Source organism: Anguilla rostrata, chromosome 3, assembly GCF_018555375.3.
Source record: "Anguilla rostrata isolate EN2019 chromosome 3, ASM1855537v3, whole genome shotgun sequence".
NCBI lineage: Eukaryota > Metazoa > Chordata > Actinopteri > Anguilliformes > Anguillidae > Anguilla > Anguilla rostrata.
The window spans coordinates 13,720,456-13,842,351 of record NC_057935.1 but is presented as its reverse complement, the minus strand read 5'-3'; the positions used below and the strand labels follow the sequence as shown (position 1 = coordinate 13,842,351).

The window sequence follows — 121,896 nt, the reverse complement described above, 5'->3', positions numbered from 1 at the left end:
GGAGTGGCATTTTGGAGTGCAGCGATTGGCTGCCTTGTTTGAACCACCTGCGGACCTATCCACCAACTGCTTCTGCCTTTGGCTCAGAGATAAAGTGAGGAAAGCACCCCTTACAAATAAAAAAGGGCTATGGACCTGACTCAGCTGTTTACCCATCTTCCAAGCATACATACAGTATTTCATGCACACACACATACGCACACGCCCACACACACAAACAATCACACACACACACATGCCTGCATGCACACAAATGCACACACACACACACAAACACACATATGCATGCACGCATGCACACACACACAGGCCTACACGAACACAAACGCACACACATACACACACGCATGCATGAACGCAAAGGAGCACACACATACATAAACACACACATGCACACAAACACACATACATGCATGTATGCTCAAACACACATGCACGTAAACACACATACACACATGCGTGCACACACGCACATACACACACACGCGCACACACACACAACGTAGACTGGGAGACTGAGAAGCATATACTCATATACTGTGTATATTTGATTTACTTTTCATACAAGAAGTCTTGAAGTGTTCTAAAGAGGGGGAAGGAACTGAACTAATCAGAGAGCCACATCTTTCACTCAGTCATGGTCCACCTGTATAGACCCTCAGTCATAGGCAGCTAATGACATACGATCCCACCAACACATTTCTTTGCAGGGTCCTCATAAACAAATGGACAGTAAATGTCTGATAGAGTACATTTACCTCTGATGGAGTACATTTCAACTGTCTTGACACAGAAACATGGGCGTGTTTCTGTTGTGTGGAACAGAGGACTGTACAGAACAATGTGTGTGGAGATTGGGCGGGATGGTGGGAACACAAGGTGCAGTTAGCAATTCATTTTGCCAATCAGAGTCAATAATATTAACAATAGGTTTTTCTATTCACACAACATTAATGCAGAACATTGCTCACTGTTTGGCCTAATTAGCTCACAAATATCTTCATGGATTACTCTGAAATTAAAAACAAGCCATATATTTGTCTTTAATGAAACAATAAAACCTGACATAATTTCAATGCATCTAAAATGCTCTCACCGATGACAATAATATTAGATACCATATTGCCTTCTGCTGTATGGCGTGTGTGCAAAAAACATTTATGAAATTGTATTTTTTCAACCATTGACAAAGATTTCCTATGTAATAGGATTTGCAGCGTCAGCTGGTGAATGAATTAACACTCACCATTTTAATACCTATCAATGCTACATTCCTCAGCGTTTTTTTCTTTCTTGTGTGTGAACCAGCACCATGCTATTGGCTTTTCTGACAACACTGTAAACAGCACTGCGCCATGTTGAGAACGTGCATAGAGTAGAATAGAAATATTAGTAACTGTTGTACCTTGTGCAATGGCATTGTAGCTAACATCCGCCATAGTCATTTTACCGTGCAGTGTAATACTTGAGGTGGATAGTTCAGTTGCACACATCATATCAGATAACAGTTTTTCTACATCTGTGACGTTTTATAAAGCATAGGATGACATTAACTGATGCATTACGTAGCATCCCTCTGCACAGAACTGGAGAACAGAGACGGAGGGAAACTTAACTCAGAATACCGAACAAGATACTTAAGAAGCTGGGGCAATCCATTGTGACAGGGAGATCTTCTCAAAGCTCAAGATAAAATGGTATTAACCACCCCCCCCCCCCCCACACACTTCCCTCCATCTTTGTGTCCAAGGTGCTCTTACTGAATAAGCCCAATTTACTGCATAGCTGCCTCTCCTTGGAAAGGCTTTTCAGAGTTCAGCTTCAGAATCCACAAAAAAGGCACAGTTTTCAATCTCAGTATATGCCAGGTGTGGAACTGGAAATGAAAAATTGTTTTGTTTTTTCTTTCAGTTTCCAGATGAATTTCAGGTCCACTGAATCTGAGGTATATCCCATGTGGTGGAAATGTGGTAAACAGGCTGGAGCGTGGGGCTGTGTAGTCACCAAACGGCTGTAGGTTGTCACCCCTGGCGGTACACTGTAATGTATTCAACTCAACAGAAATGCTGTGTTGGGAAAAATGACCATGTCATTGTTTGCTCAATGTGACCTGTTCACTGATTGGACAAAAATATACAAGCTTCATCCAATCCCCTGCACTGAGACAGACTACTGAAATGGTGACACTCCTCCACACAGCTATCAGAATGAATCTGCTATTGAATTAGCATTAACATTTACCTCTCTTCACAACATCAAAATTTATCTCAACCCTTCAATATTTCCTCATTTGGAATGTATTGCGATTTGAAAACAGGGCATGGTCGCCCGCTCCGAATGAAGGGCTCAGATCTGTGGCGTCGTGCAGAAACCTGAGTAGGGCACAGCAGCGGGGTCGTGACATGAAGATGGGCTTGGAACTGTGTCACGCTTGGACGTACAGCTTGCTTCTTCACAGGGTCATCTCCCCACCTTGGATGAATAAAGATTAGATATGTGTATACCTTTGATAATTATCTTAGGTTTTTCTCTTGGGTGTGGGGTAAAGACAACACTGCAAAAAAAAAAAGAGGTTTTTCTCTCTTGAGTAGAAAAATGAGGATTATTAGCTTGTTTTAAATGACTTTTTTTTCTTATCGAGTTGAATTACAGTACATGCGAGAATTTGATCAAGTCTCAGGCTGTGTTAATGTCCACTTGACAGCAAACCAATACAGTGAGAAACATAACTAGCATGGATATATTTTATTTGAGCATAAATATGAACATAAACATTAGAGATGGTTTTTACAATACAATAAAAATGTTGCACATTTAAATCTTATCGAGCCGGCTTGCATAGAGCCTACTTGCGTACCACTTCCCCTATTTTTTATTATGATCCTTTAAAAAATAAAATTGAGGCACTATATCAAGAAAGGCCCACATAACATTTTTTAAAATACTTTTACATAGTTTTTACTGTGAAGGCCTGGTTCCTTTAAAACCCTCACTGACACCCCCCCCCCCCCATCCCTTCCATCCATCCATCCTGGCACAGACCGCAGGAATGAAAGGCTTTCAGGAAGCTGAGGATTGCTGCAAGAGCACATAAACTGCAGGACAGGTGTACTTGAGGGTACTTAATCACTCACTCGCCCACTCAATCACAGGGGCATTGTGTCTGAGGGTACTCCTGGGCTTGGTAAAAAAAAATTTAATTATTATTATTTTTAATTAAAGAAAATTCTAGAGTTCCATTTAAGAGGAAAACAAACTGATTCCTGTAAAAGTCTGCTACACCAGTGGCTGTATTTTATTTATTTAAAAAAATATTATCATTATTATTTTTTGTTGTGTTGGCACAGGTTCCCTGCGCTGCCAGGGAATGTTCCCCTCACACCCATAATTTCAGGCGCAGCTACACATGTTGAATGTAGACGGAGTGGAAATGTTCATTTATTATTTTTATTTTTGTTTAGAATTTTACCAGATGGCCTCAGTGATTGTAATTAACACTGTTTTGTGATTTGGCCAAGGCAGAAACACCACAGTTTCTGATAGCACAAGGCAACAGCAGACAGAATGACAGCACGATGCAATACTTGCCGATAAATACATTGCACGGGTGGTGGTGTAGTATAATTGTCAGGGAACGGGGCTCGTAAACCTCATTGCGGCAACATCCATTATTGATTCAGGAGTGCAGACAAGCGTGTGCTTTCCCCTGTGAAACACATAAGGTGGGTGTACAAGTCAGGCTGTCAGACAGAAGCTGGAGGAAGGCGCTTTCATGTGCAACTCAATGCTGTCGGTAATGAGCGATAAGACTCTGTTACCCTGGCCAATCGAACCAATCGTGTTATGTCCTGCGGGGCTGCCAGACACATGCAGGAGTGACATGGTCCATATTCGATACTGTAGAGACCTTCCATGCACTAGAATGTTGTCTTAACAAGATATTTCCCTCTGCAGTCTTTTTACACCTATGTAACATGTAAACAACAGAAGGAACATATTTTAGAAGGAGAAAACATCATCCACATTCTGGGTTACACGATGATGTGATTTCACGGGTGATGTAACTCATTATCATCCCTGTCTTAGCTGCAGAAAAGCAGGTCTCTAGGGAACTAGAGAGAAGTGAATGATTTAAAAACAATGGGCTAATGTTTTATGGTCTATGAACGTGAAACGACTCCAGAGGCGTTCAATGCAAGGTGGTTATTTTGTTCCTGGGCTTATAGCATTTTTGGTGATGATTTTATCAATGCACTTTGTGCTTGAGTTGCACATTTGAAAGGAGCTTTAAAGGTAATATAATACCTTCTTTTTTTCCTCTTTATCTCTTGACTGTACAGCAGTCAGAGCTGGCATTGAGTTCAGTCTCTGTTCCCTGCTTATTGAACATCACCAGGGACAGTGACAGCCTCCTCTTATTGACAAGCTATTATCTTCGCTCAGCCATGTTGCACTAGGCTTGATTCCAGTCTGTTTCTCTCTGGAGCATGTGAAAAAAGAAGATACAGGTTGTGAGATTGCTTTCCTGGCAATCTGATTGGCTGCAGCAAGTTTTATCCAGAATTTTGTTACAGGTCTTTGGTGTAGTTGGCTTGAATCACCGCCTCCAGTTCCCTACCTACGCGAGACCACGATTTGGCAGATCAAGCATTGTCAAAGCACGTCCCTGGAATACTATCTGAAATCAGACTCAACCTGATTAGGCTCACAGAACTTCAAGCTTATGCGTCTGACAGGTGAGCCTGCCATATAGCATTCTCACACCTCTGCCTACCTGTTTGGGGAAATGTGTCTCCAACACAGCTCTCCACCTGTCTTCTCCCCCCTAGTGGTAGAACGAGTTGGCCACTGCTGTCAAAACATTAGAGCCCCTGGCATCCAAGCACTCAGTGAAAAAGTGTCCCTTCCCCTCCTCCGTTTGCCGTTTCACTGATGTGATGTGACTGCTAATTGGCTACGTGAGGTTTCTGCCATATTGCTTTCACCTGCCCTTGCTCAATAGATCAGGCGATGTCTTTAGTGTATTGGGACACAGTCTTGGCTGTCTGATCTCTCTCCTGGCACTGTCTAGAACTTCTGCCATTATTGTATTAAAGTATAGCTGTTGTACTGCACTATAGACTTTTTTATCTTATACCAGTAGTTCTTAAATTGTATTATGGACAATTTTATGTCCTTCCTTTTGTATTATCTTTTATCGTTCCCAGCATGCCGTTTATGCCATACAAAATGTTTTTGTAGCTACAGTACACTGGTGTTCATCAAACCTTATTGTATGTCCTATTTTCTAAGTTTCTGTCAATAAAAGCATAGCACTATATCATATTTTTTGGTATGACATTCTGATATTTTTCACAGGAAGAGTGAATGTACGTGACATCAAGGAGTTGATGTTACCATTAACAGTCCACATGAGAGCAGACATAAGTGAAACCTAATCAGTTTAAGTTTGAGCTGCCACAAAAGTCAATGTTTCTTATCTCACAGCTTTGAGCTTGAAAATCAGACAGCTTGCATGCTTTTCAAAACTGAAGATTTCCGGCTGATAAGCATGGATATAGTTTAAATATTTCATGCACGTTCGCAGAGAAAAGTGGCCGCTGCTCACTTAGGCTGATTGTGAATTCAGCCCTTGTTCTTAACAAATGGAGCAGATGCTTTTGCTGACAATGGTGATGGTTGCTCTTTCCCCGTTTGTCTCTATCAAGCTTAGTTGGTTGTGGCCCGTAAATGCTAACAATGCATGCATGAGGTATTTTTTTGTCTAATGACTAAGCCGTTTGTGTTTTCCAAGTAATTGTTTTGTTTCTGGAAACCTGCGCCCACACCAAAAGGAGCCTGAGGAATCGGTGTCTACATCATTGTACTGCATATCAAACCAAGGGAAGCATTTAGTCTATCTACAATTTGTTTTCTCTTTATAACATATGCTTAGAGCATTTTTGGGTTCATCAGGGCCATAGAGGCTGTCGTCCTGTGACTGAACGTTTACTGTTCTGGGCTATGTTGAAGTACAGAATCACTCCCACTGTTGTGTACACTGCTTTATTATTATCTTTTAGAATAGCACACTGGGGCTTTTCCATATTACCCATAGACCTCTATACAGTATGTGCAAGCACTGTAATTAGTTAGTTCCACACCCGTTTCCATCAGGGGTCCAGACCATTACCTTCCTTAATGCATACTTTTTCTTGTGCTTTTTTTCACAAGACTGACAGGATATTCTTTGACATTGAAAAAAAAAGTTTCTAAATCGACAATATTGTTTAAATAATAATATTGTTTTTATTATTATTAAAAAAAACGAAACAAAGAACCACAGGCACTGATGTCCACATACGGACTTATTGCCAACCCCCGATCAACAATTTTGCTCTCTTTCGTGGGTGTTTTTCCCATCTCCCCCACCCTGTGTTCATAGAACGCTCCAGCCCCAACCCGCCTCTGGTTCAAGCCGATGCCGTGACACAACCTGGAGGCCGAGATATACGGCATCGCCTTGTTCCTCTGACCTGTACATAAATACACTTCTTCGCTTGGACTGTCTATTTTACAAGCTAGTTACCTCAGGCTATAATCTGCCCAACCATGATAATTATTTGCTTTGGCAAATTCCCCCTTTAATTCTCTAATACCGTTTGGCCTAATTTGCCAGGAGTGGATGGGGCTCCCCCTCTGTGGTTAGGTTTCCTCTGGAAACATCTTCACAATGGGGAATTTTATTTCTCTTGTTTTAATGTTTTTTCTTCCCTCAGGGGAATTTCTTTTTTTTAAACTCACCTACGCATTTGCCGAGAGTGGGAGTGGGGGGGAGGAGGGGGGAGGTTTGAGGCTCACTCCAAAAAATGTGATGCAAAAAACTGATTGAATTGAATAGCTGAATATCCTTATTTTATGTTCATTGCATAAAAATAATAAGAAACATAAAGCTATCACTGAGCTATTCTCTTCATCTCTCCCAGGAGTCCCTCTGACACTTTTCAAGCAGTAAAAAATGTCTGGTACTAATTCAACTCTAACACTGGATATATGCGTCCAAAAGGGATAAAACGGTTGTCTGTCAGAGTAAAATATACCCTTGTCACAGTTGATTTAAGACCAAGCATTTTCCTGTGGCAGAAGCAAGCGGATGATTTGTAGCATAAAACATAAAAAAAGAAGAAATTCTCTCTCTGGCAGCACAGAATCTCTGTGGCAAAGTTCTGCGTGTGAAATATCCAAATGGCAGAGGGTCTGCCGATGGCAGGAGAGCTACTGGGGTGGGAGTTCTCAGACTGAAGCCTTCACCAGCAGCTGGCCGATTTAGAGAGCAGGCCTGGTGATGATTCATCATCAGATGAACAGTAGGAAACAGGGAGGGGCTCAAACCAGGAATGCCTATCCCAGCATGCCCTTTCCCCTGGCCACCCTCACCACCATGCTGCCATAAACATGCCAGTGGATGGAGTGGCATAATGGGTACAGAGTGGCTCCATGTTAGCATGCAGAAACACTTCCAAGAAAGAGCTTATAAATATATATACTGTATATATGTGTGTGTGTGTGTGTGTGTGTGTGTGTTTGTGTATGTACACGCGCTTGTGTGTGTGGTGTCATGTATAATCGTATCTGGATGTGTAATCTGAGGTGGGGGTGTTGGTATAGCAGTCACACATGTTCCAAGGTCACAAATTTGATAAGTTGTACTCTTAAGCAATGTGCCTAACCTGACCAGATTGGCTACCCCTAGCAGTATAAACAAACAGAAGTAAAAAGGTGAGTCATACTGTAACTTGCCCACTTCCTTTACCTCCTGTTATGAACACTTAAAAAAAATCCCCTAACCATGGCTACGTCTGTATATAAGCAGCCACTTTCAGTATTGTGATGAAAACATAGTCTTGTGGGTTCTGACAGGAAACAATTGCATGCTAATATCCATCTCCTCTCTTCAGCGGTACGTGCAGTGTAACCACTCTATTTGTCTGTCGTCACAACATCAGAGTCAATAGATGTAGCACACTCTGACACCAAACGATGCAACTTACAAAGGCTGATTTTATAAATACACTGAATATTCAACCAGATGTTTTCCCTAGGTTTCATTTACTACATTTACTACTACATCTACTTTGGATGAGGTGTAAGATCACAATTGTTCTGATGTTATATAAGCAGTTTCTGCCATGGATTAATCACTGCCACCCCCCAGGCTTGTCAAAGTAGTCCAGCTGTTAACGGTGACGCCCTATGCAATTTGAGAAATTACTTGAGTGTGGCTATACTCGCTCTGAGCCCAGACGAGGTGTCACTTTCCCTGTAAATTAAACGCAGTAAAATTAAAAAGCACCATGATTTCATTAGCAGATGCTACTTCCTGTTGGGGTGGGGTGGGTTGGGGGGGGTGGGGGGAGAGTGGGGGTGGGTGGTTGCAGCTCTGCTACACCATAAGTATATCTTTGGTTTTCTGTGGTTTTGCAGGAAATACCCCATGTACGTGCATACAAACACACACACACACACACACACATACATGCACGTGCGCACACATACACTGTACAGTATATATTTAATCTGCCAACTGTATATTTTATGATAAGATGTTATTTCAGTCAGTTTAAAATGCTATGCCCCCCTTCCAAACGCTTTCTCTTACTCTCTCTTTCGCACATACAAACATGCACGCAAAGACAAGCACATACCAAATCCCCCTCAGATTCTAAATTCAAATAATCACCGCAAACTGGTGCCAAACATACACCAGCCCACACTTTGAGATTAAAACTGAAATGAGAGCACATATAGCTCTACATCTGCCCCCTCACTGGATCTACAATCAAAAATTATGACAGCTTTCTTTGAAACATATGTTTTTATTTTTTGTCCCAACAAACCGCAGCCCAGAAAGAAGTGGCCTCATACAATAATAGTATGATTCAGTAATAGTCAGTAATTCAAACTGAACATACAGTCCCATGAAAAAGTATTTGCCCCCTTCCTTACTCAGGTTCCATTTGTCTAATATTACATTTTGTCTGAAGATATTAAACTATTCAGTGTGACAAATATGCAATAACAGGAAAAATCAGGAAGGGGGAATATTTTTCAAGGCACTGTACTGTTAAAACGAGAGCTAAAGTATTTTCTTTTTGGTTTGAACAAGTTAGCAATTCACAGCAGAGAGTAGCTGCATCCATTTTGGCCCTGCTTTCCCATCACCCCTGCCCTACATCTGACGAGAGGACAATTTGCATTGGCCAGGCAAATCACACTCTCAAGCACTGGCATCAGTCTCCATTTGATTTATTGCACATGAATGAGACCGACTAATTAAAACATGCTCTTTGCTTGGCCAACCTCCTTTGAACGCAGCAACGAGAAATTCCAGCTCTTTCACTTGAAGATGGCAATGTCTTCGGCTTTAGCCAAAATTAACTCTTGGTTCTCAATGGTTGTGCTGCGCTGGAATTGACAAAATTTTAAATGAAGTGTTGAAAGCAAATATCTGAACTGATGGAAAAAATTTTGTATGAGAAGGAACAGCCAGACCACAACTCCTACAGCTGCAGAAATGCCTTCCAGAAATGGATTTAAGATTACATTGAAACAGAATACCTAATGTGTGCATTCATTCAGTAATGCACAGAGAATATTCCTAGTGTATGAATTTGTTCAGTAATGCATGGAGAATAGAATATGGAATGGATAGGCAACTTGTTGTCAGGGGGGTATGTTTTACAGAGGAACATAAAGATTTTTTTTGGCATCCTAAAACAATTTATTCTTGTCATTTTTGTTATTCTGTTGTTGTTGTTTTCGTTTTTGTTGAATTCGTTATTATGTTAAACAGGTTTCCAAGCGGGTCACATAAATGTAACTGTTTATACAACAAGTCCCTGCTTAGACTCTATTTTAATACAGAATTTGTAGTTCATCATAACAGTACAGTTAGTGTAAACACATTTTTTCCATCTATTTTTCCACATAAATGTACTATGCGACCTACAAGTACTGAAATTAACCAGTAAATATAGCCTTAAGATGTGACATTCTAAAAACCGCATAGCTGTATCCAGACATTTCTCTTTTAAGACCTGACTGAATCTAAGTTGAATTAGAGATGCAGCCAATTTCAATTCGATGTGCCTTCACACTCGTTGACCTGCGTTTCTGAACAAAGGATGCCGTGTTCTGAATGGGATATCGGCAATGAGCAAACTTTTTACACATGCTCCCACCCTCTGCACAACTTCTCTCAGAACGGCTCCTCCCTCTTGCCTTTTTTTCCTGAACAGGGATGGTCACTCCTGTTGCATGATCTACAACCTCCTCAGGCTCAGCCATGGCACTCCCCTTCTTACAGTACCTCCATCCACTGGATACCTACATCAGCTCACATCAAATTCAAAACATTGGTTCTAGCTTATCGGGCAGCTAAAAGGACAGCTCTGTTATGTTTTCAAACGATCATCAGACAGCACGGACATCTCAGTTCTGCTACCTCTGAACATCTGGCACCCCCTGCTCCTTACATACTTACACTTCTAGGTCACATCTCCTGTCTGTTTTACCCTAGCTCTGTGGTGCTGGAAGGATCCTCCCACTGCAGTCAGGACAGCAGAAACCCTTCCCATCTTCCAACATAGACCGAAACACCTCTTCACAACACCATGGCTGCCCCCTCCCACTGTAGGTACAGCTATGTAAAGATAAGTCATCTACGTTCTTGTTACATACGAATTCTGTGGTCAACATTAATTCATGAATCATTTGGTACATCAGTAGGGTCCTAAAATGGCGACACTTGATCACTGAAACTAAATTATTAATGGAAAATTACTAGTTTAAAATGAAGACAAAGCAAATAGCAATTACCCAAACCTGAATGCTGTTAATACATTTAAGGAAAACATGGAAAAATTTTAACACGTCACCCGATCAAGTGACTAAAAAAAACACACACACATGGGGCCCAGGACCAAGTTTGAGAACCCCTGATGTAAAGTATCGGGCCAATGAAATACTTCACCGCAGAAGAGTTCCCAATAAACAGAGTTGCAGCAGGGAAATTCTCCAGTCAGCATTTTGACTCAATTTCAATTTCTGTGATTTCTGTTAAATGTTCCCCTTGGAGTCCCTCCTGAGTTAAACCTGGAAGAGGAGGAAGGAAAAATGGAAAGTGGCTCATTTTTTAAGAAAAAAGAGTATTATTCCCGGGACAATGTTGCAAGTAATGGAAACGTCTAGCTCTGTACGTCCGTAGTAGGGGAAGTAATCAGGGCACTGCAGCATGCATCGGACACACTGTCCAAGGTCTGTAACAATGAGTGATGACCTACGTCACCCCCTCACATCACTGCAGTGCTGTAATATCACACCAGTGTTGGGCAAGAGAGAGAGCCATACAGATTTTAAACAGTCTGATGGTACTCCACTATTGTCCAAATCAAACAGATACAGAGATAGAAAGAGAAAGAGAACAGAGGCAAGAGAGATTTACATATATATTTAGTTTCATTATTATTTTGTCTGCTATAGTTGTTTTTGCAACCTTTGTCAACACTGTGTTCTGTCATGCCGAACAATCAGTTTAAAATTGAAATTGAATTCACAAAAGGAAAAAATATATGCCCGTGAAATGCATGCCAAAATTGCCCTGCATACAAGTGTATTTCTACATACTCTTTGGCAAAGAGACTAACCAATATGTCGTGTGGCTACAAATTACACATTTATTCATCTGGTTAGTTGAACTGAAGAAGTGCCTTAATGCTTAAGGTAAATCCAGCATTCAACTTCAGCATTTAACCTTCGGTCTCCTGGCTGCAAATACTTCACACTAACCACTGCTGCACTGCGCTATGAAATATAATTGACAGAGTGTGCACAGTGATATTTCAAATGCCACAGGCATTAATAGGTATAGCATATGCAATATGTAGCTGTGTAACTTATACAGACAGATTATGACAGTGCGTATTTGTTTTGCATAATCTTCCTATCCATAGACACCGCAGCTTTGTAACATTAAAATAATTTTTTCCACTACTTAGGAAATGCAAACTGAAAGCAGAACATATCACTTGGACATATGTCTTTCCTGATATAAGAGGGTGTTTATTTATCTAACTGTCACCTTCATCTATTATATATGTCAAGCAACAGTGCCCGAATAATGTGTTCTGTGTCTCTCTCATATTTCTTTCTGTGTTTATCTGGAATTATTCACTTTCAAGGGAAAAAACACATTCTCAGAGAATACTAAATTGTACAAAACAGCTATTGACTGCTAATTTGCACGCAAAGCTCTGCTAGTTGTCTTCTGACTGAATGGTAAGAACTGTTCCTCATTTATAAATATGTTGGCCAATGATGTTTGTTTTATTAATAAACCACATATATCACTGTGATATTATCCAGCTCATGTAATGCCAATACTTCTAAAACACTGCTTGGCAGGTTTAAGCTCTCATACATAGCGGCTAAGAACCCACACCACTGCACTCTTCTGAAAATGAAGAAGTGGGTGTGTCTGACTTCCAACCAATCAGGGCAAAGCCACATGACATTTGAGAGATACAGTACAGCTCTTGGGCTCGTGAATGCTAGCCTTAACCCCTACGCACAAGTACACAATAAAACCCCCCACACACTGATCGTCCTTGACATCGATGCCATGCCAAAGCAGAGAGGGGAGGAGCAATGTGCGTTGTCTTTATTTATTTCATTGTCTTGCACTCGCAAAGGATTCGGCTATACACCAGACAGTTGTCGTTTTGTCAAAATGAAAGCCTATTAGCCAATTATAACACATGAAAGCACGTTTATAAATATACCTGCGACATAAAATACTTCACTGAGCTTTGCAGTGATGAAGGGTGGCCAAAAGTACATGCGAGAAGTCTTTTTCAGTATTCATAGTTTCTCGTTTGTGTCCAAATATTCAATGCCATTCAACACTACCCTCTGCTGGAAGAAAAAGAAATATGGGCTCACTCTGGTACACAAGGTACAGTACACGAAGTACCAAAATGGTGCACATGGCACACATGGAACACAAAGTACCAAAATGTAAAAATGTAAATATGAATATGATATAGAATTAAATTAAAAATGTAATAAACAGAAAGTAAAGCATAAGTCATGAACAATTCAGAATGAAAGATTAAATTGGTGTTAAAAAAAGAAAAAAAGACTAAAAACACAAATTCATATTGTCTTTATATTGTCTGTTGCCAGGCAGTCCCCCATCATAATATTATGGATTGGTATTGGTGGGACTACACAGTAGAGTAATGGACACACATATCGCACACACACACACACACACACAGGTGAAGTGTACAGATAGGGGAGTGAGTGAGGAAATAACACAATACAAAAGAGAAGTAGACCACTTGGTACAGAAGTAACCGAGAACAATGCTTTTACATCAGAGACGAGGGAAAACAGGGAAGCAGTCTTGGAAACTGAGTAACATAGGACACAAAGGAAGAGGAAGGACAGGAGCATCTGCTCTGCATAAGTTACAGTGACCCATGAAATGTCCTACATCAATCACAGAGGTCCAGCTGCACAGTTCTGTCTTAGTTAGAGGCCCCGCTGTGTAGGTCTGCATCAGTTAGAGAGGCCTAGCTGCGCAGGACTGCATTAGTTACAGAGGCCCAGCTGCACAGGTCTGCATCAGTTACAGATGCCCAGCTGCGCATGTCTGCATCAGTTACAGAGGCCCAGCTGCGCAGGTCTGCATCGGTTGCAGAGGCCCAGCTGCGCAGGTCTGCATCAGTTACAGAGGCCCAGCTGCGCAGGTCTGCATCAGTTAGTTAGAGGCCCAGCTGCACAGGTTTGTATTAGTTAGAGGCCTAGCTGCACAGTTCTGCATTGCTATGACTGGCTGTGAAACCAAAGAAGGAAGGCTAGGATGAGAAAGAATTTCCGTTGCCAAGGGACAAATCACAGATTCTATGAATATTTCATGAAAAAAGAAGCAATAGAGTAAAAGAGGAAACATAATGAGAGAAGGACAAGGAAGAATGGAAACTGACCTTTCAGCTTTCTTCAGAGAAGGAAAGAAGATCTGTGATAGATAGAGACAGAGAGGTCAACGTGGAGAGGAGAACAGAGAACAACAACAAGTGGAGAATGAATACATAAGAAATAAGACATGAGGTGTGGAGTTTCCTGAATTTTTCCTGTTGAAAAGGAGAATAGAATAGTACTGTATGTATGTCAGGAACAAAAGAAAAAGAAAGAAAGAAAGAAAGAAAAAAAAACACATGCATGGAACATTGATTTAAACAATGTTATGTACATGGTATTAGTTAAGTATGAAATGGTATTACAAATATATTTTATGCTGCTGAATAATACCTACCTTTTGATCAAATAGCTGTTTATCTATAGTGGGCAGAACCTGCCAAATTCATTGTGTGTTATAATCTGTAGAATAATCTCCCTGTTCTCCCAGAAACTTGCAATTCATCTGACATGATGTTATCCCTTGATTGTACTTTTACATCTATAAAGTACCTGCATTGTAACTCATGCTGGATTTTCAGGATTTAAAAAAGAAATGGTCAAAAATAATGTGTGTTATTGAAAATATTTTTTTAAATAATATGTTCTCTAAAGTGTTGGAGTCTCTCACATTTTAAGCAGCATTCAGACTGTTGAACATTATCTGCATGCAATACTAGAAACTGTTCACAATTAGTGTGCGTCAGTGTCTCCCTATTTTTTGTCTCATATTGCTATCGTCTCCTAATTTATGCACTTACATTTTCGTAAGAGTTCATTTTATTTTATCAGTCCTTTAAAAAAATTTTCCTTCCCTTTTTCAACCAATCACTTTGTGAAAACCAGTGGTTTAAGTAAATGCGACTAATTACCTTTTAAAATTAAATAATGGATTAAAATATCTTGAATCGGCTGGTGTGAAATCACAACGGGACTTTTAAATTCGTAAAAAAGTCGCATTTAGATGACGTATAATATTTACCTCCACGTATCTGAAGCGAAAACATGGCGGAAGTGGACGAAGCTAACAAGCCACTGGTAAGGGAAAAAAAGATTGTTCTGGCTACAAATAAATAGAATATTGTAATACATTGTTCTGAAAACAAATATACTATAGTTCAAAATATACGTACATGAAACTATGTGCATTGTTTAGCTGGCGAACTTCCTGAATTGTTTAGCGAATATCACTATTTCTATGTGTGTGACTAGCAGCTAGCTGCCAAAATTCTGCGTGATAAAGCAGTTGACTTGTCACGTTTAAATTGGCCGACTGTCATATCTCAAGTCGTTTAAATTAATTTTGTTTCAGTCATCACATGTAGTCTACTAATTAGATAGACGAGCTTTGTTGACAGCGTGCTCTGCAGGCATTGCCAAAAGAAAACGTGTGTTCGTGTGCTCGCCGATGGTTCGCATAGTTTGCTCCTGCCTGTCTACGTGGTCATCGTCCTCTGAATTTTTAAATTTTTGCAGTTTGTCTGATTAAAAAAAAAAAAAAGACAGTTCATGGTATTCATCAGGCAAAACTGACCGAAACGTTTCATGCGCGTGTCGTCCAGATGTTGCAGACCTGTCTAACTTTCTTGGCGCACTTGACATCTCCAGCTATCTTTATCGCAACACGTATACCAGTATACGAGACCTGTTTAACAGCTGAAACTGCGATGACTAATCTCAACATACAAAGATGTTAGTTCGGTCATCCATATCCGCTGGCAGTCATAATGTAACGTGGAGATAAACTGCGCCTTGCCAGCTCCGAATTGAAGAACTTGAAGAAGCTGGGCTGACATTCGAATCGCGATTTATCTTATTGTTTGTAAGAACAGAGATTAATTCAAATGTGCCGGCCCATATAGTCACCAAATGAAGGTCCCTCACAGTACATACTGTACTGGTGTTATCAGAAGCTGATTCTGCAGGCAAAAATATGAAGGCTTATGCAACCATGATTGCTGTTATCGGTGTGTTTAAAGTTTTGACGCCGGCTAAGCCGCCCCTCGTTACATGGGACATTGCCCTGGCAACTTGTAAATGATTGGGTCTAGGTCGCCACAGCTATATTAATAAAACGAAATGCCAAATGTGTTCTATGACTTCCGATCGCTAGTCGCTACCATCAATGAAGATAAAAACTGAAGGATCATTCTCAGGGAAAATGGACTCGGATTTTGACCACTCAAATCTTTCAGATTTTTCACACCCATAATGTAACCTTGGAGCGATGGTATACTTTACAACATATGAAAAATTGAACATTAGATGAGACCAAGATAATCTATTTGCCATTTATAGTTGTCAAACTGTAGGTCACGAAATTAGAGGCAAGTGGGCCAGAAGTGAAGTGAAAATTGTCCCTAATTTTCTTAATGATGGCTGAAGTTTTTTTTCCCCCCCCTCCAAAGTAGGCTATGTTGATGGTCTTTGCTCCAAGGTTACATTATAGGCGTCAAATATCAAATGGGTCCATTTCTCCCAGGATGACCCTGAAATGAATTTGAATCCACACTGCAGTATTGTACCAAAAGCAGTGTGTGCTAGAAAGCCGTGACTGAACAAAATATGGGGTTCTTTTTTAGCTGTTTTAATTAGCATTGATCTGTGCTTATGTCTTAGACTGTAGCCCATTTTCAGTCACCTTTATGCAAAGGTAAGGACAAATGGTTATTGAATCCTGACCTCAATGTATTCTTTGTATATCCCAGGTCAGGAAAAATAAAGTAGTCAAAATGTTCTAAAACTGTCAGCTGATTGTTTTTTAACCTTAACCTGCAGGTGCATTTGTGCAAATATGGGAATGTGGGTAAGGGTTGTCCTTGGAGAAGCTGACAGGCTCCTGTGGTTTTCAGTTCTCAGGGCTCTCCGATGTGTCCATCTCAGCTGACATTCCAGTGGAGGGGGAGATCACGGTCCCAGTCAGCTCCCCGTCCCAGGACGACGAGTTCTCCACACTGGATGAGCCTGTCAAAGACACCATCGTGAGAAAGCCCCCTACCTACGTGAAATGTTGTGTTTAATTGAAGGGTTTACAACTCCATGCCAGTGTGTATGCTAATAGTTGTATCTGACAGTTATTCTGCCTTAGTTACAATCATCTACATCAATTCTGGTTCACTCCTATGTGATAACAGTGAAAGGTTTTTATTAAGCATATATTTTCAGTCTGGTGCTGTAGTTTATGATGTTATCAGAAATTTCCAATCATTTGTTCAATTGCACTAATGAAGTAATTTGAATTACCATGACTAAAGTTCTCAGGTTAACCTTTAGTTACCCAGTTGCCGTATGTACAATGTATTTCTGTGCCTTATATAGTCTTTTTTTAGTTTCTTCTGTTTTCATTGCAGTTTTTTTTGTTTATATTGTTCTGTATATTAATGGTTTTAATTCTCGGGCAGCTTAATGTAAATAGAACTAAATCATTGTTATAGATACAGGGAGGATAATAAACTGCAAGGGACCAAAAGGCCTGTGTTTGTCTTTATAATGTCTATTAACATACTTGCCTTACTTGTTTTGACCTGCAGTTGAGGGATTTAAAGGCGGTGGGGCAGAAGTTTGTTCATGTGATGTACCCCAAGAAAAGCTCAGCATTGCTGAGAGACTGTGAGTAAAAGTGCACTCCTTTTAACATTGTTTTTAATCTCATGTTTTACCAAACGGAACTTAATTACAAAGTAGAAATCGCATTGAAGTTTGGGAACAGGCATAATCCCACCTCAGTCAGGTCTCCTGATTATGTGGCTCTTGCATTTAAATAGAGAAATCAAGCTTACTCCATTTATCAAAGTATGTGTCTTTATTTCCAACCTATTATCATTTTTAACTTTTATGAAAGCATAAATTCAAAGCACAGCAACCTGACCCCTTAAAGTGATTACCTCAAGGGCATATAAAACTTTAATTTAAAATGTAATATTAAAATACTATCCTCATTTGTCTTGCACCTGAATTTTGTATGCATTTTATATTGAACTGTATTTTTCTTTGAAACACATCATATGCTGTCATCTCTCTAATGTAACCAAAGGTAGATATGAAGGCAATGAAGTTATTCTGGTCTCTTCATTTTTTATGATCTGTGCCAAACCTGGTTAACCTGTTAATTGAATGAATGAATACTTTAATACCCCTTGCGGAAATTTGTTACTTGCATGATAGTCACATGGAACAAACAATGAACAACGACAGCAGAACATGGCTACAGCAAAGACATTGACTTCACAACAAGTCAAATTAGCAATGAGGACCATTGACATTTCATGAAACAGCATAAAAACAGAAACAATCAGAAATAACTGTCAAAGTGGCTCTGGAGGTTTTGGGTGGGGAGGGGGGGGGGGTATGGTTAATGTCCTTTGTTTTGTAAACCGATGGAAACACGAAAGGAAGTCCTTGATGCTTTGATGAGAATGACCTTGTGCAGCAGGCCAAGGGCAGGAGTTGTAATGGAGTAACTGTGTCACTTTGTGTTTCCTGTCTTCAGGGGATCTGTGGGGCCCTCTTCTGTTATGCGTCACACTGGCTCTGTAAGTCGTCGGCCGCCCCGAGCACGCTGAACTTCTCTAAACGCTCACACTGATCTCACCGCGGCCCGATCGCAGCATCGGCGTTTGGAGCGGATCTGAAACCCGTAGCCCGAGGCTTGCTTTATTCTGGCTTTCAAAGGGACCGCATTTGTGCCGCTGTGCTGACATTTCATGTTATCAGTCAGTTCAGCTATTCAGAGTTTGCTTCTGTTGAAGGGAGGAAGGGTCGTGTTTGTAGCCTATTCATGCGAAATACCTGGTAGTTTCAGAATTGAGATGGTGCGTCTGTGAGTTCAGAAATGGGAGGGCATAATCTCAAACTCTCGTTTCCCAGCATGCTCCAGGGAGGAGCAGCGGACAGTAAGGATGACGGGGGCCCTCAATTTGCCGAGGTCTTTGTGATCGTTTGGTTCGGATCGGTTGTCATCACGCTCAACTCCAAACTACTGGGTGGGACAATGTAAGTATCAAATGTAGGTGCCTAAATGCACTTTAACAACTCACTGACCCGAGAGCGATTAATTATACAGTGAATACACCAGGCTTTATTCATCAATGATTAATTAAGGGCAAAATCAGTGAGTGGGATGGGAACAAGAAGTGGCTTGTTAGAGTCATTAAAATTCCCCTCCGACTGTGTGTGTGTGTGTTTGCACATATGTGTGCGTGCGTGTGTGTTTCAGCTCATTCTTCCAGAGCCTGTGTGTGCTGGGGTATTGCATCCTGCCCCTGACGGTCGCCATGGTCGTGTGCAGGCTGGTGCTGCTGGGCGGGGCCGGTGCGGTCAGCTTCGCCATCAGGCTCATTGTGGTCGTGGCCTCCTTTGGCTGGTCCACGTTTGGTAAGCCCTCCCCGTTTCGAACCACGTACAACACGCGTAAGCTTTCGCTCGGCCTCTTTTGGGCAGAACTGTGTTGAGTGGCTTGATTTGAGCGCAGCCACGTTCGCCTGGTCTGCTTTTGAACACGATCGTGTTCACCTTGTCTGCTTTGAACACGACCGTGTTCACCTGGTCTGCTTTGAACACGACCGTGTTCACCTTGTCTGCTTTGAACACGACCGTGTTCACCTGGTCTGCTTTGAATGCTTTATTCTTAGTACTCAGAAATTCTTCACACCGGGTAGCATACAAACAACTCCATGGATCAGCTTGCCGCTGATCTGTAATAAGCTTGCTGTTTCCCATCTCCACACTGTTCTGTTAGTCTGAGTTGGAGAAATTTGAGGATTCAGTTGCTTTTAACTGCTGTCGATTACTCAATAGCAGGCAAGGCAACACTCCAGGAGAATAACATCAAACACATCCCCTACAAGCTGGCTAGCTGCAATTTTAAATTAAATCCATTAAATCCTGTGTGAAATACAAACAGGCAATCAACACCTGCATCCTTTAAATGAAGGGAGTCATTTTGTCAACTTGGAAGCAAAATATGTATTTCACGTGGGCCACCAGTTTGTCTCCCCCCTGTGACCAGCAAGGATTTGAGCTTGTATTTCAGTGGTTATCCTCCAGAGGTCCCCATAGGCACTCCTATGGTTTCTTTGGTTTGAATCATTCGCTGTGTGGGTGCAGGTTTAGCCCAGCACTAAAACACCTAATTCAACAAGATTTAACTTCAGCTTGATCAAAGACTATGGTTCATTAATTGAATCATTCAGTCATTTTTTTATTTTACCTTTTTTTGCAAGTTAAAAGTTATATAAGTGCTGTTATTTAAAATTTGGGCATTTACCACTGCTTCTAACAAAACCTAACATGCCCCTGTACAACATTTTAAAATGCCCAATCGGTGAATATTTGAACTGAATTTAACTTGTGTGTCGCTTGTAAACATCGCTGTCAATTGTCGTCTGTGCTTAATTACTTTATCACCTTAGCTTACTGAGGTGGTGCAACTGGGATACTTGTTTGAGAAGGGGCTTTACGAAGAGACTATTGTGACTTCTAGCTGGACTGAAGTACCATGTGAGAAAACAAAGGGGGACAATCTGGTGGCCCTACCTATTAAAAATTATTTTCTTTATTTACTTTTGTATGATGCTTTGCAAGAATTAAAAAACATGAAAGCAGAGACCAGAATTCCGGTTCACTGGACCTTGTCCGGTAGTGACATATTTATCCTAGTAGGTGGAGCTATTGTGCCGTAGTCACTTTTGAGTCAACGATTTGATAAAAAATTCAATTAGAGACTTATTTACAAAAAGGCAGCATCAGCATGACCCCAATCCAAAAAAAGAAGTGTGGACTAGGACATAATGTTTTGTGTGTGTGTGTGTGTGTGTGTGTGTGTGTGTGTATGCTTTTTTCTCCCGCAGCTTCCACAGCTTTCCTGGCTGATAGCCAGCCCCCCAGCCGCAAGGCTCTGGTCGTGTATCCCATCTTCCTCTTCTACTTCGTCATTGGATGGATGATCTTGACCTTTGCCCCCTCTCGCAGCGGGGGACCCTGAAGACCTCTCCCCAGAGCTAAACGGACTAATCCTTTTTTCAATTTTGGCTGTTGCCAAGGATATTTACAGCAAGTCCTCGCCTCTTCTCGCTCCCTCCCCTGTCTTTCTCTCTCCCCCCCACCCCCCCACCCCACCCCATCCCGCCCCTGGTCTGGAATAGGATAATTGAGGAGGTATTATTGAGGATAGCTCCAAAAATATTCAGCAAAACTCACACATTCTTTCTCAAGTGGGTGGGGCCGGATGTGTGGCCGGTAATCATTATTGTCCTTTGGCCTTCCTGGTCTACTGATGCCCTGGCTGAGGAAGGCTAACCAAGGCCTATGATCTGATCACACTCCTGCCCTCAGTTTGACCCTCAGACACAGTGACTGTGGGCTCCAGCTCAGTCCAGAATGTGCAGAGGGTCAAATCTTCGACTTCCAGAGCAGATACATTTTATGGTGTAAAAAAAAAAATAATAATAATAATCAAGGTAGCTCAATACTCCTAGTAAATTCCATTTTCTACTTTTGTTGTGGGGAGAAAAGCTAAGTAGGGCAGCGTGCATGCCCTTGAATTGGTCCTGAGTTGCCTATAGAGGATTGCTGCATTCCTCCAATCACGTAAGACAGGTCACTGAAACCCCAGAGCTTGACATCAGACTCACCGTTTCTTTTGAAACCTGTGGGTGACACCTTTAACCGTTGAGTGCACACTGAAAATCTTTTATTTCCTTTGAAATGAGATCCATCTCCCAGGGTTATTTAGTTTTTTCTCTTGTTTCCTTTCATCAGAACAGTTTAATGTTTTGTTGTGTTATCCCCCCGTTTCATTTTTACTGTGTGACACTTTATATTTGGTTGTCTTTATACCAGTGTGTAATGGTGCAGTTATTGCAGTAGGCTTGAGCTATGTAACGTTGTTACATAGCCACCTGTCAGTAAGGAATGGGATGCATAGCTGTGTGGTTTGCATAATTCCCCATTTGTTATTGTCTGGTTGACGTGTTCAGAAAGTTTATGAAATATGTAATTAATCAGTAATCTATTTAATAAATATCTCTGTTTCACTTAAATAATATTTTACCCTGGTGTAATGGCCAAATTAGTATTAAGTGTGGAATGTTTGATTTTATGAAAATCAAATGTCTGTAATGCAATCACTGGAGACATCCTACTGACCTACGGTAGTGTTTTCTATGTAAATGTATGTACTGAATGTATGTTGTTAACACTACTTTTGTTTAACGTGGTTTGTCTTGCATACTTTTCATACATTGTTTTGCTGTTGTATCGATGAAAACTTTCGGGTTGGGCTTGTGGGAGAGGTTTTAAAGGAAAACTGTGAAGGTGAATTTGTTTTAATTATTTTTTGTTTATTTTTATTTAACGCTCCAGTTCTTTGATCATTACGTGATACTGAAGTAGGAACGCGCGAATAGCGCCAGGCAGCGCAGCGCGGAGGCGTCCGGCGAATCGCGGCTCGATCAGGCAGCCTGAAATGAAATGCGGTCTTTTTGTCTTAAGAAGTCGTGAAACATGCATGTGGAATAAACGGTTTCTGAACGTGATCCGTGACTTTGCGACGTGGTTTGGGTTCGGAGTGAACCGGCTGCTCTCAAGGTCACATTGACCGCGTGTGACGCCTCTCTGATTTCAGGTTCGATTTCGCCCACGCGCGCGGCGGCCTCGGCACTTGGGCTCGCGCGCGCTTGGTGCTCCAGCTGTTCGGTTCCCCTTCGCCTTTTCCCGCCTCTCACAGGCGTATGAACTTCAAGCGTGCCCTTTGAAGTGGGACCCTCATTTCAAAAACAGCTTTACCCCCCTTTTTGACCTGCCTGCCAGCGTGTGGAACCACATCTGTGATACGGTGACAGTGACTGTCCTCAGTGCTTTGTAATGGACCCAGGTCGAATAATTACTCAGAGTACTTTAAGTCTTAACTGTAAAGTTTAGGAAGCACTCCTCCAGAAATTCGGAACAAAATATTTTGTCCAATCCTAACATACAGTCATACGGAAGAAGAATTTTTTTATGAAATGTGGTGAAAACGTTTTTTTTTCCTTTTCCAACTTGTCAGGAATCTGCAGGAATTTTACTGGTATCTAAAGAGTTAAAGTGGTTCGAAGAGTGGTTGAACCCTGGCCTATGTATGTAATGATTCACGTTCAAGTCAGAAACTCCGGAACAGCTAAGCCTTTAACAGGTCCATTACAATAAGAGGGCTTACTCTGCGGCTTAAAAATATAAGAAAATCAAAAATGGGATCCATTCATTTAAAAGCTTCATATAAAAAAGGGATTTTTTATTTAAATAATCAAAATGCATTGACTTGTTAATTTGTTGATATGCTTGTGCAGGAGTCCTAATTAATGTTTGATCAGAATAATTTACAGAAGAACTTCTGGTTAATTAAGTGGATTAGTTTCGCAAGGATGTATTGTATAGTTTCCCCACTTGGAGTTTGAAGATGGATCCCTCTGGCTACTTAATATCTCAGCTTAATATCCCTCCAGTTCCTCAATATCTCGGCTGCTGTCTTAAATGAAGTCTTTGTGATCTGACTAAATCAAAAGAACACACCAATCTTTCACTTCTGAACCAGCAAAGAAAAAGGGGAAAAAAGTACACTTATTCAGCTATCTCACAGATGAGGTTTCCCAAAATGCATTGCGTATGAACAAAATCCTACAAAGGTTATGGGTGGAGCTTATCCCAGTCTCGCATCTAAGCTCCACAGAAAAAGCCAACATGTCAAGAGTACCTGTGGCACTTTGGGATTTCCTTTTACATTATATAGAATAAACCTCAACACCCTGCAGTATGACCACAGTGGGTCTTGGGCAATTTAAACTGGACAGAGGTTGTGCTGTTGATCCTTTATTTTCTGTGGTTATCAATTTTCCATCTGTTGTTCGGTGCAGCACTATGATTACACCCTAAAGATGAGGAACAACGGACGGTGACTCATTCCAGCTTATCAAAGTAAATAAACAAGAAAAATGGACCGAAGATAACCGTTCCATCACTCTTTATCTCGTCTGACTGGGGGGCCTTGAATTGGTTTGGATCTGGGTGTCAGCAGGTCAGGTCCTGCTGCTGGTCTGTTCCCTTATTGCCTCATTTTTTTTTCTATGGTCTGTCTAATTTGTGGAATTGCTTACTCTGAATTGGTGGTCACCGTCCTGTTAGGTTTCCCAACGAGTTGTGTCTGCTGGACACATTTTTCTTCTGTATTTACAGAGAAGAATGTCGCTTGGCTAAACCAACTTTTGAAAGATTAACCAAGCCATAGCTCCTGCACCGCTCCCCCCCCCCCTCAAAAAAAGGAAATGAGTCTCCGAGTAACATCCTTCATGACAATATCTAGGTCATTAGGGACAACCGCAGCTGAGTATACTGATCAGAGGATGGTGGGGTTTTCCTGGATTAAAATTGCTCTGTTCTGTGCATGTGGAAAAAAAAACAGCCATTTTCTGTCTGTTGCAAGACTAAGAACATTTTGTGTCTCTTATCCTTAAGCGATGATGTATAGAATGCGCCTGGCCTCACATGCTCAGGCATTGTGATGATGGCTCAAGTGGAAACCTGTTCCCATGCAGTTTGTAGCTTTGGAGTTTCCACTCCACACCTAACCTGGTTGAACTCTACGCATGGGCTGAAAAGAAACAATTTAAAGCCTTGGATTGGCCAAATCAGCGCCCTGAGCGTCCAATAGGCCGAACAAACTTTTAGCCAATTACACAGCCTATCCGTGGCAAGCGCCTTTTCTGATCAAGACTGTAGAAAGGTCCCACCTGCATTCGTGGTGGGAGTTTTTACAAGTTTAAGAGATTTATGAGACCTGATAAAATTTTAAAGTTTTAATTTGCTGAGGCGTTCAAATATTTCCCATGATTACAGGTTTGTTTTTTTCTCCAGCACTCTGTTAGCTGTGACACAACAGCTGGCTTTATTTTTATTTTTTCACTGCTCTCCAAAATGCAAGAGCTGCAATAAATCTCTTTTCCCTCCTCGTCTGTTGCAGAGCATTTACTTCTCGAAAAAATGTTTTGTTTTGGATTTAACCCTTCGCATCATCATGACTGTGATGATAAAGGCTTTTCCCGCTCCCCTCTCCACCCTTTTTCTACAACCATAATCGTCTGCCGTTGAGAACTTGGATGTTGGTAATATTTTTCCTGGTCATAATTACATGTGAAGAACCACCTGCATAGCCTTGTGGGACTGAAAAAGATTATATCGATGTGCAGTTCCCCTGTCAGGCTTTACTACTGACTAGCCACCAGTAGCAATTCCATTGGTCCTGCTAATAAGCAAGTGATCAGCACTGTGGCTAGGCGCTTCTAGCAAGACTGCAGCCTTATCTGTGATCCTCTCAGCCTTTACCAGTGACATGCATTCGAATTATGACTCAAATTAAAATTATTTTTTTTAAATGAGTACATTTTATAACTTAAACCATTACTGAAACGGTTTATAATATTTATATTACTGCTACGACCACCACTTCTGCAGTTCTACAGCTGCCGATACTTGCTCATTTATATTTTTAACAGAATTCCTGGTTTCTGCATTACTGGATAGCAATGGGACTGGTCTCGTGCGTAATGGGACAAGCTCTTTGAAGTTGCATAGAAAGGCTGCATCTATCATATAGAAATAGGAGGTAACCCTTTCAATGAGAACTAAAACTATTTATATTTTCACTGTAATATAAATTTGGTACTCAGTGTGTATCAGTTCTCTTTTCACATGGCACAGAAAGAAAATGTTTTTATGTTCCCTAACACAGTGTAGTGAGTCTGATGTTAATAATAATAATAATAAATAGCAGTGGCAGACCAGTTTAGCATGGGGATAAAGACAAAATGTCAGTCACTCACCTATAGGCTAATGCTACCGGCACTGAGATACCTGACCTGACATCACCATAAGCGTATGCTGAAGTCATCATTTTAAAATGTAACTGGGAAAAAACCACATACAGCCCATGTACTTTTCTTCCAGAAAATACAGTTTCCTTCTCTTTTTATTACTGGGACAAAGACAATCTAATGTACTTACATTGATATTCACATTAACATTCACCTCACCTCAAACTTTCAGATTTAAAATGAAATGAAAATCTACGCAATGAAAACACAGTAGAAGAACAGAAACTAACTTTTCATATATGAGTGACTGCTTCCCTCTTTATTTGCTGTTGCAATGTAATGAAGTGCATGAATTTAATTCATTCACAACCTTTACGTTTTGGATTTATTTGTTGTGGAGGGTGCGGAGAAACTGGAAAAATACAAGAAAACTGTGTTGGTAGAAATTAATTCCATTATGTCAGGGTTAAACTGTTTAATATGCCTCACAGACCCCATTCCTGCTCTCAGCCGCCCACTTCCTAGAGCTGAAGAGGGGGTGTGTCGGGACAGTGTTGGTATGCAGAGACCACCAATGCAATGTCCAGGGCTGTGATTGACAACTCCAGGCCTGCCCCTCCACTCTGTTCTGGTCATCCGCTCGTATCCTGCCTCCAACACACAGATCACAGTTGTGGTCACGTACAGCACCTCGGGATGTCCAGAGGGGGCAGTGAAGACCTTATCTTCGACCCCTCGACCCCTGACCCCTGACTTGGGGACACTACTGAGGGCAACGTGACCATGGCCCTCTTCTGCTGTCTCCGCGCATTCTTCACAAGGACAAGAGTGAGTTATTGAAAGGTGTTATCACCATGCTGTTCTGTTACAGAAGAACTATTGTTGAGACTGACTGACATAACTGTTTTGAATTCTTGGGTATTAGCTAAGTTGTTCTGACATCAGTTTCTAAAAAATAATTATGTATAATGTTTCAAATTCTGGTAGCATGCTTCCCATTGATAATTTAATTAAATGTACAGTATTTGTTTATTATATACAGTTATTGTTTTAAGGCTTTAACAATGTTTTGCTGTCTTCTATATTAGAATTGGTTTAGAATACTGCTTGTGAACAGTATCATGGTTCTTTTTTTGTCATTAATGTCTGTAGTATATGTATGTATTTTAAAAAGAAGAGGAATTCCTAATTCGGTGACATGAATTGATTGAATGTGCATTTGCTTTTGGTGAGCATGCTCAGAAGAAAGTGACAGTTAGTCCAGCAATAGGATTCAAATTTAACTAACATTTAACTTCCAAACTCCATGTGCAGAGCTATGGCAACAAATACATCAAATGAAGAAAGAAATCACTACTCAATCCTGTTAAATACAATGTACTCGTTTTGCAGCTAGCCGAGGGGTACTTATATTATTGTATAAACATTAGTTCCATGTGTTGAATTCCAATTACGCACTTAAAAATTACTTAACACAGGACAAAGTGTGAGTTTGTGTATGTGCGTGGGTGAGATGGAGAAAGAGAGGGTGGGAGGGGAGAGACAGAGAGAGAAAGAGATTCAATCTCTATCTATAACGCTCTCTGCTTTCTGAATAAAGTGAGAAAATACAGTAGGAGGGCAGACTGTCCTTTTCTTTATGGAAAAAAATTGGTTAAGAGGTGCAAGCAAAGCAAAAAAACGGAAAAATGACAGAAGGGACAGGATGAGCCAAATAGCAGGATTCTTCCTTTAGCTGAAGCACTTAGACAAGAGGAATGGCCATGAAACAGGAAACAGGGAACTACTGACATTTGACACAATCAAACGTGGATTGTGTTTCCCTCAAAAGCCATTTTCATAGGCATGCACAAGTATAGTTGCAGCGATAGGATGCTGGTATTACCACTGAACTGCCCCTTCCCCTTCAAACATTAGACCAAACTTTATGCTCCACCCTTGTGGTTTTTTTTTGTTAGGGTAGTGGGAAAGGAATGGGGGAAAAAAACTGTAAAAAACAGAAATGCAGTGTCTCATCAAAGGGGGTTGCCATGCCGTTATGAATTTTGTCATTTCATGAATATCATTATTCAAATATCCACTGCGGTCCGCTTTATCATGCACCACTGTCACATTGCCAGTAACATCACAGAGGGGGAAAAAGACTGTGTAGAAGAACATTATACACACATTCTGGCCTGTTCTTGTATGCCTATGAAGTGGTGTCACCTTTGCTTTGTGTCAGAAACAGCTGATGGGAAACACATGTCTGACACATGACAAATCTGTAATTCCCTAAGTAATGAAATGCTGGTAAATAACAGTCTGACAGTCCAGGGCAGTACATGCCTTGGATACTACCTGTTTCTATGTGGGTGTCATCTGTCTTTCTGCTTTCTCTTCCTCTTTAAGGTTTTATCCTTCCCATGGACCCAGGCATTTTCAGGTAAGAGCAGGATTCTCATTTATCAAAGGACAGGTGCACCTTTTAGTTAGCATTTTGCATTTCAACTTCATAAAAAATGGACAGTTGAAGAGTCTTTAAAAAATAAATTGTCATGCCACCACAATGAATAAGCTGCAGAACATTCTACATGCAATTCATAGTTTGTCCTGTTTCACATTGGATAACTACTCTGGCAATCACTGGTAATAATAATGCCAAAAATGTAAAATTTTCTGTTATTCACATACAGGTGCAGAATTCCCAGTGAAAAATATTACATGTTCATTTACCTTTGTGGATGACATTAACCGACACCCCTGTGCATTTGCAAATATAAGAGTTCTGTATTATTTTAAATCTGAACACAGATGCTCTGTAAATAGATGATTATGGCTATTAACAAGAAATATACTTCAGTGTTTTAAAATTGAATATTTCATCTTGATTTTCTCTGTTTTATGGAACGGAGAAGGTCAAAATTTCAGAAAAGGAGCCTTGGATTTTCAAACTACTCATAAAAGCCTCGGAGATTAATTACTTTGATTAATTACCTTGACTGACTAATGATGCATGTACTACATGGGAATATATTGTATATTAGTATGTCAAAGAGTTTTAACTGCATAACCAAAACTTTTTGAATCAATTACCAGAAAATTATTAACAGTGCCACAATGATCTTATCTATTGATGACTTAATTATGGATGCAATGCTGTTCTCTTTGCAGGCACTGACTGTATATAATCTTGTACTGGAATCTAGGAAACATCACATCACGCTTGTTAGTATTTTCGAGCATTTGAGTGACACTGATGTTCAGTCTGCAATGACTCCCTGTCACTCAAATGCCAAAGCAAGTTGGAATACAATCTTTTAAAGAACCGTTACTCTGAGTTCTTTTTCCTGGCAAAAAAAAGACAAACAAAAAAAAACTGAGAGGCTGTTTCAGATGTCAAGGAAATTACATGTTTACTGGAAGAAAATGAATAAGAAGCAAAACTGTATATCTTCCTAAAATACACAGCAAAGCAATTTCAAATGCACTGACAGTCCAACCGAATGACTCACCATACATTGGAAAGCATGGCAGTAATGAATGATGCTTTACCTAAATTGAAAAATTGATTGGAAGCCTTTGCTGGGATTAGAGTAGCCAAAATTATTATTACGGTGATGCCACTTTTTGCTGTGCCTTGCAGTAATTTGAAGGAAACTATTATTGAGATTAATGAGTTTTCATTCTCAGTCACTTGACTTAAATCTCAGTAATTTTGGGTCAAACCACCAACTGAAGGAACATGAGTTGAATCCTGAAAAACAGCAGGGATGCTCTCAACTGCTGAAAACACCACCTACAATGAGTTGCTGCAACTTTTTCCAAGTAGTGTTACCTATGCCCACTGTACATTGCAGGCATCACTGTATACAGCTAACTCGAAGTAATTCAGATTAAGTACGATGCTCAAGGGTACAACTGCAGTCTCCCACCTGTGAACCAAACGTACACCCTCTGTGGTAGCTACAGGCTCGGTTCCCTAACAATTATGCTATACCACTGCCCTTAGCGACTTAGTGTGTGTCGAGAATGGTGTGTGATATGATTTCATAAAGAACAGTAAAATTGCCTATTGGAAATTCCACGCCCTGTCAATAAAAAAATGTATTCAATAACTTGAATTTTCTACTGCAACGGCCAGTAAGTACAACAATGAATTATGAACCGTGTTTAACTTCATTCAGTGGTAATGGGGCCCAATATGAGATCTTTTCAAGGGCCCAAAATCACTGCCAGAGCCCCTGCCTCCACTCAACAAAGAATGATCCGTTTGACAAGACAACTGTGTTAACTGATTTTATTTTTTTTTAACAAAATATTGTATTATTAAGATTACGCCCTTTATCCGTCACTCACATTAATAACACAGAGTTAATTAGCTTCTCTAAGAGCTGTATTTGACTTCGTGAGATAGGAGCTTGAAACCTTGATGTTACAAAATGTTCGCTAACCACAATAAAAATCCAGAAGCAGATCCGATATAATGCAATTAGGCTACAGATCGTAACCGAATTGCCTTGTTCTCTTTATGTATACTTATATTCTGAAATAAATGGAATACAGTTCATTATTTTATTGTCGTTACACACACACATTTAGTTGTTGCAATCATTTTTTCCTTTCACTCAGGGTAGTAGGCTAAATTTGATTTTGGCCATATCGTCAGAGGATTCCTTCTCAAAATGGAGAGTAATTACTGAACAACATTCCAGAGTAGTTAAGTGTGTTTGTTTTGTCTATCCGTATTATGAGCAATCGGGGGAGGGGACATTCATTACCTGTGTTACATCAAAATTTTCGTTTTTGCTCAGTTGTTTGCTCACAGTCATAAGCCGAGAGATGCTAAAATTTCCCTGTTCATGAAGATAAGAGACAAGCTCATTTTCTCAGGAACGTATGATACATTGCTTAAGTGCACTGAGCAATTTAAATAGTAGGAAATACTTCATTACTTCTGATGTCTTTATAATTGCATCATGTTAGTTCGTTAAGGCGAACTACTTGGGGTAATTAGGATATCTATTACAAGGAGCAAAAATAACAATATGAAGGGTCGCGCCCGATCGCGTCGCATCGCTGAAGAGCCTACTAATGAGAATATGATTAACTATGGGAATTAACTACTGATGTACAAGCTGCTAAAATTAGACTCACTCAATTTCTAAACTGCGATATAGCCTACTATAGGCACTACCTACGACACTTTTCAGACGCATGCATGCATACTCAGAAAATAAATAAATTTATTTAACATTTAAATTTCTAAATTAATAGGCCTACAGCCAATTTCCACTGCTTTGTAAGTTGTAAACACAATGACATAAATAGGCCGTAGGCCAATCCACAGATAGTATGAATAGCAGCCCATGCGTTCTTTGAAATGCGCTGAGCTATATCCTACCTGCTTTGTCAGATTTCCATTTTAAAACAAATAAAAAAACGTAATTTATAACAGTTATCAAGATCTGCGTGCGTTAAGTAGGATAGGCTAAAGTATAATATACGTAGGCTATAGCAGTATTGCATGTCGCCTAAATAATAGACATATTCACCGTAAATGTAAGTGCGAAACGGATTGTTGTCGTATGTGTCAACAGGTTAAAACATGAGCGCATGGTTTCAGTTCCAGAAACGAAACATTCTTTTTTTTACCGTTGTATCACTTCCGCACAACACAATCATTCTGAAAGTTGATAAGCGCTACGGAACGCAAAGCGCACATAGTCTACACCTCTTTCAGATCCTCATTAGGTATCGAACATCTTCACAGTCCAGGAAAAGTTTTGGGGTTCTATGAAGATTTCGGAGATATAAAATATGTTCAGGTTATACTGTTTATTAATCGCAACATGCTTCGTAAGGGCTACAATTAGCTAAATTATAAACAGACACGAACTTGCAGTTTCATGCCGTTTTGGTAGGATGGAGAGAAAAAACTGGGAGCGCTTCCGACCGAGATCAATGACCCTTCAGTTGAGGGAATCAGCACACAAAGCGTTAACGTTGTTACGGAAGAAAGTGAATCGTCTTAATGTTGCAGGTAAATGCAATACATTTATTCTTTTTTAAAAATGTTTTTATCATATGATTCAATAGTAAGACACTTCGGATGATGTTAGTCGTTGTGGTCAATGTTTATTCAATGAATTGTATTTCTGTAAACTTCTGTCATCACCTCATGTCTGTGTTGAATCAATACTTAATTATTGTTCTATGTTGATGTAACACGACTTGCCCATCTTCCAGAGTTGTTTGTACTTGGCATGGCTTTGGAAGAAGTTTTTTTTTTAAAGAATGAAAGCGAGAAAAGATGAAGGGGGAGCATGTGATAAAGCCTTCATGTGACAAAGCATGTCAGTGAGTACATCAGGGGCATGAAAGGACATTTCACAATTGACCAATTACCATAAAAGGAACAGCTGAATTCCTTGATGAATGTGAATAATCTATGAACGGTAGCTGGTTCAGCTGCAGCAAATCCTGGTGCACTATGGAATGTTTATAGTGTTAATTCACCTTGAATAGAGTATGCGTCGGTCCATTATGGCTCAAATGTAGGCTACTCTGTCGTAGTAAAATGTACTGGTTAAGAATGGATTTTACACTGAACATTTTGATGTGTGGGCTCATACAATATCCGTGCACATTGTAATGACTTTTGAGCGGTGGAACTTATTATACACACTGCCCTCCTTGTTATTTGGCAGCGTCAATTTCGCATTCACGGGCTGGTTCCCATTCCCTAGCAATTCGCCATGAGCTATTAATATCCAGCAATGTGCTGCCCTGCTCAATGAACCCTATTGATAAGGGGCAGCTCAAACCAGGTGATTAATGTGCTGTGTGTTGTAGAGATGGGCTGCCGGCCATTCCATTTACAGCACGAGCTGGGAGGTGGAAGTTTAGGTAGCTTGTTTCGCCTCTGTCTGTTAATTCAGATGTTAGAGTCACTCAGTTTACATGAACACTTGTTTGTCACAAGTTTGCCTTTTATCCGCATAGAGAATTTAGCCTACCTGTTGGAGTCAGAGTTTACTGTACTGTATATGCCGGTCTGTTAATCTCACACAGGGAAAGCTTGTCTGATAGAGTCGCAGAAAAGTGTACCCTACCTTTTACTGTAAAGTCACGCAGAGAGAACTTATACATCAGCCTCTCACAGTACCAGTTTATCTGGTAGAGTTACAGTGAGACTTTGTATGTCAGCCTGTTAGTCATGGAGAGTTTATCTGCTAAGAAAATAAGAGAGGGAGATTAGTCTACCAATTTGTTTGTAGAGACTATTTTCCTCTTTGAGTCGAAATGACGTTTTTGTGGAACCTGTGTTAACATTCCACTGCATCCTCAAGCCCCACATCAGGAGGCTTGTAAATATCTCAGAGGGTAGAATCTGCCTTTACTTCCCTCAGATTTCCATCTCTCAGTCTTTGAATGCCACCAGTATTGCTAACATGCTAGGATGTGAACTGCTGCCCTCAGTGACAGGACTCATTCAGCTGGGCAGAAATACTCTTTACGCTCCTTTCTCTCTCCCTGTGATTCTCCCTCCTCAGTTTTGGAGTGAGGGATTTGCAGTGATCCCTCCATTTTGGAGCCTTTACCGCTGGGGGAGGACCTGGTGGCTTTACAGCCGTAAGGGCATTCAGGGGCTTGTGGTGTAAAGGAAGAAAAAAAAAAAACACTTTAAGTGTGTGTAACGCGGCTTGTACTGGGATGTTACGCCTCGCTCCCGTCACGCTTCATGCGTGATGTAGAGCCACGTATCTTTTTTTTTTAAAGACATGTCCTGTGAGGCAGCTTGGGTACTTCTCAGTGCTGCAGTGGCAGCATCACAATGTTCCTTTACTTCTGTTTTCTGAGTAACCTCTCCTCTCCTTCTCTTGTTCCCCTGTGTGTGGTGTGGCTCAGTTCTGCAGTTCTGTTTTAGTGGTCATCAGTGATCTTCATAAACTCCCAAAAAAGTTAATATTCTCCAATCGAATGATAAATTCTCATAGAAGGCAAGTATTTTAGTGATAAAAAATAAGACAATTTTAACTTTACTGAACGCGTAATATAATATTTCAGAATGGCGTACGCATTCTTTGTTGATTGTCAAATGCCTAAAAATAGAAGGGGTGTGACAAATATAAGTCAATAGGCCTTCACACCATTCGTACAGTGTACATGTTGCAAAATGTTTAAAGCTGCTCCCCTGAATAACTGATTATAATAAGCAGGCAACATGGTCATACTACTTCAGAGTAATGCATGCGACAAGCTTTCATACACAAATGGGTTATTTCAGTGCTCCAGAAAATCACAATGCCATGCAGTCAGTTACAGATGCTTTAATGTTTAAATGTTGCTTTAATGTTTTAATGTTGCTTTAATCTTTTACAATGCGTTTGATTTACATCACTCTATAGATACAGTCTAAAGACCTATACCATTTTGGACTTACAGTAATGTCATACTGAACACCATAAAGACAGCTCTGAAACTCAGACCCAGGGCCCCTTTCTGTATGCTGTTTTGCTAGAACTAGAACTTGGCATTTCAGTTTGGTGGGTTGTGTGAGACGTAGTCATTCAAGCATAATTGTAAGGCCTTTTTGATCAAAGGGAGGCTGTTGTCTGAATAATTTGTCGATTTCCATATATGCTACACTTAGTTCAGATATACACAGAGTGTATTACATAATCATGTACTGTAAGCCTTGTCAGTGATACGGTTAATATATTAGGCACGGTGCGTGTGTGTACTGCCTGTCTTTTTCCCACCATTATCTCTCTTTGTTTTTGGGTTGAATAATATGAAACCTTGGGTCAAGCTGGCAGTGAACTGATGCATTGTAGATAGTGTTTGTTGAATGAAAATAGGATGTTACAAATAAACACAGAAAAAAGTGTTAATCTGTGAATGACTATGCTTACTGTGTGCTACGAATGTAATTAGCTTGATAAGTATCCACCTCATCTGCTCGCATCGACATGTTATGTACGACAGCAGCAATAGAATTTCAGAAGTACTAAACGTACCTTTCTGAAGTAGAATACCTGTGCTCGTGCCACTGTGAAATTACATGGCTAACACAAGCAGTGCCTTCGAAGGAAAGCTCATTCATTTCCCCATGATCGATTACTTCTATCACTATGGAAGCCTGGAGGGGAAGGCTATGACTAATGCAATATAACACATTTACAGTGTTGCGCAGTACTGCAAGTGCGCAGACATTTTTTGTACAGGTGTTTTTCCATCATCCACTTTGCTACCTAAAAGAAAATCTGTTGGAATTGAACTAACTGTAATGTAATGTAACTGCTCCTTTGATCCTCTCCCTGGCTTGGGATAATGTGTGCCATTTTTTAAATTGGTTGTGAAGGAGTGGATGACAGTGATGGGAGTAAAATAAGTCTGTGTGATAAACATCAATATATTATTCTACCACTTGCTTGTGGTGGAAGAAATCACTTTCTTAATAACATAATATTTCTTTGATTATTTAATGTACAGTAGTATCATGGAAGAACTCTTTTGCCTTTTCCTTATTCTTAGAATCAGTCTTAGTTTCTGCTGGGAGGGGAGCATTAACCATTGCAAATGTCAATGTTAAACCCTCTAAAATTCCTGGTTTTTGAAGACAGTTATGCAATGAATCGCAATGCATTATCCATGGTGACTAACAAAGGAATAACTCAGAAATCTGTCACTGCAGTTGCATAATATGTACAACAAAGTTGAGGCTACAGTGAAAAAAATAAAAAAAATAAACTGGTTTGACTAGTTAATTGTACTCTGGTGGGTGATTTGGAATTCCTTGTCAAATGGAAAAGCCTAGAAATGAATTGCATCGTTGTTTTATGAGCCTTAAAGGAATTTGCGCCCCCTCCGCAGTTCACAATTGGAGCCGCGTCTTTGGATGGCTTTGAACTTTGGCATGAGTTTATTGGGAAATATTTTGACTTTGCAACACAGTTTGGTCTGTTGCAGTCCGTTGCTTGGGCTTGTTGCTTATTCGCCTATAATTGACCCTGACCCACTCTGCATGCTCAAGCATCTACTGTGGGATAGCTTTCATTAACATGAATTTCAGCCCAGTTAATAGGTGATCTGTTGCTTGGGAAAGTCTGACCTCTATTTTTCAGCAAAAGAAATGGTCTTGTTTGCCTGTTAGCTGCTGTCATTATAACTGCATCCCAAGATGTTGTGGTTGCCTATCTGCACAGGAAGACACCCAGGCATTTTGAGATCTACACTCTGTAAAATTGCCTCTTGCTGATCCTGTTGTAGTTCTGCTGAAAGCCATGGTTCTTCCAGTCAAAATGTATTTCTTGGTCACCAAGTTTGCCCTAAATTCTGGCAGGTGGACTTATGGAGGTGAATCAACAGAAAGCTCGGACCTGGCATCAGTTGACAGCTGGTCTAACTTTGACTTGCAAGTGAATGCAAATATTTGTTTGTTTTTCTTCACAAATCCAAGTTGTTCCGATGATTGTTGGCCGCTGTCAAACTCCACAAAAAGTTTGAGTATCAGAACCAAAAATCTGAGGATTGTGTCCATGATGGTAAAATATCAGCATACACGACAGAGTGTGTATATTTTAGGAATACACTTTTTTGTCATTTTTATTCACGGATATGAACTGTGAATCTCTATTACAAATTGGAATTGTCATGGTGATGCCTGGATTTAAGATGACATTTGAAAGCAATTTAACTCCATGTGCAGGCAGGTGGGCATGAGCCACATCTCGTATCCTAGTCACAGCTCTGAAAATAAAATGAAAACTGATTACAGTTATTTTCTGTCTTTATTTTTCTTTTTATCTCTATACTTAATATACTTTTATTTCTATACTCATCTATATATATATATATTGGTGGTTTATATATATATATATATATATATATATATATAAGTTGGTGGTTTAAATCAGCCTTACTGATTAAATCAAATCCTAGCCCAAAGTAACAGTTACCCCGGAACTGTAATGCCCCTTTGACCCCGAAGCAACACAGTTCTTTCCTTGAATATTAATGCAGTCTCATAACAACCTTGTGTCCTGGTATTTTGGAGGATCATTACAATCTTGGGATTTGTCTTCAGATGTATGTCCTTTAACAACATGCTATGCCTGACCTGTAAGTGAATGGAAGGAGAACTCCTGGGATAGTTTCTACAAAGAACTATTCAAGCAGATATTAAGTTATGTCCATCAGACTAAAAGAATAGGAGAGCAGGAGAAACCTGAAAGCATCAAAGCATCTCATTATGGACAATGGTTGGTGTATTCAGTATACAGTTCATGTGACTGCTAATGGAAGGTCATGTGAGATGGTTGGAACTTGGTGTTCTTTCTCTGAAACCACATCTGACATCTATCCTTTCAAAGTTTAACGGGTCATATGGCCTGCAGTACACTTTTTACATGAGTATGCAAAATAATATTGTACAGAATATCACTTATTTGTTGATATTTTAATATATATTAAACAGGATATAATTTGGTTATTACATTGTTTGTCCAATTGTTTGTCTTATGATATTCTTTATTGTTTAATTCTTTCCACAACGTACAGAAATGAGCACGTTAACACCTGGTAAGTCGAGCCCCCAGCTATAAGGCTAAAAGAGAGCTATTGTAATAGCAGTAAAAAGAACCTCAGATTTCGAATGCTGTGTCTCTCCAAGTGTTGGGTGTTCTGTATCTTTGAAATATCATATACAGTAACTTGCTTGGTATGTCAGCTGAAGAAAAGGGGTGATAAAATAGATTCTCCTGTGGTGAAACAAGAAAGTGCTTGACTTTCTTAATTCAGATTCTTACAGTTTTGTGGTACCTTCCAATGAATATTAAGTACAAGATCCACGGGAGATGTTTGATAGACAGAGAAGGAAGGAAGAAACATGCCTTTTCCTGAAGGTCTCGAATGACAGCATATAAAGTATAAAAACAAGAAACTCTGCATGGAAGGTGTTGTAAAGGTCAGGTTTGTAGAGATTTGGTGGAAAATCTAAATTCAGCAAAGCTACCATATGCTGTCAGTGATTCACTGATTTTTAGAGTTCATAGGAACTGACCTACCCACCAATGTCCGGGGCACTTCTGAACCATGAAGCTCCATATATTACCTGTCACACAAGAGAAGACAGATATTGGGAATGCAAATCTTATGCATGTCCTGTTCAAAGCAAAAATGGTTAAAGGATACTTTTATTGAGCTTTTGAAAGAAGTCTATTTGTAGCTGAAGTCATTGGAACTCGGAACAGGACAAGCTTTTAGAGCGTTTTTGATTTCAGAGGCCTGTGAGGCGAACTTGGCAACTTTAAATGCAATCTAGTTCCCAATGATGAGGAGAAATTGCTTCGAGGTTAGGGCATCAGTTCTGTTGGATGTTTTTTTTTTTCCCTCTCAGTCCAGACAATCCACTGCTCTTTTGAAAATAAGAGGAGAAATTACATGTTTCTTTCTTGTTCGCCATGACATCCGACATCTCTTTTTATCTGATAATAACAGACCTGTCATCTGGCTGATTTGCACAAGCCACCTGCAGCTGTTGCGATGTGCCACACTTTCCAGAAACTTCCAGATTCCATTATTGAGTGAGCAGTCATGCCAAAATATGACAGATAATATAAAAGTCTTAAAGCTAATATTGTGAATCTGTTGAAAAGCAAGCGAATAAAACTATCTAGGATGTCTATGTCTATCTATTCTTTCCATTAATGTTTTTTTTAAACCCATGTGTCTTACAACTTTATCCTATACTGCCTACTGAAGTTATTTACTGCAGCATTAACAGCGCTGGATTTCTGAGGAATATACCTCCAATCCAATTAGGTTTTATTTCAGATTGTGCATACTCTGATTTTCCTTTGATTAGGAGTTTGAGCAATGTTTTCTGTCAGAACTCATTTTTTTTTTTACAATGCCGATTGCTTTATTCAGGGGGTGTTATAAAAAAAGTCTTCATTCCCATGTGACTCATCTACTTTAACCAGTTGTGACCATATGGTTCAGCAGCAGATTGAGCCACCCAGTCCGTGTTTATTTCAGTGTCGTCCCAGGTTGTGCAGTAGTCTTATTATCTCTACATATTTGGGGGACAGCTGTCAGAAATCTGAAACATTTGGGAATGGTTGTTCAAAAAAAGAAAATAAATAAATAAAATGAAATAAATGTGCAAGCGTGATAGCCTGTTTGGAATGGTGTATATAAGCTATCGCACTTGCATAGTGAAGTAAACGGAAATCAGGAGCGTGTGTGTGTGTGTGTTCTGTGCGTTTGTGTGTGTGTGTGTGTATGTGCTGTGTGTGTGTGTGTGTGTGTATGTGTGTTCTGTGTGTGTGTGAATGTTCTGTGCATTTGTCTGTATGTGTTTGTGTGTGATTGTTGTTTGTGAGCATGTATGTGTGAATATGTATGCCGATTTTTTTGCATATGCATGCGCGTTTGTGCGTGTGTTTACGTTTGTGTGTACCAGCAAGCGCGCAGAGGTTTCTGTGTTTGTATAGAAGTTAAAGAACTAAGCTGTAGGATTAACTCCCACCTGGGTGGCTGGGGCATCCATAAACCGGCTCTTATTAAAATAAATCTACACATCAATATTACAAAGGCTTCTGTGGTGTGGGGATGGCTGGTTTAAGCAGCCACACCTGCCCTGGGTCAAGCTAATTAGACCTGGCCAATTGGATAATTGGTGAAGAATTAGATAATTGGCCAGGCTAATTGGACCCAGGAACAGGAGTGGCTGCACCTGTGCGTAGTGAGGTAATCACTGCGCACAGGTTAAATCTGCCATCCCCACCCACACCAGGAGCTTCTGTCATGACAGGGTTAACATCTGCTCATTTGGCTTTACCATCTTGCCAAACCCTCGTGGAATAAATGTGGACTGTTTTAACATCTTCTCCCTGTGTCTCTGTGCTGGAGGGCCCCAAAGAAAGCCACTTCGGTGGCCTGTGGCAGGCGTGTTTGCCACAGTGGCGCCCAACGTGGGGCTCCTCCGGCACAGCAAAGAGGCACAGGAGGGCCAGCCAGGAAGCACACTGGAGGAGGGGCGGCTGAGGTGTTCCCGACAGGGCTTCGGGTGGATCCTCCGGGCCAAAAATGGGGAGCTGAAGATGACCAGGGAGGGGAAGGAGGCAATCCTCAGCTGGGATGCTGAGGAGCTGCACCTGGCCGAGAAGGCAGGTCAGCGACGGGCGGTGCACGAGAGGTGGTCGCGCCGTGAGCTGGACTTGGCCGGGAAGGCGGGTCAGCCACGGGCGGTGCACGAGCGGTGGCCGCGCCGTTTTGCTTCCTTTCTCGTCCGTTTTGGTTGTTTTTAGTTCTTTGTTTTGGCCTGGTTGGTTTGCCCGGAGCCCATGAGGGGATAAGCCTGCAGCCGCCTGCCAGCAGAGCCGACTGGCGGCCACCACAGCCACGAGGGTTCCTGGTCCCCAGCACCACACGGCCAGTCCACCAGCCCACCAGCCCAGCCACCCCACCACAGCCCCTGGAACAGCCCAAGCCGGTGACGCCCCCACCAGCCAGCAGAGCAGCCCAGGACTTCCCGTGCTCCGGGAGGGAGGAGGAAGAAGGGCTGCCTTGTCGTCAGAAGGAGGGGCACAGCATGTACTGGACTGTTCCGGGGCCACCCACCCTGACTCTCTTTTTTTTTTTAAGCGTGTTTAGAGTTTATTTTTATTTGTCTTTTGCTTTGTTGGGAGTGCAGGGGTGGGGGGGGGGTAGGCTTCGGCCAGTGATTCTCCCTGGCCTCAGTTTGGCGTTGGGGGTATGTGGTGTGGGGATGGCTGGTTTAAGCAGCCACACCTGCCCTGGGTCAAGCTAATTAGACCTGGCCAATTGGATAATTGGTGAAGAATTAGATAATTGGCCAGGCTAATTGGACCCAGGAACAGGAGTGGCTGCACCTGTGCGTAGTGAGGTAATCACTGCGCACAGGTTAAATCTGCCATCCCCACCCACACCAGGAGCTTCTGTCATGACAGGGTTAACATCTGCTCATTTGGCTTTACCATCTTGCCAAACCCTCGTGGAATAAATGTGGACTGTTTTAACATCTTCTCCCTGTGTCTCTGTGCTGGAGGGCCCCAAAGAAAGCCACTTCGGTGGCCTGTGGCAGGCGTGTTTGCCACAGCTTCCTAATTATTTTGTTTCATGAGTATGTTTGTGTCACTGGTACATGTTTTCCTCTCTGGAATCGTTTTCAGGCTTTTTCCCTGTTGGTTCTGTAGGTTCCAGTTTTTTTCTGTTCACTCTGCTATAGCTCACGTTTCTCAGTGATTTTATTGTATACATAAGCTATATCAAATAACAGATTAGTCTGACTACAGTCATACCCAGTCGTATGTAAATTTACATTATAAGTGCTAACGTACTGTATGCGAGTCACCATGGATACGAGAGGCCTCCAGGCGGTTGAATAAAGGAACTTTGTTGTTCTGCAAATGGAGCATCACAGCAGGTCTGGAGCTGTTGGCTTCCAGGGAATGCTGTCTCTCCTTCCCAGCTAGGGCTGAGCCAGGAGCCATGTCAGGCTGGATCCTGTTCTGCCCCGAAGCCCTCAGCTCCCCAGTGCAGAGGAAGTGTCTGTCGTTGGTCATTATTTGCATTGAGGGGAATTCCGTTTGAACCCTGATCTGATTGTTCCTTCTCACGTTTCCATGGATTCTGGTGGGAATTGTCGAGTGAATCCCACGAACGGGCTGTGGTGTTGCTGCCACTGCGGTGTATATAAATTCATGTGGCCCGCTCCAAACTTGTGAAAGTTTTTCAGTAGCTTCTGAAAATCATGAATGCAGTGAAAAGATTGTAAGGGGGGCCATACGATATGGCTCATTCCAATCTCAACTGTCATCAAACCCAGTGGAGGCAGTACGGAAGAGAGAGCAGGCTTCTGTTGGGCGTCGTTGGGAGTTCTGTTTGGATTGGTGGGGGATGGGGGGAGGAGGGAGTGCCAGATTCTTATCTGACTGCCGGAGGAGGCAAAAGAACAGCTTACAGGCTGGAGTGGGCTTTGAGTTTTCAGTACCCGGCAGGGCCTTCTCCCACGGTGTTAAAGCCACTATGAGTTAGCCTGCTTGAATCAAACTTCCCCTGTGTAGTGGCCTACCCTGTCTTAGCACAGCCCTGTGTCAGTGTTGCCCTGTGTTAGTGATACCCAGTCCTGCGTTAATGCCACCCAGTATTAGAGTTGCCCAGTGCCAGTGTCCTCTGTTAATGTTTCCCTGCATTAGTGCTATCCTGTGGTATTGTTGTCCTACCCAGTGTGCCACCCAGTGCTATTGCTCTAATGTTGGCTGTGTTAGCATAGCGCTGCTTTAGCAAGCCTCTGCATTCCCGCTGACGGGATCAGACGTCATGTTCTGGCCAGTGGGGCCAGCCGGTCTCCGAAGACTGGGCCTTTCCGGCGCACGTCCATGCAAGAGGAAACAGGGGAAGGTGATGAGGAGCTTGCGGGAGGGGAGGGGGGTCTCTAAAACTGCACACACTCAGGAAGTGGCCTCAGACTGAGTCACCTACGCCGGCCAGAAGTGGGAAAGCCGCACGGGACAGAGCCAAGCCAACATATTCATACCTAATGAGGAGGCTTCTCAAAGGTATTTATGAGAAACTGAGATTGCGAACATTTGTGTGTGTGTGTGGGTATGTGGGTGTGTTTGTGTTTTGTATGTATGAGACAAGTTTGAAAGTTAATATTTCTCCCGTGTTGTTCCTGAAGTTTTGGGGAAAAAAAACGTTTGTCATAGCTGGGCTTTAACTTTCTGAACCTCACACAGCGGCAGATATTACACTGCCATTAGAAAAGAGCACATTTTCATGGAGAGTTGTCCCTGTCTTGGATTCAAACAAACTAACAAACAAACAAAAAATAATTGTATGAATTTTATATGTTGTCCTTTTACTTTCCCCTTCCATTCAGGCTGGAATCATTTAGTTACACAGTTTTGAATGTTTAAGTAAGGTCTGTTCACCCCCTTCCTCTTAAAATGGTATAACCTCATGGGAAGTGGTGGGGGTTAGGAGCGGCGGTGGTGGGGGGTTGGGTGGATGTGGGTGGGGTGGGGGTGTCTGAGGTGGGACTTTTGCTCTGGAGGGACCAGATGGTTCTCAGCATGTGAAGAGTCAGGAGAAGCATGTTTCTTTAAGCACCAAATCCAAACCTGGTCAGTCAGAACCCCTTTTGTGGAATCCTGTTGGCTGTTGCTTACTTGGAGGCAGTTTGTTTAAAACTTCTTTTTTGCTTTTTGGAATTTCCTCTGCTGTTCTGTGGATGGCATGGACTTGTGGGATTTTTGAACATTGCCAGGCTGTTCCTTCATGGGTGTAGAACTGGTTTCTCTGTTGTTCTCTGGGTTTCAATGAGGACTCAGAATAAGTCTGACAGTTTGCTCAGGGAAAGGGGTAAGTCTGGGCTTAAAGTGTGCAGTCAGTAGTTTTCACACTGCTTTCTGCAAGTTTTAACGTTTTCTTCACATTCCACTTTTGTAGACATGGAAAATATTGACTTTACATGGTTCTATGTAAATATAAATGATTTTCCATGTCTTTTATTTTGTTCTTTTCTGTTTTGACAACTCTTGACCTAGCTTTCTTAAGATACAATATGCATATTCTTTTACATATACTTTTTCTTAATACTGGTAACTTGAAGATGGCGTTGATAGACCACCATTAGGGAAGCTGTCAAATTATTGGACTTTGTGAGGCAACATTTTTCATTTATTTAACAAAGATGATAGGCTGTTAATTAGGAAGAACTTACTGAAACAACTTGGAAGTTCTCAGTGAAATGAAGTTTGACTAAGGTGCTGTAAAAGCATTTTTAATGGGAATAGCATGTTGATCTCTTGCTGTACTGTATTCGGCTGAGCCATGATACATTGTGAGTTGTTGGATCCAAAATAACTTTTTCAAATGGGAAATTTGCATAATTTAAATAATCCCCACCTACTGTTTTTTTGCAGAGTATTACTTCATTACTCAGTTTTTCTCAAAAATGCAGGTGTTACAAAGGTTACTAGAATGAAATTTTACTTATTTATCATAAAGAATCAATTTAGCAAGAAGACGTGTTTGGACGTTATTTAAGTTCTTTAATGGTGTTTCTCATTGAGACATCATTTAAGACAGAACATCATTTAAGGTCTCATGGCTATACATTTTTGTAAGGTAAAATATATGTTAGCATGCAGTTAAAACTCTCTTATTTCTGTTAGGGACCAAAAGAGCAGTCATGGTACCTGCGAGGTTTGTACCTGTATTTAAATTTGAAGATGAGCCCTCTGGACCTCACTTGCCCCTCTCCTTGGGACCTTATGGTACAAGAAAAAAAAAAGCAAATTACCAAGAAAATTGGTAACACTGCAGTATTCTCTCTGACAGACCTTGAGAACTCAAGTAGTACTGTGGTAATGCTAACAGATAAGTACAATGTGAAGTATACTGTGAGTGCTTGTAAAACACATTTTATTCTATATTCCGGTGCTGTTTTGCAGACTGTGGTATTAATTTAGGTCCAAGTGGTTGCTGAGTATTGATTACATTTGAATAATATAATAATGGACTCTGCTTATTTATATATGTATAGTGCTTTCCATTTCAGGGTCTCACTTGGGTTATGTGTATCTAAGAGTGCTTTCTGAAGTAAATAACTATAATTAATGTAAATAATTAAATGATTGAGAGACTTGTATATCTGTAGTGCTCTGGGGTAAGTGCTTGTAAAACAGTCTGTTCCACTCGACTAAATACAACTCAATTCTCCAGTGTACAGGAAGGCATACTGTGTTGAAGGTGACACAACCTTTCAGACGAGATTTTAAAACAAGGCCCTGACTCCCGTGACCTGACAAGGCATTTACTGCAGATATTTCCCTGGTGTCCTGGAAAAATGTCCAACCTGGCTCTATAAACATGGCCACCTAACTATGTCAGTTTCATTGGTTTAATAATTCTCTCCCTTTCCTCCTCAGCTGAAGTGTGCTGAGCATTCAGGCACAAAATGGCTGCTTGTCTCGCCCAGGTGGTCGCTGCATGTTTTAGGTTTTTCGTTTGGGGCAAAAGACAGGGCGTGAGGACACTCTGGTGCATCGCAACTCAATTAATTTATTAGTATTTCAAAATGCCCTATTTGACCAATCGAAGCGTCGCTGTTCTTAGTGCGTCCCTGTGTCTACACTGGGATGGCAGTGCAATATCCCTTATAACTTAAAGGTTGTGCGTCTGATTACCAGCTGCCATTGCATTCTTGAAGCAAGATACTTATATTCAGCTGCATAAATTGACTATATGATAAAATGTAATCTGTGTAAGTCATTCTGGATAATAGCATCTACTAAATGCCTAAAAATGGAACACAATGCCCAACCTCACAGCTTCAACAAGTGTTTCAGCCATTTACTGGAACTGAGACAACGGTGACCTTCGAACCCCCTCAAACCCTACCCTCAATGCATCTCCCTTGTGTTAGCACACATGTTCAGCCCAGCTGGAATTTTAATTAGGTAATGATGTGCAGGAAGAGCCCAGCAGCATGGCCATTGAACTCCTGGACTTCAATGGTCCTCATTGTGATAGGCGTGGAGGCATATTAGGGAATCAGTGGTAAACGACAGACCACATACATGCGTTCAAATTGTGCTGTGCTTCACGCTTGTTCATCATAGGAAATGAGAGCAGGGAAGCATGGGAGTCATGGCCTGGTGGGGGTGGGGGGGGGGCTTGCTGCCCTTTGATCTTTTCTGTCAGATTCAGTGAAATATCATATAAAGGACATAGTAGCCAAACTTAAGATTTTTAAAAATCAGAGGGGTCTTGGGGTACTAATTAGGGGAAGGGGGTGGGGGGGGGGGGGGGGGGGGCTAGAGTGTTGTCTAACATTGTTATATAATAAATGCATCTGTAAAGGCATGAAAACATTACCTTTACTGTGCATAACAAATTACCACTAGGACTTGAAAGGAGCAACAGAAGTTACTTTTGAATTCTGTAGCCTGCTTGCTTTTTTAAAATTATTTTTTATTAATTTAGAAAGAGACAAAAGTCGATTTTGGCTATTCAAAAGTTGTTTTTTGCCTGAAGACACTATAAAGTGGCAATTGGCATCACAGCACAAAAAACAGAGAAAGTTATTGGTAGGATTAATGAGCTATGGGGAGATCTGGCCTTGGTGTTTGCCTTCTCTTTTAAAGGTCTTCACACTCGGACTCTGAAGAGGTGTTAAGAAACGCTGTTGCACCTTCAAGGCCAATTCCCAGGTTGTGTCTGTGTTCCTGAAGGGCACTATGTGAGAAATGATCTCACCTCATTGTTAACTTTGAGTTTGCCTCCACATGTGAACCGGAGCAGGGTCAAGTGTTTATTTGAAAGCTGAACCCTTAGACTGTAGACCCAAGTAATATTATTGCTGATACCGATTTAATCGATTTTACAGGAAGCATCTATTTTCACTGGTATTAAAAACACCATTTTGGCACCGTACAACAGAAGCAACAATAATGGCCACAGGCTCTCAGTTCTGCTCAGGCTGACACAGTATTCAGATATTTGAAATATTTTAACACATTCGATGGCTGTAAAAGTCCTGAATTCATTACTTGCAATTTTAATCGACACATCTTCAACAATATTCAGATTTGTTTTCTTCCATGTGATTGTATGCTGACGTAAAACATTTTAGGTACTTGTTTGACCATGGTTTGATATGACCACCAGCTCCTTAAAGACCACCAGCAGCCACAGAAACCCGAATTTGAATCCTCTAATGAGCTTCGAGTCCTCGGTTTCCAGCCTGGTAAAGAGCTGCAGCTGGCTAACTGCAGTCACAGACTCCCCATCCCACCAAATAACCATGAACTAGCCAGGCAGGCAAGACCATACACCCTATTAGAACAAGCTAGTGCTTGTGCTCATAAGGTTCTTGGCTGTAGGTAGAGGTGCTCCAGTTTATAGAATAAAATAGAATAACTACATTTATTTTAGCATTTAGCCTATATTTGCTATTACTATTCGAGGCCGGCCAGCAGAGGATGGGCTCCCCTGAGAATTATTCACCTTTGGGAATTTTTTCCTCACCGCTGTGTGAGTTTTTTTCTTTCCATTGTGGAGCTTTTTTACCTCACTGGGTCATTTTTTGGATGTTCAGGCCTGTTTTTTGCCCGATTTTACATTTAATTTATTTTTTGTTATCTCTGGAAAGTGTCCCTGTGTTCTCTTACAGTGCCCCTGTAAAAAGTGCTATGGAAATAAGATTTAATTGAATTTAACTGAAACTCAATAAGAGAGTCTGGCCCTCCTGTGCTCATTAACTAAATATAAACACATTTTAAAAAATCCCAATAAATATAGAATGTTCAAAAATGTTAATCGTCAAATGAAATGCCACTGAGGGTTTAGGCCGGACACACGCAGCTCTCTCAGTCATAAACCATGAGGTGCTCAGCAGGAAAGCTGGGGTCCGATTGGCATTCAAATGCCTCCCTGAGTGCAGACAGTGCCCTCCTGATGCTCAGGCCTTCCTAACCGCCATTAGCCCCACCCCCCAGTTTGAGCACGTAGTGGGCAGACCATCTGCTCGTGAGCCGACAGAGTGGGACCGAGTGGTCCGTGCCGCCCACCTTGTCCTGCCCCACCCCTCTGGTGCTTTTAAAAACTAGTAATAGTACAATAGCTATGGCATGTTGCTGCATACCATTCCGCCTGTGGTGCTGTGGGTCCCTCTCTCAGTAAGTCCGATAGTGCCACACCATTTTGTCAGTTATGTACAGTACGCATGGTAAACTTGAATGTATGCTTATGACTAAGGGTGGCAGTGTAGCTTATTTTTTAGGCAACTGTACTGTAAGGTAGGTTTGATTCGCTGGTGAGATACTTGTGATTGTATCCTTGACTGAGGTACTTAACTTGAATTGGCTCATAATATTCGGCTGTATAAATTAAGGTAAAAAAATTATACAAGCTTTGTAAGAGGCTCTGGATGAGAGTACCTGCTAAATTCCCATATTATTTTTTATTAAAGTCCTATATTATCAGTTTCAGAGAATCCATTGAAATGCTATATTGTGTAACATCTTTCAGGATCCTGAACTGACTAGTCTGCAGGCATCCTTAAAGCCCACAGTTTTTTAGAATGGACTCAGAATAGCATTTTATTTAAAGCCTACTTGTGTTGACTCTCAAAAGGGTTATTGCAAAACGTATCTAAAGCTGGTTGTGCGAGCTATCACCGATGAGGCAGAAGAGCTTAAGAGCTGTTTTGAAGCACGTTTTCGTGGGAAAATCACTTCTCCTGATGTCCAGTGTTGCACTACCTCTTCTGAAAGAGAGATGCTGATGCTGCCTCTGTTTACCAGTGCAGTAAAATAAATCTGTTTTGAAAGTAACCCTAGGAGTGCTACAGCTGACAAATTGGTCAGACCTCCTCCTGCCACTGTGTCCCCTGTTGTGCATTGAACCTGTATTTACCATCTGGCAAAATGTGTATTAATTAGTTACTGTAACTGTCCTGTCCTGCTGTCTCTGTCCATCTCGGGGAGCGCTACGTGAACAGAATCAGGACAAGTGTTGTGTAGGGATGTTTTAAGTGTTGCTTTTTGCCTGGACTGGATCTCAGTAGCTGTCCCCTCGCAAGGGGGTAGCTTTAGTGGGGTGCAGTGATTTATTGAATGGGGGCGAGAGGCACCTTGACAGCTAGTCTTGCCAGGATGGTAAAAAGAAGGAAAGCTGGTGGAGGATCTCTCCCCGTACCCTGTGTTTGTTTCAGGATGACAGTGTTTAAAGTCCTAACACACTTGCATGCCCAGGCGGTTCTCTGATTCACTGTGAGAGAATATTGTGTATATTCAGGAGGAACTCCAGTAGAAGCTAATCAGTATTGTGTTTTGATTTGTGGCATCTTGTCATAGTCCTTTTTTTGTTGCTTTTATGGTAATTGGGCTGCAGATAATAAAAAAAAACCTGCAGTCCTCTTTTAGTAGCATGAGAAGCTCATAGCAGAAATTCATGATTTTCAGGAGAAATGACTATGGCCCCATTATGTCCCCAGCTGTGTACCCAGAGGAAGTGGCTTATTGGCCGAGTTCTGACGAGCACCCGTGGGCCTAGCTGAGGGATCAAAAGACATTGTCTCCCCACATTTCAAAGCCATTCTACAGGAAACACAAGGTGGAGGAACTGAACGGGTCAAAGGGAGCCTCTTAGTCTGTCTCCCTCCTTCTCCATACACACACACACACACACACACACAAACACACACACCTATGCACACACACACACACACACATACCTACACACACGCACGCGTACACACACACGCACATGCACACACACACATACACGTGAATGCGTACTGTACACAGTTACAAACAGACCAGTTTTCACACTGGTCAAAGAAGTCCTGGAATATGCTGGAATGTTTCACTGCCTGACGATGGCAAACAGTCCCTGAATGGTAGTGTTTGAAGATATATCACTTTTTTGGTAGTCCCTGCATCGTTAGTCAGTCTTCACTTCTAAGACATGCATTACTATTCTGGAATCTGAATCTGAATGCTTTGCCTTTTACCTTCTGCATTTTTGAGCCACCACTTCTCATCTACACTGTTGGCTTTATAGTAAGGCTTCTCATTGGTTGGTGGGGTATGTAAAGGATTCAGTACTTTGCGTATCATGAGACATTCTGTTACAGCTCTAGCCGTCAATACCCTCCTCTTGGGCAATACTGAAACCCTTAAAGGATTTCCCCCCTTTTTATTCTTTGCTCTTTCACATGGACTTGCCGCATTTTTACCATGTGTCTCTTAACACACTTCCCCTGGTTTACCCAGTTACTGTGAAAGAGGAGCACATGCTCAGTTGCACTCCCGTCATCTGGTTACCGGTTCCCCTTTCATTGGTTTGAGGAATTAACACCACATGATGGATCAAAAAAAATAAAAATAAATGTATAAATCTATAAAATTGTTATAGCCATCACAAAATGTTTCATGCACATTGAGGAACAACCTGATTAGATGGTCATTAGGTTGTGAGATAACATTATGATGACAACATTTCCTGAACAGTCAGGGAGTGCTGGCTCTCCGGCTCCAGAGTCCACCCTTTTTCAGGGTTGTTGGTCAGATATCTTTGTATCTAGGCGGTATGGTTTTATGCATCTTGATTTTATTCATGTATCTCTATTCATGCATTCAACTGAATGCCATGTTTTCAAAGCAAATCAATGACTGTCAGGCCAGCAATCCCATGGTGCATTGCTATATTGTGTTTATGAACAAAGGCTTCAGCCTTTTTAAAGGCACATAACAAATAAGGATCTTTAGAAAGTAATTAAACGGGAACCAAATAAAAGATAAGTACCATTCTCTGTATTTTAGATTTTTTTCCCACTGGAGGTTCCCTTTAAAGGTTTCAGTTTCACTTAACTGCTTTAGTGCCTACGTGTTGGCCAAAATCACTCAATAGGCCATTTATAAAGGCTTTTATCGATACGCCAAGCTGCTTAAAATGGACATGGTGCTTGAGATCCTGTCGGAATATTAATAAAACCAGAAAATACAATAGGCACCATACACAGGCTACATGTATGACTTTGCCTCCTTATAACATTGTAAGGCCATTCATATCTGACTTTTTACTGGGCTTACAGGGTTATAGAAGTGTTCCAAATAACGTTTGACTGAAGTCTGGAAAATATAATGGTTAAGGAGTTAGGGGACAGGGAGTGCTCCTCTTGGTGGGGGGGTTGGGTTGTGAAGTCACTGGGAAGCTCAGGCGGGGTGGGGGGTTTAACCAGGAGGTCCCGTCCCTGTTTAGCGCTGCCGAGGGACCCTGGGGGGTTTGAGGAATGTCGGGCCGAGGAGGAAAACACTGAGTCTCACAGACAGGAAGCGGGTGTGAGGCATTAGCCCACGCTCCTTTTCGCAGTTTCGATCGGAGACAGGGACTGCCAGGCATCCGCACTTACACTTCTTTTAAACTCCCCTTTTAGCACCTTCAATCTGTGAAATTTAACAAAAAATAACATTTCTGTTTGTTACTTTCTCCCCTCCTTTTTTACAGTTTGTATTATAGTGAAATGTTCTAGTGGTGTCAGGTTTCAGCCACGGGATCAGTCAGTATGTGTACAGTGATGTCAGATATGAAAGTTCAACAGCTCCACCACTGCTCCCAAGTGCCTAGGTCAGTGAAGGCTCTCAATATGATGGTGGAATGTAACCCAGGCAATGTGTGTTTGAGTGGGAGGTTACAGCTACAAGGCATTACATTTTTCCCATTGTAATGAATGGACCCCCCAAAGGATTCTTGGGTCTCCATGGTAGTAGCGCTTCCGAGCAATTTACCTGGAAATTGCAGGGGACTGTCATCAAATGAGAGATGAGTTTCAGCTCCAGTGGCCAGTAGCTCTTATGTTGGAAACTGTATGACTTCCAAAAAATATGGAAGTCACACAATGAAAAAAGCCTAAAAAAATATGATGAAACAAAGAATTCACATCGATATTGGGAGCATGCCGAGGTGCTGATTTTAAAGATCTAGGCTAGCAATAGGGAGGGGGATTCCCATAACCCAACAAGTCTCTGTTTTTCAGACTTAAGCTGTCATTTTGAATTTTAATCAGTTATTACCATAAAAACGGAGAAATGAAAACCTCATAGATAGATTCGGTGAAAGAGTTCAAAGTGAAATTCCCCCTGGCTTCAAATATGACTGCACAGGGAATTTGAACTGAATCTGTTCCCATGCTGTTTTTTTGGCCGCAGGTGAAAAATCTGTGCAAATCTACCCCATGCATCTACCATGCAAATAATTCACATTTTACGCTGAGTGTATGAATGCACCCCTTGATCTTTTATTGAATCCAGGCCGTGCCAGTGGTGACTGTGGTCGGTAGCTCTGCGGGGTGTAACGTAATTGGCCTCAGCATTGTCCAGGATTGCGGTTAGCAGGATTGTCCATGTCTCGCTCTGCACCTTGGTGATTGGAAGTTCTTCAGCCTGAGGTGCCAGCAGCCCATAGAGCATGCCCTTGAAGAATCAAAAGAGCGTGGCTGGTAGAACGTGCTTCGAAGGAGAGAACATGTTCGTGTCCCCTTGATCAGAAGTAGGATGACGCAGTGATGAGACTGGGCCTACAAAGAAAACCGTGCCTTCCAAATTGGGGAAAAGGGAAAGCGAAATTAAATATCTATCACAAAAAAATAGGTTGGATGTTGCATTGGAGCGAGAATGGGGAGCCTACAGAAGCTTCTTGCATTACATTACATTTATTTAGCAGAGGCTTTTATCCAAAGCGACATACAAAAGTGCATATCAAGGTCTGGTTTTATAAGGGCTATGAAGCCATCGTTCATTTTTAAGACTTCTAAATGGCGGGTCTGCTTAAATGTTTCCTGGTGTGTCTATGTGGGTTGTTTGAGCCATGACGCACTGATACCGTTCCCTCAGAATGAAAGCTTCTCTGAATCTTTTGAAGATGAATCGATCAGACCAGTCTCCACCCCCCCCCCCCCCCCTCCCGCCTGCTCCATTAGTGGGAGGAGTGATGACAGCCTCACTTGGCTCTTGGCTGTGACCCTAAGTGAATATTGAGTTGTTCTGTCCAAGGAGGTGTGCTTGTGGAACGACTCACAATCACCGAATCCAGAGAATATGCCGACCAGTCCAGCAAGAACAAGAAGGGTTACCGTGCAAACATGATCCACGTGTCATCATGACATTTTAATAAGAAAAAATTAAATTATATGGAGCATCTGTGTGCTCTGTGCACTTGATTGATGCCATTCAAATTCCTTCTCCTCTGAGATGCAAATGAATGTAGAAAACTGCCCTTGTGGTGTAGCGTGGGTTTTGATGTTATACCTCCCTCCTGAAAAAGCTAATGCATTTTTAAAGAGGAAACTGGACTTAATTGAGTTATAGATGTCTGTAATTGGGGCAAGACACTGATGGAATCCTAATTAAATGTGGATTACACCCAGATAAATATTAATGAATATATAAGAGATAAAAGATAGCATGACAGTATCTTTGCTTTCATATATGATTGGAGCTGGATAAGTTTCAGAAGGAGCTGTTCATATTCCTGTATTAGAGTTCCTTCAAAGGAAAGATAAAGAAGGGATAGAAATTCTGAAGTTGTGCAGCGATGAAAGGGGTAGCAAAGAGGTGAAATTTCGCTGTTGGCTATTTGCAAGTAGTGACATTAGCTTGCACCTATTGACATTGGCATGAAGAAGCACTAGCGTACGTTTACCCTTATTGACATTGACAGGAACTGACAGAAGCAATAGCTTACCTTTATACACATATACTTCATAGACTTCACCTTACAGAAACCCATGCTGATGCAGCCAGAATTCAAACTGTCGATCCACTCGCCTGAGGGGTGAAGTTCACCTTTCGTTGATCCTAAAGCTGGGTGTATATTTGCTGTGGAAACTTCGGCTAGTTCATATGAACAAAATTATGTAAAATGACGTGCTTATGGAGAAAAGTTTGGCCAAGAAGGCTGTGTGCACTGCGGTGACCAAAGTCAATGGGGAGTTTTGTTTTCTCCACAAACACCAAATTTTATGTCATTTAGTTTGTACAACCAACTGAAGTTCGTTTTTGCAGCAAACGTTCTCCCAAAAGTCACCCCCTTAGGTAGATGATCTGCATCAATCTGGCAGTACTGTGGAGCTGGTGGCTTTCAACGTAGTCCTTTTTCACTTCTGAGAGCTCAGTTTACCTTGTTTGGTTCCAGTGAACTTCTGGAAACCGAGATGCGAATGTGAATAGCCAGGATATCCCTGGTACTCTTTATGCAGTGGAAAGCTGATTTCAGGTGATTTGAAGAAAAAGCAGACCCTCTGGTTTCCCAGGAGCAGGCTTCAGTATCCCTGTATGAGAATATCTTCCTGTGCGGGGAATTCACAGATGTTATTGACTTTATTTGATGTACCTTTTGCAGCAAGCTTTAGTATGACACTCAGAGGTACAGGACATAGGTATGGCGAGCAATACTTGCCAGGGACGTATGATTCTCAGCAGAAGTGTCAATAAACCAGTTGTCGCTTAATTTCCATAAATAAATATTTGAACAGGAAGTCAAACATATGTGTCTGTGTTCTTTGCATCTATAATGCAGTTTCTCTGGTGGCAATGGCCGCATAATGCATTGGACTTTTCATTTCTAATTTATAGACTAGATGTTAACATGGGATGATTAGGGTGTCAATATGTATGTCAATAAACCAGACATAAAGTGTACCCACTCCCCCAAACATAAGAGCATTCAGGCTGAAAAATGAAAAAAGCAGAATGAAAATTTATCACAAAGACTGCTAAGGAATGCTGCTGACCCAAGAGATTGGAGAAAAGAAGCTGGAATTGAAGATGGAAAATATCCCTTTGGTGTTTTAAACAGCTCTTTACAATCAACTTCTAATTCAGCTTGTAATTAAGGGTGGCACAAGCTTATAACTTTATTTACTTATTTATCTTTCAGAACATGAGGCGAAAGAAGCGTGTGATTGGCTTCGAGCAGCTGGATTTCCGCAATATGCACATCTCTATGAAGGTAACCGTCCCAATTGTAGTTGCAGTGCATTGCTTTTATAGCACAGCTAGCCTCAATGTTATACACTCTTTTTACTAGTGTCTAGAATGGGAAGTTTATGTGATTGGTTTCCACTAAAAATTATACAATCTGATTGGTTCTAAATTGTAGCGTAGGCTATATTATGAAATTGCTATTAATTAAAGGTATATTTATTCAATGTGTTTTCTGGAAATAAATGTATATGTGTTTTCTTTTTCAGAAATGCTTAAAATAATTAATTTAATAATCCAAAACTAGGGGTCATTGCTGGTGCAATATTCCTGAGGAAGAATAATTGAGGTGGATTGATAGTAGGGGTTGAATATAATTATTCTTAAATTACTGATCTCACCAACAATGTCACACCAACCCGCAATTAATTTGTACATGTAGCATTTCATTTAGATTTTACATTTACATTTAGGCCATGTGTGCATTGTACTTGTGCATACAGTATACTGTTATAGGATACTGTTTATGTCATAAACACAACATGGCTGTTGTTGGACAATAGCCTGCACATTAAAAGTAATGTGCCCTTATGATTATTTGGCATGTTGAACCAACACTTTTTTCCCAAGTTTATTTTCTCATACAGCAACTTTATTTTTCCTTTTTTGATTTGTGGTTAAAGATCTGAACATGTTTTGTCAGTGTTGGATCTGAGAACAAAAGGGGTTACTCTTCAGGACAGTATTCATAAAACATAAAGTAGCAATGCTGATCCATGACCAGCTTTGGCCTTTAGCTCATGGTAATATTCTAAACTTATCCATTATAAGTTTAGTGGTAAAACTAATTTTAGATCAGGAGTGCTACTCTGAGAAACTTTCTGAATATGAATCCGGTTTGTTCTTCTGGTATTAATATACTCTATTTATAGAGGTGTTGTGATTGCTGTTTAATATGTGACAGTTGAAATTACAGGTGAATTATGTGTAATTATACAGACGGGAATGTCACCCAGGACCGTAGTTCATTATAACTCTTGTTTCTCACTTTGCAACAAATAATTTTGCATTTAATTTTTATGTTCGCACTTTTTTGAACACCCCCTAACTTAAAAACAATTCAGAGAGACACAGTTGAACTTCTTTGAACTTTGCAATAGAGCAACAGATTAACTGGCGGTGCTGTTGAAAACGGGAACCTACATATGCACAACATAAAAGTACAGTTGCTGAAGTATGTGGTTGCACAATCAAACTTCTGAACAAAGAAAAAGCAAAACTGCATGAAAGCTCGCTAATGGCCGGATGCCATAAACACTAGCGCGATGTGCGACTAGCATTAAGAGCTCCCCAGCAAACTGGGCTAATCAAGCAGATCACTTGAGTGGCCAGACGGAAGATAATTGAACCAGCTGCCACTCTGTCATTAGGGCGATCTTAATTCCAAAGCAATGTTCGTATTAAATATCGAACCCCATTTGGCATTCTTGTCGGAGGCATTCTTGTTCTCCGTTGAAGCCAGATGAGTTGCATGTGGGAGAAAGAAAACAAGCACTGGGATACTGGCTAAGGATTGGCTAGGATAAAGAGATGCACAAGCGGGAGTTGTGGTGTTTAGGGACTGCGATTGGGTTCTGCGTTTCTGTATTTCAGGACTGGTGTATCAGCATGCTTTTTTCTGTGGCCTTGAACAGAGGAAGAGGGAAAAACAATAGCAGGACATGATGTAGCAAGAATGACAATAGACGCAGGATTCGTTCATTCAGTCATTCATTCATTCATTCATTCATTCATTCATTTACTTATTTATTTGCTTACGTACTTATTTATTTTCCACACTGGGAAGTTAGATTTCCTGTGAATGAATGCAGAATGGGGAGTTTTTATTTTATTACCTTTGTTGTTGTAGAATTAATTCTCGCACTCTTTCATTGAATACGTGGAAGTGGAGGAATGGGATTTGGTGTCGACGCAGGAAGATGAAGCCTCTCAGTAATGCCAATCTTAACTCTCTTTTCATCACCTGCCTGTCAGGCGCGGCCTGTCCTGCTCTGCGGGGACGAGCAAATCCTCGATCTGTGGAATAGAAGCTATCAGCCGCACTACTTAGAGAAAATGAGCTTTCAGAGTGAGCTGTTCCTGGGTAGGGACTTTAAAAGGAGAGTCCCTGCAGAGAGAGAGAGAGAGAAAGAGAGCTTTAAAAGTAGTCTGCGGAGAGAAATACAGATGGTGTCGAAAATTATTTCCATTTGTGGCGCTAATGCCCAAATTTTACCTCACAAAAAAAATTCTAAATGCGTGTAAACAAAAGAGAGGGGACAGACCTGGATCAAATACATATTTGACATACTTTAATTCTTTAGATGCCGGTAAAAGTTGTATATCCTCATGTATATCGCTGAGATATTTGTGTTTTATTTTTATTTTTTTTGAGGAGAGCAGACAGTACGCCCTCCTTTCATATTTTTTGCCATGTTTTTCCCGCAGATATAGAAGGGATCACAACTCCAAAGGCACCATAGCGGGAGATTGAACCCCCACAATGCGTGGAGAGTGCTCCACACATCTCAATGACCCCTGAAACAGAACACGTTACTAGCCTAAAGATATGAAATAAGAATTTTGTTCCGCACATAAAAAAAAATAGATGGGTTTAGTTCGTTCTCAGTAATCTGAAAGAAGTTGAATTGTGTTAAGGTTTTTTAACTATAGTATTTGACCCAGATCTGATCCTTATTTTTTGTGATATCCATTGTCTATAAATGCACTCGCCATAAATGCAGCTCTGATGAGTTTACATTAAGTGAACTTACCAGTCAGCTCAACGCTTACAAAAACTCCCAGGATTTTTAGCGGAAGCAAGTCTCATAAACAGGAACTTTGCTTCTCGTCCTGACATTCTAGAGATAAGGTGTTCTGCAGTCAGCCAGACAGGTATGTGCATGCTAGCAGCTGTCAGTGAGGGGTACGAGCTCCCCTGTTGTGCTGGAGCCCGTAGAGTGAAATGTACTGTCTGGCTCCCTGGCGGTTGTGTTAGACGAGAGTAGACTGCACACATAAGCTGAAGAACGAGAGTGTAATGCCGTTACGCAGATTCCACAAATGGAAAAAAGTATAATGGAGCAATACTCAATGGGTTCTTGTGTTAATTAAATGTAAAAGAATGAGCTGCCGACTGATCAGCATTTTGGAAAGGAATATTCTCTAGGGCATCTTCTTACTGATTAATCTCACCAGAATTAAAGTGAGCCCTGGTGAATATTATGCGGTGTGCCCATACATGTATCTGTGGCTGTACGTGTGTGTTTCTGTGTGCGTGTGTGTTTGCGTATGTGTGTTTGTGTTGTGTGTGTGTGTGCGCATGCGTGCGTGCATGCGTGCGTGCGTATCTGTCTGTATGTCTTTGGCAAATTTTCAGAATTCAATGATGAACTCCTCACTGATCTTTTGGAAATTGTTTTTACCTGGAAGGGCTTTTTGCTGTGAGAATACCAGTCATGGCTGGGTGTTTTTGTTTTGTTTTTGGAGCAATGATTTTTGGCCTCTCGCCATGCAGTCTGCACAGACTTACTTGATAGACACATCAGATGTGGGCCTTGCTTTCTACACTGAGCTGTTGATCGATCGATCTGAGTTCTGGCTTAAAGAGAAAGCGTGACTGGATTACGCCCCTTGGATTGAACTGAAAATCGCAGATGCCAGAAGGGCATCTGTGACAGCTCTTTTTACTCCCTCTGTTTCTGTTGGTCAAATCCAAAGGGGGGAAAGTGTTCGATTTTCTGCCCGTTGCCTTTCAGATGGCCTGCTGCCCATTGACATTTCCTCTGTCAAAAAAGACCACGATTTTCTGGACCAGGATTCACTGAAATCGCTTTGTAGGTAAGTTAAAACAGTTTCTTGGCCCTTTAAAATGTGTGTGAGCTCTCAGTTGGATCCAAGTCAGCGTTTGAGTCATTCTAACATATAACTACTGGCTCATTTTGAAACATTACCTGAGGAGGGACTCCCCAGTCCACAGCCCCTCTGAGGTGCCAGTGGGCTCTTCTGCGAGGCTGAGAAGCTCTGAGCGGGAAAGTGAACTTTGTAAATCGGCCCTGTCTGTTCTCCCCCCGAAGCGCCCTCTATGTCTCCAGCTTCTGGAAAAATCCCTTTGCAGTTGAATTATGCTTTGAACTTTAAATTCTATGTATTTTGTATGGCCCTTTTTTTTTTTTTTTTACAGAGGACTGTCGCAAAGGTACTTTACACAGAAACAGAAGGAAAATTTGCATGGTCGTTGACCACTACCAGCATTCTGAGCACCCGTACTTTGATTATTCATAAAAACAAAAAAGTGCGAGGTCTTATTCTTCAAAGAACATGGAAATCACACTGATGGCAATAAATCTCAGAGCCAAGGCGTACAGATCTGGTTCAGAGTGCTGCAGTGAGTGAGGGTAGGGAAGAAAAAAAAAACATTCAGTCGAATACATTTGGAAATAAATATCCAATTTATTCTGTTTCACAGTAGGGCTGGGATTTGGCATGGCGTGAAATTCGTGGGCTGAGGGTCTTGAGTGATGTACAGTCATCAAATGCTACCTTTCACCCCTTCTAGAGGCCTGCAAAGATGGTCTGTCTGTGCAATCTCAGTCTGGACCCCTTCTGTGTGCGGGAATCTCCTTATGCCACGCTTATTGGCATGAAAACACTGACAGGCGCCCAGTCCCTCCGCCGAATCGCTGGAATAAACCGAGTTTTAAACCAAAAGTGTTTCTATCATGAAGTGAAGAATTATGATGATTCTATTACCATGGAAATGAGAGAGAGAGAGAGAGATACAGAGCGAGAGAGAGAGAAAGAGAGAGAGAGTGAGAGAGAGAGAGAGATTATATGTCATATGGGTCATTGTTAATTGTTTAATTGTGAATTGCTTTGGCGGGATTGTTCATAGAGTCATGTCAATAAAGCAAGAATTGAGAGAGAGAGAGAGAGAGAGGGAGGGAGACTTTTTTTAAGCGTACAATTTCCTGTTATTTTCATCACACACTTGGGGTTGCCAGGTGCAGGAACTCTCCTTTAATCTCTGTGTTTGTCCGTTTCTGCACAGGAGGCTGACAGCGCTGAACAAGTGTGCGTCCATGAAGTTGGAAGTCCACTTTCAGCGGAAAGAGGTGGGTGGGATGTTTACAGCTTGTTCTACCTTCAGTTACGCTCTGGAAAAAAAAATCGTTTTGCATTCTATCACTCTTATCACTGTGGTACAGTACGTAGCCTGAGCTCCTGCTCTGGATGCTGAGCTGTATAAACCAATGTGTGAAAGGTAATTCACCCTATAGGCAGACCACAGGACAAGAACACATAAATAACACAATTATAATCTCACAGTAGAAAACGGTGAGATTATTATGCAGTCATGGCATAATACAAAACCAGTCACTTGGTGGTTCACCACGGCAGATCTCGCTAACTGACAATGTATACATGACAACTTCATATACCTGATATTCCTGTGATTATTAGTAGAGATATTTTTTGTCTGTGTTTATTTGTGCCTGTATAAAAATGTACGTATGTTATATGTTAGTATGTACATGTGTGTATTTGTCTCCTTGTAGAGTGAGGATTCGGAAGAGGATGATCTATGTGCAATCAGCGATCGGTGGGCATTCCAGCGGGACAGTAAAAGATGGTCCCGATTGGGTGCCCTCTCGTACCCCTCCCCTTCCCCCTCCCCGGGGGTAGAGCATGCCCAGACCTCCGAGGGGGAGTGGGGCAGCAGGGAGAGCGTTCTGAGTGACCTCAGCGACCTGGGCGCGGCCTCGTCGCATAGCAACAGCAGCCTGGGCATGCAGAGCGCCCGCATCACTTCCTCCAGCTCGACGGTCGCCTCCTCCTCGCACAGCGACCCGCCCCCCGCCGAAGCTCCGCCCCCTGGACGCGCCCGCCCCAAGAGGCGCACCAGGAGCTTCCTGCGCAGGATCGAGTCCTTCCGCCACAAGGAGAGGGAGAGCGGGAGTGAGAGGGCGGCCGCCGATGCTCAGGATACGCCCCCTGCCACCGGCGCGGACACGCCCCCTCCCGCCAGTCTGGCCTGCACGGCTGGTGACAGGCTGCCCGGAGGCGGGGGGAGGAGCCGGTCGCCTTTCGCACGGCGGGCGCTGACCCTGGGGAGGGCCTCGACCGCGAACGCGAACGGGCCGAACGGCACGGGGCGTTGGGGGAGGGCCCAGAGCGGCGGGTTTTGTCTGGAGGATTTCCAGGTTCCGCCGGGCTCCTCCGATTCGCCGGAGCAGAGGGGGAGGGATCGGCGGGCGAAAGTGGTGCACCTGCCCCCGGACCACAAGCCCGGTACCTTCCCCAGGTCCCTGTCTGTGGAGAGCTTGTGTCCCCCTAGCCCTGGCGAGGAACTGGAGGGGGCGTGGCGGGTGGGCGGAGCCTCGCTCGATGATGCGTGCGTCGGCGGGGCCGAGTCCGCTGATTCGCCGGGGTTGACTGGCTGGAGACGGGGCTCCTGCGACTCGGAGGGGAGCGTTTACGACAACATTCCGGAGCCCCCCCTGGGCGGGGCCCCCCAGGACATCTCCCAGCACCTGGACGACATCCTGCAGCGTGTCCAGGGGATCCAGCACAGCCTCCACATGTGGTCCCGCAAGATCTGCCCCGAGATGGAGGACGAGGAGGAGGGGGAAGACGAGGAAGAGGAGGGCAGCCTCATCTCGGGCGGGACGGTGGAGACGGTCTGCACCCCGAGCTTGCGTTTCGAGGAGCACTCCATATCGGACGTGGGCACGGCGGCCAGCGACGTGGACAGCACAGGAAACTCGCTGAACGAGGGCGAGGAGCATGAGGACATGAGGGAGCGGCGGGATTCAGGAGTGGGAGCCTCTCTGACCAGGCCCAACAGGTGATGAAAACAATATGATATTGATTATATTAATACTAATTCATAATATTAATAATATTTATAATTTTGTATTCATTATATTAACATGAATGATAATTCTGCCAGATATTGTCAAGAGCGCCTTAGATTCAGATTGACGTTGAAGGAAAGGTATAATTATAGCTTTGTTGCTGTAATAACAGTTTTCTGTGGTTGCTCACTGTGGTTCCCCGTGCCTGTGCTTCAGGAAGCTGCGCTGGCACAGCTTCCAGAACTCGCACAGGCCCAGCCTGACGTCCGCGTCTCTGGAGATCAACCGGCAGGCGGCTGCGCAGCTCAACCTGCTGCAGAAGTTCTCCCTGCTCAGGCTCACCGCCACCATGGAGCGCTACTCCGTCCCCAGCAAGCAAGGCTGGAGCTGGTGTGTGGGCAAACCGAACACAAAAATAACAAACTGCATAGAACCACGGACACACACAGAGACCGTAGATCCATGGATAAACAGACACCTGCAGATGTACAGACAGACAAAAAACCACGCAGACATACAGACAGACAAACAAAATGACAGATGGAAGCAGAGACACAGACAGACAACAAAAGAGTGTGGGTTTAGAACAGAGATAAAGGCTATACATGTTTTTGGGTATGTGCCAATGTGTGCTAATTGCCTACTCTTATGACAAATCCTCAGTCTTTGGTTGAGATATTTAGCGTCTGAAAGATCAGTACTTTCTGCTCTATTAATACCTCATTCCTGAATCAGAGGCTTTATGGAAAAGATTACTCATAAACAAATTAGCGCTCTTAAGCAAGTCCACCCTGGACTCCTTCCCTTGTGCCCGTTCTACAGGACCGTGCCGAAGTTCATGAAGAGGAGCAAAGCCCCGGATTACAGAGATAAGAACGTGTTTGGGGTGCCCCCGCTGGTGAACGTGCAGCGGAGCGGGCAGCCCCTCCCCCAGAGCATCCAGCAGGCCATGCGCTACCTCCGCAGCCGGTGCCGCGACCAGGTGGGCCCGCCCCCCCATCCCCTCGCCCCAGAAACGAACTCATCTCTGCCCTGGGAACATTACCCGTATCATCCGTCCATTGCTTTCCTCCCTTTTATCTGTCAATGCCGGTCAAACTTATTTCAAGCACAATGAGCCCAGTATGTTTAATTCATCTATTGAATTACTTTTGCAAGTTTTGTAATACAGCCGCACATTGAGTCCAAAGGTATCTCGGGTCGACGTGCATATTCCTATTTCCTGGTCAAAAAAACATCATGTCCTTATTTGAGAAACTTTTTCTGGGCAGGTCGGAATATTCCGGAAGTCGGGGGTGAAGTCCCGGATCCAGGCGCTGAGAAGACTGAACGAGGCTTCCCGATAGCAGTACTGGGACTTCGAGCCTGTCCCGCGCTCACAGAACGTTCTGCAAATTTACCAATGTAGAGAACAGAGGCATACTTCACGCTATACGGTCTAACCTGTGTTCACACACTGGCCAAACTCAAACACAGAAGTGTAGCTGTACCAGGGTTAGCTTGTGTTCATGGCTAAAGTCACTGGCATTTCTGGAGATGTACCAATGTCAGTCTGTGTTCATAGCCAAACTTTCTTGCCTTTCTGGAGATGGACCGGTGCTAGCCTGTGTTCATGGCCGAACTTGCAGCTATTCTTGGAGATGTACCAGTGTCAGTCTGTGTTCATGGCCAAACTTTCTGGCATTTCTGGAGATGCACCAGTGTCAGCCTGTGTTCATGTCCAGACTGTCAGAGACGTGCCGGCCAGTACCAGTTTCATTTCATGTACAAATGAAATTCCTTATGTGCTGCAACCATCTGTCAGTGTGCTTCTTCCAGCATCGCTGACAGTTTCTTGACTTATATGCACTTTTGTAACATCTTCTCGGATTTGTTTGTTTCTTGCCTTCCTTGACTCCGGCAGACTTAATTATACTCATAAAGTTGCAATTGACAAAAAAAAGTTCACATGCAAACAGATGGAGCGACAGAAAAAAAAACGTGTTATCGCTCTGGAGTTTTTCTTGACAACGCCGTTCCACTTTTTTTTCTCGGTTCCTGCTTTAAAAACAATAGAGCTGACACTTCCTCCGCTTCCCTTTTTTGTGTCGAGCGGGGTTCGGATCCGCCCCAGAGCAGAGGTCACTCCTCTTACCCTGGGAGCCGAGAGTCCCAGGACCGGCCCCCATCCCTCCTGTCAGCCACGCCCCTCTTAGTTTACCCCCCCGCCCAGTCACCCTACACCTCCCCCCAGTGTCTTACATCTCTATTGTTCTGTCAGTTACAATAGAACTAAACTGAAGATAAAAACAGACTAATTACAGAGTAATTGACCGACCCAGATGTAGCATGTGTAATTATGTCTTATCCAGGCCCTTATTTTCACTGATGGCTAAAGACAAACATGACACCAAACCAAACTTTAGTTTAAAAAAAAAAACTTGAAATGCTATTAAAGTTAGACAAAGAGGTTCTATCTCAGGGGGTCTACTCTATATTTCTCACCCCCCCCCTTCCTTAATATCTGACTCTAACCCTCCCATCATCCCACCCCCTTCCTCACTCTGACTTCACCCTGCCCCATCTCCTCATATCTCTCTGTCTAACCCTAAGTCCTTCTCTCTTACCCTCTCTCCCTCTCTCTATCTCCCCCAACCCATTCCTTTCCCATGTCTCTCTTTCTCTCTCTCTCTCTCTATATATATATATGTCCGTTTAAATACAAATAATAACATAGATGGTTCTCTCTCACTGTCTTTGTCTATCTCTTCCTGTCTATCTCTATTTCTCTATCTTCCTTTTCCCCCGTGTAATATATAAATATGTTAGTCTTATTTTATTTATGTCGTCGTTTTGTGCAATAAAGGAGTCTTCACTACTAAGCATAAGTGCTTCAGTTCTGTATTGACATGAAAAGTTTAATTTCAGTCCATTTCTGTAAAAAGAATTTTAACAATATCTCTCTCTCCCTCTCTCTCTTTCTCTATCCCTCTCTGTCTCTCTCTCTCTCTCTCTCTCTCTCAGGGGTTCCTAAGGAGCAGCAGCTGCAGGCCGCCCAGGCTGCGGTCATCCTGCTGCCGGACGAGAGCAGGGAGGTGCTGCAGACCCTGCTGTACTTCCTGAGTGACATCGCCTCCGCCCTGGGCAACCAGATGACTGCGGGGAACCTGGCTGTGTGCCTGGCGCCCTCCATCTTCCACCTCAACGTCTCCAAGAAGGAGGGCAGCTCACCCAGGTGTGCGGCTCCTACACCCTCTCAACTGGGCTCTCTCTCTCTCTCTCTCTCTCTCTCTCTCTACCCCCCTCTCTCCCGCTCCCTCCCGCTCTGTCCCTGCGTGTGTGTGGGTGTGCCCACGTCTGTGCGCAGAGGCCACTTCCTTGTTGTCTTTAGGGAGCCGCTGCAGGATGTGACGGGATGTAGCAGGGTTGCTGCGGATACGGCACCCCACCCCCCTGTAATAATGGACCAGGGTCCACTCAGTCCCCCGCTCCTGCCTCCAGCTCTGATCTCATTACCATCTCGCGCAGTTTGGCCGGACCGGCCGCGCAGATGTGCTCAGTGCCGACCGGTGTTTGTGGGTTTTCATTATGAATGATGCATTCCGAGATCATCACCATTACCAGCTCATTAAGGTCGAAATGTCTTCCTTGCCAATTGGCATCTGAGTGCTTGCCTGCCTCCACCGAGGTTTGTTGAAGGCCTCCTCTCCCCAGGGAACACTCTGTTCACACCTATTCCCTGTTTTAACTTGAGTTCACCAGGGCTCTCCTGCTCGCTGTAGCCTGAGTTCTCCAATCCCCACCTGCTGTGTACCTGTTTTTTTCCTCTGATTCTGGTGCTAAATGTGTATACCTGCCTGTGTGTACTTGTCTGCAGACTGTCATCTGTGTTCAAACAACATTAAAGTGCTCGTATGCAGTGCACGTTCCCGCTTGTTAGTCCGTTCTAGAGTACCTTATCTATCATAAACCTCCCGGTGGATCAAATCACCACCACGGAAGTTGAATATCAATGACTCGCGCTTAAGCCATTTTACAATACGGCAGCCCTCCTGTGGATCAGTGCTTTCTGTTAACTGTTTGCTGTTTGTTTTTTTGGACAGACTGATTCACGGGAGGAACACGACCAACAAACCGGATCACAGAGATCTGAATGAGAACATGGCCGCCACGCACGGGCTCGGTCACATGATTGCGGAGTGCAAGAAACTTTTTCAGGTAGACTACGCCAATATACAGTCAGAATAGACACTACAAATCCACACATGATTGGTGTACATTAGAAAATCTATGCATAATACATGTACACGCAGGACATCTACACGCAATCAGTATGCAGTACACACAGGACATCTATGAATACACATTATTGCATAGTATATCTATTCTTACACATATACGAATAGAATGTTTACAAACAGCATGTCTGTGCCATAACTGCACAGAGGACATCCACATATAATATATCTACACAGCACGTGTGGATAATACATCTGTGTTAGTAAATCTGCGGACACTTCTCTGGCATCGATTTATAGGAGAACCGAAAGTACTGCTCATCAATTTGGCATTTTGGGATCAATAAGTTACTTTCCGTTCAGTCCTTTTTTGTCATCAAATTTTGATCATACAAACATATGATCGTCCATCTACTTCCATGTTTATAACATGTAACGTAGGTCAAAGCCATGTTCCGCAGGGAACATGGGTTTGACGCAGGGCCCGAAACTGACTTTACCCCAACAAATCTGTTAATTAGCTTCAATTCTGCTATTTTTCGTGCTACAACAACAAATTAATTAATGTGCGAAAGCTAACTCGCTGTTTATATTATCAGTTTATTTTTAAGGGCTGCTTATTGTCAATGGCAACTTGAGGCATCCAGCTCTCTCCCAAAAAGAATACGAGTCTGATCTGGGTCTGACCTAATTAATTAAGTCTGACCTGTTAGAATAAAGAGTGAACACAAGGGTAACGAGAAGCAATTGATTACATCACCACAGCTGTAAATATGCGGGTTTTAGCTTTCTGTGGGTCTTGTCATTCAGGTTGAAGAGATGCTGCAGACATCCATGCGTATTTCCTGCTGTCAGTTTAAGCTCATAGCGAGTCATTTTGCAATGGATATGCCCCTTTCTGGCCTTTCTGTGGCTCGTCTGCACAGGTGGTAGTGGCTCAACCGAAAGGAAATAAAGAATACATGGAGAAAAAACTGAAGAAATGTGCGCTCTGTGTGCACGACTGAAGAAGGTTAAGTGGATGAATTCACTGTTCACATGGTTCCTTCCCCCCATTTTTTTTTAAATCTCCTGACTATTCTCAAAATGAGTTTGACCTTTTTTCTTTCTTTCCCCTGGTGGCCCCAGATCCCCCCCGACATGATGCTGCAGTCCCGGAACTCGTACCTGGCGGCGGACACCCACCCCCTCCCCCTCCACGGGCTGGGCATCAACCTGAAGGGCGAGCCGGTGGATTACCGGGCCTTCCTGGAGGACAGCATCCAGTGCCTCCTGCGGGAGATGGCGGAGAAGAGCCGCGGTTGGCACAGCGCCACCGCGCCCAGCAACACTGAGCTGGCGTACAAGAAGGTAGCTAGCGCATTTGGGGGGTGGAAGGGCAGGTAGATGGCTCAGGCATACAACCATTTTTGGGATTCCAACCATGTCGCTACGCTAATACGCAGTCCATACCACAGCCTCACTGATTCTGCACAGCCTGCATCACAATGCAATGCAATTTACAACGCCACTAAACCTAAATGGGTTCATTTATCTGTGGCAGTCACTGAATGGGGTTTGGGTCTCTGCCAATATCAATGAAAAGCTGTTTAGTTGTTTACCTTGTTAATGACTGTGCATTTAACGGTCGAAGCATATTTTTTTTCTAAAGACGTTTTTCACATCGAACTGGCTTAATTTAATTTACTTTAAACAAATGTAACAAATATTCAATTTTAGTCGTACACAAATTAATATTCTGCTGGGAAACTGATAAATAAAAATTTTTGAAAGGTAAGGAAAGGCCTAAGATTTCATAATTCACTAGATTATGCTTAGCAGAGGGAATTTGCCTCAAAGGTCAGTGTGACACAGTTACACATATCCAAATATAGACCAAAGACAGATGACTCATCTGTGCTTATCAGTAGGGGAAAAGGCTTAGCTGCATAAAAAAATGCTGGAATTATGGGACGCGTGGTGCAGTCCCTGGGGTCACCGACTCTCACACCGTATGCTAAACCCCCCAGGTGAACTGAGGAGCCACGGGCACCTGTGCTCTCTGCTTTCCCCAGTCCGAATAAAGCAAAAAATACAAACGGAGGGTGGACTCTCCGCTGTCTTTAAAGCAGTGGTAACCAACCCTGTTCCTGGAGATCTACCATCCTGTAGGTTTTCATTCTAACCCTAACAAAGCACACCTTATTCAACAGCTAGATATCTCATTGAGCTGCTAATTAGTAGAGTCAGGTGTGCCAAATTGGGGTTGAAATGAAAACCTACGGGATGGTAGATCTCCCGGAACAGGGTTGGTTACCACTGCTTTAGCTTCTGTAGCTTATTCTTCTGCCTAGTTGGCTTTGCAGAGGTTAGGTCTGAATAGTGTTCACTGTGTGAGCTAAACTGTGTTCTTGGCTAGAAATAGCTGTACAAAATAAGTATTGTACCTTACTGAACCTGTGTTAAGCAGTTGTCTATGACCATGAAATGCACTTTTTGTACGTCGCTTTGGATAAAAGCGTCTGCCAAATAAATGTAATGTAATGTAATGTAATGCTTTAAAGAAATGCAGGCATATATTAACATCCACCTTTTCAAATACTAGCCCATCCTTGCACCGTGATGGTTTGTGCCGGTCATGGATGTTGGACGGAAGCTCTTATTGAAATGCACTTTTCTGTATGGGCGTCGTCTTTGGTACAGGAACTCCAGTCGCTGCTGAGAGCAAGAGTGAAAGGACTGTAAAAGCATGCATAAGAATATACACAATTACGATAAATTGTTAATCAAGCTCAAAAATTACTTGCAGTATCCAGCTTTGAATAAAACCTGGACTTGAATGCCACAAGGGTCTCTTGCTCTACTATATTCCATAGAAAGCCACTTCATGTGTTGACAACTGTCTATTTTAAGAAATACTTCTTGACATCTGTGTACTTACCTTCCTTCTACCTAAGCCCTCCTTGTTTCCTTGCAGGAGGTAGTGTGAAAAATATTATTTAGTTCACTTTGTTAAGACTTATCTATAATTCATCTGTTCATAAATCTTTGTTCCAGAAGAAAGATTGGTGTTAGTAAGCTCTTCACAGCTCTGAAACCTGCTACTGAATTCCTTCACCTCAGGAGATTGTGGTTGACTTCTCTAACGGTTGTTTGAGGGGTTTTCTTGACAGATCAAATTATTTTTCTGTCATCGACAGTCACCCACAATATATTTCACCTTTGCATGATTTTCGTCTCTGTTTATACCTCTCAGTCAAAAAGAGATGTATTTTTCCTTAAGGTCAGTATTGAAAGATGGAAATGTTTTAAGAAACAGCTTTTGGAAGTTGAAATCAAACTGATTCTTTTTCAGTTCTATTTTTCTTGAACTTTCTTTAACTTTGATATGCTACATGTTTTCATACCCCAAAAGTACATTTAAGAAACAGTTTATGAACATGCATATGCTCTTTTTGTAATCTGCATTGCATTTTTGGTCCCTTATGTATGCAGTCATATGCAATGGGGTTTAAGTGATTTAGATGTTGCCTAATATGTTATTCATTCAGATTACCTGCAGAGGACTGTCCGTAAAGATGGAATTTAAGCACGTTTTCCTTTTTCTAATTTGACGTAAAAGTACACAAAATACAAAAGTATTTGACGTATGCAGTCACTGAAAAATAGCATCAAAGAAATGAAAAAGTAATCCTTATCTAAATTTGGTAACATAAGCTAAGACCAAACATTATAACTAGATTGAATAGAGCCTATATGTCTTATCATCAGCTGCTGTTTTAGTTGTGCAGAATGATAGCTGATGATCACATCCAGGGCCATGTCATATTGCAGAATGACAGAGAATATTGCTATGATCTTGAAACAGTTCATTTCTAAGAAGCGAGCGGATTTTAATTCTGTCAGCCCCATTTCCTAGACAAATCCCTGTCATTGTACTCTTCCTCCGCAAATTCCCTCAATCAAGTCCCACTTTTAAAATCTTAAATGGAGATAAAAAAAGAAACTTTGTATCTTGCAAATTACAGCAGTCGTTCCCAAAATTGCGGGTTGATTGAGGTTGTTCATGAGATGACAAAAAATGTCAGCACTTTACTTTGTTTAATGAACTGCAACGGCTGCAGTAAACATCAGGGATGAGAAAAATTTGTTAGAATGATTCTGGTTACTGTTGTGCTCCTCCCCTTATAGTAATGTGGCTAACAAAACTAATCAGAGCATGTGTATACACGCAGTATATAAGTGAGCATTAACTAAGCGGCTTCAACAGTCCAAACAGTTACACTTAAATATGAAATATGAAAAATATGTTAGTCAAAATGGTGGAGGAGTAGCCTGCATACAACAGTAGGTTATTAACCTACATTACTGTACATATAAAATATAAGCAAACAGAAAACACTTTATACTGTATATTTAATTACTTATTTGTACATGCGGTTTTTGACCTGTGAATTTGGGAACCTCTGACTTATATCCCTTTTTCTTTTGCCATGTTGCCTTTTAGGTGGGAGACAGGCCGCCCATTCGCCTGTGGAGGTCCTCGACTGAGATCGAGGCCGCCCCCACCGCCGTGCTGCACAGAGTTCTGCGTGAGCGCCACCTGTGGGACGACGACCTGCTGCACAGCCGAGTGATCGAGGCCCTGGAGAGCAACACGGAGGTCTTCCACTACGTGACGGACAGCATGGCGCCCCACCCCCGCAGGGACTTTGTGGTTCTGAGGTACAGTGTGACATCACGCAGGCTCCTACAGTAGCTCATCGCAGGCTCACTGGGCTTCAGGAAAAGGACTCCAACCTCTCTCCCCTTCTCTCTCTCTCCCCCCTCTCTCTCTTGCTTACGTTCTGTCGACATTTATTTATTTATTAATTTATAAGCTCTGTACATCTCTGAAAGACCTGGTCTGTTAATTAATCCTGAGGGTGAGCATTGCTTATTGAACTAACTGCTTTCTGAGCACAGGGACACCATTAATGAGCTTATTTGTGTGTTCCACCACAAGGTCCCTTATCAATTACTTGGATTTGTGCTTAAGTAGTAGTTAATTAACAAATAAATATATCTACAGTTTTATTCACTGTTGCTAGTAGTGCTGAGCTCTGAACTCTGTTCTCTACCTATCTATTTGAAATGCATATTTGAAATACTTTAAGTCTGTAGATCCCGGTAAAAATTTTTGTGTGGATGTGTGTTCAAAATAATGAAGTGTACTGACAAAAACATATACCTGTTTGCCTCGTCCGTTCTAGTAAAATAACAAATGTGATAAATTTATGTAAATTTCATGTAAAAATCATTTTACATGAAAATATGAATTTTGGGACAGATTCCCAAACATGCAGCTATCTACTCCTGTCCTCCCCGTGGCCTCCTGCTGGTGACGGAAGGCACGTGCGTGTGTGTTCCCGCAGGAGGTGGCGCAGTGACCTCCCACGGGGGGCGTGTCTGCTGGTGTCCTCGTCCGTGGACCACGATGCAGCGCGGCTGGAGGCGGGGCTTCAGGCGCTGCTGCTCACGTCCCGCTGGCTGATCGAGCCCGTCGGGCCTGGCCGGTCCCGTCTCACCCACTACTGTCGGGCTGACCTGAGGCAAGTCTCTGCGCCTGTCCCACCACAACCTTACTTATAAGGGAAATCAGTCCTGTATTAGCACATTTTTGGCTTCTTAACTCACTAGCAGAGTTACATGTGGAACTACTCTACCCCTGAGCAAAGTACTTACTGTAAATACTGAAGGCTGCTGAAATTGTGTTTTGAGGGGCAAAACCTACCTGTACACTGCAGCACTTGGGCCTGCGTTTGATTGCTTTTGGGTGAATTACGTCAGAACCTGCCTGTATACTTCAGTACCCGGGCCTGTGTTTGATTGTTTTCCACGAATTACACGCACTTCAGTTTTAATAAGCTGAACACCCATCTGCAGCTGCGTCCCATAATGCTAATTTGTATCCAGTATCAGCTGGATGAGCCACGTGCTGCAAAGCCAGAGTGGCTCCGTTTCAGTCTGATAACTGCACCTGCTTATTCACGATTAACAGGCCTACCCAGTGCACTGAAGATCAGCCCTCTGCGAGTCAATTTGATTTAATTAGCCCACTTAGTAATCCTGCGAAGCAAGTTTCGGGTGATTAGCAGCTTGCGGTTTGTTTCAAACTCTGCTTTGTCCCCTCCCGTCCCACACTCGTACGCCTCCACAGTTGCCAGGGATACTGCATAAAACTATATTTTGCAGTAGGAAAAGGTGGATATGAACAAGATCCAATTTATTTTAATGAGTCAACAAACTCATAATGACCATATCTTTAGTGCTAAGATGCAGATAATTAAATTGAAGCACCAGTGTGTAAACCTCATGCTTCTACTCACAGTCAGCAGACAGGTGTAACCTATTTTTGTTCGCCTGTGTGTGTGTGTGTAAGTGAGAGAAGGCAAAATAAACCTGCAGCCACTTGCAGTGAGATACTGTATGCCCAAACCCAAAAAAGTCTTAAGAGGCAATCCAGTGGTTATTATAGCTTCTTCTACTCCAAGCCCAGATGTTTGGTAATGTTTCTTCATTACAAAGGCAATAACAATGGGAAAGAAAGATATAGATGGGAAATGTATGATAATTAGTTTCATAACATAACTGAAATCATCCAAAATTAATGGGATTTTTCTTCACTAACTTTCTTTTCTTCATTAACTTCATTAACAGTTCTCAGAGCTTTTATTCACAGTCTATTCATTGCTGCTGATAACATTACGAGCATGTGCAATGGCACTGCTCCGTCTTGAATTTGAACCTGCAATCTCCTTGCGTGCTACACACCCACTGACATGATTTACATTTGCATTCCACTGGTTTCATGAAAAACCTTGTTTGTTAATAGCCCTTAGATAGACCTCACCCACCTCTATATATTCTGTATATCATCACTTGACATTTAATACATTTTCTTAAAAACCCCACTGATCTAAATCATAATACTATGCAGTAAAAATTTAAAAACAGCTGGTTATTATTGAGACTTCAGTTTTTGCTGATCCAGGCTTTTCATTCAACACTGACAATTTACAGCACTTAGGCATTTAGTAGACTGATTCAAAGCGATGTACAAGTACTTATAACAACTCAGAGAATAGTGCTCGGCCAAGAAAATAGTTCAGACAAAAATTGTAGTCAATTATAGAACCAGAAGGAAGAACAAGTGAGAAAGCACTTAATGCACCATGGATTTCCTGATTGTAACCAATGTATGTGTTTGTTTCTCCCACCCTCTCTTTCTGTACAGGGGTCGTTCTCCCGAGTGGTATAATAAGGTCTTCGGACATCTCTGCGCGGTGGAGGTTGCTAGGATACGGGATTCCTTCCCGGTTTTCGTCCGGGGGCATGAGGCGAGGCTGTAGAGCTCTTGTCATTCACCCGGGGCTTTTTCTCACGCAATCATATGCCCCGTGTGCCGTCCTCACCATAGAGGTGTGGGGCCCCATGGGTGGGAATGAGACAGTGTCCTCACTGTCTCAATGGTCAGATATAGCCAGTGGCCCCACGACCAAGTGAAAAGAACATCACAAAATGTTTGATTTCATCTTCGATGAAAGAACATCGAAGAACTTTAATGAGGATTTTTGGCATTGTGTCTGCCAGGTTTGCCAGGACTCTTGGACCGAACGTCTGCGGGTATATGAAGTAAAGAGTGGAGAGTTGAAAAAGCATGTGATGGAAGGATGGGAAAAAAGAGGAAAATATGCATAGAAGGCTGAGGATATGAATGTGAAAAGAAGTGGTTTTAATGTGTTGGTCCTAAAATGGAGGATGACTGAGGGACTTTGCTGTGTGAGGGGGATCGTGGGAAAGCCTGGTGGAGCACAGGGAGACAGGGCTGTGTGCTATTGCGAGATCCGAAAACAGACCGATCTGGAGCCTGTGTTTCTGATGCACTCCAGAGTAAGCGTGTGGATTGAGTATCAGTTTTTTTCTTTTTAGCTCTTAATGGATACAGTTAGGATATGGACAGGTTTTGTCCGGGTCCGTATTTATACGGTATCTCATAGTTGGGTTGTTCTAGGATTGTTTTTGCCTTTTAGCTCATGGTGGATAAGAATACAGACAGGGGAGACCAGATATTAGATCAGCACTCCTGGGGCCTAATTATAAAAATATTCTTGAACTTAAACTTAATCTTAAGGTCATTTCCCAAGTTGTGCTTACGCTTCATTTATAAAAATTAAGACCAAGGCAAGTTGCTTTCATTTAAATGCATATTATGCAGGATTTTTAAAGTCTGTGTTTACAATCAAAGAAGTCAAATCTTCAACCCCGCCCACTCACCCCTGAGCACCAAACCGAGTCTCAGACATTCAAATTCATTAGACACTATTGGTACATTTCTCAGACCAGACCAGACATTAGGCTACATTGTCTGGTTGGGACCACAAACCAGGCATGCACAAATAATTTGAAAATAATTAATGTTCTGGTCAAAAACTGGACATCTGGGAACCATAGCTGCATAGTGTAACATAAACGTTACTTGCATGTCCAACAGAAAACAGGCCAACTCCACATTGCTTTTCATCCCCTTGGCAAACTTCAGCTGAGGCCACTGAGGAAAAACAATTCCAACGTTACAGTAACTCTAGTTGTTGAATGAGCCCTGTCGCCTTGTCTTTTTCTTTGCTGTATCTGGCCCATTATAGTGGCTAGCTAGCTATAGCAACAAACACTCCTTTGAATCTGATCCCAAACTACAGTCTCTGTAGTCACACACACCCCTCCACACACAGAAAAGAGCACCACATCCAGAGACATCCCAAACACATTTTAGAATAAGAAATACAGGTAAAGGTGCACAAATTCAGCAAAGGTTCATAGAGACAACGATTGCCCGTCTATCGTAGATGCCTTAGCAGGGTCATTTTTATAAAATATAAAAGTTGAAAATCTTCCATAGCATGCCTTTAAACTGTCATATCTGTGTCTCATGCACCTGTATTAAATCTCAAATGAACTTAAATTTGAACATGCTTTACATTTACATTTACCGAGCCAGTTACAACCATTTTCCTCTAAATGAGGTTGCATTTCAACATTTCTTGCGTTCATCATGGCTAAAATTGATTACCAATTAAGATTAGCAGGCAGCCCTGAAATTTGCAGCACCTCCACAAAACCAGCTGGTGCTTAACGTATGTCTGGTATAAAATGTATGTAGAGATACAGTATGATCATATCCACATTACAGTGGAATTTCATAACTAACCAATTAGTCATCGTTTTCTGCAATAACCACTATCTAAGATACAATGTAGATTGTGAGACCATTTTATGACAGACAATGGTAAGACCATTTAATAATGAGGCGCCTGTTGGGTCTTTATGAATCCGGACCCTGGAGCACTAGGAAAACGTGCTGTGCTATCTTTTAGGCTGTTCTTCTCTACAGCTACTAATAAGATAAATAACATGTTGTGCATCATTTTTAAATATAAAGTGGCCACCGCTGCTGTGTAAAAATGCGTGCCATTAATAAAAAATATTTAAATTCACAGGAAGAAAAACATAAAAAAGAAAAAAATACTAATGGATTGTCTCTTTGCACGTATGATATATTGTTAAGGATAAGACTTGAAAGAGGGTTCCTTATGGTAATACAGTCCCTCAGAAGCAATTCCTTAGTGTAAAAGGGAACTGCATTTTATGTCTTAGTTTTGCAAACAAAATTAATGTTTTCAGATGTTTCCTATCATCTTTCTTTTATTATATGGGATCATATCTCCCTCAGCTGGCTAATGATGTCAGTTTGGGAATGCAGTCTCATGAATTAAATCTGGTTGTACACTGCATTTTACATTGCGGTGTAAACGATGATATTTCCATTACTTGAATTGCACATTTGTACTATAAACTCTTACAAGAATCAGGGTTTAAGATGGTGCATCCTAGTCCTGTTCATATCTAAACTGCCATCTTGATTTTCATAAATAGGATGAAAAATGGCAGCAGGCATCAAAGGTGACCTCTTTAAAGTAGCCAGACTTTTTTCTACCTATGCTGCCTACAGTACATGCCTTTCATGGTCAACTGCACTGCCAACACACACAAAAAAAGAAATATATATCTTGCCACTGCAAACGAGATGTGTCTTGTGTTTAGCAGAGATGCCTTTTTGCAAGCGTCACTAGCCCCAGGCATTTCTGCTGAACCCTGACTGAAGGATGGGTAGGATGACAAACAGTCTGAGGTTACCCATCAGCAGGTGCCAGTGATGGCACTGCAGAGTAGTGGAATGGACACATTTTAGTTTTCAGTTTGTTTGACTTTGAGTGATGTATGAGTTGTAACTGATATGTTATATTAAGTATTTTATTTATTTATTTCCTGTTAACTTTATGTCATGCAGTGAAGGAGGCTGCTATGATATGTGATGGTTGAAATTTTTAACTATATATATATATATATATATATATATATACACACAGGATTTTGTGTTTCTTACCAAAAAAATACTCAATAAAGAAATTATTTACCAATTTAGTTATTCACTGAGGAATTAACCAGATATTCTGGCTTGATGTTGCAAGCATTGACTGAATATTTTAGCAATTCAACTGGAAAGTTCATCATGCTATATTAGCTTCATCCAGTAAACATTCATCTTCGCCAGGAATTTGGTTTATCGTAATGTGCCGTGGTCTCTACATTGTATAGAAAATGTAGCCTATACCCCAGATGATTTATAGTATGGTGAATGGTATGAATATAATAAGGCTACTAAAGGTCACATCCTCTGATACTTTTGTCTTTCTTTTGTTATTCTACAAGTGACACCCTACCTGGGTATTTTAGATTTAATCTTTTCAGCAATTTTAGTGCCAGCATTATCTTCAAACCTTTAAACTGACAAGATTAAGCAATCCGACAGGCACTAACTAGGAAAAAAATATATATACAATTTGGAGGCATTTTAGCCTTGTATGATTATTTATTAACATGATAATTGGATGATTTATCAAAACATTTGTAACATTATCAGATTTACTGCATCTTGCACAATTGATTTTAATATTTTTTAATATTATTATTTAAACAATGTATTTTGTGTCCCCTGTACTAAATGAGCTTTTGAATTATATAACTGTATGAATTATATTGAGGTGGAACTATACGGATAACACAAAAAATAAAACATTAAAACCTATGTGTGTGTGTGTGTGTGCTCGTATGCATATGTGTCTGTGTGTACATGTATGTGTGTGTGTAGGTGGGTGTGTGTGTGTGTGCTCGTATGCAAATGTGTGCGTGTGTTCACAAGCAATGTGCTCCTATGCAAATGTGTGTGTGTGATGACATGCATGTGTGTGTGTGTGTTTGTCTTATTGCTGCCAGCATAACTACAAATATGACCAAATGGAATACATGGAAAAACATCAACATAACATATTCCTGGATATTCATTTTCATTTTCTTCCAATTTGGAATTCCCAGTTGCATGTCTCAGGCATTTCTCATTAATGCAACAGCTTCGCTTGTGCTCCATCCCAAGGGCCATCCTAAAAAAAGCTGAAATCCCCATCATATCTAACCATGCAATAATCTATTTACTGATTGCATTTCACTAGGAAATTGCGATGGTTGGTGTGGATTAAAAGAAATAAATAAGATGGTTCAAGTGCCTTGATGATTTGATGATGATGAAAATGATGATTTTTAATAATTGAACAAGAGATGTACTGATGAGGAGGCTGCACTAGCACCTGGCAGCTGGAAGACTGAATTACTGTACATGCAAAATAAAATCCTCTGAACATATCTACTTTGAAATATGCATTACTTGCGCTGAAATCATAATGTGGCACGAAACCAGCCGGTCAGGGCTGCTTTACAGAGAACATGTACTTTAATGATACGCCTGAGTCTGTTAACCAATATTGACAATTATGCAAATGACATCAGCGGGGTTCCCTTTTAAACATTAATCATTAACAGCTTTGATCCCACAATAATGCCCTCTGATATTTATTGCACATAATAGATGGGCCAAAATGTAAATTCGGTCCATTTTATAGTTAGCTGATGCCCACCCATCCACACTTGGCCACTTTGCAGGCCTTTCAAAGTAAAGGAAACAGTATTCACTTTTATAGACATGTATTTATTTATTTGTATTTTTTTTTTTTTTCTCATGGAAAGTCACATTATTTGTGGCCAGCAATACACACGCAAAGGAAACTGATGGAAGGAACAGTCCCCTCGGTCACAGCCACCCCACGGTACACGGATATTTACTCCGCAGGCATCTTTTCCCCGTATTAAACGCAAATAAATGGAACATCTGAACATTTGTTCCGGCAATTTGCGCTACTGGCTCAGCAGTCGCCGAAGAAGCAGCAGGACAAATGAAAAGCTCACTGCAGCCCCGAAGGGATGGTCCATCTCCAAAACATCACTGATGCTGAAAATGCACCTGTATCCCAAGCTATGGAAAATGCCCCTCCCTCCCCCCACCCGCCCCCCATCACACGAGAACATTTATATGAAGCACATTTTCTTTCCCCCCCATAAGAAATTAGGATGCAATTTATTCCCATTTTACATTTTGTCTTACATTTTTTTTCAAGCTCCTCGATACAATGTTATTAAATATTTTTTCCCCTTTTAGAAATATTCATTAAAATGAAGTAATAAAATAGAAGAAAATTACATATTACAGTTAATTGAAATCCATAAAATGATAACATGTATAATATCCTCTTTAAATAGACAAATAAGGAAATGCTTGCCTTTTTCAGTTGTTTGAGCACTTTAAAGATGACCATTCTGAGTAAGGAGTGGGACTATAACAGGGCACGGGAGTGCACACATACATTCATTACCAGCAAAGCAACAAAGCAACACAAGCGCAGCACATGTTGCTGTGTACAGTCTGAACCCTTTGACCAACCTCTCATCTGCGGCTTTGACCGGAACTTTTGAGAATGAGGGGCCCAGCCAGGAGGTGAGCTGATTTAATACACTGATGTGATCTGGGCATTCCCTCAGACCTGAGACAGGACAAAGATGACTCTCCTTAAGCACAAGCTGGTCAGGGGTCGCAGACAAGTGGTCTTACAGCTGACTCCACTGTAGAAAGCAGCAGCATTGCAGTACCGTCCAACTGTAGCCCTCATAACATGCCTGGAAAATGACAGCCTTAAAGCTAATTCTGTGAATGTAGCACTCCAGTGCCGCCCATATTTCCCCCACCTGATGGTTGGTTCTCGGTGGGGCGGGTAAGCACAGTTACTGAACAGGTGTCCAGACCAGTGTGTATGCTTGCAGACCATAGAAACACTGTTGAAATGCCCCCTCCCCCATCTTGTGACTAGAGGGTGATGGCGTGTGCGTAGTTTGTCAAAATTCTGCAACAGGTCCACCAGTCCATTAGGGGGCACTGTTATGCTTGTAGATCATGGCGATGTCATGAGGGGTCTCCTTCATCCCCAGCTGCTGCCACTTCATCTGGAGGCAGAGTTTCAGGCGCTCCCTGAAGTATGTCGTCGTCATGGTGTACATGATAGGATTCAAGGCGCTGTTTATGGGCAGGATGAAGATCACCACCCATAAAATAATGGTACCTGGAGGACCAAGGACAAGAGCAGACGACAGAGAGAATGATAGGCGAGGGTGGAGGTATGGTGGGGGAAGGGATGTGGTCACGGTTGGATTGAGGATATGTTAGGAGAAAGCATCAGTTAGGCATAGCTGAAGAAAGTATGATCTTTAACCTAAACAATACCCCTGTGAAGCCTTTAATTGCAAGCAGAACAAAAAGTGCTGGAATTTCTTGAGTGTCCAAATTTCATATCTAAGCTATCAACCTTGACCTCATTTGGATTGGGTGAAGAAAAGAAAATAAGAGCGTGAATGGTCAGCAGGCGGTAACAAAAGCCATTTGTAACCTGGAAGACAAAAACAACCATCTGAGAGGCCTAATTAGCCAGAGCTAATTTCAGTGCCAAGGACAAGGTGTTAAGGGGACGTGCTGTAATAACAGGTATAGTGGATATTTGGAAAGGCCATGTGCCACAGTTATGGTAATTTCACATTTTTTTGTGGGAAAATATACCACCATTGGTCAGCTGCCATTTGCTAAAATAATTAAATTAGCGACAGTAACTAATTCCTAATTTGCCACAAAGTGAATTTGGCGAATAGAAAATCCAAAGCACAAGAACCCTGCAGAGCTACTGACAGGCAGGGAGCATGGACCTTTCAATTTCTGCCAATATAGTTGCAAAAACAGCACTGGATGTTTTCATTTATTTTTTCCCAGAAATGTTTATTCCCTGTTAGACCCTTTCCACGTTGTATTATTCTTCTCTGTATCCAGAGAACCGATGCAAGCAGTTTTAGGTTCCCCTTTTATTGCATGTCAGTAATTGATATTGAGAAGATAAATCTCAAATTGGGGCTTTTATCTCAAGTGTTTTAGCAGACAGGAGGTCAGTCACACTGTGAGTTGAGACACAGCCAGTTGCAAACTATTTTGGGAAACCTCGTATGAAAGTAGGTTGTGTCCGTGCCAAATTTTGTCAAACAAAAGTGCCCAAGCCTGTTGCAAAGTATCATTGTGACATCATCTGCCTGCCTACACTCAAAATGCAGCTCATGCAGGTGGATACAATTTTCCATAGTATAACTATTATCTATGTATTTAATTGGGTGCAATGGGATTGTAAGCATGGGCATCATTCCTTAATAAAAGAAAGAGGTAATGGCTTAGCAATACAGTTGAATGCTTTACTCAGAATGGCTCAGATAGAGCCCTGGAAATTAGAATATTTATGTCAAAAGCACAAGGCCATCTGAGCAAGTTAAGGGATTATTTGATTGGCTGAACAAATAGGACAATTCCCCTCTGATAGCGCCATAAATAACAGCATGACCTGTACAACATGATTCACAGACTGATTGCCAGGTTGCCATCCACTTACAACACTAAGGGGGGGGGGGACACTGAGCAGCAAGGTCCAATCAACACAAAAATCATAAAGACTTAACTCCAGCGACAACCATCAGGCATAAGCACCTGACCCCCCGAAAATTTTGAAAGCAAACTGCCACCCTGTCACCAGAGCAGTTCAATTTGAACTCATATGGGTTGAGATTTTCTTCTGGAGAATCACTTAGTTGCTGTACTACTTGTGGACGGGAGTACTTACCTGTGATCTCCACCTGTAAGAGCGAAAGGATTTTGAGTAGAAATATGGGCATCCAGCAAAGGGCATCGGTGAACACGATGAAGAAGAAGCGCTTAGCGATGGTGACCTCTTGATCAAAGACGCTGTGGCGTGCCGTTTTAGCGCCAGTTTTGCGCACGGAGAAGAACATGCTGGTGTAGGAGAACACAATAATCATGAACGCAAAAAGGTTCAAGCCTGAAACACAAACAAAATAAATGCGATAAGCATATTTTGCAAATGAGTGAAGCAGTGATGCAACTCTACCCACTAACACACAGCTGCCACGCTATGCTTGCTGACAATCACGGAAACCTACATTAAATACATTTACATGGGATTTATCCTCATACCTGGACTTATTTAAATTTAGTTTCAGTTCCGGTTTCAGGTATTTGAAAAATACATATTAGCATGCAGTCATGTGACATTTGATTAAAACATTCTTTAATGTTCATAACCTTTGAAATCATGGCTTAATTACAGTATCATACTTCATAAAGAATCCGAACCCTATTGTCTTGCATTGAAGCTTGTTGGTACAGTATCTAGCATCAATAGCTGGGCCACTCAGTTGTATTAGTGGTGGAATTGGTGTCTTTTTCTAAATCACCTTATTTAATTGGCCTACTAATCAATATAAAGTGATCTAAAGTATCACAAATATGTATTTGACCCAGGTCTAGAACCAACACACACATATTTTACCATTGGGCCTACCAAGGAATATCCCGGTGGAGTAGCTCCGCGCCCCTGGCTTCTCGGTCAGGTCAGAATGGAGGGGGAAGCAGACTCCATTTCGGCCATAGTAGTTCCCGAAAGTCTGTTTGTCCCAGAAGGGGATGACTGCAATGATAAAGCCAAGCGCCCATATGCCCACCAGGGTAGTCAGCGTCTGCTTCCGACCGGCCCGGCAGTTGTGGAAGGGGAAGACGATACAGACGTACTTCTCCAGGGTCATGTAGGTCAACAGCATGACTGACACTTCAGTGGAGAGCATAGCCAGGCAGCCAATCAGTTGGCAGGACAGGCTCTCCATCCATATCTGGGCGTGGCGGTTGTACTCTCCACAGTACTTGATGTCGAAGGCCCCAATGAAGAACAGGTACACCCCCATCAGACAGTCAGCACCTGGCGGTCACATAAATCAGAGAGAGAGGAAACATGCAGCTTTGCTTTTAAATAAGAACTAGCTAATCTAACTCTAATCTAAAATGAATTTCTTTAAAATTAATTAATTGGATTAGTTTCCTTATTTAGAACAGGTCACAGAAAGACATCTTGAATTATTGACTGTGGATCCCGTTCTAAAAAATGCTTAATCCATAAGTTTGTTGATGTTGAACTTAATTGATTAAATAAATGATCTAATTACAAAATCAGCTGACTTTGTTTTTTTCGTCTGAACTGATTACTTAATTAAAACCTAAACAAGAGAGCCACAGGGTGTGCTTGTTTTCTCAGATACTCAGTCGGCATCAGTAAGAAGGTTAAATGCATAGTTATTTCACCTTAGCTCACGTCTTGGAACTGAACTTGTTGCTGATTTTAAGGTGAAAACAGAAGCCTGCCGCACTCTGGCTTTCCAGGGGCAAGAAAGAATAGCTGCACTTAATGTCATACTCACATACAGGACTTAGTTAATCACGTCACTCACAGCACAGGGACTTTATCGACATGGTGTGGTGCCGGTTGTCCGAGGCCACGCAGGAACGCAGGCAGATGACGAAGACGTTGCCGAAGCAGATGACGAAGGCCACCACCCAGACAAAGACGCGCAGGATGATGTTGGCCAGCAGGTTCTCGAAGGAGGAGATGCCGTCCGTGTTGGGCTTGCAGCTGCGCACATTTGGTGAGTATCCACAGTACTCAAACTTCTTAAAGTATCTGCAGAACACATAAGGACAGAACTAGTGAGTATCCACAGTACTCAAACTTCTTAAAGTATCTGCAAAACACATAAGGACTGAACTAGTGAGTATCCACAGTCCTCAAACTTCTTAAAGTATCTCCAAAACACATAAGGACAGAACTAGTGAGTATCCACAGTACTCAAACTTCTTAAAGTATCTGCAAAACACATAAGGACAGAACTAATGAGTAGCAGCCACAGTATCACTTAAGGACAGATTGGCAGCCTGTCCAGGGTATATTCCAGCCTCTCTCCCAATGCACACTAGGATAGGCTTCAGAACCCCCTGCGACCCTGCCCAGGATAAGCAGGTATAGATAATGGATGGCTGCACGCATAGTGAGTAGCCACAGTACTCAATCTAATCAAAATATTTGAAGAACACAGAAAGGCAGAACTGCAGGGTGATCAAAGTGATTGATCTGGACGTAAAAAAAATTGACATCATAAAATATGGCACTTTGTAGGTCTGTTACTATGCAATAAGCATAGGTATTTCATGACATTTCACCCTTCACCTCTGGAAATGCTTTTCATCTGTGACCCTGAGCTCTATATATATGATGGAACATTTGCTTGATTCACAGCAGGGAAAACTCCAAAATATTATTTTCTGTGGCAACAATGGTAGAGGGGAGTCTATCATTAGGGCAGTGAATCAGGGGTGATAAATAATACATATTTAACAAAGGGAGCATGATGCATAATTAATTAGCTTGACTTCATTGCTTAGCATTCTGATTCATTTTTCTGGAGGTGACACTGACCTTTATGATGAATGCCTCCTGTAGCAAAATCTATGCAGATATACAACTGGGATACATTACAGTGCATTACATTACAGGCATTTAGCAGATGCTCTTATCCAGAGCGACTTACACAACAGTTTAGTTTTTAAAAAAATAAAATATCTTGCCTGTGATAAGGGTGTCCACCAAGCAAGAAAGCAAGTCAAATAAAATGTGAAAATAAACAAAGGACGCAAAATAAATAAATCATAATAAAGGACACATATTCATCAAGATGGTCCATGTGCTTTCAACATTGTCCAGACTTACATGTGGGAAAGGTTGCTGAGTGATCTGAACATCCGGATGCTAATATTCGGGATTTCAACTCCCTCAATCCCCCTGAAAAGAAATGGAAATGATGTATTTCTTTCCTTCATCCCCCACCACACAATTGCAATAAATATTTCCTCTTTGTTGCATTTTCTTTATTACTTTACTGTTAACAGCTCAAGAGCACCAGAGCGGAAGAGAACACTCACAGTGATAGAAGATTGATGAAGCTGTCAAACTGGTCTTCATAAAGACGAGTCAGTGGGTTATCTGAAATATTCCTGAGAGATATTGAAACAACCCATCAGAAATTTAACAGCTGGCCTTCTTGGAATATTGATACATTTTCATTAAAAAAAAAACAACAAAACACACACACACACACGCATGCACGCACACACACAAATGCACACATATACCAACATTCACATGCTTTGTTATGTTTTGCTTGTTTCAATAGAGAGCTACTGCAGTTGATTGTGCCCCGTCCTTATTCAATTAAATAAGCTGGGCAAAAATGATTATATTTCACAGTGTTGGAAGAATATGAATTCCAAAATTGCGGAAGCTATTGCAAGCTTGTCCTTTTTTCAACTGTAGCTGTACATAGGTATATAGATGTAATATTACAGATGAACGGGACAGAATTTTAAGTGATTAATTGAGAATTTAATGTACCTTTCAAGTATTTTGAAAACTCAAGTCAGAGGGGTTTTTTCTGAATTTAATTATTATGTGAAATAAGACAGATGAAATTATCAATTTTAATGCCTTGTTTAATACATACGAATAGGCAACCTCAGTAAGGTTTACTTTGAAAACATAAAGAATCCAAATTAAATAATGTGGATTCTAAAGGCTCAAGGATTTCATTCAGGAGCTTGCGTTAATACCCAGCCTTATTGTACAACCATAACCCACCCTCTTTTAAATATTTTGCTGTTCCTTGGAATTAAATAATTGTGAATAAGTATTTCCTAAGCCCATATTTCACCCATCTTTCAGTTCTTTGCCACATATTTTCTAGCTTTTGCATAACTCTTTATTTAACTTTAGCCTCTGAATTACATCTTTCTATGCTGTCCTCTATTGTAACTTGGTTTTGTATGCTTATTCATTATTTTGCATTACATTACATTTCTTTGGCAGATGCTTTTATTCAAAGCGAGGTACAATAAGTGCATACCGAAGGTCATTGGAACAACTACAAAACCCAGGTCCGATAAGGTACAATACTCATTATGTAACAGTTATTCATAGCCATGAACACTTTAAGTCCAGTTCACACAGTAATCATAGGCTAGGTCAGAGAGTGATGTTCAAACAAGGAGGCATGATTACAAGCCACAACATCAAGTTAACAATATAAGTGCTGGATGGAGGAACATGTAACATGAAAGCTCTACAGGAACAAAGTGGAAGGATATGAGTAGTGATAAGAGTGATCCTAGATTGGGAGTGCCCTGGAGAGTGATGATAGTCCAGGTATAGTCTGAAGAAATGTGTTTTCAAACCATGGTGGAAGATGACTGAATGGTTCGTAGAGGAATAGGGAGTTTGTTCCACCACTGGGAAGCTAGGTTGGAGAAGGTCCATGGTAGGGACGAGCGAGAACCATTCACCCGGATGGCAGAGGGTACAAGTTGCCCTGCTGCAGCAGAAAAGAGTGGTCAAGCCAGTGTGTAGGATTGAATCATGTCCTGTAATTAGTTGAGGGCTGCAGGACTTTGAACCTGATCCTGGCAGCAACCGGTAGCCGCTGCAGTGACCTCAGAAAGACAGTGACGTGAGAGAGCTTGAGGTTGAGGACGAGTTGGGAAGCAGCATTTTGAATCATCTGTAGTGGCTGTATGGCCCAAGCTGGCACGAGGGAGTTGTAAGACAGGAGGTCACCATAGCCTGAACAAGTAGCTGGGTGGAGTGCGTGGTCAGGTATGGTTGAATTCTCTTGATGTTGTATAGGAGGAATCTACAGGACCAGGACCATCCCCAGGCCCTTTTTGGCCAATTAGGCCTGGCTCGCAGTTGGCTTTCCAGAGGTGCTGAATGGGGTTGAGGTTGAGGCTCTGTCCAGGCCAGTCAAGTTCTTCCACACCGATCTCGATAAAACCATTTCTATATGGACCTCAATGTGTGCCCAGGGGCATTGTCATAATGAAACAGGAAAGGGCCTTCCCCAAACTGTTGCCACATAGTTGGAAACACAGAATCATCTACAATATTGTTGCATTAAGATTTGCCTTCCCTGGAACTGGAACATCATGCTCTGCTTGACCTTTCATATCAGATCGATATCTATCTTTATTGTATAAATGTATAAATTGTAAAAAATTACCCCATAGAGCTAGTCTCAAAATAGAGGCTCTTATTTTTTCTATCATGAATGACTAGAAATTGAACTGCAATGATCTTAAATTGGTTAAGTGCTGGTCTGTTCACACTTAAGTGACTGCATTAAATGGGGACATTGTTGTTGCTCAGCAAGTCTGACATCTTCAGAGAAAGTTCTAGAATACAATAATGGTTCTGAACGAAGGTGGGCAATATGTGCTATAGTCAATAGAGCTTAATTGAGTTACTTGTTATGTATTGTGCCAGGTGGTGCTAAGCATATATTTTCCAATTAAAATTATCAAAGAGCAGCTCATCGATGTAATTTAAAAATAATTCCTGCAGCTAAGGTAAAACATGAAAGGGCTTATTCGTTTTTTGAACATAACCAAGCGAAACCGTATCTGCATTCAAATATTAATTCACTGCAGTAGGCAATACTGTCTGTAAAAGCAGGAAAATATTCTTTCTGACTTCTTCCACATCATCTACTGTCCCCCCCCCGATCTAATGCCAAAGCCACCATAACCATATCTATCAATAATCACACAAAGACCGAAAGTGCTAGTTAACAGAAACAGAAAAAGACTGTTCAGTCCTTTAGCATGAAAACAACGAAGTCATACTTACAGCTGCTTAAGGTTTTGCAGATTTCTAAATAGAGATGGAGGCAGCTCCTGAATTCTGTTCACGGACAGGTCCCTGTAACCAGGAGCAAATTATGCCTCCTTACTTAAACATACATATCCTGCATTTCAAATTGAAATGATTCCAGTGTATGAATTTTATTTGCACGTCTTATGGTTATCATACCAGATATCGGTTTAACTTAACATTGCCCTTACATGTAAATTAAATCACATAATCAGTTTACATTTTTAACTGTAGACAGCTTAGTTCTAATGCAGTGACGAAACAATCGCATAAAAAGGGCATAGCCCTTTCAAAATACATTGTGATAGAGTCAAAGAAAACACCAAGAATAGTATTTGTTTAGTCTGTGAAGTAAATGTGTGTATTTGCAAGTATAGGAGCCTGTCTCTCTCCCTCTCTCTCTGTCTATCGTACATAAAGCTTGATTGATTCTACGTAAGGAGCGTGATGGAGAACTGGACAACACTCAGTGTATCCACCTGGTAAGAGATAAGCGGAGGCATTGTGTGCTGTAATTGGTGTATCTGAGCTTCAGCTGTTGTGAAAAGACAGCTGGTTACAACCAAACCAAAGACACTATACTCACAGGTCTATGAGTCTCTGCATCGCAGAAAATGTTCCCTCTTCGATTGTCTGTAAATGGTTTCTCCGCAGAGCCCTAAAACAAGAGGAATACATGTACAGTACTGTTGGCATAATTCATAACATTGCCATGTACAGACTGCTTGGTGGGCATAGGTTGGGGCGTATGGGGGTGCGGTACATGTGCTCATGCCATATTCATAATCTATTTTGACTGGGGATCCACAGCTGCATGTTAAGTATGACTTTCAAATGACTAGTCAGCAGCAAGCCCATGTCTGTTGAGAAAATAATGTCTTGCCAGTAAACTAACAGTTGTTGTCATAATGAAAGTTTCCACTTTCAGACTTATGCTTGCTGGAACAAACTCCTATAGATTTATGAAGGACAGAACCAGGCTCATAATTCTCTTCTTTCTATTCCTGTTGTTCATCTAGTGCATGGATCTCAAACTCCAACCCTGCAAGACTAGAGTGTCAGCAGATTCTTTTTTCATTTTTTATTATTATTATTATTTTTTGCAGCCCTACGTCATTCAGTAGAATCAAAACATTTCGTTCATCGAGTGTTTCAGTACATTCAGTACAATCAGTACATTTCGAACGAGCCGTTCCTTTTGAAATTTCAGTGGATGAAAAAATTGAGCAAATGGAATGAAAGTCCGGTATGATGCGCTTGCGCTCCAGCACAACCTACACAAGCGAGTAATTGCAAATTCTAATATATTATAGTAAATTATAGTAGCCTAATTGCAAAACATAGTAATTGCAAGTAAGCCTTATGCTTACATTCTGATAATTTAGTGAAATATTTTTTCATTACAGTATGTCGCTATTAGGACGGCACATAGGGGCGGTGTTTTGCCAGGGCAGCGCAAGGACCAATGGGGACTGTTGGATATCTAGGCTTTAGAATAACATCTTTGAGAAAATCTGCGCTTTCCATTCTGGGGAATCTGAACTTGCTCCTGTGCCTGGTGTTGTGTGGCATTTGGTGTGCGCAGGATCCAAAGGTTTTTGTCTTACAGCTCACCTGGCATTTTTACATTTTCATCCCTTGCTTTTTGGGATATTCAGCTGTCTTTTGGTTTTTGGACTTGGTTTTCTGTCTTGCCTCCTAGTTTTACATAAGATTACTCTCTAACCTAGCCTATTCTTACTATGTGAACTGGACTTAATGTGTTCATGGCTATGAATAACTGTTACAGAATAAGTACAGTACCTTATCGGACCTGTGTTTTGTAGTTGTTCCAATGACCTTTGGTATGCACTTATTGTACCTCGCTTTGGATAAAGGCGTCTCCAAATAAATATAATGTAATGTATTTCACTTAATCCTCACTTCCCCGACAGGACAACGAGGTGGAGGCAGTGCAACTAATGCGGTGAAATGAATCAGTCCAGGAGCTGGAATTTGAAATCCAAGTCCTGGACTTGAGTACTACAAGGCTGTTTTAAAACCAAAACCATCGGACACTGGAGCCCTCAAGAATCTAAAACATTTTCTCATTATCCGTGGTTCAAAAAAAGGCTGAAAACATACTCATTCTCTTTTTAAGGGAAAATGAGTCAGTCTAACGGTAGTTCCCTATATGACCTTATTGTTGAAAAAACAAAACAAAACACACACACACACATACAGAACACATTACACACACAATCGTGGTCTGTTTTTTATTTCGGACAACAAAGGAGCTCTATTAATCTGAAAATCAGGCCACCTGCTTACTTTAACTGGGCTCCATGTGACCTGTGGGAGATATATTTAGAACCATTGCACAGCATCTCTGGCAATACAGTAAATTTAGTCATTTTGCTAATGCTTTTCCAGAGCAACTTGACATGAACACAAAAAGGTCAGGCAGAGCTAATTCCAAATTATCAAAGCTGAAGAACTCATCTGATTAAACCTACAACATAACTATATAGTATAGTTATGGGTATAGTATCGGAAGTGACATACTTAGAGGCACTGAATCCAGAATAATGTTTCAGACTTCAGGGATTCTTCAGTTCTTGAAGATGCAACTGGTAAGATTCAGCTGAGTACAGATTAGTTTTCAGTCTACAGTGGAAGATAATGACTTAACAGACCTCTTATGAGGAGATTATTTTACCAAAGTGACCACTTCCACCACTGGGGGACCAACCTGTGTTCAGTGGAAGAATGTCTATGAGACTGGATGGCCGTGACTGAAGCTCTGTTCATGTTAATTTCCAGAACTCACTGTACCGTCAAGATTTAAAGATAGAAATGTCAATGGACTTCAACAAAGGTTAAAATACTATACTAGACACCTGGAGTGATAATGTTAGTGATAATAAAAGGTGAACATGTGAATCAAGCTTTGTGCACGTTCCCGTAAAGGTGGCGGTATCTGCAAAAATAAACCAAAAGCAGTACAGAATGGATCATACTGTAGTGGTGTAATTCTCCCCTGAGGAAAAAAGACTGACATGGACATGGATGGATATAATGGACCAATACAAAGAACATAACAATCATAATGTCAAAATGTGTGTAACACCATTGAGGCCAACAAAGCCAGGGATGAGGGTTTGTTGGTTAACACCTTATTTACATTACCACTCCTCACAAATCAACTTACACTCTCACTAATTGCCCTACAGTTTATTTCTAAGTAAACTTGATACAGGATATTTAAAATATTGCCTAAATATTGCCTGAAGCAGTCACACCAAACTTTATTCAGAAACTCAAGAATTAAGGGACTCAGGCCATAGTCCCATAATTAGGGGAAGTAGATATGGACGCATGGGGTTGGTTCATGAAGCTTGCATATATACAGAAGCTTAAGAATTTATATCTTTTGTACAGGGTATCATTAGAGAAAGCAAGTAAATTAATACGGTCTCTAAATAATTGCCATCCTGCAAAGAGGCCCCCGAGCTTCATGGGATCTCCAGGGATGGAGATACTTTTTTTCAAGGAGTTGATCGGTCAAAGGGCAGTGCTTTTATGTGTTTCACTCTGGAAAATGGACTGAAGTAAAATCATTGCGATATGGAAAAACCAGGGTTAAAGCTTAAGTAAAGCTTGCTGACTCTGTAATCATAGTACACCCCCAAGGAGCAGTGCAGACTTGCACTCAACTAATCCAATTAATAGAATCTGAGCAATGGCTTGACTCTTGCTACTGGTTTGTGAAGTTTCGAAACCTAATGGACTGTAGGAATCTATGGGGGTTGGGTAAATCTGAGGGGCTGCTCTGGAAATGGAGTCATAGGAAAAATGTATTATTAAATGTGAAAAGGCAAATTGCAAATTGATCACAAGTATTTCTTGCTGCCCCATCATTTTAACACTAAAAAGACCAGAGGTGATGCCTTTGGGCATTTAAACTTTAAAATGAACATTACTCCAACACTGTAAATGCTATACCCTCCTGCTTCTATGACTTCTCCTTAATATTTGGTTGCTTAAAATAACCGCATTTTTTAAAATTCTAAAAAATTGACTGAGTAATTAAATACAGGTAGTTTGTATAATTTTCTTCACAAAGCACCCCTGCCAGACAATTTGAAACAGATGCTAATACCCAGGTGTGAATGTGTTGCTCTCTCCTCACAACAGCATATGAATGACCAACGCTTTGATACAAATTGCTTGATGAAGCGCTATCAAAACTAATTCCAAACATATAATCACCCAAAATTCATTCAGAGCAATCGTGTGATGAATCTGATTAAGATTATAGGGTGGGGATGAATAATAGTTGATGTTGTAGTCATAGAAACGATAATTCCACAGAGATAATGCCTCTGATATATTATCAGTGTTTCACTGAAACGGAGACTTCGAAGAAACTGAATAGGCCACATGACAACTATATGGAATAGAACTGATTTGTGTGCGATCCCTGCTTACACAAACCACCAAAGCTGGGCGTTCTTTGCTGAATTGATGAGTAAGAGGAGCAGGGGAAGGCAGAAGCATTTTGGATTCATTATGACTCAAGAAATAACTTTTCTCAATGGGCCTGTAATATGCCTTGATCCATTTCCCCCTTAGCCTACAGAACATAACCGCTATAATTTATAAATACTAATGTTGAAATTGATTCAGTTGTGTTCTTTATTACAAAAAGGCATCAGGCATGGCAGTAATAGGAAATAAAAAGAATGTGGCCTTTCTAGTGTTGTGGCACTGTTCTAGTGTGGATTGGCTATATGAGACTATGCCAGAGACAGGCAGTGACACATACTTGGGTGTGGCAAGGAAAAATAAATAAATTAAACTCACAGGACAGTCAGGGCACTGCAGTCCTGGAAACTGGAGCTCATCAAGGTGGAAATCCTGTTACCTTCCAGTTCCCTGTGCAGAAAAGACAAACCCACAATATCAATGAAAGATCTTCACTAGAACCCTCCAAACAGAAAAGGCTAATGATCCACATGTCCCAGCATACTTAATCACAGCAATGGTATCATCAAGGCAGTAGCCTTTAAAGTGAAGCTGACTCTAAATTGTGACCACATGCATCACCACAAAGAATCAGTCCTTGTGCTTCACAAAGGACAGCAAAATCAAAAAATGAGTATATTTTTGACAGAAATAAGTCTTATGCCCATGTTGTATCCCCTTCATGCTGTATGTTGTCTATGACAACTTTATATGAGATGCTGAAAAGTTTTTCCATTGGCACAATAATGTTTTACAATACACAAATGCAGGACCAGGTCAGGGTTCACGTCAATGCTACTCACAACCAGTTGAGCTTGGGCATTTCTAGGCAGAAGGACTTCTTTGGCAGATGCTCCAGTGAATTGTTCAGCATAGACCTGAAAATCCGAAAGAGTAGAATTTGCATGCTCAAGCCCTGGATCAGCCTTAATGCAAATTGACAGCAAGGATGGGAGAAATCTCACGTCTTCACTAATTGCTATGAAAATGCACAACAAACCCCTCATTACTGTGCTTCTCCTGTGCTGAAATCAACACCCCACATGCCATATGTTCACACACGGAGATGTCGCACATCAGGCACGAGGTGGAAGTAAATCTATAATCTATAATTTTGTTGTCCATTTCCATGCAGGGCACCATGCAAGCATGCACACACACACATACACACACACACACACACACACATATATAATTCTGATGAGTCTGATGATGAGGGACAGGTAATAAAGGTTATAATACATAGAAATCTTGCTCTGGAATTTATTTCCTTAAGCTGACTGGTGTCTACCACAGTGATATCATACTTACAAGAAGAACAATGAACTCAGGCCTATGAATGACTTCTGCCCTATAGAAGATATTTTATTGTCATCCATTATCCTAAAATCAAACAAAATAAGTAATTAGATTCAATGGGAGAGTATGGAGAATAAATAGATAAACAGATATATTTTAAATATAAAACCAGGCAATTCATATTTTACAACCCCCCTCCCACTGCTACTGTATTTGTCAATAAATTTGGGAGAACAAGGACAAGCAAATCCGCAATATCTCTGAACAGTCTTCAGCCAGCTGGGCCTACTTATTCCTTCACAGTCCACCAACTGGACTGTGCAGTCATGGTATTGTTCAAGTACCAGAGGGAACAACACCCCACAGCATTCATTCATTATACAATGGAAATAAACCATCTGTCTATGAATACAATGAAATTCCATACATTGTAAGAGTTGAAGGATTTCATAAATTTGCAATGTTGCAGGAAGGAGATAAGTGAGAAAGAGGTTCTCGGGGAAGCACTTGTACTGCCGGCCGTTGGTTTTCAGTGTCTTTGAGCTAGTGCATCTCTGAGAAAGACTTACAGCCACTCCAGGTTGTGAAGATCTCTGAAAACTCCAGTCTTCAGCTTGGTGATCCTGTTCTGACTGAGAAATCTGAGAATATATATATGCATGCGCACACATGAGAACGCATGCATGCACACGGATTGGTAGTGTATCTGCCTGAATACACAAAGCTACTTTTTTATTATCAAGCACTATAAGCAAAAAAACAAACCTTTCTTTTTTTGTACCCTGATGGAACCAAAGCATGACTCACAGTTTCCGTAGGTGATAGAGTCCTGAAAAAGCCCGGTTGGATATCGACTTAATGCTGTTATTTTGCAAGTGCCTGAAGAAGAAAGAAAGAAAGAAAAAGCCAAATTTATTTTATGTGCAAGTGTTTGGTTGCTACATTTTCAAATTTCAATGGTGCACTTTTTCCATATTCATTTCACATACATCCTATATATGGGAAGAGTAATGCTTCTGTGCGCCCTTCTCTTGCCAAGTGATTTTATGCAGTATAAAAAGGCAAGTAAACACTACCTTGATATAAATCCAGACTCCCTGAAAAGTTTGCTATCTTGTAGACTCTATTTGATTTCAATGTGTCTAAATGTGCAATGTGCATATGGGCCCATTCATGACATGCAAAAAACCACTGGACTCAGTTGGTAGATTTCTTTCATTATGGGCTTAATAGTTTTATTCATTTTTGCATTTGCACTTTTAAGAAATGCTTTGAAGTTCATATTCTCCTTTGTGCAAAGCACAAGTTCACAACCCACCCATTTTATCCTGCAGGGAGGGGGTATGTATAAGTCAGCCCACCCTATCTTTGTCACAAGAAATGCCATTATTATAAGCATCTTCAAGCTTTGATCTGAGATCAAAAGCAAGCAAATAGAGAATACATATAATAAAATGGGAAAAGCATGGTATTTATGTCTGAAGCAAGGGCCAGTGCTTTGTATAATAATAATAATAATAATAATAATAATAATAATAATAATAATAATAATAATAATAATAAAATATTTTTTGTAAGGAAAAAAGCATTATTATAGCATCACTATTTGTATGAAAAGCAAAGCAGTTTGAACTGCATTTACTTGCATTACTTGATTGATTGATTGATAAAACTTTACGCTCAGCATGTATTCTATTTCTACTGATGATAATTTGAGGGGGGGGGGGAGGGTCATCAGGTTCTGTTATTCCCCTTTTATAAAGACAGCCTCTATGACTCTTACAATTTACATTTTGTCTGGGTTTTTATCAACATGCTCAATTGAACATTCATATGATCAGCAGCAAATATTCTTGATGTCATGAAATGACATTATTATTAAATATGTTTGATCTAATATATTAGTCACTGCCAATGCATGATTGCTTCCATAAAGTAACTACCACCTGTTGGATTTATCATTCTGCAATGTGAAATTATACCTATCTTGGGTTTCCCATTTGTCGAATCCTAGACAGTACCAGGTTGTTTATATCTATTTCAAGTGAATGTCATCTACTGTATTTGAAATTTAGAATTCACTGAATCTTACCGAGCAAATTTATAGTAACTGCGCACCACAAAAAGTCATATCAATTTACACAGAGTTCCCAGAAAAAATCTACTCTTAATGCTTAACAGGGATATGAAAGGACAGCTATGGTGATTCATTTTGCTTGGTTTGTACACAACAATGACAAGCATATCTCAGAGATCTCAACTTGTTACTTGGTACTGCACTGTTGATCGTTAAATAAAGTCATGTTTGTTTCACACTACTGCCAAATCATTAACATGCCCTTTGTCTTTCAGACCAGAACTTTGAGCTGTTACAAGAAAATATGCAATGCTTATGGAAAAGAAGTAATATGGCAATCCATTTGACCTGGCTCCTACACAACAGTGACAAGCACAATGTGTTATTAGAAACTGTTCTAAATTGCTTGTGTGGAGTGTGGAGAAACTGAAGTCTAAGCATTACTCCCAAATACTTTCCTTTGGCCTTATATTCAGTATGGTAACTGAAAAGTATTTTATAAGTTATTTGTTAACATTTTTTACTTTGTAAAAATTTTACCCGTATGTCCTCCTTGTTTGGAATGCCTAAAATGTGTTCATGCTCATTTCTGCAACCCCCCACTGTTAATTCAGGACAGCATGACAACACATGACCTTTTTTGCTCAACAGTTAAGCTTGCACAGACATTGAGTTGGAATAGCACACTTTGTGTATACCTTGAACAGACAGCAGAGCCAGCTGCTGGCATAAACAATCTATGCAGTCGTTTAGGGCCACAAACTTCCCCGAGCCACACAATTCAATTGTGTGGTTTACGTTGGAGAACTTTGAGGCCACAACATCATTCTTGCTCAGGGCCACCAAAGACCCTAGGGCCAGCTCTGGCAGACAGACTGTGGGCTCCCAATTAAACTGAGAGATTTCGCTAATTTGTGATGAGACACAGATAACCTGCTGACGGAAATTCTTCCCTCCCTTCATGATGCTACAGCCAATTATGCTCTGCCCTGTGGGGACACAAGTCACAGTTGGCACTGGCATGGTCCAGATTCAAAACCAAACCATGGAGCCCATTCACACGTTATAACCGTGCCGTAACAGGGTAAGACACCCTGCTGACCCTCATTATTAACACCCTGCAGTTCACAGCATTGCAATCTGGCCCGTAAACTTGCCTTTCCATTTGCTCCCTGCCAGCACAATTCATACGACCCATCCATGCAGCCAGTGACTGAGGAGGCAGCGGCTATGGCTACCGCCTTAATTGCTATTCCTCTGATGCTATGTAGAGGCTTGAGTACGAACATCTCAAATACTCTCAAAGCAGGTGCAGGGTAAAATAACGCAATGCAAATTAAACAAGATGCCCGCACACTGCCAATAATGCTTTTTATATCCAAACATTGTTTTGAGCCAAATGGGACTTCACAAGCACACAAGTCACACAAGCACTATGTGGGTGAAAATTGAGGTTGTATTTACTTATAATTGATGGTTTAGTTTATTAAGTGCCCACAATCTGTAGACATTTTAGTGATAGCAAAAGGTTTAAACCATTTCAAATGATTATTTAACACAGTTATGCAGTTTAATGCAGTTTTAGGCCCAGAAAAATAAAATGTAAGCTGTTAGTCAGCCAGGTAAACTATGGAAGCATTTTATAAAAGTGTAATTGAAAGGTTGTTTTGGTCAGTATGCCATAAAATGACCATCTATTTCAGATGAGTTCCTCAGTCTCTTAATTGTCTCATAGTGCACCACTCAATAGAAAGGATTCGAAAAATTGCACAATCTCTATGCCTTTGAACAACATTCCTTTTTCTTGAAATAGCAGTGAAAACATAAAAATAATAAATGTAATAAAGCTCCTGAAACATTACTTATTTTTAAAACATTACAATGATCAAAAATGGAAAATTTCATCATCTACAGTATTCTCAAACTTATTTATATTTTCTAGCTCTGTTTTGTAGTGCTTTGAAATGCTTGCATAATTACTTCATGTGCTTTTATTCTGTTTAACACAATATTAAGCACAACAAATCATTTTTACTCACAGTATTGCTTCATATATATATATATATATATATATAGGACACACACACACACAAAAATATATATATATAAAATGCAGCCTCGTTTCCTGATACATGGATGCATACACTTAACATATGCATGCACTTGCATGCAGGCAAACACAGACGCACACACATGCACATTTTTTTTTCTGAGCTAGGCCCTGGATATTACCACCTCCGAATAACAACAACAAACCCCTGGGAGAATAATTATGGGTCAGAGGTCAATAGTGACAGAAGCTCTCACTCACAGCCTCTCAAGATTCCAATATCGAATGAACAGGTCCGGGGGAAGGGATGTTATCTGGTTGCTATTCAGCTCACTGGATGGAAAAAAAAGAAAAGACAATGTTTATATTGAAATCATTGTGATTCCCACAATCCACTGCAAAATCAGATCCAGCCTGCCTCATTATACCTTTGTCCCTTTGTAGAGCAGGTTGGCCCATAATACCACTCTATAGCTGGAAAATATAGGAAAAGTAAGAGAGCTGTATGACTCACTGATGACAGCTTATAGCTTGTGGGTGGCTGCTACTTTTAGTGGAAGGAACTAAGGCTGCATTATTCCAAGGAACCCTGGTTGAACCCTGGTTCCACCATAACAGACTACTGGGTACCTACCATACCCTAAATCAGCCTAACCCTAACTCTAGGACAATGTACGTTGTGCTTGTTGCTCGCTCCATACTGACTGAGCCCCTGGGGAGTCCAAGACATCCCCACATTATTAATTGTCCTAATTTGACCAGGTCAATTGATAACTCTCATTTTCAGTGACAACCAATAGAATTAAAGTGGGAAGGGACTGCAAGAGATTCAACAGCCAGTTAAATGTAAGGGGATGTTTGGTGGCCAGGTGGAGAGAGGTGTAGAAAGTATTGTCTTTATGAAACTTCCACACCTCCGATAAGTGTATTCAGTACATGCAGTGTTTTCTGCTTTCTGCTTCAAACCCAGAAAAAAAAATCTGTTTTCACTTGTTTTCATTTCAACCATGTGCAGCACCAGGAAGTAACTCTTATATTGTTATACAAATGTGCCAAAGTGATAAAGTTGTTTAGCATTGCAAGGCTGCCGACTCGACTGAGGCTTTCGCTGACAGTAGACAGAAGCTTTGCTTTTGGCTGATCGACACTTTCCAGAAAGTGTCCGTGCTTCTTAAATCTAACTGCTGTTTGTTCATTGGTGCAATCCATTTTTATACAAAACTACTGAGTGTACTTTCACTGGATTTCAAACTGACAAATTGTATCGATATTCGGTTGGGTACTTCAGGTACAAATTGCTGAAAATCACTTGGCTCTGGCCATTTTGCTGCAAACGCAAAAGAAGGTCGCATTCTGCCACACACTGAATGTGTTTTCCAGGCCTTCAGCTCATGCTCATTTCAAATTGCCCTCTGAGTGAATAAAAGCGCAGTGTGACTTTTATTACATTTTTTTTTTGAAAGGAAAAAAAAAAAAAAAAACTCACAGCATTAACTTTACTATTAACTTTATAAACTTCACTTTTAGCACTCTTCCCACATTCACGGTATTGAGGTTGTGCGTCAAGTGATGTTCATTTTGCCCTCGAAGAGAATTACTGCTGCCATGCTGCACCCAAATCATGGGTACACACTGGCAGTGATGAAAGGTGAGTCAACTCACCCATCTCATACTGCTCTCCTGGAGATTGTAAAGCTGCTGGTTTATACTGTAGTGTGTTTCATCACTTAAGTGCTTGATTGGCTAAACAGTCCACACACCTGGCTTCTGGGGCTTATACTGACAGATGAATGAAAGGAAATCACAAAACCTGCGGACACTGTGGCTTTATGAAACTGGAGTTTGAGGGCGCTGTGGTAAAGTATTTGGAGGGAAATGACTGCGGGGGCCACATAAACACAATCTCATCTTCCGCAACAGGGCTGTTTCCCATCGTCTTTGACTACAGTCTGTATCCTTCTCTTCAAATTTTATCCTGCCGCTTTCTCTCCTTCTTCCTTTCGTATGATTTTCTGTCATCAGGTTTTGAGTGTTGACGGTGATGGAGGGAACATGGCCCGACAGCTTGCTGTCTCCTCAAAAAGGTCAATGTTATAAATGCTGGCGTGCTGAGCTGACAGGGCTAGTATGGCTACAAATGAAAGGTAAGCCCCTTGAAAAGGCGATTGTACTGTCTCAGGGATAGGACGGCATTAATCCGCTCTGAAAAAATATCAAAGTTAAACGGAAACTTTAAAATATTCAATGGAATAAATAAATATGAATGTATAGAATTCTGAGCTGTGACTTGAATCTCTGGAGGGTAAACAGTATTCATGTTCCGTATACTATAGCATTGCGTGGAGGTAGTATGCATGAAATGCATACTGAAATGCTGATGTATATTAAGCAAAGATGAAGTAACCGTAATCATAGTTTAACTGCCCCCTCTGATGGTGAGTATTGACCTCAATATGTGTGGCACTTGAGTGACATTTCAAAGCAGTGGCACAGCACAAGATCGGTGACTGCAATGCATTTGTAATGAGGAGCCATTATCAGCTCTTTTTTTATCGCTGACACCTTTCATCATCTGAGTAGCAGCCCCGCTGATTTTAAACTTGAACAGAACAACTAAGCTGCTGATCTTCTGCTCTGCCACAACCGATCAGAGATTTTCCGTATAACAGACAGTCACTGACAAAAAACTGAAAGCATGAGATTGCGGAGATCCGATGTTTTAAGCTGACTTGATCCACCACATTGAAAAATGGAAATTATAGGATTTTAAAATTACAGAGGCTATAATAAAGAACATCATTTCGGCAATTTCTACTACTATTTGTTGCATTTACTAGAGTGTGGGGAAATGTGAACTCTTTGCATGATGGCTTTACTATTCTGATGATATTGAGACTAATGTTGGCACACCCTTGCAACTTCATTTCATTGATTCAGTAGTGGTACAGCTAGTACCTTAGTGTGGAGCTTTGTAGTGGAGAGAACTATCTACTACACATTTTCATGTTGAGACTGAAAGTTACAGCTCAATCAATTCAGTTGATAATCAAACTGAAATACTGAATATCACCCTTCACTGATAATTGTGCTAATAGGGCCTACCAGTTAATCACTCAACCAGTGATACAGCAGTGTCACCTAATAGCCTTATAGACTTATGGAGAACAACCATGTTGACCCTCTGTTGTGAGGAAAGTCAGCACAACTTCCGGGGAAGTACTTTGCTAATAAATAAATTGTCGATTACTTCTTTAGACAAATCCAGATGAGTCATTGCCGCCCTGCAGTCCAGGAGTTTGAGATCCCTTCCCTAGAGAGAGTGCGGGATCAAAACTAGTGACATGGTGAAGGCCAGTGTCATTTCTATGGTCGTTTCCTCTGAAAATGTCACTGCGTAGTAGGGGGTGGTATGATGAATTAAACCCTCAGTGGAGGGAGGAAACGGTGAAGCAGATGGGGAGTGACGTCACTCACAGCGCGGTGACGTTGGAGGACACCGCCGGAACATCCCGGAGCCCTCTGCTGTTGCAGTTCACCCTCCGGTCCTCACAGTGGCAGGCTTCTGGAAACATGTCCAGCACTGCAACACCACAGTCAAATGGGCAGTCAGAAACCCATTAAGAGGATTCTAGTGAGGACTGAGGATTGAGGATTCTAGTGAGGTTTGTCAATAAAGCCAAAAGAAACGTAACCTGAATGAACAAGGCAGAGTTTGGAAATCAATCTATCATGTGGATTAAACAGAACATCAACTCAATTCTAGCTATTGGCATAGTGTTTGGAAACACACAAGCAATCAATGGTGTTGTGCTTCAGGGATTTTAGCTCTAAAATATATATATATATATATGTGTTTACCTTGGCATTCTCACTACTGGTCCATGTGAATGCTATTTTTTCTATTTGTTAATTTATTTGTTCTTTACAACCTCAAAAATAGATTACTGTTAATTGGATGCTAATATGAATTTTGCATCTCTTAATGAATTTGCTTAAATGCTGGTGTCAAACGTTAAGAGATGAAATCGAGGTGTCAGTGAAGATGTGTGTGTGCTAATAACAGATGTAAAAAAGGGGACTTTTGACTTTTAACTACATGACACTTAAACTAATTTGAAGCACCTGTCTCCTCATTCCCTAATTAGAAATCTATTGTTTTGTTCTGAGACTTAAAGCAATAATGGAACAATTAGGTAATCTTTAACAAAGTCTAATCTGCACAGTGGATGGAAAAAAAAACACTTAGAAAGCTGATTCCATTGCAAACATCCCTTTATTTGTTTTTCTGTCTACAGAAACCAACCCATAGCAAATGTGCAAATAATTCATATGAGCCAATAGCAGATTCCTGCCAGGTAGTAAAACCAAAACTGTGTTTCAAAACACATACCTGCATACTACCCAGAATGCTTAGAATGCTGGCCCTTCTTGGACAAGACTGGACTTACAAATAGGGAATTTTGACACTGAAGAATCAAGTGCTGCTGCAAACCTCAAGTACATTAGTATAAGTACACTTAGGAATTCCCTGAATGTTCTCACATTCTTGGGACGACATATATGTAGTAGCATACAGTAGTGTATATGTTTCCTTTCTTGATATGTGATGCTACTTACACAAACTGCAGAAGTAAGAAATTAGCAAGGAATTTAGCTTGTTTTCTCAACATAAGTGCAAGATATATATATATATATATATTCATGGCCTCACAAAGAACTTCTTGTTTTTCTCTTTGTACTGCATACTTCTGGTAAATGAAGAAGAAGAGAAATAATATTACTCACAGCAGTCCTTTGACTTTTGGACATTTGTCTTCTGAAAAGCATCAAAAAGGTGAGGCCATCCGCTGTTATCAACTGTGGACAGTAAGGGGGGAAATGGGTAAAAGGGAATAACGAATGTATCATTTGTGTATGTTTGTGAGTGTGTATGAGTGTTCATGCACATAATAATAGAATTATGTTTTTCATGCGCATATACAGTACAATACAACTAAACATCAATGTCTTATATTATCAGTTGCTTGCCAACAGTTAATATTATGGCTTGGTCATAACTTGAATCATGGTCACATATTTAATTATTACTGTTGCACACTGTGCCATTATCAAAAACAAACACATCTTCAAACATATTCACTCTGATGTACATTTTCTGACCTTATTTTGCTTTTAAAAAGTTTTCAATAGAATGCAAATCTTGCAAGTGTCACAATACAGTGTTTATATACACACATCTAACCTGTACCAAATTCTGTAGGAATTAAGCTCATGAGGTAATGTCCATTATGTCTTACACTCTTACTCCTATTTTGCTGGTCCCGGGTCAACTAACTTGTCTTTTACAGAAGAAATGCTCTATAATGTCTTTCACAGATTGCTGCTGACACAGATGCCCCAGTAGTTGGCCTCTGCTCTTGAAAATGGGGTCACTAGTCCTTCATTCTAGGTGTCAGAAAAGAGCCCGCTTTCTGGACCAGACTAAATAGCTTTAGCAGTGCCTCCTGTGACTTTTGGTGACTGTTTCTGCATCTCCTTGCCTCTCTTTCTCTCTTTCCTTTCTGTTTCGCTCTTTCCTTTCCTTTACAATTTGCATGTATCAATGTCATATTATGTAACACATGGACATGTGTAGCTAAATGTAATATTAACATTGACAAATTAGTGCTTTGTTTTTAAAAGGGAAGCACAATTATTTGATCTCTCTCTCTCTCTCTCTCTCTCTCTCTCTCTCTCTCTCTCTCTCTCTCTCTCTCTCTTTCTCTCTCTCCCTCTCTCTCTCGCTCTCTCTCTCTCTCTCTCTCTCTTTCTGCATTGGATATTTATTATTCTAATCCCATGTGAGAAAAAAAAAAAACTGTCAGAAGTGGAGAAGGGAGAAGGAGGCGAGGAAATCATTAAAAATGAATATCCAGAAATATCAGTGATGAGCTCATGTTGCTGGGTGGTCACTGGTGGCAGTACACCCTCCGTCCCATCAGCCCGCTCTCTTGAACAAGACGCGTGCTTCCCTCAGTCCTCTCACAAAATAGGTCATTTTTTATGAGTGTGAAATGTGCTTGAATTAAATATCAATTATATGTAAATCAGCCCATCTGATGAGGTTTAGGTCCAAAGCTTCGGGGGACAAATAGCAAACATCAAATGATGGCCGCGTATATTTTCACTATCTGTAAGTCATACGGTAGCTAGGAGATATGAGCGGCAGGGGGATGAGATCAAAGCCACGATAGCATCAGTGCCCTCTCTTCTGGCTGGATGGCGCCCGTCCACCGCGCGCGCGCGACGCTCACCGCAGTTCTCCTCGTCCGCTCCGTTGGCGCAGTCCTGCACGCCGTTGCAGTGGCGCGGCTGGGGCAGGCACACCGACAGGTTACCGCACGGGAACTCCCCCAGCGGGCACACGTCCGCCACCGCGAGCGTGACGGCCGGCTCCTCACCGGATCCCTCTACAACGAGATACTAAAGCATTTCTAACTGGGAAGGGAGAGGCAGAGGGAGAGAGAGGGAGAAAGAGATAGAGAGAGAGAGAGAGAGGGAGAGAGAGAGAGAGGGAGGGAGAGGGAGAGAGAGAGAAGGTGGGAAAAAGAGGGAAGGAGGGGAGAGAAAAGGAGAGAGGGGGAAGAAGGAACCGTTTGGCTCCTCACTCAACCCGTCTGAAGTGACATGCTGAAATCATGGCATGCTGGAGATAGAGATAGAGGTGGAAAATAGACGGTGGAGAGAGGGTGAAAAGAATAAAGGGGGATGGACGGAAGGGGATAGAAAGAGGGAGGGACGGGAAAAGAGACTGACAGAGGGGGGAGCAGGAGACACACACAGAGAGAGAATTCTTCTAGCTGTCCCAAGTGCATTGTGGGAGAGACCACTGGTATCCCCCCCCTTCCTGCACACACAAACCTTTGAAGGAGGCACATTGACATTGACATATTAAGATGGACTTAACAAGCTTAAATGCAATTAGCCACAGACAGGGAAAGAGGGGGTTTACAGAAGATAGCACTTTCTTCCTCTTGATTACAAATACTGATTTAATTATCTTATGTTCCATTGAAACAAAATAATAAGCATGTTGTGCACACAAATTTGTAAATTATAACAAGGATGTGCAATTTAACCTCTGATCTCCTCTCATATAACATCTCTCAGCAGATAAATTAAAATTGAATTAAAGTCATTAGAATTTTTTCTTCCTTGATATTAGCCTGCATAAATGCCAAATCATCATTTTATTGAATTAAATTATTGAAGACAAAGATGAATGATTAATTGCATTAAATCGTAAAACCACATTTTGGATTCAGGCCCATCCCCATGAATCCCTCTTTGTCTTGAATGCAATATAGGGGAGATTGTTATTGCACCTGTCTGAAAAACCTAGAAAATCTACATCACAACACATGTGGGGAGGGGGGGGGGGGGGACTGGAGACAAAATATCCCCTTCATTGTTATTCTGCCGAGACATCAAAATGAGGCAATGACAAACAGGTAGAAGATAGTGTAGTTTGATGTCACTATTACTAATACCAAAGCAGAAACAGAAAAAAACTTGTCACATTTAACTTGCTCATGAATATACTGTATCACGACAACAATTATTCAACTGACTTTTAAAGTCATTCAAATATTTGTGTGATCTGTATGAAAAATGTTCTTCATATACCTGGGGCGTGCGTAGGATTTTAAAAACAACCTGTCACAGGGAGCCAAAAAAACAAAAAAAAAAAAACAGAGATTGCCATTGAGGACCTGAGGAATTGTGATCCCAGATAGTTACAAAATCTAGGCAATGAGGATAGTGGATGTAATGAAATAAATTACGCTTATCCATTTGTATGAACTCAAACTACTGTCCCTTCTAAATGACAACACTGTTGTTGACATGGCAACCATGTATACGTGCCAAGACAGATGTGTTCAAATGTGCAGTATGATGAAAGCAAGTATAATTTGTTGAATTACATTGTATTGGCATATTCAAGATTTCATTTAGAGGCAATCAATTTTTCTTTTTTCTTTTAAATGTAAAATACTATATGATGATAATTGACTTGTGACCCTGACCAGGATAAGTGGGTATAGATAATGGATGGATAGATGGATGACAATTGGCCCCTGTTATAGAGTGATAAAAATAAATTATTGACACCTTTTCAACAAATTTTGGTATATTATCAACTTTGATGGCATATCATCAGTGAAATGGCAGCTCACATTTGAATAGCACATAGTGGTGATCTAGGATCAGGCCGGTATTTTCATAAAGAATTTGTGGCTCTTTTCTGAAGAGCAGAGCGTTTAAATTCTTATTTAAAAAAAAACATCCAATTTCACATAAATATAATGCAAACACACATATACAGGTTCTGCTACATATAAACACACACTCATAATGCATACATATTTTAAGCTTCATGAGCTTCGGTAACCGGCGATGTCATTGGCTCCAAGGTGTCTCTGGCATGTTGCTGTCAGGTCACATGACTGATGGAAGTAATCCTCAACAATGATCCCATTTCTGCCACCACTCGCGTGACCTCACAGCCTCAAGACCTCACTCCTGGCCCACATTTGCATGCATCCGCCTTTATGGGTGGGGCTTCTGTTGGCTCCGCTTAGAAAAGAGGAAGTGCCTTTCATATGCAGTTGTGGTCTAACGCATAAACTACAATGGACCAAACGGCAGGATTAGTTCTTATCCATTCATCATATCACTCTTCCTCAACTAAAGTAAATCTCTGATTGCAGGTTCTGAAGCTCTGTGGTGATGACAGGCATTTGTGAGCAGAGAACAGTAGGGTAGTGGTCAGGAAATTAAATTTATGTAAAGAGTACTCAACACTGTGCCCAACTTGGTCTTGAACACCACAATATCTCTGCTTCAGCTTAATGACTATATCATTGCAAATATGTACATTATTGTGATTAATCATTTTGAATTAAATAATAAATTAAATGTTTCTATTTATTTCTTAATTACCAGATTTGTATTTTTTTTTTTAATAGTTTAAAAGGGACAACTGAGAGAGTTTGTCTGTTTTACACATTGGAAATCTAACAACTGTAATTGGGATTTAAAATCCGTAGCTGACAGTGTGCATTGATGTATTGCCCACTATTGTTAAATCTAATGGCTTCAAAGTTTGGGAATTACAATGCATACTGATGCACAGGTTATTACAGACTGCTGAAGGGTTTCTGTGTACTGGTTTAGTCAGGATCAACTGCTGTTCTTTTTTTTCTTTTTAATTTGCCACTCAATGTCAGGCTGAACATGTACAATTTCCAACCTAATTTGTAATGTGTAAGTATCTGAAACTGCAGCCCCAATTTGGGAGATTGTAGACATCTGTTCTCCTCTGGAAAACACGTCATGTTGCAAGCCTGTTTGTTTTCATCTCAGACTATGGCTAAGGTTGTATAGAGTGGAGTCAGAGGAAGACCTATCATATGTGCCTTTGACATGCAGTCTACGTGTGCCTGATATTGAGAGATGACACAAGGACCCCTAACTGACTGAACCTTGACATACTGACCTTGCATACTCCAGGGTGAAACATTCACCAATCGCGCAACACCCTTTTGAGATACTGGCCAGTTGGCACAGTCTAGATCACACCCGAGACCACACGGCTCATCCTTGCACCACAGCATGGCCCCTTAACTGAATGAGTCACCCAGCCAACTGCTGGCTTTCTGAATATCCCTCAGAAGAATGCAATAGTGAATCATCACTGTGAGAGTGAGACTTTGTGAACCATAAACTGGTTCACAAAGTCTAATCGTACCACAACAAGGTACGATTAGCCCCCTGAGTTAAACACCAATGTTCAAAAGCCGAGGGACATAATCACACTCTTGTAGTTCCTTAACGGTCATGTCGTGTTTTATAGCAGATGCTAACCTCCTTGCCGATGCCTCTGAACTACTAATGTGCTGGTAACCAGTGATGGTATGAGTCAATAAATTTAACAGTGTTTATACACATAAACTCTGTAGGCCATTAGAGGTGAAACTGAAATGCTTTAATGTTTGGATCAGCTGGACGATCCCGTGATTAATGTCAGAGTAACATGCTGGAATTGTGGGAGGGGGGTCAGAGGAATCCCAATACATGCACGCCCTTTGTTTACACTGACACCGGAAAACATATCCCCACGGCGAGAGTTATAAATATGTGAAATAACTTGCCGACAGTCACAGGCAAGTCAGGGCCTCTGGAATCCTTCAAGGCCAAACTATTCACGAAACACGTTCCATGCTGATTACCGGCGTTGAGCTCTTATAGGACATGCATTTTACCTCCACATTTAGTAATTTACCTAGAGAAACTTAGAAATAGCAAACAAAAAAACAGTAAATTATACTTAGTTATTACTGTTCTCATCTTATTAATTACACATGATTAATTTCCAAGCAAAGGGAGTTGACAATTACTTCAGTTTTAGTGTTATCTGGACTTTTTATCTGGAGATTGCCGTTTAATCGCAGTTGTTTAGACAAAGTTGCAACGGGTTCCGCAACTTACAGTGAACCCCTTGCGGTCGGATATACACAGATGGGGGGGTTTCTATGAACTGGTGTAGGGTGTTGTTGGGGTCCAATTGGTTTTCTAAATATCCCTCACCACCTCACACTTGTGATTCGCCATTGAAAGCTGGTACCACGGATAGCTGGTCTTGCAAAGGAAATGGTCTTTCAGTACCCTCAGTATTTTCAGTAGTCCCACATGACTTAGTACAGTCACCATTGGAAGTAAGGGAATAACCCCACTTCTAGTCCTCTTCTGCAGCCCATCTGTATAGTTTCAAGGCAGTTGGTTGAAAAGGCTGTGTTCTGGAGTTTCTCGGCTTCAGTCCACAGGGGCTAGACTGGCAGGTTTTCCAGCCAGTGCTTCATAATCCTGGAACTCTTTCCACACAGAGAGGAAAACAAACCGAGACAGTCTGGGAGATAATCTACGGTGGCCCATTGCGACCATGGTAAAATAAAAATAAATTGGTTTGTGATGTCGAAAAATATGCAACATATCTGGTTTTTTGATTTTTAACTTTTTTGGCTGACCATGTCTATTTAATTTATGATGGCTCATTCTGGCTTCAGTATGATTAGGGCGTGTCAAAATTCAAATGAACAGCCACAACCTTCCATCACACGTATTAAATTAGAACAATAATAATGAACAAGCGCAACTGCTAAAACTATGTGTGTTACTGTGTGCTGCTGCTCTTTTCACCAACACACTTCATGGTGGAGATGAACTTGTACATTATTGTGGTTTTTTGATATCCCGAGGTTGGAATCCAGAGGTTTTCATCTTGCAATCTCAAGAAAACCACCTTAATAATATTAAAATATTAAAACATGTATCTAGTCATTTTCATACAATAATTTGCTCATTTAGAATTTCTGAAATAGTACCACCCTAGCATCAATGAGTCATCGTAATGTCCAGCGCAACCAAACTCAATCAAGACCATAGCTCAAAAAGATAGCCTGGGGTTGGATATCTGAATACATACTGGGTTGTCTCAGCTTGCTCATTGTACTTGGAAATGATGCATGCAATAAAACCATGAGCTACTTTTGTTCAGTTATTCCAGTGAGCTATTTCAGTATATTCTCTCCTGGGCAAGACTCCTAAACGCTGCTCCTGGAGAGCTGTGGGATATGCTGGTTTTTATTGTTAACGAGCACTTTTTTGGTCAATTAAAGCAGTTAATTACACAGCCTGCCCACCTTAACCTGCCTTTTAAGGTCTAAATTGCTTGTTAAAGAACAATACAGCAGACTCTGTGGCCTTCGAGGACCAGGGCTGGGAACTCGCGCTCTCGAGTGTGGGTGGATTAACCTTTAAATGTTCTCATACTGGGGTAATTGCTAAGTGATTGTTTGCATTCGGCAGAAAAAAACAAGCTTCCTTGCATTCTCTCTTCAAAGAAAACCTAGGCTGACAGTTCTGATACCAGGTATTGTATCCACATCACAGAGCAAAGAGATTTTTGTTTCTTTAGAGTATCTCTGTGTTTTAGAGGCAGAGGCAAAACCTCCCCTAGCCATTACTGTACATGATTAAGTAATTAAGGTAAACTATTATTTGGGTAGAGTAATCCTGAAGATTACTAGTCAATATAAGTGAATGGGTTGTGATTAGCTGTTATTCAGTCATCACCATTATTATTTTCAGATACCTTGTTATAACATGAGAATCAATATGCCGCAACATAAAGGATATTTAAAATACTATTTATGTGCATGAGGAAATGTTTATGAATGTGTGTGTGTGTGTGTGTGTGTATGCATGTGAGTGGATTATACAAAAATAGTACATGTAGACACAATGAATAACTTGTATTTCAAGCGTGTAAGCTAACTATTATATAAGTCAGCCCGTCACAGTGCAAGTTTTATTCTGTACAGAAAAATGATTTAAAACAGATGCACAGAACCACTCTTCCCCTCACAATCGTTTATCATTTCACAGCCTCACCCTAGGAATGACAAAAAGCCATCTTTGTCAAGTTCACGTGTCTTTTAAAGAGTTCTGTTAGCAGAACAGGACAGTGTGGAGTAGTCACAGAAGATTCAGTGACAATAGGAAGTAATCAATTTTTTTTTGTTTGCAATGCATGTGATAGGTTGCCAGGACTTTGTGGAAACAGAGACTTTTGATTGTTCAAGACCAGGCACGGCATCAGGATACACGCACTCTAGACGACAGGCAAAATGAAGAGATCTAGATGTAGTGAATTGCTTGCTCTAGTATTTTGGTTTCTCATAAAAAAGGCAAAAAATAAATTCACACTTGTTCAGTCTGCAGTTATTTTAATCTGCCGCATCCCCAGTGGCTTTTGGCAATTTCCCTGATTTGTCGCAGTAACTTGGCATATTCATACATTTGCAGCAGTCAAAATGAATCGCTTGCCTGAAACATAACTGATTAATTCTGGAACACTTGTTAATGATACAAATGGTATCATAAAAATTATATACAGCAAAGCAAAACTTTTCTATGTTTCCATATGCCCTTTGGCTTTATTGTCAGTTACAGGCTGGTTGCAAAAATAAATACATACATAAAAAAACAGATGGCAGAGTGAGCTGTCATACAATGAGCAGTCAATTACTCACATTTTTTAAATCAACCAAGATACTGTGCTTACTATTAAAAAAAGAAAACAAAACAGAAAGCATGATGGTTGTCAACAAGTTACATGTCTGCTTGGCAGCTTCCATTAGAGAACGTGGCCATTAAAAAGTATTTATTTTGTTGTCATTTTATTTTTAGGTTTGTGTTCGTTCCCCCTGTCAAGCACAGATGGTAGCCTCTCACCTTAATTAACCATGACTCAAAGAGTAATTTATTCATTAATCACTCAATAATCTCTTCCCTTCCTTTGTAACAGGTGAGCTGTTCTGATGCATTTGCTCATATGCAATTATTTTTTACCTGATCTGATGAAAGTTAATGTGTTTTGACTCCCCTATTATTATTATTATTATTATTATTATTATTATTATTATCTTCTATCTTCATGGTTTGACAGATAACAGAGCTCTAGGGAAAACTGAAACACTCATAAAACAAACCCCCCACAGAGCTAATCATCAAAATATTGAATTTCATCTTCCTCAAAGCTCTGGCTATTTCAGTCCACAGCACCATGTCACTGCGACCAGCATCACTGTGACCAGCAATGCCCCATATACATTCTCATTCCACCTTTCCCCGCCTGTATTACAGTAAGAAAAGGAATCCTAATCTCACTCCAAATAGTTCTGCATCTCTTCCTTACTCTGTTCATCTCCCCAAGCTACTACTACCCTGTAATACATTTTTGTTGGTTATTATGGGATGCAATAAGAGACTTACCTGCGACTGCAATGAGGGCAGTGAAGTGTGTCAGGATGGAGAGAGGAGACATGGCACCGGCGTCCTGATAATCCACACTCTCACTGGGCTGGCGGAAACACGACTGGCTGAGGAGCTGATTCCACGCGCTGGCGTTTTCACAGAGACGCACGCTCAAGCTCCCGGCGACCGCGCACTCACTGAGCACATGCACTCTCACTGAGCACATGCACTCTCACTGAGCACATGCACTCTCACTGAGCACATGCACACTCACTGAGCACATGCACTCTCACTGAGCACATGCACTCTCACTCGCCGAACACATGCTCGCACGCACAAAGCCACACACACACATTGCCTTGCACTGACCATGCACTCACGTACCTGTACTTATTACGCTTACCATAACACAGGCTGGAGCACCAACTGCACACAAACACACACACACACATGCACAGTTGAGTAGGTTTCGTTTGAACATTGGGGCGGGGACACATTAAGCGGGGGGTCTGGGGGTCCTCCCCCTCGGAAATTTTGAGCATCAAACACAATCATTTCCTGCATTCTGGTGAATTTTTATGCACCAATTTGTTCCTTTTCTGCATCAATTTAAAAGTACTCTGCTTCTTTCACGTTTTCACTGGGGGGGACAAATGCACGTGCATTCCCCCCGAAGTCTACGCCTATGCACATGCACACACACACACACATACACACACACATTCATGCATTTACTTAGGGTAATCCCTGTCGCATACACTCACATCCACTCTCACTCTGAGACAGACAAATTCCAGTGCCTTGCTTGTCTTATATAAACATATTCCACAGGGTTTGATTTGACTTCCCTCTTTATTCATGCAATGATAACTATTCAAACAAATAGATCAATAAATAAAAATACCTTCACAGCCAGGAGAACCAGAGAGGGAATATAGTTTTGTCTCGCCACATACAAGCTGTTAGAGTCAGATTGAGAGGCAAAGTTCATAGTCTGATTCAAGAAGAGCACAATGACATTTAAGGTGCTTGCCTGTTCAAAATGACCCAAAAGACAAAGGTGTTTTCAGTGTGAATTGGGATGAGATCTCTGTAGCTCCTAATATGTTAGGCAGAAGTGTTTGCTTTTTTGATCTAAACTGGGTTTTGAACAACAATAGAAATTTATGGGCAAAAAGTCTCCTACAGCTTCTCCTACAGAAAAGTACCTGAAAACGCATGAATCACATACAGAGTGCCATGTCAATAATAATTTTTTCTATAGACACACATTCAAAATTGCTGTCTAAAAAGGTTATTAACTATAATAACAGCAGTAGAACTAGCTATGTAGATGCTAGAATGCTAGGAATGTACGTAGGTCTCAGAACAGGAGGAACTGATATGATGTAAGACATGTCGATGGCAAGACTGTTCGATGGTTCAATTTTTTTTTTTTCCCACTGGTTCAGTCAGACTGAGTGGTTTGACATTTTGTCTTTGGCTGCTCTTTGGTAGTTAAGACTGTAGGTAATGATTCAACTTCTGTGGAAGTTTAGGTTGACATCTACTGGCTGAAACATGAAGCGTCCTGTACATACACAGCACCATGTCCAGTGTTAATTCAACTCTAACAGAGTAAAATTGAGTCCAATAAGGACACTATGTACTCTGTAAGAGCATATTTTATGCTGAATATTTCACTGTGCAATACCACAGCATAACATCAAACTCTCTCATTTATTTTATTTATATTTAATTTATATAAATAATAAAATAAAACACGGACATATATTTTGTATCTCTGGACAATTGAGGATTATGCTTTTTGTTGTTGGTTGTGCTGGAGATTCAAAGTAAGAGTCCATCAGAGTTAACTCATAAAAGGGGAGACGCAATGTTCACTCACATCCTGAAGCTGTTTGAAGAGGGAAACAGACGCAGGCAGGTACATGGCTTAAGTCCTGCCCGCTGGGGCAAAGAGAGAGCTCGCTGGGGAACTCCAGACTGCCGTGAGCACCATGTGCAATGCAGCTCAGCCGGAGTTCCTCCGTCAGCACGTGCTAGCGCGTATGCGTCACGGAAGGCCATGGGCTATAACTTCGTTTTCGCTGCTAGCAATATCTCCGAAAATGTATTCTATATGCGGCTGGCGTGGTAGCCAGTTTTCCTTTGAAAATTACTTCTCCGATGAAATCGTCCTGCTGCCTGCCAGTCACTCATTTTCAATTCACACGGTGAAGCCATTTGGAACTGCAGCTCATCTGATTTTTTAAATCTGTACTCCAGCTAACACAAATATAGAACCTGGGCAGATTCCAACTGTCTGGCAATATGGGCCATTTGGAATTCTAAAATGTGACCTGATTTCGTGACCTTCAAAATATGCTTATGATATAGGTATGCGTAGTGTTTGATTGATTGGTTGGTCTTAAACTTTGAGATTGGTAGCATGGAGGATCTCCTGTAGATGAAAGTCGCCTATTTCTAACGCAAGTGATAATGCATGCCCAATTACCAGCTAAAATAAACAGTAAACTAATCAGCATGCTGGTGATTTCTCATTGTTTACGCAAGTATGTTACAACTGGATATGTGCAAGGTGTAATGGTGTGCTGTTGTTTCAGCTAATGTAATGACAAATTTGTATTTACCACAGATGTACTGATGAGGCAAAGGGACTGTGCAAGCTGCTGAACCTGATTTCAATAGAACAGTATTATTTTCTGGGAATTTCCACAGACTTCTTCAGAGTACTCCGACACATGTGCTGTATGCATATGTATTTTCCATTCTAGCCAGTTTTTAAACATTAAGAAGTAGATACTAGTGGGTTGATGAAAAAAAAAAAATGTTTGTACAGTGAACAGTTAAAATTCCTCAAACATTATCACTTTGACAAATTCAATATCCAAATTTTTTTTTTTTCATTTTCTAAATAGATTCACATGTAGATTGCATTGAAATATGATTTTTTGGTCTTCAATTACAAACATTTTTTTAAAAAAACCTGGAGGGTGGGGGGGGGGGGGGGTGGGGGAAGGCTAACTGCTAATACATCAAAAGCATCAATTATAGCAGTTGCAGTGAAGGACACGGCTCAAGCTTAATTTAACCACGTGGTGAAAAGCTGAAACTTTGACAATGTCCTCTAAATGTGCTTTTTATCTCCTACATTTTCCAAGTAATATTTCTGCCAAAAGCCTCATGCTAAATCTGCATTATAATGCACAAAGTTATACGCTTCACTTATAATCATGATTAGGTGAATAATTAGCTTCCTCTTTTGATGCGTCCTGTGGTGGCATACATGATGAGTACTTATAAATAGTTTTCCTTGAATAATTGATCAACAAAAAAAAAAGATTAATATATGTAATTTATGTAGTATACACTGCAGAAGGAGTAAGCTGCACCCCCTGCAACCCTGACCAGGAACAAACAGGAATAGATAATGGATGATAGATGATGATAGATGATGATGATGATGATGATAATAATAATAATAATAATTAGCATAATTTATGAGTCTTACATGACACAAGTTATCTTTTAGTTGTTCAGGTAACTGTTGTGGTGATTGTCTGATCTGCAATCCTGGAAATGTGTGTCCAGTGGTCAGTGATGACAGCACATGTCAACACTGCCCCCGGACTCCGCGGGCACCCCTCTGCGGGCACCCCTCCGCGGGCACCCCTCCCCTTGGGAGACGCGAGCTGACGTCTCCCTCACATGTTTGTGAGCAGCGGCAGGCTTATCTCACCACGCACCGCCGGGTTCGTTTCAGCCGCTGTTCCAGATACGCTGCGCCGTCCGTGGGGAGTTTTCTGCTTTGTGCAGACTGTCCAGGACTTTCCCTTCGGGTGAAGGAGGAATTTAGTGCGCATCTCAAGAATTGGGTGTTTGGCCCAGGCATTTGTTACATGGCTGAAGGCTGCTCAGTTTTTTTTTTTCGTTTTTTTTTTCGTCTTTCAGGTTGACAGGTATGGGGGAGAGAGGGCACATCTTTTCTGCAGACGGATAAAAATGACAGGAAGCAACCTTTTCACCAGCTTATTATCGCAGATTCTCTAGCTCCACCAGATACTCAGGTTCACGATCCTTACATAGAGTGTCTCCCTACCCTCAGAGCTGAAACATTCCAAATTGCAGATCTCAAAATTCACACAAGGGGTATGACCAACACCTGTTACCAGAAGTACAGGAGCTGGTGATCTGTTGAGGCTAAACAATCAGTGTTACTATCTCAAAATGTCTTTTCTTTCCTAATTAGGAATGCTCACTAGCAAGTATCGATCACATGTCTTGTAGCTTCACCATCCTCTGTTTAGTTGCAAGGGTGCAGACCATTGCCTCCTCCAACATACAGTACACACAACCAGCTGTTGCACCTTTTCACTTTGTAACCCACAAGTTGAGCTGTGCAGCAAGAGAGCTGAATGTCATCCACTGCTGTTACAGTACATAAGCCTATGTGACGAGGGTAGAGTAGACCCTGCTTGCGTCGTAGTTGGCACTATGATGAATTATGCACCTGCCCAATTATGACATCGCACACGGCCAGCACTGCCGCGGACTGCAGGCACGTTTATTGTCTGAAGGAGGCCATGTTATAGCCAGAGGTGGGGCTCTGTATTTGCATTTGTGTCCATGTCACAAGCTGATGGAGCTGAGAGTTAGTGAGTGTACTGGAGGCAAGGGCTTTTTATTTCATTCTCTCACCATGGAGGCTGTTCACACTAGTGCTTCAAAAGCTCATCTGTATGGTAGCGGCAGACTGAACTCAATTTATCTTGTATTTGTCTGAGGAGGAGGGGGAAGAAGAAGAAGAATTGTATTAATTGTATCCTGAACCTGCCCCCCACCCCCCATTTTCACAATTAAATGAAATTGTATTAAACAGAAACTGGGCTCCATGTTGAACTTCTCTTATCGAGTGTGCAAGAATGTTTTCCTGCAAGATCTAGTGCCCACTTTCTCTCCCTCCTTTTATGTGCAAGGATAAGTAAGGAGACAAGTTACTGCCTTTCCTCCACTCACCTACAAGTGTCAAGGGCTGATCTGTTAAAGCCACTGCCAGGCAGTAGAGACAACAAAGAAGTAAGAAAAGCAAAATATCCCCTCTCAGGCAATCACAGTGAAGTATATTGTCTGACATAATTGGGTGGCAGTGTAGTATAATGGGTAAGGAGCTGGTCTTGTAACATGAAGGTCGCAGGTTTGATTCCTGGGTAGGACACGGCTGTTGTACCATTGAGCAAGGTACTTCGCCTGCATTGCTCCAGTATAAATGGATACAATATAAATGCTATATAAAAAGAAATCTGGATAAGAGCATCTGCTAAATGCTTGTAATGTACTGTACCTTTAAATTATTTAACTGAACCTCTGTGCGTTATCTCTTGGTTTGCGTCAGATACCATAAATTACATGATAATTTTTCATAATGTTTCAAGAACATACGAATCTCAGGCATAACAGCCTGCTTTTTATTTATGTTCAACAGTCATCACGGGTGAATCATTATGCTAAATTAGAAAATAACCTCTCGTACCCCATTCATAAATTCATTCAGTCATGCGGATGGATGCTGCTGATGAATAACTAGGTACTATCTGAGTCCACACAGCTTCACTACACAGCATGTAAGCACACTGAACATCACATCAGGCACTGAAGAATTCAAACTAATTATATGCAATAGTTAATTTATTCACATTGCAGTACACTGCAGGACGGATGATTTGCATTTAATTTTAAAATTCGTTGTAAATGTATGCCATTCTCAATAACCTGTTTGTGGACCTCATTTCCTGGTCTTAAATTTTTAAATCTCATTTCTCAGTCCATTATTGCAGCCATAGCTTTCAATACTGTGCTAGTAACTAGTGTGTTGAAAGCTTTTACAAACTGAAATATCACATGGTACCAATCGGTACTACTACTACTGTTCTACACTACTACTGCAACTAATAATAATAATAATAATAATAATAATAATAATAATAATAATAATAATAATACTAGATTTACATGCAGAACTGGGTTTCCAAACTCTAAGGTTATCGGTTTGATTCCCAGATGAGGCACTACAATAACTGTTGTGTTAGCTTAATTACTTCAGGAAAACAATATCCAGCTGTACAAATACATTTTATGTAAAAGCAGACAAGCTGTACGAGTCACTCTGGATAGAGAGCATCCGTAAATGATCTGTAGCAAACACACATTGTCGTAAGCAGCCAGGGGGCTGGAAAAGCAATGCAATAGCCCCATCCTGTGGCTCTCAGAGAAAATTCAACTGACAACATATTTGGTGTGTTGAGAAACACCCACTCGGTGAACTTGAATTACAAACATATGACCATAGAATGCCCTTCTCACACTATGTGACCAATTATGTGTTGTCTCAGAGGAACCCCAACACTAGAATGGACCCTGTCTGAGTGTGGAGGTCCTCACTACGCCAACTGAAGGTCCTTTTGCTCAGTGATTCCAAAATCTGAGCCCACAATCCAAGTAAGCCCAACACATATAATCTGTGAATCCGTTCCACCACTAATTGAAATGTAAATCAATACATTTTTATATAAATAGAATTTAAATGTGTTCAAAGCATATTGCGTGAAAGTGCTTGGAAAGTGCATTATATATGAAAAATAATTGAATTGCAAAAGCGTAATGCACTGGAAACATCATTAAATCATCAGCGACTCCTGAACCACATTTTTGGAACCGCTGTTCTAGATTGATGTATCAACCCTGAGCGTCGCCACATACTAAACCAGCTGCAGACTCCACAGCAGCTGCTGTCAGCTTAGTACTTGAGTATGCCATTTCCTCACAAAGTTCTCTCTGTAGCATTTTGACATTGACAAATACAAGATCTTTGCAGCACCTGTGCAGCATTATCAGATGCATATAACACATGCAAAGAGGGGGAGGCAGGAGATCATGACCAAGATGCCAATCAAACGTGTGTACTGCCCCCCAGAGGAAACTAAAAACTTTTTTTTTTTTTTTTTAATAAAGGGGTCAGGGTTAGACTAGTATCTCTCCTACACAGCCATACAAACCCACTGTTGACCATTGAAAATGCATTACATTTCAGCATTACAGATGCTTTTATCCACAGTGACTAACATGGATAACATTTTTATATATACAGCAAATTTATATGGCTGCATATTTCATTGAGACATTTAAGGTTAAATTTATAAAACCATCCCATTCGATGAAACAACAGAGACCACTGCATAAAGGCTTTCTTGGATGTCGCAACCGTGATCTATAGTTAGCTAAATCAGAAGTAAAATTATAGGATAAAACAACAGTCCTTTCATACTGTCGATAAGGTCATTATAAGTGGTGTATAAGCTTCCGAAGTGTGAATGTTGGCCCAGAGAAGAAAAAAAAATCTATTTTATTGATTTTATCTTGTGACCTTCATCCTGAGGCTTGAGCCCACTGTCCATTGGGGATAAAGGAGGAAAGATTAGTGTCTAATTATTGGCTTGAAATTCAAATTACTGTATACTAGGTGGCGATATTGCCTTGTTTTGAAATATATAGCTCACACACATTAAATTTCTTTTTTTAATGTGAAGCTTCCGCAATAAAACTTTATTTGTTTTGTGAAGTAAGTAGAAAGGTGCTACAAGTGCTTTTGTCTCCTTGTTCAAAGTTAGCTTCAAAGCACTATTTATGTCTGTACAAAACCAGATGTACTCTACTTGAACAAAACTCTCATATGCTTTATATATTATGAATTATTCATAAATTATTAATCTGACAGCAGGCCCTTTGTACTCTAGTGAGGCGACTGCTTCTGAATGGAATGGCTCCATTGTCCAAACTCCAAACTAGACGTTTTGGAAAAGACAAACAAATTTTATTTATTTATTTATTTATTTATTGATTGATTGATTGATTGATTTTATAAAAACTGATCCCCTACCCCGTGGTTGTGCTTATTAATTGTCCACCAAAATCCATCCCTGACTTTTCAGAATATACTGACCTGTTGACACCTGCTCTGTTATGGTCTTGATTAAATGCTGAATAAATGCACCCAATGATGAGGGGAGGTGGATTTAGGCAACCCCACCCCAGCACACACACACACACACACATGCCCACCTCTAAATTCACAGAGAGACTCACAAAGAGAAAGGACTTCAATGCTTTGAATGTGCTGATTGTGACTTTCCATCCATCATAGCTGAGGAACAAAAGCACACCAGAACATACACCAGAACATGACTTTGGAGCTTCAAAAAGTGTTACAAAATTGCAAGCATTTGCTATCATATATTCACATTTTAATGCAATGTGCACATTTTGTTGAATGAGAGCGGCTGTGGCAACATTTTGCCTGTGGCCTGTTCTGTTTCCACAGCGCTTGTTCATTCCTGCTGGGAAGTGCCGTATAATTAACTTCTCCCTGAGGAAACGTGTTGTCCGTTTCAGCTCAGACAACATCATTTCATTCAGTGTGAGATGTTTTTTTTTTTTTAGCCCACTATCTCTTACAGTTTCTGGAACAAACATCTGCACCTGTGGTTTGGATTTAGACTGAGTGGGAGCAATTGTAACACCGTAAATAATATATATATATATATATATATATATATATATATATATATATATATATATATTCTTTTTTTTTTTTTTTTAATAGCTAGCCGTTTCACCATTTGTCTTGGCGGAAAAATGAATTCTGTCTCCCTGCAGTCTGAAACAAGAGAAAACAACAAGTTACTGTCAAAAATTGTTAAAATGATAAATCTAAATATAAATATATGAAATATACATATTTGGAGGCACAGATGTAAGTAAGCAATATGCATGAGATGAAAACGTATTATTATTTTTTGCATTGACTGAAGCCATTATTGACACACAAGAAACATAAAAATACTGCTTCCGTAAATGAAGATACAGTATTTTGGCGTGAACAGGGTGTTGTGTGTGTGTGTGTGAGAGAGAGAGAGAGAGAGAGACAGAGAGAAAGCATATTGTTAAAATTCTGTTTACAGAAATGGATTGAAGTGAAATAAACTTTTCATGTCAATACTGAACTGAAGCACTTATGCTTTATCCTGCATTTTTTCTGTACTGCTTTTACAAAGAAAGATTTTATCTGAAAGAAAATACTAGTGCCTTGAAAATGCTTTAAAAAACATCAAAAAGCTCTTTTTAATGGAATTCCATTTCTGACATTTCCCAAAAAGTATCCAGATACATATATTTTTCATCATTTCAGTTGTCGTGCCCATTGCATGGTTTGTTTTGAATCATGTGACTTATGTGAGTAAAGAAATACATTTTATACATTTATATGCTCTGATGGACTCCAATACTGTTTGTGTAATGTAATAACACATGAATAGGTTACAAGATGTTTTTTTTTTTTTTTTCCATTATGGCAAATAAAAATAGCAAGCTTTCAGAGAAATATTTTTTGTGTTGAAGGAAAAGCATAAAAACATTGGGGTTCAACTTAAAAAATTTAATAATTGACTGAAACTTTATTTTTAGGTTGCAAAGCTCTTAGATTTGAGATTTGACAAAAAAGTTTTCTGTGCTTTAACATTTGCACACATTTATGAGCCACAATTATTTATTGTACAAATTGATGCAGATTATAAAAAACAATTTCTAATTTGCATTTAAGCAAACCTGACCATGTGAGATTTCTCCGTGTAACTTTTTTAAACCTTAAAGTTATATGTGTGAATTTGTTAGGTGGTTTTAATGGTAAAACATTAATTTTGAGCCGTATACATATATACCATTCTGTTAGTGTTTTACAGTTTTTTGCTGAATTAATCCCAGAAATTTTATTCCTGTTTTCACTTTTTTTTTACCTTTTCAGAAAATGACATAATTCTTGTTTTCTTTCAACAATAAAACAACAATTCCCAGAGATTCCCTTCACTCTTATTGTTATTTACAAAATAAAAATTGTAAAGCAACAGAAAAAATGTATTGGTTTGATTGGCTCACTAAAGTGTGTCCACAAAGAATCAACAGTTCTGAACACTTTTCTCCAAACGGTCTTTGTACTTCGTTCAAGTCCTTTTCACTTTGCTAGAAAGATGACCTCAATCACTTTTGAGTTTTCACAATACCACAACCACAAGATGACCGGTCCCATGGCAGATTTAATGGAAAGGGGTCCGGCCTTTTCCCAACACGTACCCATTAACGAGCCTGCAACAGCTTATTAATATTTTACCTCCCCGTGTCGCATCCCTTACGCACTGTTTTATGGAAGGGTTCACCCGATGTGTCTCAACATGATGTGCTTTTAGTAGAACATAAAGAGGCCTCCTGTAATGGACCGGAGAGTGCTAATGCAACCCGATAGCCCGTCGGTTGCGCCGGATTGAGCCTGATGGCGGGACGGCTAACGCAAATATCGAGCTGATGCACATGGGCACTCGGAGCGAGAGAGAGAGAGAGAGAGAGAGAGAGAGAGAGAGAGAGAGAGAGAGAGAGAGAGAGAGAGAGAGATTACAGGCTACAGCTCATCTCTGCCATGTGTTCCATGGGCCGAATAGAACACATTTATCCAAGCATCTCTGAAGGAAGCAGGTAAAATTCTAATTGCATGCAGTATGTCATAGTGAAAACAACACACTCCACAAAAAGAACTCAGTCATTTCACTTCCATACTGTTGTAGGTGCTTGAAGGTGCTTGATGGTGTGGTGGGGGCTGCTATAACTTGTTTGTCCCCAAAATGAGAAAGTATGCCTGATGAGTCACAGCTGTTCCACCCCAGCGCTTGGAGCACTGTGGTTAAGACACGTGTATTCCAGTGTTGCCATTACCTGTCGGCAAGCCACTGGCTCCTCTTTTCCATACCGCAGGCCAGTGTGACTCTCTCTCTCTCTCTCTCTCTCTCTACAAAATTTGTTTTGCTATTGGGATTGATTTTTTTTGTACACATTTTGTTTTGCTTTACTTCTTTTTTTGTGCTTTATTTTTGCTTTCGCCAGCTAGGGCAACTGAGGACAGTTTGCCGTTACAATGTGGGCAATTAGGGAGTGCAAGGGATTGTTTGGTCTACTCTGAGTTTAAAGAAGCCGAAGAAACTACTTGGTGAGGTTTTAGACTGTGGGAGGACACCAGAGAACCAAAAGGAAATACTTATGAAACTAGGAACAGGATGCAAACACCACACACTATGGATGTATTTCCAGGCAAACACTGCTGGAAATAGACTAAATAGCATTCTGAATCTTAACCATGACTGCAATTAGAGCAGATGCAATTCATCAGACACATGCTTATTGCGCTAACCAGTTTGTATGGGTGGCAGTGAGTAACATGTAATTACACTCTTCCAGAAAAGTTCCACTGAAGCATTGATGCATTTTACTTTATAAGGATTTCAGAGCACATTAAAAGAGAGCTTACAGCTTACGTGTGTGTGTGTGTGTGCGTGTATCTGTATGAGTCCAGTGATACATGTTTCAGCTGTCTGGCTGATGCTAGTGCATAATGATGTTCCGTGCGGATTA

General features: G+C 41.1%; 3 protein-coding genes across 3 annotated transcripts; 2 read left to right on the top strand and 1 right to left on the bottom strand.

Moving 5' to 3' along the window:
• Positions 1–14,918: 14,918 nt before the first annotated feature.
• Positions 14,919–22,532, top strand: yipf6 (Yip1 domain family, member 6). Its single transcript, XM_064326349.1, has 7 exons — positions 14,919–15,036; positions 16,851–16,979; positions 17,529–17,607; positions 18,488–18,530; positions 18,865–18,990; positions 19,214–19,371; positions 20,847–22,532. The coding sequence occupies exons 1-7, from the start codon at positions 15,004–15,006 to the stop codon at positions 20,978–20,980; spliced, it is 702 nt and encodes a 233-aa protein (XP_064182419.1). The 5' UTR covers positions 14,919–15,003; the 3' UTR covers positions 20,981–22,532.
• Positions 22,533–26,219: 3,687 nt separating this feature from the next.
• LOC135250249 (stAR-related lipid transfer protein 13-like) lies at positions 26,220–76,620 on the top strand. The gene is given in 15 exon segments (XM_064326347.1): positions 26,220–26,666; positions 28,230–28,263; positions 54,300–54,371; positions 58,141–58,222; positions 59,433–59,496; positions 59,941–61,229; positions 61,456–61,629; positions 62,062–62,221; positions 62,511–62,643; positions 64,243–64,453; positions 65,322–65,436; positions 66,585–66,806; positions 69,943–70,160; positions 70,850–71,026; positions 72,712–76,620. Coding segments are annotated over 15 exon segments (3,111 nt in total). The 5' UTR covers positions 26,220–26,621; the 3' UTR covers positions 72,827–76,620.
• Positions 76,621–77,946: 1,326 nt separating this feature from the next.
• LOC135250248 (relaxin receptor 2-like) lies at positions 77,947–110,600 on the bottom strand. The gene is made up of 18 exons (XM_064326346.1): positions 110,407–110,600; positions 102,825–102,980; positions 101,317–101,388; positions 100,006–100,111; positions 96,793–96,864; positions 93,212–93,283; positions 92,974–93,045; positions 92,417–92,488; positions 91,909–91,983; positions 91,445–91,516; positions 87,186–87,257; positions 86,576–86,647; positions 83,824–83,895; positions 83,612–83,683; positions 82,299–82,528; positions 81,362–81,772; positions 80,624–80,839; positions 77,947–79,036 (listed from the first exon to the last, which is right to left on the bottom strand). The coding sequence occupies exons 1-18, from the start codon at positions 110,456–110,458 to the stop codon at positions 78,843–78,845; spliced, it is 2,160 nt and encodes a 719-aa protein (XP_064182416.1). The 5' UTR covers positions 110,459–110,600; the 3' UTR covers positions 77,947–78,842.
• Positions 110,601–121,896: the final 11,296 nt, after the last annotated feature.

Bases quoted from the DNA above. Each gene is read 5' to 3' on its own strand.
- yipf6 (XM_064326349.1), top strand. From the start codon at position 15,004: ATGGCGGAAGTGGACGAAGCTAACAAGCCACTG. The intron at 18,991-19,213 runs GTAAGTATCAAA...TGTGTGTTTCAG, and splicing joins AAACTACTGGGTGGGACAAT to CTCATTCTTCCAGAGCCTGT. The intron at 19,372-20,846 runs GTAAGCCCTCCC...TTTCTCCCGCAG, and splicing joins CTTTGGCTGGTCCACGTTTG to CTTCCACAGCTTTCCTGGCT.
- LOC135250248 (XM_064326346.1), bottom strand. From the start codon at position 110,458: ATGTCTCCTCTCTCCATCCTGACACACTTCACTGCCCTCATTGCAGTC. The intron at 83,684-83,823 runs GTGAGTGTTCTC...ATTTCTTTTCAG, and splicing joins TTCATCAATCTTCTATCACT to GGGGATTGAGGGAGTTGAAA. The intron at 80,840-81,361 runs GTAGGCCCAATG...TTTGTGTTTCAG, and splicing joins CTCCACCGGGATATTCCTTG to GCTTGAACCTTTTTGCGTTC.